We start from the raw sequence: 144,179 nt of genomic DNA, 5'->3' as shown, positions 1-144,179 counted from the left end.
TTTCTTAAAAGTTGAAAGCCAGACTGTAGAATAGTTACACATTGCCATTTAACCATTGTTTAATAGATCAACAACAAGCTTGTAGCTAAAAGTAACTTGCATCTGACAGGCATTTATTTCTCCTTTTCTTTCTTAGCGCTTCCTCCACTTTCTCTTTTCCAGCTCATATTCCCCCTGACACACATACACACATTCTCATTAGCTCACATAAGGATACTAAACACCTAAGATCAGAACTTCAGCTCTGTATCTTGACAGCAGCAAGGGACAGATCTTACAGATCTTTCTTTTTTGCCATCATCTTGTTTTTCCTTGTGTAGTAAAGTTTGAGAAGAAAAGCAGAAGAAGAAAAACCCAACCCCTTTCCCCGTCCCCAGGAAAAGTCAGAACTCTTTCAATTCCTAGTGAAGCATGCTTGTTGTCTGGGCATGTTATTCTCTCATTAGGACTAAACAGGACTAACTTCATTTACAGTACATGCCTGAAGCCTAATCCAAAGCTCTTTAATATCCATGGGTTCACTCCCACTGCCACTATTACTGGCTCTGGCTCAAAGCTGTGCTTCTTAAACCAGTTGTGCACAAATCTTATGAATGCTGAACCCAAGCCTGGGCAGATTAGTTCACACTCCTGTGCTCTGAAGATGTCATGGGGCAGCCTGGCTCCTACCTGACATCATGAAATCCTGACCTGAGCTTGTAATTTCTTGTGAATGAAACATCACTAAACTGCCCATTTGCTATAGGCTTTATTTTGCTCCCCGTGCCTCTTGTTCCAGAGGCAAAGAGGATAAGCAGATCTCTTCATATCACAGAATCACAGAATCACCCGGGTTGGAAGGGACCCCAAGGATCATGTAGTTCCAACCCCCCTGCCTAGCAGGGCCACCAAACATCCACATTCAGATCAGGTTGCCCAGGATCCCGTCCAACCTGGCCTTAAACACGTCCAAGGACGGGGCATCCACAACCTCCCTGGGCAGCCCGTTCCAGGGCCTAACCACTCTCCTAGTAAAGAACTTCCCCCTAACATCCAACCTAAATCTTCCCTCCTTCAACTTAAAACCATTTCCCCTAGTCCTGCTGTTGTCAGCCCTTTTGAAGAGTTTACTCCCCTCCTGGGTGTAGGTTCCCTTCAGGTACTGATAGGCTGCAATGAGGTCACCCCGCAGCCTTCTCTTCTCCAGGCTGAACAAGCCCAACTCCCTCAGCCTGTCCTCATAGGGGAGGTGCTCCAGCCCCCTGATCATCTTAGTTGCCCTCCTCTGGACCCTTTCCAAAATCTCAATGTCTTTCTTGTACTGAGGGCTCCACACCTGGACACAGTACTCCAGATGGGGCCTCACAAGAGCCGAGTAGAGAGGGACAATCACCTCTCACTTTTCATACTGCACCCACATTAAAAGTCTCTGCATCAAGCAAGAAGTGACATCCAAGGATGGTTGTTGGTCTAAGAAGCCTTCTGGCCTGGCAATGTCTGTCCTTGGAATATGATGCAGGAGACTGGCTGATGCTAACCAACTTCATCAACACAGAAGTCAGCGCCAGTCATAAAAGTGATTAGCAACTTAAGCAAAAAAATCTGGGCATAGCACCCAACCAACACGACAGAGGGATTTACTCTGAATGACAGTATTTACTTTTGCTTTGCTTTTAATTTACCTTTCTGCTGAGCTAGTAAGTTTTGCTCATGTTGTACAACAGCATCAGAGTAGAAGGACGGATCATTATTTGTTTTACACTAGGAAGAAGACATCTTTTGTATATTCATCAATCCAATGTCTTTTAATGTATCCCAAGGAAACTGGGATTTCTGGAAGAGTGGAGAGTCTCCCAAAGCAGAGTTACTGACAGAGAATGCTTTCAGTCAATTGGTGTATAATCAATGAATATAAAGATGTTATAATTATGAAATAAACATGAGACTTTGGCTAAGCAGGTTATGATAACAGAAAGAGAATAGATAGAATGCTTACCCACATCCTGGGCTCGCTGCAAGACTCCAGACGAGGGATCTCCAGAAAAGATCCTTCCCCACCTGTAGTCAGCTCTTAAATGGGTCTAGGAGAGGTGCAGCCAGACTCCACCCCTTCCAGCAGCACAGGAGAATTGCCCTCACCTGTGCTCCCAGGGCTGACTCACTGCTTGCCTCAGGTGGTCAATCAGAGGTTCAGGCCGTGATTCAGCAGTTCCCATACAGTTGGTAACAAATTTTAGACTTTCTTTACTCAAGCCATTTATTTCAGCTTCTTTTCTCCCTTTTTATCTTACTCCTTCTCCCAGTTTCACGAAGTTCCCATCTCACAGTTGCAGCAAACACTAAGCCAATTGACTGAATGACTGCATAAGAAGAAAGAAGAGAACGTCCATGGAAGGTTGATATGAGGGAGAAGGGATTCTGGCAGAAAAAAAGAAGAAAGTAATAGGAACTTTTAAATGTAATTCTAAATAATTACATTTATTGTCTATAAAATATTCTTTCAAATGTTTTAATAAATCTGCATAACGTAACCAAGCAAACTAAATTTAAATTAATTGCAGCCAGTCATATTTTAGCAATTTATGTGGTACGTACATATAAGAGTAAATTTGCATGCACCATACTCAGATTTTCCAGAAGTGTCTCTGTTTGGACTCTAAACCTGCTATATTTCGATTACAAGCTTCCAATTATCCCTCAGTTCTACATAGTAGAATGTAAAGTCCCCTTACGATCCTTGCTTTTTCCACCACCTAACGTGTTAGAGAGCATTCTACATTTTCTTGAAAGCTATTGCCTTTCTTCAGCTGTCAATGTAAATTTAGGAGAGGCTGGGATACTGATGACCTCTACTCTTATTCACCCACAATTAGTTAATTCCACAGTCGCTCTGAGGGCTCTTTCACCAACTTATTTGTCTTTATGTCACTGTATTATACACTCCGAATGAACTGTTGTCTCCTTGACTACACAGGTCCCATTTGGAAGAACAGACCTATCAGACCTTTTATCATCAACATTATTCAACCTCGAGACAGACAATCTGGCTATTAGGAAGAGGCCTTACAACACTGAACCTCGTAACATGTGAGCAGAGGTCAGTTTTGAGATGGTTCAGATTTTGTTCCAACCAGTTCTCTCTTTCCTCAGAGCATAAAACCAGAATTTGGCACCATAATGCTTAAACAATGGGGACAAAGACTTTGTTTTATCTATTGCTGTGGTTACATCATAATAGTTATAGTGGGTGTGGGGGAAAAATAAAATAAAGCAAAACAAAACAAAATCAAAATAGAAGCCTGTTCTCTATAACATACAAGGGCTTCTTATTTCATTCCTCTTCTCAACTTAAGCAAAGAAAAAAATCACTGCAATCCTTCTTTTCTCTGATTTTCAAGCTAAGGGACAGCACTTTTAATTTTTTCCTTACGATGAGTCAGCCTGACAGCTTTAGTTACTGTTTGGTGTTGGTGGCAAAGCCTAGCCACCTCCATAGAGCAGCTGGGGGCAGAGATACCTACTTCAAAGTCTCAGCCCTTTCCTGTCCTGAATTAATCAACATCAGGAGTTTTACCTCAGCCCACACATAGTGTGTCACATAACTCCTACAAGCACTGCATGTGTTGCCGAAGGAGCTACACAACAGCTTTTTTAAACTGCCTTCCTCGTGCAGCATACGGAGAGTGCATTGGACAGGACAGGACGGGCAGATTCACTGCCAACTCAGCCTTTCCTGCAAGGAAAGGACACCAGGGAAAGCTGAAAGAGCAAACATAGAAAGAAAATGAGTCTTTCCTTTCTGAATTGGACTTCCTTCCTTGAGGGCTCGGTCTTCCAGTATGTGCAGGATTTAAGAACTTTTCACCATAACAAAATTTTCGCCGAGACAAGAAAGTCAGAGAGCAGAGAAGTTGTCAAAGGGGAAAAAGTGGAAATTATATTCAAGATGAGACACACAAATGTCACGGAGAAAGCACATAGCTTTAACATTACAGCTTACAAACGGTCAAATATCCAAATTTGGTTCCCCATGAGTCATTTTCAGTGGTTTGGTAATGCAAAGCTGCCACAATGCACCAATTACTTGACTATTAACTTCTAGCAAGAATTTTTACCACTCCCAAAACTCTGACTAGTTAATTAGGGCAAGAAATACATATTTTAAGTTCTGGATGTACTGTTATGTTACCATCTATAAAGCACATACCAAACAGCACAGCAGATAATATTCATAAAATTAACACAAATAGAGCTTACAAACAACTGAGTCCAATGCCCAGAAAGTCTAGGAATCTGATTCTCTATAGAACAGAGGGGAGAGCTCCCATTTCCTTATGGATGAAAACACAGTAACGGGAAAGTCATCATTTTGTATTTACTGTACTGATATTTTAGTGAATTTGCCATGTTTCCTGGTTAGCTGAGAAATAATTTTTAGAACACCTACATCACACAATCCTTCTCTCCTAGGAACGATTGTAGATCCTGAATGAATTCAAATGTATGTTTTATTTACAGGACATATAAGCAGTAAAATTAATTACATTAATCCTTCATTTCCAAAGCCAACTGAAGCCAGTGGAGTCTTTGAGCCCATACCAACAACCTCTCTGTTCTTTCCCCTGGGATTCCCAGCCTGATAGAAGGTTATATGCTGTCCTCCATAGGTCCTTCAGGGATCCCTGTATTCACCAGATGCTCAGATCTTTATCATGTAGCAAGAGAAAAAAATTAAATAGTGTTGAGTGTAGTGACGTAAGAATAGAAATGTTACTTCAGAACCAAAAAAAAAAAAAAAAAAGAATTGTTTCAGCAGTAGGAGCAGAGAAGACTCTTGAAAGTAGAAAGTCTTAAAGTACTGCCCAGTTGGGAAAACCCCAAACACTGAGCCTTTCTGCTGAAGCAGTCATCATTGCATGCACCATGCCCACACTAGCCACTTGAAGCTGCAGTATCAAATATGTACATCTGAATTAACCTTCATCCATACGGAGGAGGGGCACAGGAGCCCAACAGCAGCTGATTCTGCCTAATGCTCCGTTCCAGAGTTTGCAAAAAGACCACTCATATCTCTCTCCAAAGTGGCCAGCAGACAAAGTAGGAGTTGCCTCCAACCTGCTGTCCCTAGTCCCGCTGGCTGCTTGAAGGGCACCATCCAAGATACAACAGATTCTGATTACAAAGGCTTATGGCAGGGAGGACAGAAATTGTTCCTTGTTAAGCAGGTGCTTTTAACTAAAGGGCTGCTGAGAAATAGCATTTGGGTGTACTTTTATTTGGCTCCTGCAGCCGGGCTTCCTGTGAAAGTCCCCACAGTTGAAGACTCTCAAACTTTGAATCTGTAGCCAGTGTGAAACTCAAGCATATGTTTTAAAGGCACAACAGACGATATGAGAGGTCTGTAGTATCACACATGTATGAGCTGCACCTCCAAATACAAATCAACACACAAACGTCCTGTACCACCCCTGCTAATTAAAGCACCTCAGTACCTTGTTATCGTTAACAAGAGAAACATTCATGTAATGCTCCCACATGCCATCACTGAGTGGCAAGGACAAACACAGAGAGATTAAGGACAAAAGCCAAAGTCAGGGTGGAGAGGAAATTTCACCACATAACATAACAACCTTGCTTCAAAGGAACAAGTGATGATGCCTACCTTCAGAGGAAGCTCCTGACTGTGGAGTAGAAGCACATCACAGCACCTCCCAGCATCCAAAAAGGAAGGAATGGGGCAGAAGGCTGGCCCTGCTCCATCCCACACCCCACCACCAGGTGCAGGTCTTCCCCTGGGCTCAGGAGGAAGAGGGAATTAACTCCTTTTGGAAGGGCCAGGCTCTTCCCACATGCTGGACTGGGAGCAATGGATTTTAATATACCCTTCTGGACTTCTGCCAAAAGTTAAGCTTTTCAGCATCTCACTTTCAGACACTTAGGTAGTGTTTGGATCTATCTTTACAAGTTTTGCCAAAGATTGCATAGGAAGGCTGCAATAGTCCAAGGTCTTGAACTTCTGGTCTCCTGTAGTCTATATTAAAGTGTTAATTGCTATGTCGTGATTCTTCCACTCCAGCAGGTTCTCTTTAACAATTACAGTCACCAAAAGACAGAGGGTCACGTCCCATTGTAAAAGACAGAACCGCTCTTATAGCCCAAACATAACACAAAGCAAACACTGACATTAGCCTGCCAGCAAGCTTGCGACAAAGAATTATTCACAGAATGGCAATCAGCCCAAACTGGCAAATGCCTTTGAAAACAGAAGCTGTAATTACAGAAACCTTTGGTTTGGGATAACTAGCTAAATACTGGTCTCTTCTTAGAGCGGGGTACTTTCCAGCAGCAGCATTTGACCTGAACAACAACTACAGAACACGGAAAAGTTGCAGCCTCTTCCCGCTCTTATCTTTCCACTTCAGCCCTCGTCCCGCGCCTCTGGGCCGGGCAGCGGGGCACGTCTGCATGGCTCCATACACACATTGCCATCCTGTGGCCGGATTCTGCCAGCACAAGTGGTTGCGAGAAGGCTGCAGAACGAGGGCCGGCGAACGGAGCGCTGCTTTTTCATGACGCAGACAAAATAGGGCTTTGTAATGGCCGTGGGCTCGAGCTGGAGAATGCAAATCCAACCGTGTTTTTGAAGCTTTGCAGCTCACGGGCTGTTAGATCAGTGATCCAGCCGACTGCTGAAAAATATTTGTACAGTACTGAGATGCAGGTAAGGAAAAAAGAAACGTGAGGAGGAGGGGAAGGGAACATCAGGCTTTGAAATCTTCGGGAAAAACACAAATGGCCGCCACTGATTTGAGCCCTACACAGGGCATCAAGGAGCAGCAGTCGAGCCGGGAAGTGTGAGCACAAAGGAAATGCCTCGACACGATAGATGAGCCAAAGCCCTCTGGAAAACGTGACCACTGTACCAGGAGGCAATGGGGAGGAGGACATGGCACGATGAGGGTGAGGGATAGGAGAAAGAAAGCAGAGGCTGGGCAGGAGCCTGAGGCCTGCTGGCACGTTTCAGAAAGTTGCCCTGGGTGTTACATCCAGCCCTCCATGGCCGCAGAGAGGGCTGTGCAAATCTAGCAAGGCTGTGTTTTGGCTGCCTACCTCTTTTGGCCTCACAGAAGGGGCAATATTCCCTCTGCAACTGCTTAGGAGGGCAAAAGGAAAATGTTGATTAGCACTTAGAAGAGGAAGTGGCTTATTTTGCCTGATTACAATCATGGGAACTTTGTTCCCTCTGCTCCAGTAACCACATTGGTAGCATTAACTGGAAAGCTAAGTAACTGGTAAAGAAACCACTGAATCAAATGTAATCTCATACTGCTTGCATAATTTTCCTTGAATGGACATACAAGGAACCTTCACTTTCCTACATGAGGCTCCCTCCTTCCCCCCACAAAAACCATTTGTCATCATCTTATTGGGTCACAATCTGCCTCTTTTTCCTATGGAGGACTGTCAGGAGGTTGCACAGGTTTGCACAAGAGTGCTTGAGAGCTCAGGCTGGGCCATTGGTGTCCAGTGGCTGTCAGCCTAATGCCATTATAGTTAGCTGAACTAGTCAATTATGTCTTGAGAATCTTTTCCAGGCAAAGGCTTTTGTGTGTGTGTTTGAAACAAGAATTTACAGTATCTTAGACATTAATTTCCGTTCAGGGTCACACAGACCATAAGCAATAATGAAATGTTATTTTCATAATTGATGTGATTTTATTATTAAATGCTGGAAAGCCAAAGTGAGATTTTCTTTAGTTCTGTTTAATTAACAGCTTAAGTCAATTTACTTCTCAATTAATTAACTCATCTCAGCATGGGATGGATATCCTTCAACATGGGCAGCTAGAGCTTTTCCAGGCCAGGCTTACATGCCAGTGCAGAGCAGCCAAAGAAGGAGCTCCTACTTTATATTTCATTATGTTGATGCATTTTGGCTGTGCTGCCTCCCTCCTCAATCATGTTCCACATCCCTGGGCTGATGCATGCTCTCTGTAGTGCCCTGACTCTGTGTCTCTTCTGGGACACAGGGGACATCCAGTAAGGGCATTACCACATATTCTGAGATCTTTCTGGTTTTCAAATTATTAATTGGAAATTAGGTTCAGATATTTGCTGGAAATCAGGCCCCCCTGATCTGAAACCAAAACGAAAGCCAACAGAATGACCAAATTTCCCTGGATTTCCCCTTCGCAGTAGACCATTGCTGCTGTCCTGCAAGAATGCAAAGAAGATTTCCTTTCCCCTGTTGCCCTGAAAGCCAACACAAGAAGAAAAAGGCATCAGTTTGGCAGCTTTAAAAAACAAGGAAATCTTAGTGTAATTTTGAAGCCCTGTCTTGCATAGTAAAGACTACTGATGCTTATTAGAAGACCATGTGGGAAAGTGATTTTGTTTGGAAGATGCAGATAGAAAAGAATAATTAAAAGGTAACAGAAGATTGGTCTATTTAGTGCTGAAACAGACACCCTTGGCTTAGGAGCACCAAATAAAATTAGCCTGAAAAATATCCACGTAATCCTCCCATCTTCTCTTTCTCTTTAGATAAGAGCAGGGCAGAATATTCCAGGGATTTAAGGCATCATTTGTTTACGTGCTCATATTTTAATCATTTCCAAGAAGCTAAGGTTACACAACCCCAGCGTTCAAGCGATCCCCTACCTTGCTGTTTATAAGAAATGGGCCTGATATTCATAATGTTCCCGGGTTGCTTCAAGGGGACAGGAGGAGAGAGCAGGGGAGGGAGGCAGGAGGAGGAGGGAGGTGAGGAGAGAAAGGTCAGCTCGCTTTTTAAGCAGCTCTGAGCTTGCTGGAAGCTTTCAGCGTGTGGGTGGTAGGTGTATCGGCTGACACAGGGAAGTGTAAGCGTGAAGCTGGCCACCCAAGACCTCGAGGTCACTGCTGACACTCCAGATCTCCGCACTGGGGAAGGCACCTGCTCCCTTGCCAAAACAAACCATCTCCCACTATGGGCATACTTGAAAAGACCTGCTTTTGTCAGCCGGGGGGAAGAGGGAAGGGGGAGGGGGAAGGGGGAAGGAATTAGAGGGATGCGGGGGCTTTTGGTTTTACTTAAACAGTCTCAAATAACCAGTTTACAATGCAGCGATGTTCTTCAGAATTTATTAAAGGGGGGAAAAAAAAGAAGCCGAGGAGTCTCGACTCCAGATCTGGTGAGCATTAATATGCATCGTGCTAGAATTTCATGAGGCAAGCGAGTTTCGTAGCCCTTGCTCTGGTGGTCCTTTGCTGACAGGATCTCAAGCCGCTATTTGTTATCTTTAGGCTTGATAAGTACATCTGGTTTTGATTCAGGTGGCCGCGAGCTTGTCTCAGAGTTGAAAAGGGTGCTTTGCTCAAATTGAATTTTCTCACAAATTTCAAACCGGGATGAGAACCAGAAGAAGCTGGGCCCTGTCACACAAAACTCCCGTTTTGCTTGCTCGGCCCTTGGGCTCATAAAAACCTGGCACAAATCAGTTTCACCTGTTTGGCTAAGTGAGTACATGCTAAAAGTAATAAAGCTATTAGTGCAATCAGATATTTCTCCACATGTGTTCTGATGTAAAAATTAAAAAAAAAAAAAAGGAAAAAAAAGTAAGAGGGGAGGTGAACTCTTCTCAACCCTGCCTGTCACATATCTTCCCGTGTCCCTGCAAATCAGTTGCAGAGAGGCTGCAACTGGTTCTTCAATGTCTTTACGCTGGGCATTGGGCTGGCAAGAAGACCTGGCTGCAGTGAGCTGCCAGAATGTGTCCCCCTCCTCAGAAAGGCAATGTAAGTTTCTGCCTGAGGTGAAGAGAAGAAGGATCTGAACACCTTCCTGTGTGACGTGCTGTAGGGAACCTGCTGTAGCAGGGGGTTGGACTCGATGAGCTCCAGAGGTCCCTTCAAACTACCGCAATTCTGTGATTCTGTGACTTCTGTCAATCACCATCTCGTTCTTACAGGTTGTCTTTGAAACAACAACAGACTTAAACTATATTTAGAAAGGAAAGCCCCACCTGGCCTTTTGCAGAGAGCTGTTGTGGATTCCTAAGCTCTCCTGACTCCATCTACAGCCAGGCTGGACAGGGTGACTTGCTCCTGGGATGCTGTGAAGTTTGAAACACAGTTTTCTGACACTATTTCCTGAAACAGTGAGTTATTATGTCCTCACAGCCCCAAGTTTTATTTCTTAGGAGAAAGACTCATGGAGAAGCTTAGAGATGAAAGAATTTGAGAGGTTTCTAGCCCCAAATGAAGGCCAGTGACATCTCCCATTAAATCCACTCCAGCAGTACATATTACTACTCATAAATGGGTGGCATTGCAGCAGTGAGTAGTTTCTGCTCATGCAAGATCCTCTGTCAGACACTCTGGAAATCTGCTGGATGGGAGATTCCATAGCAGTGTTCTCTGCAGATTTTCATCCTGTCATTCTTTCATGCTCTTCTTGAGGAGTCTTCAGGATGAAACACTGAACATTTTTGTTTGATATAGCATGTTTTTTTCACATCCCATTTTCCCATTTCATTATGCTTCACTTTGTCATGCATTTTTCCTTGCAGTGGCTTCTTATGTCCCCTTTTGAAAGAAGATTCATCTGCCATGGAGATTAAGAAATTATATTTGTGATATATATTTGTCATGCCATCTGAATGTAGATATGCTCACCTTAACGGAATGAATAAAACAAATCTCTTCAAATAATAATAATCCTCACAAAGATTCTGCAAAATAATGTCAAAGCAACTCTGTAACCTAAATCCGACTGAAGGAATAAGAAGAATGATACTGTTGGCATTTTTTGTGAGTATTTCTACATATTTTCCAAAACTAAATTGCTATAAAAATACGAACCATCTGTATAGCTACTTGCAAAGAAGGGTATCACCCTGGAGGAAAAAAGTTACCAAGTTTCCATTAGGATATGTTTTAGATGTTAACATATTAAAAAAAAAAAAATGACCAGCCATACCACTTCCCTCTCCCAAAGCTATAGGGAAGGAAAATGCTGCTTTCTTATATGAGAGGTGGAGAGAGTGCAACAAGCCATGTGACACTCACTTGCACCAATATTTAATGGTCAATATTTAACACACACAGTTCGTGTACTCTTTGGGGTTTGCAGGGAAGGTGCCCTGATTCCGTGCTCTGTCTGTCTGCATATCCAATGTTAGAGAAGAATTTGGCTATTTAGTCATCTCTGTTTACAGTGCTGTTTAGTGAAGATATCACACCTTGCTCTTGCAGGTGGAGTTCCATGGAGCGAGTGTTTCTGCACAGCATGTAAAACGGCCTAGTGACCGTAATGACATAAGTGAGCTCTGAGCAATAAGAGATTTGAAGGACGCTGAGAGAACCACCAGCTGTAAATCCAGGAGCCAGAACTGGACTGTTTCTGCCCATCGAAACCAATCCTGTCTGGAGACAGTTAATGGGAGTGCCACATTCTGAGGCAGGGAATGGAGGCAGAAAACCAGAGAGTATCTGGATAGCCTTTTCAGCTGGTTCCGTGCCCTTGGTTCTGGAACAAGTGCTTGAACATCTGAGGGACCGCTTCCTCAGAGTAAGGCACCATTCACAATAATGACAAGAGACATAACAGCAACCTTTGTGACTGGGTGATATAAAATTTATCACTGATTTCTGCACTCGCTGTCCTGAATATCTCTGCCCCATTGTTCCTCAAGCTGCTGGACCTACTTTTCCAAACTCTAAACAAACGTAACTTATCTTCCATCCAATTCTGATGTCCTCTCTTGCACCCGAACTGCAGAAATTCTTCTCATTCTTGCATTGTTTCTCGAGGCTCCAAATCACAGCAAAGAATGGGAACAATCAAAAAAGAAAACACGCTTTATTTCTACTAGTGAGATGCTTTCCTCCACCTGCACTGGCCTTATTAAGGAGGCTGTCAGAGTACAGGGCCCTCTCTATGCCGTGCACATCGTGAGGCCCTTTCTAAGTGGACACAGTTAATATATGAGCTGCAAAGCAAAAGTAATTAAAGTTCACTTTCAGATTAATATCTGCAGTGTTTCATGGCTCCACGTGACTTTTAGCAAAAAGAAGTATCAAAGGGAAGGCCATAGAGCTTCACAGACTTTTGTCTTCTAAGTCACAGCACAAAACCTTCTCAATTGAAGAGCAAAAGAGGAATTATCAAAGCATTGTTCACTTTGGACAGGTAGAGAAGATGAGCAAAGAGCAAAGCCCTGGAAACAAGACAATGGCCCTTTCCCCCACAGCAGCAGAGCAGTATGGAGTGACTCTCTTAGCCTTTGTGCTGCAGCTGACACAACTCCATCAGGCATGGTTGGTTGTCTGGCCTCTCTCTGAACCCACCCCAATACTCACACACAGTTCAAAACAATTTCTCGTAACTTCTTTCCATTCTTTGTGCAGTAGCATAAAATGATAGAATTCACTTAAAACCCCAAATCTCAGTACTTCTTTGTTTTTTCAGTAGCCTACTTTACAATGATGTATGCTTTCCCTTTTAACTTTCTCATCTTTCTTTCCACCAAACATTTTCCAACAGCCACAGTCTAACAATAAAAGCAAAATATTTAAAGTGCCAAGAAAGAAAGATTGGATTTAAACTGGTTGTAATAGATCACAGCCACAGAAAATGCACAGAAGCAGCAAGAATGCCAAAACTTCAGAAGAAGCACATTTAACAACTGTAGGAGTTAAGCAAAACAGGTTGGAATGAATTTTTTCCAAGAGATATTGCTTCTAGGTTTTCTCTCTGCGAAATCTTGTGCTGTTTGACTTTGGCTCTTTATATATTGCAGGATTCTTATCTGAAATTCAGTTCATTCGTAACTATGACTGCAATATTTTTAGTTTAATGAAATTGAAAACAGGTAAAGAGAAAAAGTATTTCATTAAAAGAATTTCATATGTCACAAAGATGTTGGAAATGGCAGGATACGGGACAAGAGTAGAAAAAAGGCAAATATAGTTACATATTCCATTGAGAGGTACATGTAGTGAGTAGCATTATACTGTTGGCTACTAATAGTTTTAATTCCAGGAAGTCCTTGGAAATTTTCATTTTTTTCCCCCCAAAAAATATACAGCAGGTTTTTTTCCTCATCTTTGAAAGGGAACTTTAAAGTTAAATACAAGCATAATTACATCTTGAAGTAAGATTTCTAGTGAGTTATAAGGATGCAAAGTAAATCATGAATACTTTTGGGAAGTCATCCATTTGTAAAATACTAGATATCCAGCAAATTAGAATGAAATTAATCTCTGTTTGCCCTGCATCTCTTTCTGTAGCAAAAGGGCAATGGCTAATTTAATATTTGTAAGTTAGAACACAGGCAAATTCCAAAATTTTATGACAGAGTATAATCTACTGAGTACTTAATTACTACAGATTTTATGTTCTGTAAAATGTAAAATAATTGGATTTCAAAAAGTAGTTTATTTCTTTAAGTATGGATATATTTAGGTACAACCTTGTGGTCAGGAATTTCAGGATCCATCTTTTAGATTATTTCATTTTCCATGTTCCTTTTCTCAGCCCACGAATAACCCATATACAGATTGTGATTCAGCGTGGATTTTGTTTGCTGATTACATTGAAAATATCATCCTATCAGTTCTGGAGACCTTTGTTATTTTGCCTTTGCCTCAAAAACAGTTGATCTTCATGAATGTTTGATCTTCTCCACTGGCTTGAATGAGTTGTGCCAGAGACATAACTGAACTCTCCCTAGTTAGTTATGTGAGTATATATGCATAAACAATAGAGCTCTGTAGAGCTGTGTGAAACAGTTCTGCAGACTAGCCAAGAGTTGGTTGACTATGAATAAATTAAACTGCACTAGGTTAAGTTGCGGTACTGAGCTATTTCTATTTTACAGGAAAGCAGAGAGCCTCATTACAACTAATTAAGACGTGCAGATGGGAGTGAAATTAAAGAATCCCAAACACCTACAGTCTTTGAGAAAGAGGTGGAAAAATGGGCAACGGGTTGATGAAATGTGCTCAGTTGATAATTTCTACCTACACTTCAGTCGTATTTCTTCTGGGTGCTTTGAGGTATTTTATTACCCATTTCTTTGCATGCCCTATCTTCTACCTGTGCTGAAGTTTTCCATGAAGGGAACCAAAGTTATAGACTTTCTCTTTGACCGTTCCCAGCTTACCTACCTGGGTATTTGGCAAGAGATATCTTTCCACTCGCAGAGATATGAACCCATCAGAAAAGCTGTCAAGCAAGATGTAGATATTCACGCTTTAAGCCACACCTGGAAGTTTCATTAGTTAGCTTTGTATCTCTGATTTGTGAAGGGCTGGCAGAACTGTCCCTGTGTATTCCCTATCTCTTATGCAGAGATAGTTGATGTTCATGTGAGCAAGCCACTGTACTGCTGCAATTTCTGGTCAAAATACTACAAAAATTATGCATAGGGAGACCTATAATCAAGGTACGTGATTTGAAGCACTAAAAAGCCCTTACTCTTAGTGGCAGTTGTGGCCCAAGTATGCTTACAGACATGGCATTTGCAGAGCTAAGGTTGTGAATATGGATATTAAGAAGGTTTGGAAGATTTTAACTCCAAACCAGTTTCAACCAGATACCCACAAACCAGGTTATTTTCAAGAGGTGTACAAGGACCTGATTATCATTTTGAGGCAGCCGGAAGAGAAGTGGTGGAACAGCATAACTTGCGCGTTATAAACTTGTCTGGGTATTTTTTGGCGTTATTGTTAAATTAAAATTATATTAAAATGAAACACTTCACTATTTAGCTTTCTGTCTGCCTGGCAGGTTTTGCTACATAAATCTAGTTGGAGAAAATTGGCCCATTTGACTTGGACATTGGATATGGCATTTCTGCACCATCAAGAAAATGGCTGCACATTTTTTTAATTGTTTCCCTCACATATAATTTTTAAACAGCCTTATAAAAATGTTTTCTTTGTTTCACTCCCCGCTGAATTAAGAATGCACATGAATAGTTGCCAGTTGGCCTATGCAATAGTCATTCCAGCAGACGGCAATGAGAAAGTATGAAGTGTTTTTTGGAAGAACTACCTTTCTTTGCAGAACGTACTAGACTGTGCGTAGCTTGAAAGAGATGCCTTTTATTCCCTGCAGACCACTTCCTTCAGCTCAAGAAGAAAAAAGAATTTCCTAACTGGTGAACACACAGAATAAATGTAAGGAGTCTTCTATGGTCTCTGCAAGTAAACAAACATTTGCTGTTTCGTTGTAATTTAAGTGACACACACTCTCCAAAGATTTTGACTGCATATTAAGATGGACATGTGTTGCCACTGTAGGTATGTATGGTTATTTAATTATCTTCCCATTGCCTCCAAATTCTGCCTTTCAAACAAACATGTGCATCCACACATCCACTGACACATACAGTTTCTCAGCTATGGTTCATAAAGACTAATTTGGGAGGGGAGTTAGGAAGGGGACACTCACTTTGGAAAGCCACAGTTTCCTGGAAAATGATATCATACCAAAACACGAAATGACATTTAAACGTATGGAAAGTAAGAACAAAGACCAAATTATTTTGTACTTCTAGCCTGTCAGACAAAAGCAGTGTGAAAAGGTGAAAGTGGTGCTTTTACTCTATTACGTTTCCTTTTATTAAAAATAAAAGCCAATCAACTTTCAAAAAAAAAAAGAAAGAAAGAAAAGAAAAGAAAAGAAAAGAAAAGAAAAGAAAAGAAAAGAAAAGAAAAGAAAAGAAAAGAAAAGAAAAGAAAAGAAAAGAAAAGAAAAGAAAAGAAAAGAAAAGAAAAGAAAAGAAAAGAAAAGAAAAGAAAAGAAAAGAAAAGAAAAGGGGAATAAAAAGGTGAGGTTACTCAGATGGGAAAAAACAAAGGACAGGCATAAGGGAGAGCAGGCAGGATGCATATATGGTGTGACTGAAACATTGGACCAGGCTGCAGGAGCTCCCTGCCCTGCTCCTGCGACCTCTGTCTGGGTGCCTGGGGGCTGCCCAGGGCCCCCAGCACCGAACAATTGCTCGTTTGTTGCAGAGACCGACCGCCCAGCTGGAACAACACTGCCTGCTCCCAGACTGGCCTGGGGAGCTCCTCTGCTGGGCAACTCTGGGCAAACGTACAGGAAGCGTGAATAATTGAAGGTTTTAGCATTCAAAAAAAAAACCAAAAACCCACCTTCACAACTAATTTTCCACTCTGGTGCTTGCTTGATGTTTCTATCATCTCTTGTGCAGCCCTGAAAGAAATCCGCACCTTCAAACCAAAGCCTGAGCCTGCCTCCAGCAGAAGAGAGGGGACCTCTAACAAGTGCTGGACTAGCTGAATTTCAAGGGTCCCTTCCAACTCGAATGATTTGATGATTCAAATTTGATAATTGATGATAATTTATTTTCAGCAGTCCTCCACCACAGAGAAATTTCAGCCTGCTCTGCCCAGGTATGAAGATGATTTATTTGGGAGCACATCTGGGAGCTGCAATGCCCACCAGGTATATGTGTCTATCCCTGTGGTGACCACAGTCCTGGGGCATCGCCCTGAGCAAATCCCCAGTGCCCCCAGCCACCACCAAGCAGATGCCAACTATTTATGCCTTCTTCCATTAGTCTCCACACAGCAGTTGCAAGACCACCTAGACAAATGTCAGGGCTATCTCAGAAAGACACCCCTTCTTTTGGATCTTTTCTCCATTCTGTTTTCAAGGGTTTGGTTTCTTCCACTATGCTCTGGACTGTATCATCTGGCAAGAGCTGGCTCTATCTAGATCTAATTGTTTTCTCAATTAAGCCTAGAGAGAGAGAGATTTTCCCTCTTGGATTACCAAGCTCATTTTAAGAAGGTAATTTAGTGGCTTAATTTAGTGACATTAAAATTAAATTTTACCTTCATTTTTTCTCCCTGTGCTGAGGCGTGTAATGAATAAGTTGCCTCTTGGGAGGAGTAAATTTCTCTCTTGTTTTTCCTAAATGGAGAAGACACTGAGGAGGAAGGAAGGAAGAGGTGAGCTGAAAAAAATTAATCCTTTCACATTTGGACCCTAATTCAGAGAATTAAGACTAGGCTAGAAAAAACCCACAGGTTAATCCTAACACCCTGACATGTAATCATAAGTAAGATTTTGAATGGAACAAGTTGTGAGGAATAAAACAGTGAAGGTATCTTTTTACAGTTCTGTAAATGCAGCGCCACATGACCCCATTTATGTTGGGTAGACATGGGCGCAGGCAGCTCATTCCCCTCTTTCCTGACAGCACCTACAATGGGTTAGACTGAGAGTCAGACCTGGTGGCCTCGTATTGCAGAACACTGGTTAGCTGAATCTGACTACCAGGGAGGTCCATTTCTCCATCACTGAACCATTTCTCCATCATTAAAGTCCCTACCAGTGTAGACATTTCATGGGTAACTGGTTATCATTGTATCACTTCTGCTCGTCCAGACAGGCCTGGCCTTCAGATGTTGCAAGTTAGTAATTCCATTGGGATCTGCACAGCTGGAAGTGTCCAGTCTGCAAATGCTCCTAAGCACCCAAATCTTGTTCTGATTACTGCTGTGATGGATGGTTTTTAATATTACTGAAAAACAGGGTGAGTGTGCAGGGGCCAGGCATCTGGAGGAATGAGGGAAGAGAGCAGAGCACTACAACAACTGCTTCCTCATTAAAGAATGGGATTCTGAAGGGGATGTATACTGTTACAAGTCACTTTTCTGGATCCTCTTCAGGTCCTCTATATTTCTGCTTTCCTCAGATCAGTCCCTTCAGCTGAGGTCAATGCAAACTTTGTCTCACGAGGATGTAAGGAGCGCTGAATAGGGCCTTTTTTTCCTAGATTCAGTTTTACTCTTCAAAACATACAATGACACACATGACAACACAGCTTTATAAAAAGACAGCGAAGGATTGATGTAGTAAAGAATCTGCTGGAGAATGTTGATTGCATTAAGAATTACACTGGGAGTTGAAATACAGTGATAAGTTTCTATTAGTGCTGCTATCAAAGGAACGGGAAGCACCCACGTGGCTGCTACATTGTAAAGCATGCACACATGCACTGCTCTCCAGATTTGTCGTCTTGAAAATGTATGCTTGTTGGGATATGGTGATTTCTTTTGTAACTCCAGTGCGTAGGTGATGAACTTTCTTTACACATACTTTTAAAGCACAAAGACGACTAATCTTTTCTGCCTTACAGACCCACTAGCAATTTTGTCTTCCTCACAAAATTTGCCTTTTAAACACGTCCCTCAGCACTCACCCACTTATTTCTCTCTCTCCTATATACACAAAATTTTGCTTTCACACCTCATTCCAATCCCTCACTCACGCCTCACACATCGATGAGGAGAAATAATATACACAGCAAAAGAGGCTTTTTCCCAATGTCGAGAGTAAAAAGCATTTTGAAAATCCCCACTAAGGACAAAAATGCACTCTTAACTGACTTCATCTGTTAAATATCCTAGCAGTTTAGAAAGAAATGTGTTTGTTTTTGTTTTTTGTTTTTTACTTCTAAACACAAACTTCATTTCGCATTTGAGTACTAATTAAATTATGGGTGATTTCTTGATCACTTTTCCCAAAAAGGGAAATAATTAGCAATTAAACCTCTCAGTAAATAAACAGTTTCTCTGACTAAGAAAAAGCTGATTGCCTCAAGAAGTCTGTAAGTGTATTCCTTTTTATAATTCTGTTTTCCAGGCTCGCTGGAGGGCCAGCTGTGCTCTGTTGCTAGGCATGCTTCTAGAAGTGACCCCCACACTCACAAAAGTGGGACTGAAAGCTTGATGCCCATTTCAGTCTTCACTGTGCAGGCTGAGCCCCACTTCTGTGGGGTGCCGCGCAGAATAACGCCGGCAGCAGTCCTCCTCTGCAGTAACTCCTCAAAGCAGCCCCAGAGATGACTCCACTCTGTCAGAGCGGCAGGAGAGCCGGCAGTAGCTGATTCAAAGGCCTCTGAAACGCTTTTCAAATATTTTTACAAGAAATTGAGAGATTCGGCCTCGAGAATTCGCTGTGCCTTGCAGAGGGCTCATAAATAAACAGCTTTCGGGATAACGTTTCACACTTCAGCTAGCTCAAGAACAGACAGTATGTTACTCCAAAGATTTCTAGGGAAAAGAGTTCCTCACAGAGCCTCGTAAAACACAGCAGTGCTTTCTGTCAGCTTCACTGCCACACGGCCGCCTTTTCTCCAGTGTGCATTAATCACCGGTATTCTCCTGTCTCCCGGTCAGCCCTGATTTTATTGCTGAGTTTTCACTGACTCCGCAAACCCCACAACTGTTTCTCAGAACCCTCACCACTGCTTTTCTGTGGTGTTGTTTTTATTTGTAATTCATCTGGGCTTTGGTTCTTTTTCTGAGTTGCGTTTTTTAAAACGTTTCCTATTTCTTTCCATTTTGAATTCACAGCTCCGTCAGTACAGCAGAATATACCCATTAGTCAGACATCACACGCACATCTGTTCCCACAGGAACAAGAACATGTTGACCAAAAATGTCCATCCTCCTTAGCTAGTAGCTTGAGCAGCATTTACAGGGAGCGCTGCAGAAAGTGTCTGCTGCAGAAAGACCACCAATATGCTGCTTCAGTTTTAATTTTGTCTGAGCTGTTTGGTCTGTGTTGTTACAACAGAAAAAGGGTTTGTGCCTCCATGCTGATATATAATTTAAGAAACCTCTGTGCTGCATGTGACGATCCATTTTGGGACACTATGGATCTCTGCTCCACAGGGCTCTGAGTGACAGCTTCAGAGTTACTGCTGTCGACTTTATCAGATGCTCTATGAGGCTTGGGTTATCAGCACTGTGCTTTTCTTTGCCACATGCTGTTGCTTCTAGGGGGGTTTCCCAACAGCTTCTCAGCTCCTAATTCAGATAATTGCATAAGGAACAGAAGTGTACTGTACAGACCAACATGCTGCCCTTCTCCCCAAAGGAGAGAATTAACAAAGCAAATATTTTACGTCTATCGATGAAAATGTTCAGCAAACCAAAGGCACAACATTTAGTTCCTTCTCTTCTGCTGCTTCCAGTTTTAGCTTCCCAAATTGAAAATTTATTCACACCTTGTTGTCCCATTCCTGTGCCTGCAGCATAGGGTGGTAACTGCATATTGCAAACTGCTGCTCACTTCTTCACATTAAGACACAAATTCTTCACTCCTAAATATGTTAGTGCAGGCACTGCAGTCCTTGTTAGTTTGCAGTCGCAATACTGACTGTTTTATTCTCCAGGTTGTTGGTAAAAATGCACTATTTTTTTCACTATTTTCATCTTGTCCTGCAATTAATATTTTTCTTCCCAAACAAGATAAAAATTTCATTGTGAAACAAGTATTTTAAGAAGGGCAGTTCCTTTCCTGCAGTGTTTTTGCCAGTTAACATCTAACTTCTGTAAACTCTAAATAGTTCTATTTGCAGGACCAAAAATGAGCTGTTTTAGTTTGAGAATGTTTAATCTGTCAGGACCCTTTTTTCCCAGTCAGAATTATTCACCAAAAGCAGAAAGCAGACCAAGCACCAACAGTCTGCAGAGTGGTCAAGAGTACTGCTCAAGTGTTGCTAAACTCGTCTGCAGGACTTTTTTGACTGTCTTCCACTCTAGTAATATTGAAGGCAGGTGGATTAAGAGAAAGATATTTGATAGAAAAAAAATAAATGTAAAATGTATCGATAAGAACTGTGAAACTAGTGGAGTTTCACACAAAGCTTCACCGGGATGACCAAGGATGTTGAAGTTAAAAAGAGAAAAAGGGCTTTTCTGTGGTTTGTTGGCTTGCCCAAGATATATCAGTACACTGTTTTATGACAAGCATATGGCTGCTTACAGACATAAGCCAACAGGAGAATGAGAAAAACTCATCCTCAAGCCAGTTTTCTCTGCAAAAGTGCGCTTGGGATGCTGAGAGAGGAGAGGGCAAACAGAGCAGGGTGGCCGGGTCCTGCTGTCTTGTCACCCACCATGGTGTGAAGGACTGCTGGTGGCCTCTCTGCCTGGCTGACCTCCCCCTGACTCGGGGCAGAGAGAAACAGAAAGATTTTGTGCTCTGGCGGAGCTGCGCCTTCCCGTGACCCGGGCGAAACCCTCCAGCCCTTTCCCACAACGCCTCACCGAAGCCACGCTGAAGCTCTCCGTTTATTTTTTCAGGTGAGTAAAGGCTGTATCAAGTGCTGATTTCTCAGTTGCTTTTAATTAGGCTTCTGGAAGCCGCTCTTTCATCTCAGGCGAAGCCTGCGTCACTTCGCTCTAGCTATTTTCAGTCCTAAAGCCGCAGGTTCACTTTCATGAGGCTAATTGAAGGCACACGGGAAAGCAGAAAATGGCTAATCCCAATGATTTGAGATATTTTACGGTTCGGGTGAAACCGCACATTTTTTAGCTGCAGAGAACCACTTTCTAAATTTTAACCACACAACCACTTCCCTTGTGAGGGGCCCATGGGAGAAAGAGGCTGCAGCGACATGAGACGTGATAGGACCCCACTCTCGGTACTGGAAAAGTCAAGCAGGTGATGGAGACCTGGTGGCATATAATGGGATATCTTTGTTTTTTAAGATGCTGCCTATTCAGTCAGCTTCCCTTCATCTCCCAGGTAAGCAGGTGAAGGAGCTGAGGGAAGTCCACCAAGGAAGTCCAACTACAGCATGGTGCAGGGACTCTTCAAGTGCGTGACTGTCATTAATGTTCCCTGCATGGGAATTATCTTTGTGGGTTGGAAAATAAAGTGATAAGAGGCATTTCATCAGCTCTCACAATTACAGTCACCATCCAAATTTTCTGCTACAGTAACTTTGCTCCATTTGGCTGGGACGTGAATTGCCATATCCCGTTCAAATCCACTGCACTGCACGACCACACTTCCATGTCATGAAATGGGACATCTGCCCTCTGAGGTTACTGCATATTGCTGTGCAAGTTTTTCTTCATTGCTGTGTAGGTTATTTTACGTTGCTGTCTGTAACAGTGTGTGCTGCTGTGCACATTGCTGGTTCTCCTGTACAACCCAGGCAAACGTGCATCTCTGCAGGATATCCTGAGGACTCCTCTGCTGCTGTATCAAACCTTACAGACAGCCATCCTTAACAAGTTTTCTTATCATCTCTGCATTTCTAAATACTCAAATAAGTAATTCTAAGAACAGTTTTCATAGTATCATAGAATCATTAAAGTTGGAAAAGGCCATTAAGATCATGAAGTCCAACCATCTACCCATCTCCGCCATGCCCATTGACCTGCATCCCTCAGTGCCATATCTGCATGTTTCTTGAACACCTCCAGGGATGGTGACTCCACCACGTCCCCGGGCAGCCTGTTCCAGTGTCTCTTCAAGAATAAATTTTTCCTCATATCCAACTGGAGCTAAGCCCATAGACACATACACTTTAGATATAACTGGGTGAATGCTGGCACAAATTTTCTTAAATGCATGTATGAATTTGTCTGTACCTGTTGTGAACCTTGCCCATGGTCTGATTCACTGAAATATCTTCTCACACCAGTAACAACATGGGACCAGAGCTTGTTCCTCTGTGGCACTTTTCTCACTAGTGCCACTGAGCTGTGTGAGAGCTTTGACTATTTTTTCTCCTATTATTACCAATTGTTTCCTATGTTACTAAGTCTGATCCTTTGCAATTGGCATTTCTTATTGAACTTTAAGGTAGGTAGCCCACAGCAATACTCCTGTATTGATTTTTAAACATATATACATTGCTATATATGTAAATGAATATACCAGTATGCAATTGTCTGTTCCTGAAAATACAGCAACATATTTTATGTGGTTACTGAATGAATAAGTTAGGAGAAGAAATCACAGATTCACAGAATTGCAAGGTTTGGAAGGGTCCTCAAGACATCATGGAGTCCAACCCCCCTGCAAAAGCAGGTAACCTACAATACATCACACAGGTAAGTATCCAGGCAGGTCCTGAATATCTCCACCATCTCTCTGGGCAACCTGTTCCAGTGCTCCATCACCCTTACTGTAAAGAAATTATTCTGCATGTTAGCATGGAACTTCCTATGTTAAAGTTTTAGGCCGTTACTCCTTGTCTTATTGCTGCACACTACTGAGAAAAGCCTGGCCTCATCCTTTTGTCTCCCACCTTCCTTTAGATCCTTATAAACATTGATCAGATCCCCTCTCAGTCTTCTTTTCCCCAGGCTGCACAGACTTGGGTTACTCAGCTTTTCCTCATACAGGAGATGCTTCAGGGCATTTACCATCTTTGTGTCCCTCCACTGGACAGTTTCTCCACCCCAAAAAACTACTACCAGTACTATGCTGACAAAGAAGGCCTGCAAAAGATTTCAGAAACAGCCATTTTCTGCCTCAGCTGTTCCACAGGCATGTGATAGATTTTGTCCTTCCAGTGTCTGGATTCGTATTTTATTTTTCTGGATAGCCAGTGTGTTGTGCATCATATGTATGTGAGCAGCACCAAAGAAGTGTGAAGAACCGGAGAGATTAGGGACGCCTGAGGCATGCTGTGTTGAGGCTTCAAGCATGTGCACCCTTCTTCTGCCAGAGGAAGATCGGGAGGAATTCAGGGAAGAAACACTGCTCACAGGAATTTTACTGCTATTAATTCCTCCTTGCAACAAGGGTGCAGCCTTACATGCTTCTACCTGGGGAAAACTCAACTTTCTACTCAGTCACTCGTGGTGGCAATAGCCAGAGGGATAGCCATACTCCAAGCTAACATGGCCAGCGTAATCCCAGAGTTCTGGCATCCAAAGTATGCAAATAAGTGACACTGTAGGGTAGTCAAAAAAAGGAAGCAGAGAAGTCAGGGCAAATATACGGTCAAGAGAAAACACAGCTCTGTATTTTTGATCTTTGTTCTTTTGAACAACAAAATAGATGAAAAATGATATATATATTTTTTATGTTGGGTGAGGCTTTTTATAAATTCAGAATCCCAACTTTTGACAAAATACAGTGAATTTATGAGAGAATTTTGAATTGTTGAAGCAGCTTGTACTAATGGTCTCCTAGAGTACTAAGTTTAGGGTAGCCAAACCTCTTTGAAAACTGATGGGACATTGAGACTTTCACTCTGAAACATTTTTCACTTCACAGGCAATCTACAGCTTCTAAAGCATTTTAAGAGGATTAAGTAATTTGAAACAGAAAATAAATAATTCCGACCTTTTCACATTTCAAGAAAATCTGAAAAATTCTGCTTTGGTTTAAACCAAATGTTTTTTTTGTTTGATACTTCTGCTCAGCAACTGAACTGAAAACCCACTATTCATCCAGTCTTTACACAGGTAATTGCAGCTTGAAAATGGGAAAAGTTACATAAATTATGCTCAACAGTCCTTCTACTTAATTTTTTGTTGGTTATTTTCTTGTAGCTTCAAAGGATGAGTGGCTCCTGAGGCAGGATTCAAACGATGTGAAGGTATGGGGCTAGCTTGCAGTAGTTATGGGTTCATATTTTGCATATGGAGCCATTATTCCAACTAATAGATCACCACCAAGAGAAGCCATTTAAAATATCTTTATGGCCTATATCCTGACAGGGAAGGAGTTGTAAAAAGGTCATAAACTGTGCCAAGAAGCATAAAAAGAAGTTGGTGTTCTGCATTACAAGAAATGCAAGATAAGGTACTTGCACGTTCCAGGCATGGTAGGTGGGTGGGCAGGGGGCCTAACAATATCCAGATGGGCCCAGAGCATGGGCTGGAGGTAGACTCTGCAGAGCTGGCCCTTTTTGTCTGCTGTTCCTTATGCACTTTATGGCCTCCTCGTCCCTAGTTTTCAGCCTTTGCCTTTTGCAGCCCCTGGCTCTTGCATAGCCATCTGCCTGGTGTCCCTGTGACCTCCTCCCCTCACTGCCTGCTCTTCTCCTTTGCTTTTCCCATCCAGCTACCTTGTTGGGCTGAGTCCTTGCCCTCCAGAGGTGGCTCTCCTCTGTTCCTGCCAGAGCAGGTGCCTGCTGTGTCTCAGATTTCTTCAAGGACTGCACAGGGGTAGAGGCAGCCAAATGGGTGGGCTGGTTCTGCAGGGACCCGCAGTTGTTGTTCTTGTCCCCTGGTAGCCATGAGGTTGGAAATTCACTAGCTCTGTCTGAATCCTGCGCCTACATCCTCTCCTAGTTTTTCCCCAGAGAGATTTTAACCCAAATACTGTGGTGGTTGAGAGGGGTTTGTCTGCTTCTGCAACACCACAAATTTCCAGGCAGGATAGCAGAAACAACAAAGGGACAAATCTTCATTTCTGCTGTGCCCTTTTTACTTTATGACAATTTTGATGGATTGTATGCTGGGTAAATTGGGTGCCAGGCTCTTTTTAGATATCACAGCTGTCAAAAAGAACATTAATATGAATAAGAAACAGGCTGTAATGACCAAATGTTTGGGTATTAATTCAGTCTTTACTTTGGCAAAATCTCTTGCTGCTTTTCCATACGTGAGAATGGAGTAAATGCTATGAGACAGTTTTCATAACCTTTGTACACTTCTGTGTGCTTACTCAGATGCTTAGTCACATCAGGATGTGTTCTCTGGAGAGCAACTCACCCGTCCTCCTGTTGGTGTGCACAGTCTGAGTAAAACTTAAGAAGAACTTCAACTAAAAAGGAACAAGTCCATGCCTGGGATACCCAGGGCTTCTGTCACATTTGGTTTTCTATAGATAGTAACAGTAGGTCTCTGCTAACAACTGTGTTTGCATAACTCCTGCTGCTGAGATCCACTGAAGCCAAAGTGGCAGCATCAATGTTATGCCATGATTTGCTGGAGTATTACATGCCAACCCTCTGCTGCAGGGACTCACAAACCTGCTGGTGCTAAATAATCATATCCTTTCAGCCTCTTCATTTGTACCACTCCTTGCCAAACTCCAGCAGAGACAACTTAGCCAGCACCAAACTCTGCAGGAGGCACAAGTCTTGACGTCAGCATTTGTTTCTGACAGACCCTCAGTCAATGTGCCCCTCTTTTTTTACAGCAGGATTGAAAAGCATACTTTTCTATTTCTAGTTCTGCTCCCTGCTGTGCTGTCTTATGAGATCTTTGTCTCACCTATGCATTATGTAGCTATCATACTTACATAATGACTGCTGAAGACAAGCCTGGAGGAAGCTAATCCAGGGATTTTGGTTCATTAAGGTATGAGGTTCCCTGGAGCCTCTCCTTCCATTTGCAGTAGAAATGACTGGAAAACTCCCCCATTTTTGTAAAGGTGGGCACTATAGCCAAGAACATCATTGTTCCAAATACAAAGCAAGCATCAGTGGAGCAGGTGTGGGACTGAAGACGAGGATGGGAGCATTCATTTTGAATGCTACTGGAATTGTAGCTGGCACTAAAGGTTTAGTTCTGAGTGGTAAAGCTCCTGGTGAAGTCTGGGGGCACTGATTCTGATAGTCTGGCCTGAGAAAAACACATTGGTCTCAATTTCAAAAAGCTGCACCTGAGAGTACCTAAAGTCCTTGCTCAGCTATCACCTAATTCTAGAAGTGTGTCAAATCCCTTGTCACTTGTGTTTCCACCAGTGCCATCTTCTAGCCACCTAAAGCTCAGGTCTTTAGTCTCAGCATTGTCTCAGAATTATCATGTTATCTTGTGAAGAGAGGGCTTGAAATCTGGACTTTGCTATGATTCACAGAAACTTGTTCCATGCCTGCTTCAGTGGCAGTCAGTCTTAGACGTGCCAACTGGCTTGGTGCCTACAGAGCACAGCCAAAGAAGATGGTCCCCTCTTGCTGTCTCCTCCAGTGTCTGATAACTTACAGGACTCACTGAGGACCTGGTAGGCCCTGCTTCAGATCTTTCCTCCCTCTGCAGTAATCTGAACCTGCAAAAATAGCCAGTGTGCCAGAGAGAAAGTGAGTAATAGTGTCTGAGGCCACACAGAAAGCCTTCCCATGGGACGAATGACACAGACTTCCTTCTTTCCACATAAATGCCCTGACCTCTAGGCCTCACCTTCTCCAGTCCAGTGAAGAGTTATTGCTATCAAAGTAAAACAGCTTAGTGATGGGAAAGGCATGACCTGGAATGCTGCATATAGCCTGGTTGTGGCTTACATACACCTACACAGGAGGCAGAGGTGTGCGTTCAGATCATCTCAAACAGAGGCAAGAATTAAGCTGAGAGAGAATTCAGAGTAATTCTCAGTGATCTCAGCTGTGTTTTTAGGCCACAGTTGGGAGAGTCAGGAAGTGGGGCCTGGCACATTTCTACTTCTTTTCTTCTCTTCACATTTTCCTCTTTTGTGGTTGAGGACATGTGGGGGGCCATAAGTGAAGAATATTTATGTGTGTACGTTGTGCTCAAGTGATACTGAAGTAGTAGAGGACCACCTCATGTTCATTTTCAGGCAATGGCCTTCATTTATTTACTAAGTGACAAGATGCAGTTGTATCAGTGACTACACTTGCGCTTTCCAGATGGAAATATTTTCCTTGGTAGAAAGATGCAGGGGGAAGCAAAGGAGCCAAGTTTTTGTCCTCTCCTTCATTCATATCCCCTACATAAAGGAGGTGAGGCTAAGGGACATCTTTATTATATCCTGCATCCTGTCCCTTGCTGATGGCAATCAGAGGCCATCAGAAACAGCAGGTAAAATAGCCCTCATACATCTATCCTGGTCACCTCCTTCTACTCCTGGATTCTGAAGAAGGCTGATGTCTGGGAGAATCAGTGAAGAATTCCACTCCCTGGCCTATAACCAGTAAAAGCACTGTATATTTTGGTATGGGAACTTATCCATGGTAGGAAATTTACTGTTGGAAGAAAATGGACAGAACAATACAAAAGCTTTTTGCCTGATAGTTGAAGAGGGTTCTTGTATCAATGTATGTGTAAAACAGCAGCACAGTATACACTGTTGCCAAGGCAACACAGATATACTGTAAGTTAGATTCTGCATGAGCAGTAAGACTATGTTAAATTCCTAGACCATGGAGAGTTAATCCAGTCTCGACAATGATTTGTAACTACTTTTTACTCCTGCTGTTACTTCTAAGACATCATGAAGCTTGAGAAGAATGTCCTGTGGCCTCTTCCAGTTCTTACATAGAATCATAGAATGGTTTGGCTTGGAAGGGATCTTAAAGATCATCCAGTTCTAACCCCCTGCCATAGACAGAGATGCTTTCCACTAGGCCACATTGTTCAAAGCTCATTCAGTCTTGAATTGGACACTTACACAACTTCTCTGGGCAAGCTTTCCTAGTGCCTCACCACCCTTGTAGTGAAGAATTCCTTAGTATCTAATATAAATCTACCATCGTTCATTTCAAAACCATTATTTCTTATCCTATCACTATACACCCTGATAGAGTCTCTCTCCAATTTTCCTATAGGCCACTTCAAGGCTGCCAAAATGTCTACCTGGAGTACTCTCTTCTCTAGGCTGAACAACTCCAACTCTCTCAGACTGTCCTCATAGGAAAAGTATTTCAGCCCTCTGATCATCCTTGCATTTGTGCTTGAGATGGCACTGAGTCATGTGCAGAACCTTGCATTTGACTTTGTTGAACTTTATGAGGTTTGCATGTGCCCATCTCTCAAGGCTGCCAAAGTCCTCTGGGTGGCATTCCTTCCCTTCAGTGTGCCAACCACACCACTCAGCTTGGTGTTGTCTGCAACAGAACAGAACCGCAAAGATCGCCAACAGAATTTCAACATTCATGCAAAAGACCAAACTGCACATTCAGTTACATCTGAAACTGGAGGATGTGACAGAAAACAAACTGCAGAACATTATTTATTATTATAATGTCTTGGAAGCCATCAAGAGATTAGCGTGGGTTTTTAAAAATCCAAAAGTGAAGCTAGAGCAAAGTTTTGGGGTTTTTTTAGGCCAATAAATTTAATTCCACATTCATTTCTGTTTTCAGAGTACAGAGACATGCCTTACTTTTCAGAGTATAAGTCCAAATTTTTAGAAATGCGCCTTTTACTGTCACCTCAGTCCATTAAGTAGCAGTTTTCAGGTAGAGAGAGTGCCATAAAATACAACATTCTGTTCTGCTAAATACTTTGGCGATTATCTCAGATCTAAAAGCAGTGCTGCTTTTAGAACTTTGCTCAGAACTTTGGTAATAGACTGTTCTCTATTGCTTCTGTGCATAGAAACAATTTGCTCTTTTCCCTTGATAAATGGATTTCTGTAGTTTGGTCCTTTTGCATTTTAAACTTCTTTTTTTTTTTTATGGAGTTAGCAGAAATGACTGAGGAGGGAACATTTCTTAAAAGCCTCTTATGTGACACACTGGGAAAATAAGCATTCACACGTTGCCAAGACTGGAAGGTAAGGAGAGAAAGGGCATGTTTTGGGCAGGCTCTTTGGGCAGGATGGGGATATTTTGTGGTAAACTGTCATACTAATCTGAGGTATTTCAGCCGAGACAACTACAGCTGCTGTCAAAGAGAAAAGCTCTTCATTTCTGCTGATCTTGCAGCTTTGGATAACGTGTGTACTTGCTGCTGCCAGTAAAACAAAGGGTTCTTCCAGAGGGCACTGCTGATCTAGAGGGCAAAGCTATGTATAATATTTTTTGGTATACCATGATATGTTGGTCCTAAGGGAACTCAAGCATCCAGGAAATATTGAAGTTAGAAACGTGGGTGGAAGCTTTGCAGCCCACAGATATTTCTAAATCCAAACGACATCCTGAGGAAGTGAGTCTGGAAAGGGACTTTCTCATGCTGTACTCTTTCCCAGCTATTAACAGCATTATGTGCTTCACAGCACCGTATGTGCAACAGAAATGCAATCACTTATCGGAGATGAAGGCTATTTAATCTACTAAGGAATTCAGCCTTTGGATTGATGCATGGTATGCTGCTGATACTCCCTCTCCAAACATAATGTATTGCAGCCATAAATGGTGAAATTAGGCATGACAAATTGAGACTTGCAGTCTAACTGCCTCCCACACGGGTTGGAGTTTTGTGTAGCCACCCACACTGAAAAGAGTGTCCTTGGACCCTCAGCCATTTTAGGCACAGCTGGAGCTGTCACAGCTTTACTCAGTATGTCTATTTGCAACAGGTACTGGTCAAATCTGGGCACTTGCAGTTGGATTTGTAAACGTGGAAGGAATACTTTTGCAGTGATTTTAACACTTGTTTTATGCACTTCTCTTCTGAAATTTTGACCCAAGTGTACGTTACTTGCAATTAGGCAGCCCAAAATACTGGATAATTAGTTAGCTGGAGTGGCCCACATTTCCTTCAACTCTTAGTTTTCTTTGCGATCCTCTTTCTTTAGACCACCCTGCTCTATCCAAATCACATCTCCATCTTTGTTTCAGATATCCTAAAAGTGAGGTCATTTATGGTTTCCATGTATTACTGTCTCATCTTTTTTCCCAACAGGGAGACAAATGAAGAGTTGAAAGAGATAAAAATAAGAGAAAAAACCAAAAGACCAGCTGCAGCAGAGTAAGTAATGAAACACATACACTGTTTTTTAAAAACACTTTGTTGGAAATGCTTTCTAGGCTGAGCCTGCAGAGGACTGCACTGCTGAGGAGGCCACAGATTTATGATCTGGCATCAGTTCTGTCATGGGATACCTCCTAGTGAAGTGGTAATAGCACCATGCATGCACACATACAGCCAGAGCACAGCTGGTTCCTTGGCACTACAGAGATATTATGGCTAGCATGTATTTTATCTGGAAGTTTTGAAATGATACCACATGAATGTTTGTTTGAATGTATTGCACTGTTATGGCACAAAAGTAGTTCTGTTTTGCAGATGCAGAGATTCAGAGTCAATAAGCCTGTTGAACTAGGGATAGGTTATAAGAAAAGGATTAGGTTGATTGGGGCAAATATAGAAAGTAATTCAGGAAGAAACAGAAAAGCTGGGTATTATTTGGCCCTATGTAATGTCTAATTATTGTAGTCCCTATTGATAGCCTCATCAAAATGGCTAAATTCTTCATCAGTATGGAAAATTTACTGATCTCCCCCCATTTAAAAGATCTCCAAAGCTGAGAAGAAGCTTCATTGGTAGGAGTAGGCAGATGTTCATACTTCTACATATGCTTCAGTAAGAGTTTCTCAGTACTTGTATGTTTCACAACAGGAATGTATCTTCAAAAAAAGCAGCACCAACTATCAGCATATGACTTAATGGCCTCTATAAAAAGAATAGAAAAAAAAACCATTCTCAGAAACTATTGCAGGAACGGTACAGATTTGCTTTGCCACTCACCTGCCTGCTACAAATATAAAATTGTTTTAAGCTTTTATCATGTATATTTCAAAGATTATCTGATGCATTAACCCATTACATTCTTTAGTGCCATTAATACCCTTGCTGTTGTAGCCCTTCTCCATCTTCCTGTTAGGCTCTGGTAACATCTACTGGGGGAAAAATCTCTACTGCACTAACTGACCCATGCAACATGTAGAATCAGTGCAGCAAGTTGCTTTTAAAAATTAATTCTAGGGAATACTTTTAGGTGCTGTTGATTTCAAATAAGAAATTAGTTCAGATCATACAAACAAGAGGAAAGGAAGGTCAGCATGTTCCAGCAGTGAAATAGAATTTGTTTGCCCGGCCTCATATTTACAGTAACATACAGCATTCCAGAGATTTGTCTGATCAAGTATTAAAAGCCTGCTTTCTGAAAAGCGCCACTAACAAATGTTTGCTTTTTGTACAGTATCAGAGAAGTGAGAGCTGGGAAAAAGAGGGGGGGGGGAAATAAAATTATTTTTTATTGAGAGACCTGATTTTTTCTCTCAATTAGAAATACTCTATCCTAGACGGGGACACACTCAGAAAACAGCTTATCTATATAGGTACCCCAGCATGAAAATCAGATATCTGAAAATTCAGAGGTCTGTCTGAATTAAGACAGAGTCAGACACATATTGGCAATCCAGACATCCATGAGCACATTGGAATGACCATGAAGACCAGACCTTATGCCAAGTAAATGAGCATGCACAGGAACAAATCTGCCCAGAGAAGGGCCGATTTTTGTAACTGGATGTTATGCAGTCGTCCTTTTTGAACCTGGGGCAGCTAGGCTGGAGAATGGTCTTGCTTGGTCTTTGTTCAGGCTTTTATGGCAGCAAGTCTAATGTGATGTCAGAGGCCTCATTCGCGCTTCAACATCTGCAGTGCTCAACATGATAAGGATTATTTCTTTTCTCCCCTTTTCCATACCTACGGTGCATTCTATAGTACACAGTGAACTATTTCCCAATCTCTGCAAGTTTTGAAAGAGATGGAAAAAGAAAGAAAATAGTGTTCTGTGCTGCAGAAATGATGAAGGAAACAGCTTTCATATGTGCCCAAGGACTCAGCTGGTAAAGACTGATTTCATGCTAGCTCCCAGTTTAATGTATGGATGGCTTTTAAAAGGACAAGTGAGGTGGAAGGAACTTGACAAACTCATCTGAGATTTCTCTCTTTCAGGAATTTGTCAGGATGTATTGGAAAAAAAATTAAAAGCAGGAAGGGGCTGTATGGCTTATCTTGTTCACTTCCTGAAATCCAAACAAACTTTCAGACAAGTCTGTATCACACCCTATCTATTCACTCTATTTCCTTGCACTGAGAATGTGAGAGTCTAGTCAAATCTGGGTTTTGGGAAACCTTTGGAACTCTTTCTGGAAATAGATTCCAAATATTTGCCAGTCAAAGGCTTTGAGCTCATTGGAACACACTGACTGGGGGGTTGAGGGAGGGCTTTGCTTTTCTCTTGTTTAATTTATTTGTTTTCACTCTAAGCACCACTGCCAAAAACATGGGAGAGATGTGCTGAGAGATCTCTGTCAGCCAGCAATTAACCACGTGAAACAGTCTTGGTGACTTCTTTGGGACAACAATTGCCAATAGAGACTCAGCCAACACTATCCAGCTGAGCCCTAGCCCCAGCTGGATGTGACAGCCCAACACATTAAGCGCCTTGGGAGAGCTCCTGCCTTCATAACACCTGCTCCAGGTGTAGGTGCTTGTGAAGTTGGGCAGTATGGTTCCTCTTTTTGAAATCAGCTTTCTTCACTCTGGAAGGCACGTAAGAAGCTGCAGCCCCTTCTCAGTTCCCATCAGTGGTTTGCAGTAATTGGAAGCCAATTGAGCATACACAAATTCTACATCCAAATGAAGTGCCTAAAAAACCTTTGTGCATGCTTGCTCCTGCTGCTTTCTGCTATGGTGCCAGCTAATAAATATACTCATCTTATCTTGAATCCCATCCTTCACAAATATCCTGTTCCTTCTCTTGTTCTGTTGGAAGAAATGCTCCACAAATGAGTCTTGCTGGACATCCCCAAAATCACATAATTGTTGATTTCCTGACATTAACGATGAGGGCTGCTCTGAAGGTAAGGCCTCCTATTTTATTATATTGACCCACAATGTCAGAGGCAGATGGGGGTACGATTGAACCTTCCTGCCAGTATTCCCTTACATTTTGTTGCTCTGGGATAGATGGCAGCAGAGAGGCAATCTGACAAAATGGTGTCTGATGAAATGGTGGGAGTGTGTATGAAGCAAAGGTGTAGAATCATATTCCTCCATGCAGAAAAAATTACCCCCACTGACATTTGTTGATGCTTGCTGAGGCTTGTGAACCCCTGGGCAGGGTCCTCCCTTGACCTACCCCATACTGGCAGAACAGACCTCCCTGTCCTCCTCTAACCCCTCTTCTGGCTCACATTAGGGGATCAACAGGACCATGCCTCGTTCCAGAAAGAGGAAGACTAAGCCAAAGCACTCAGCCAATCTGTGGGGATTAAAGGGCAAAAATAGCCATGGAAATGCCTAGAACTTAAATGATTCCTAAGAAGCGGTAAGAAAACAACACCAATCCAACACCTCAGCCCATTCTGTAAATTGCAGCATGAGCATAATGTCTCAAATGTGTGGTCCTCATATTTAAATAAGAGAATGAAAAACATGGGAGACACTTTTCATAGATTACATCTTGTAGTATGTATTCATGATAGGAACAGAGAGGGGATTATAAAACAGAATACTCCAATACAAATCGTGGTCTTCAAAAAACTGTAACCCTAAGTATTGCACTACTGGTCCTTCAATATACTTGGCCAGCAATCTTTCTGGATGCATTGCCTTCTGAAAGCCCTTCATACATTTATGTGTGTTGGGTTATTTAAATTTAATGAAGTACCAAAGAGATGGTATTCAGTGACACTCCAGGGATACAAAAAAGAAGGCCTGAGGGATATTGAGGAGGAACAAAAAGTTTTTGAGAGGTGTCAGAGGCAATCTGCCCCACTCTTTAAACTGCTACTTTTCACTCTGAACCAATCTGGTTGCACATTTAAAGGTCAGGCTGGCAGAGCTTTAATTTTGGAGTAAAGGGAAACACTGGTGGTATGGTTTGATGTATACTTTGGTTTCTTTGTTGAGCTTTTTTTTTTGTTCCTCCTGGTCTGAGCTACAGTGATCCATCCATCTCTAAATGTTGACACTTTAACTCGATACAAATCCCCCTGCCTAGCTTTCTGTCTTTTCCATTTTCAGTTCAGATTTCCCCTGTGGTCTTGCAATTCACTCTCAGGTCATTAATATCCTTTGCTGGCAAATCCTTCTCAATATATGGAGTAAGAGCGCTTGCCATCGACTGATCTTCCTTCACCTCTTACTTCCAATAAGAAATGCAACCTCAGCTGCCTTTAAACATTTTCAGCATCTATATTTCCACTCCTATCATTTGTAGTTGCATAATGGTGACTTTACCAGAGTTATCAAGGCTTTTTATTTTTGTTCTGTCTCTGCTGATATTTGCTTGTAACCTCACTTTTCTAGAGGGGTGGCAGACAGGAGCAACAGCAGACTCAGGCAGCTGAGCACACGCTTTTCTTACTATCCAGGATGTGGCATTAGCCAAGAAAGTTCCCCCTTGTTCTGAAGAAATAAGGATGGGGGAAAAAAAAAGAAGCAGCAAGCAAGTTACAAAACCAATTTAGGTAGAATGAATGGGTCTTTGTTCTCTAGGGCAGGGTTTGCATTTATATTTGCTGTGCTAGCCACGGTCATGATTTAATTGCATATCTTAATGACTTTTCGTGTTTCCCTTAAAGACTCAGAGGCTGGAACCAGGGGAGTCCATAAGGCCCTCTGCATTCATTCGCAGCAAAAGGTAAACCTTTATTTTTGCAACAAAGAGGAAAAAAACACTCCTCAAAAGACCCCAAAACCCAAAGGAAAATAAAAGGAAATTGACCTTTTTTTTTAAGAAGTCTCAGAATCTTTAAGCCACTCTAAGGATTTTGGAAGGCATTGGAGCTTTGATACTCAAAACTGCCAATACTGCCTTTATGCAGAATGTGCCACTACACAGGGATTTGCTCAAGAAATTAAGAGCAGAGACTATCTGCTTTCGCTTTGCTAGACCTTTCAGTCTGTTTCTTATTTCTTTGCTTCAAGTAGTAGCATGGAGAGAAGATGCTGCCCACTTCATCATCTTAGTTGTCTTCTGAGATTGCCAAGCCTTCATGCGTTTGCTCATGAGGCACCCAGTGATAACTCACTGCTTAAGTGAAAGCTGGCATCAGCATATAGTACATATGTGGATTTTGTTGTTATTTAAATGTGAATTCATGAGCAAAGGATCAGGGTTGACAAGAGAATCAAGCCAGCATTTGACTTCACAAGTGGTTAAGACACTTCCCCACAAACCAGTGCCACCAAGGGCCCCATCCTGTCCAGTCAAATCACCAATAACATCGTCATAACTTGGGTGCTCATCATGGCAGGAAGCAGTGTATTTGTAATAAACCAATTTCTGCAGCCTTCTCCCTCCCTTTATATCCTCCAGATGACTAATTGATTTTTCAATTAGTCTGATTGAGCTGCTGGGGCCCACATTCAGATCCTCAGTGAACCGGTCACCCTTTTGAAATGACCTAGCCCCATTCCCTGTCTATGCCCAGGGCTTGTGCAGGCAGCAGAAGCTGCAGCTGAGATAAGAACCAGAGACCCACAGAATGTCCTCACTGGTCCACCAGGCTGCAGCTGAACTGGCTGTGGACAAGAGGAGCTTCATCTCTCTCCTGGCTGTTCATCATCTTCCGTCTGCCAGACCTGCTGCCAGAGCTGCATAAGTGTTTATTAGCTGAACTCTGTCAGCATGAGCTGGGTTATAGATGATCTACTGCCTGAGCTTTGCTTTTGCTTGGGAAAGGCAGGGGAGCACTCACACAACCAGTAATGCAGCACATGCGAGTGGCAAGTATGTTGTGGCACTATGGTTGGGTGGTGGCCAGCAGGTAGGGATGTTGCTGATTTAGACAGCACTCCAGAGCAGATCACAGAATCACAGAATCACAGAATCACAAAATCAGAGGATCGCAGAATGATTTGAGCTGGGAGGAACCTTGAAGCCCACCCAGTTCCAACCCCCTGCCATGGACAGGATGAAACCCACTGGCTTAGGCTGCCCAGGGCCCTATACAACCTGGCCTTAAGCACCTCCAGGGGTGGGGCACCCACAGCTTCTCTGGGCAGTCCGTACCACTGCCTCACCACCCTCTAAGAAACATATAACCTAATCTAAATCTCCCTCTTTTAGTTTAAAACTGCTTCCTCTTGTCCTATCGTTGTCAGACTGCAAAAAGTTGATCCCCCTCTTGTTTCTAAGCTCACCTTATGAAACACCAAGAGGTCTTCCCGGAGCTTTCTCTTCTCCAGACTGAAAAAGCTACTTTACCTTAATCTTTCTTCACAGGAAAACTGCTCCAGTCCTCTGATCATTTCATGGCTCTCCTCTGGGCCCACTCCAACAGTTCCACATCTCTTCTGTGCTGGAGGCCCCAGAGCTGGCCGCAGTACTCCAGATGGGTCCTCATGAGGGCAGAACAGAAGGGAAAAAATCACCTCCCTCTCCCTGTTGGCTACCCCTATTTTGATGCAGCCTAGGGTGCTGTTGGCTTTCCAGGATGCACGAGCACATTACTGGTTTGTGTGGAGCTTTTCATCTGCCAGAACCTCCAGGTCCTTTTCCTCAGGACTGCTCTCAGTGGGCACACAGATGTGTGATCAATGCTGGAATGGTAAAGACTGTGGTCAAAGCACTTTGCACTTCTGTTCTTGTTGCTGCCTTTGGCTTGTTTGTCTACTTGGACCACAGACTGTGCAGGTGAGGGGCTTAGTCCAACATCAGTTGGAAGAACAAAATGTGGTGAAAGCTGAGTACTGGGAATTTGCAAGTAGCAGTGGAGGCTGGGAACTGGAAACTTGCAGGTCACTGTTGAAAGCCAGTGATCTGATGATTACTGAGGCTAAGGGCAATCAAGAGCATGGAAATTGGCAATTGAGGAATGAATAGGAAGGATGCTTATGCCTGACACTGAGGAGCTAATGGAATGCTGGGTTGTATTACAGTGCCTACAGTATGTCATTGTAAAAAACCCATATGTATATGAAAGAGATCCATTAAAATGATTCAAATGTGTGATGAAAAAGGTAAACAGTTACTCTGCTTATTTTATAGAAAAGGTAAAGAACGGGCTTGGTCAGTCAGTCTAGAAGTACTTAGGTGAGAAGAAGACACTTGCTAGCAAGAATTTATACAACCTGGCAAATGTAGTGCAAGAGTCAAAGGCTTGCTGAACAAAAGCAGGTGACATAAGATATGTATTTTTTAAATATACTAGAAAGTAAGACAAAAATAAATTAAATGTATGAGGTCTTATGTCATTCTATGTACTGAACATCAGATATGGCATAACAGAGGATTTCTCTGACCATATAATTTCTATTTCTATTTCAATAATGATCATTTAGTTTTTAAACAAACCAAGATAATGCATGGATCTTCACATCTGTTCTCACCCTTTCCCTTAGGACTACCACAGCATTCCTGTGCATGGATAAAGACAGAATACGTGTTTTACTAGATCAGGTACCAACCCCATACCTGCCTAATGCCCTCACATCCCATTTAAGCCAGAATAAGAGTAGTCATCATCTCACTTGATGTATTTAACATCTTATAGAACCTCTCTCTTGATGTACAAACCATATGGTGTGAAGTTTTCTATTTATACCAGGAGTGTGCAAGTTTCTTCATGTTTTTCTACTTATGTCAGCAGATTTACATGCAAATCTGAAATCAGATCTGTTTTCTGTTCAGGTTCTGCAGAGGAGTTTAAGGTTGCTAAAGTGAGAATGGTATGAAATGATAGTACGTAAGAAGCAGTCCTTGTTCCTCCATTCATTCCTCACATTTGCCTTAGCCAGTATTCATGTTGCAAAAACTCTGATCCATTTCTGGTATCATACCTCAGGTTCCTCCTTGAGCCCTTTTGCACTATCTGAGAACAGGCCTGGGCTGAGAAGAGGCTAAAACCCTTATTTAGTGCAGAGCCTGAAAATAAGGTGGTCAGAGTGATATTAAAGGCCACCCATCTCCACATGGATGTCAAGGTGTTCCCTAGCTGAGGCTTGGGGTGCCACAACGCTGCCTACCCCAGCCCGTGCTGGAAAGTCTGCTTTGTCTTTCAAAAACGCCCTCCCAATAAGTGCATCGAAGACAGTTTTATTAAATAAGAAACAGCAATGCTGACCTCTCGTGGCCGCGCGAGCCCTTTGCAGCACGGTGTCTCAACCGAAGTCCTTGCTCATCGGCAGGGTAACACGGCTGCCTGGCCTTGGGGTATAAGGGCTGAGGGATGGAGCTGGCTGTCTGGATTGGTTGATGTGCTGTGCAGATTGCTGGAGGACAGCAGTCATGAAGCGCTGAGTACAGCCAAGTGGTGCTGAAGCTCAGTGTACAATTGCAATTCAATGTAAAAACAACAACCATAGAGAAGCATTTGGGCAACAGATTATCAGAAGATGAAATTCAACCTTGATCTGATGTTAAATGCATTGCAGAAAAATTTCTGGGTCATTAATATGTGGCACTGCCACCCAAATAACAAAGTGCAACTTCATGTGACAATTTTAATTTGCATCTGGACACAGCAGGGAGGTTGAAACTAGATGATTGTTAAGGTCCTTTTCAACCCAGGCCTTTCTATGATTCTATGATTCTATAACTTTGATATGTTCTCTGCCTGCCAATGTCACAGGACTAAGTTCAACAATTCAGGCCTTCTGAATTGCACTGAGATAGCATTGTCACAGGAAGAAGAAAAAATAATAAATTATATCATTAGACAGCTTCAACCAGACCCTGAAAGGTGGGCACTGGCAGGCATTAAAACCAGATGATAAAAGCTCCTTCCAATGAATTTTTCTTAAGTTTGCACAAGTGAATCATAACAAGAAAAAAAAAAAAAAGAAGTTAAAAGCAAAACTAAGAATCCTAGCAGATATAGGTGCCAATTAAACGGCTCCTTTCAGCAGTCTGGTGGTTTGTCTTATTCAAATGCAACTGGTGAAGCAAGCTTTGCCGATAAGTGATTATGAACCTGTTGGGTCCTAACAGAACAGAGGGGACCAAGCGGCAGGCAGCAGTGTGCTGCAGCACCAGTGCTCCATTGCCACACTGAGACCACCACATTTTAATGAAACAAGACCCTGCCCTGTATTTCTAAGCCATCTCCATCCCCTGAGCTCATACAGTCCACATTTGGATTGATAAATTCAAGGAATTTGCTCTCCTTCTAGCATTGCATATGTTACCTGGCTTATGCTAGTGTTTGTTGGCTTGCGCTTATTTCCTTTTAAAGGTTGCTTCTGAGCGTGCTTTTTCATGACCACAGCTTTGCCCATGCTCAGCCGAAGGGCAGATATTGCTAGCTCAGCACTGAGAGGCACTGCAGAGGGTGACAGCAGCACTGCTGCATCTAGAAAGGCCTGTGGCCCACAGGGCACAGCTCTGCCACATGCTCCAGTTAGGGTCCGATTCAAAGAGAGCAGAAGGCACTCGTGGGGCTCTGCAGGGCTCCATTTTACTGTCAGCTCTCTTCAGTGTTTTTATAAATGATCTGAACTCAGGACTTGAATGCATACTAAGGAAGTTTGTAGGTTATACCAAATTCAGAGGAGCTGCTGAATCTGGAAGGTGGAGAGGCCTTGTAGATAGTTCTTGACAAACTGGAAGGCTGAGCAATCACCAAGCACATGAAGCTCAAAACAAGTAAGTGCCGGATTCTGCATCAGGGACAAGGCAACCCTGGATATCCATGCAGACTGGGGGACAAGAGGCTGAGAGTAGCCCTATAGAAAGGGATCTGGGGGTTCTGGCTGGCATCAAGTTGTATCTGAGGCAGCAGTGTGGCCTAGCAGACAGGAAGGCCAGCCGTACCCTGGGGTGCACCAGGCCCAGCACTGCCACCAGGCAAGGGGAGGTGTTGTCCCACTGTGCTCTGTGCTGTGCAGCTGCACCACCAGCACTGGGGGCAGGGTTGGGTGGCACATAAAACATTTAGAGAGCAATGGAAGGAGGGCTACAAAGATGCCGAAGGGTCTGGAGGGCAAGGTGTGCAAGGAGCAGCTGAGGTCCCTGAGTTGTTCAGTCCAGAGCAGAGGAGCTGAAGGGAGGCCTGATGGCGGCTGCAGCTCCTCACAGGGAGCGGAGGGGCAGCGCTGAGCTCTGCTCTGTGTGACAACGACAGGGCCTGAGGGAACGGCATGGAGCTGCGTCAGGGGAGGGCAGCTGGGGTCAGGGAAAGGTCGCTGCTGAAGTTCAGTGTTTGGAGAGTGCCCTCAGACACAGGGTTTGGTTTTTGGTGGTGCTGTGAAGAGCCGGGAGCTGGATTTGAAGATCCTTCCAACCTGGGATATTTTGATTCACTGCACTTTCAGCACACTTTACAGTAGCCCAGAGATGGCACCAGTTGGGCTGTGTCCTTAGGGCTAAATGACTTAGCTCAAAGGTGAATGGATACCTGCTGTGTGCAAGATGTGAGTCAACCTGAGTGAAGTCTTTTCTTTCTTTCTTTTTTTTTTTTTTTTTTTGTATGAGGAGACTTGAAGAGAGGAATTTGGAAATCTCCAGTCCCTTTCCAAAACCTTTCATTAAAACAGCCCATAAAAGTAGTCTCTGGAAACTTTAGGAGGCCTTTAAGAAGGAAAAAAAAATTAAAATTAAAATTCAGTTTTATTGAACAAATGGGCACGACTGAAAATATTCAGAAAACTAAAATTAATTTGAAAATAATTAAAAATAGGAGAAGCTTAGTGTATGTTTCCAAGTCCTGAGTAATATTAAAGTAGCATTAAAAAGCTGCAAAGGAAATTTACTGTGAGCAGGTGTTTGAAATAATTGGGGGAGAAAAAGGGTTGACTATTAATTAATGAAGAATTATGAATGTCCCTTGTTGGACTTTTTTTCCTGTAGTCAACATATTTTTAACCACATGCACTTAGTGAACACATTTTAGAAGTGTGGAGTTGCTTTACAGACACACAGTGGGAGCAGAGTGTTTTTTTATCCACATTTATTTTATTTTTTCCAGTGGCGTGTATTTAGCAGGAGCTGTTGAGATGACTGAAATGCTATGACAAAGTCTTCCTCATCAGCCATAATGCACAAATTGCTAATATTAAAAAAAGAAATAACAACAACACCTCCTTGATGAGGCTCAAAGGCATTAAAATCTGAACCATAGTGACTGGCTTCAGAAAAAAACACAAAGGTCAAATGCAGGTGCAGCATCTCAATAGCAGAACAATATTGCAGCTGTCACTGATAAAGTTAAGGACTGCTAGAAGACTTTTTGGGGAGAAAGGGTAAGCAAAGCCTTTATGCAAAGACTACACAGTCAAATAACTTGGAAGAGTAATCTCTTACCTCCTTATGTAGCCCACATGCCAAAGGAAGAGGCTACCCAGCACAGCTGTGCTGAAATGATGAGTGATCTCTGGGCTGCATGGAGCTTACACAGGTGGGGTGTGTTTTCTTCAGACAGCAACACCAAATAACAAGCTGACAGTGAAATGCATAACAATTCAGAGAGAAAGGAGCTCTTTTAGCTATTTCAGCAATCTCTTCTTTTCTCTCTAGAGATCTCATCTAAGGACTTGCAGCAAGATTTCAGCTTCAGCCAGAAGTACTTCAAGCCCTAGTTGTTTGCAGAGAGAGCAGAGGCTTTGCTGCAAGGTGTGAGTACAAGATGTGAGCCTGAGCAGATCTTTGATTTAGATACTTAAATTTATTTTAATGGAATTGCCTCTTCCTTTGTGTATCTATACACTTTCATAGCCAGCACATACATAGGATAAAGGCACTGTTTCCATTACTTTCTAGTGCAAATGACAAGCACATTAAATACCACAAACAAAAACTCTATAGTAAACAAAATCAGCGTTTATTCTTGTTGTCTGTTTACAAGATTGCTTTAGGTTTTTCCAAGTGAACATGTACCAGAGAAACATGACTTAATCTACAAAACCAGATATGGAAGATGGCATGAAAATCCCCGTGCTTTGAGATTTAGTTGTCATATGCCTGTCTTCTAAGGGAAGTTGCTGTGGGGTACACAAATATTAGTTCTGCCACACCAGAATGTGCTTGCTAACTCTACTGACGTGGCTAAAAACGTATTTACAAAGCATTACCTCTACAGGTCTTCAACTTATACTTTAGACAGGTAGTTAGTTGTTCAGCTATTAAGCCTTCATGGAAGGTGAAAGAATCTAATGTCCCTAAATGGATTCATGCAGTATTTAGTTTTATTCACGCAAGACAAGAGGACAAGTATATATTGGTGATGATAAAAGTAGTACGTGAAGATGCAGCATGCTCCTGGAAAGCAGGAAGGAGTTTGGAGCATCGGTGCTCAGTCATCACTGCTGTGTCTTTGGCACTAAGCAGAACTACAATTCTTATCCCATATTAAGAGTTCACCAGCAGGAAAGTGCCGTGCTCACTGGTGGGGCCACGTGAAGGGAATGGGATGTTTTCAGATCCCTATTGGTGGAGAAGAGCAGAACACCTCCTGGTGGGAGAAGTTTTACTGAAAGAGGCTGCCTGTAATTCATAATGTCAGCATAAAACCAAAGATGCTAAAATATCTCAACACTTACTGCAGCAATTTAATCACACCAGAAAAATGTATTTTCACTGAACTTCTTCAACTGCTAAGAAATTAAGTTTCTCTTCATTTTAACTGGTCAAGACTAGGGCAAATTAGGTGTTCTGGGTTTTTTTTTTTTCCACAGAATCACAGAATCACAGAATTGTAGGGGTTGGAAGGGACCTCCAGAGATCATCGAGTCCAACCCCCCTGCCAAAGCAGGTTCCCTACAGTAGTTTTCTGTGAGGATGGAAGATTAAACTGAGCTCCCATGCTACTTGCATCTCAAAATGTGGACCAAAAATTTTCCTTATTTAATTCTGTAGAGCTGCACTGTTATTCCTGGTAGGAATCAAATTATGGAAGAGCTTAGCTTAGGCTTTCACTTCATTCAGATTCTGACATTGGAAGGAACATAAAAAAAAGAAACTAAGAAACTAAGAAGTAGCTTCTGTTGTTAACTCCAGACCAGATTTCACAGGTTGCCAACTGCGTACTCTTTGAGGGTACTCAGGAGTGACTGGCTTCAGGTTCTCACAAGTATGGTTACGATAGTAGGGAAATATTTCTGTTGTATATGTTTTCATCAGTTTCATAGCCTACAGGTTGTTCACTGTGTAAAAAGAGTTGGAAAGCCAGTGGCATCCACCTTGAATCAAATAGACTTGTTAGTAACTCTGATGCTAATGTTAGACTACTCTAGTGTATCCTGGGTAAAACTGAGATTTTATCTGGCTGAGTCTCTCTGCTGTATGTACATAAGTAGGAATAACAGCATCCTAATTCTTAAATATGTCAGGCAAATGAAATTCTGCTTTCCTAACTCAATCATGACGCTTTATCCCTGCTGCTACCAGTGATGTTGCTAATATCGCTCTGTTCCCTGGTGACCTCTGACTGTCTGTGGATACAAGGCTAAATGGAGTAACCACAGATAATGAAGTGCCCTTCTCGCTTCCAGCTCTCAAGCGCAGTAATTCACAGTTTCCACATAAAGTATCTTAAACCAACATGCAACACAAATGATCAATAAGCAAACTCCCATGGATGCTGTTGGATTAATAGAACCCAACTGACTTTTACCTAGTAGAAAATAAATAATGCTGTGCCAAAACAATAACTTAATATAATAGCGTTTAGTTATTTTTAGATGTATTTAAGGAACACAACAACATACACAGAACAGCAAGCTGCTCAAAGTGCAATGAGACAAAATTAGAAAGACAGTAAAGTGAAGCTATGTCAAGTATTATTTGACTAAAATTGCAACAGCCAGCAAATCTACGAACAAGCATATCTACAGGCATTTACTGCAGGCACACTGCTGTAGTGATAATTATGCAGTGTAATTTTTTGTATCCTTAATAGCAACAATGGTTTTAGTAATGGGCATTTCTCAGTGCTGCCAATCTAGAGATTTTGAGGCAGTAGCAGGAAGTATGCTCGGGAGTTTTCCCTTCAGCTGGACACCTGCAGGCCTGTGCTTGTGCCAGGAACCAAATAGTGCCTTCAATCACTGCAGGCTCTCACTCAAGCAATCCTCCTCCAACTGTCCCATTCATCCTTTGCTACAGTAGCCATTCCAAGGATGAAATGTTGGGCAGCTTATAGGTAAGACTCAAGAATACAACCATCATTATCCATGTTAGTAAGACTGAAAGATAAATCCCTTGAATATTTTAGCACCCTGCCTGGTTGCACAAGCAGGGAAGTAGAGAAGTACCCTGCCCTAAGCTCTTGCCTTTTGAAAGGGTCTTCCTTCTCAAAACAGTTGAAATGTGTCAAACTCTTCCATCCTTCCTAATAGTTCACATGTGTATTTCTGACTGAGAGCTGTACAGCTGACCTTGGTGGATGTGTGTAACAGAGGCCATGTTTCTCAATAATCTTCCAGAGTATCAGTGGCCAACTCAGCACATTGGACTCTACATGGGCTGATCCTTATGGCATGAAGCTCTGAAACACAACTCACTTGAACAGATCCACAAGTGATAAATTCTCTTAATTAAACTGAACAACAAAGCAGATAAGACTATAGTCACACTGTTGTTTTTAGTACACTTAATGAGATTCAAAATGCCATGCAATTTATTCGTACTCGTGTAAATGTCCACCACAGGAAAAACAAAACCCCAAATCTTTAATACTGGCAGTAAAGTGTGCAATGAGATCTTGTCATTCCAGAGTTAGCCAGCTGTATTTGAGACTGATCATTAACTTTTTTACTGTACCAAAAGCTAACAGTATTTTGAAGGTAGTCAGATAGGAATGGGAACTCCAGCCCTAACAGAAAGGTAGGTTGTCTATTTATTTTGCACAGGGAAACATGAATGGTGACTAAAGATAAAGCAGCCTAGCTTCTACCTAAAGGTTATATTTTGGTTTTCTTGCTTTGAGGCTGCTCAAGAGCTGCTTTCCCAGAAAAACTTCCATTTCTGCTAGTCAAAGCTTACTTCAGTTAAGACTACAGATAAGGATTTTAAGGTGGCAGTGCTGTATGTGGTATCACAGTTACATGGCAAATCACTGTGTGATTGTAGTAATGGTTCTCATCTATTCACAGCTATTACAACACATCAATATTTCTCAGATTTCAGAGCTGTAAGAAGCCCAATTGGCTTACAGAAGCAGTCTTAATAGATCTACCACAATGGCTTTAAAACATTGGATTGAACTGGCTGTAGATAATGTCATGGCCACGATGTCCCATTAGTGGGCCCTTTTATTTCATTTGTGAGTGCTATTCAGAAAGGACAAAGGTGTGAAAATAATTCATTGGGTGGTAATGAATAATGCTGTTCGGTTTTGTCTTCATGTTGATCCCCTTTAATAAAAGACATAAATATAAACATGTATGAAATATATAATTAAATATATAGAGATAACTATGTTAATCTGTAGTTTGAACAGAACTGGATTAATCAAAGAAAAACTAAAGGCACTGCAATATGTCAGCATCATGGAATAAAATACTTGCTATGTGTGTAGATCTGAAACCAGGCAGTCATATACAGCAGGGTATAAGTCTCATTCCAACCTCACAGCCTAAGCAAGTAAGACTGAGGTTCACTTAATAAAGAACCATATTCAAACAGTATCAGAATTCAGCTGTTCTGACTCCTTACTTAGAAAGGCTTGGGAGTAAGATAAAAAAGAGAGAAAAGAAATCTTTAGAAAAAACAGGGCTTATAATGAGCAGAAGACTGACTCTCCTCTTTGCCAATACTCTTAATCAGTTCTTAGCAATAAGGAAAGTCACTGGTGTGAAGTCAGCTTCTGTTAAAATAACTTGCAAAGCAGAGAAGAGAGTCTGCTTGGGCAAGACTGAATAGTGCCTTCTTTTCTTTCTCATGGAATTAATCCAAGTGTATTTAAAATGAACAGTAATTCACCAGGCTAAAAAATCATAAAATGTATTATGGTTGTAGCAAATTTGCCTATCTGCAAGGAAAGCCTCAATTCTCACTTCTCTTGGTATTAAATTATCATGGCTTTAAGTTGAGCAATTCCTTAGCTCATAAACTTCAAATCTTCTACATTATGCAGCTTTAAATTGACTTTTTTTGTTTTCTGTTTGTTTGGTTGGTTTTTGTGTGTGTGTGTGTGTTTTTATGATTTGATTCCAGTGTCAAACAGCCTTGCCTACACAGATAACAAAGTGCCAAGCTGTCTTCTTGGCTGACAAGAAACAGACAACTTAACCTGGTAATTTGAACCTTAAGGAGCATTTGATAATTAAATGAGAGTGGAGGACAAAATAGAAAAAACGTTATGAAACTGAGCAAATGTGGCACTCCTGGACATGGAGAACATGGAGCTCCAGAAGAAACAACTTCTTAATAGAAAAATACTCTCCTTCTTTTGAAAGCTGAATAGAGAAGCAGCAGCTCAGAGATTCTGGGATTTATCCTGCAGCGAAAGTGCTGTTGGTCCATTTAGTAAAAGACTCAGTCATGGCAGGGAGGTAAAGCACCAAGACTGCTGATATTTTCCAATCTCTTAGCAGCAGTAACCACACAGCAGCTTTTCTGCAAAACAAACAAAAGAAGAATCCAGTTATTTCAGCAGTGTACATTTTTTATTTGGCTAAGCATTCTGAGACGGCCACTCGGTGGTTTCTTTGTGCTTAAGGAAAAGAAGTGCTGAAGCAGTGCTGAAGATTCTTGTTTACAAGATTCTTGATTACTTGTTTACAATGGGCTCTTGCAAACATCTTATTTGTGAGATGTTTTATAGAACACTAAAAAGACAAGGCCTTCTCTGTTAGGTGGAGAACAGCTCCTGGATGTCTCCCATGAGACACATTTACTCTGCTTTTGTTCCTCTTGCTGTACACACCCCAGCATGGAAAGGGAGAGTGCATACCTCTCCGTTTATTTGTTACCACTGCAAGCACTTATGATGCCAGGTCTAAATCAGCTGGCACTTGGGTGTATTATTTTGGGGTAAATGTGGTAACCACACTACTTGCTTGATAAAAATAGCTTCAAAAACAAAGCAGGACTAGATCCACTCAAAGCAAGCTCAAATAAGCTCCAAATAGAAATAAACACAGAGGAAACAACACTGCAAAAGCCAAAACGAGGTTTCCCTCCATGTTATGTCATGAGTGAGTTACTATGCTACAAAGCAATAAAAGGTTTATTAGCAAACAGTTTTGACTGCTGTTGAGCAGTCAATTTATCTCAGAGTTGATGTGGGTTCCAATGGAAATGTGTGTAATACAGCGCTTCCTGGATTGGTGCGTTTTTAGTATTTGGTTGCTGTGCAGACAGTAACTTGAAATGGTAGATACAGACAAAACCTGTCTTGCAACAGGTCAAAAAAACCTCTTTTGAAATGTACTGCATAGAAGTACACAAGTGATTGGACCAACATTTCATGTAACCTCTTCCAGCACCAGTGAAGTGGGGATGAATGCTGAGGGCAAAATTTATTCCTAATGGATTCCCATTGCAGGAGGTGAAGCTGAGACGTTACGTATCAGACAGTTATGTGGCTTCATATGGCAAGCAGGAGATAATAATGGTACCTTAGTCCTCACTGACCTCCAGTGTACCATGGAAAGACAACTTCATGTACCCAGAATTGCTCATTTAAAGTTCATTAATTTGTGTGGGATTAGACCACACTGTATAGTACCTGGATTTAAATCCTCTGGTTAGTCAAAACAGGATGAAAAATTCAACCTCTCACAACAATCAATCTTTTTCATATGTTTCTGGACAAAATCTACTGCGAATAAAATCCATCGCATCCCTTGCCTTATCAAGCAGACAGTGGATGATGGCAGCACTAAAAACTTGCAAGCAATGAAAAATGTGCTACTTTTATTTTGGTACCCTGGTTGCTACTCATGATGCATGACTAAGAGGAAGTGGTTATACAATGTGTGTGTCCTCAGCCTTGTCCACATCTTGACCCCACTGAGTTTTGCCCAGAGATGTCCTCAGAACATCTGAGTGGTTCCCATGGTCCTTCAGCAGAGTCACTAACATCTGTGGTATTTTGTAAAAGGACTGGGAATTGTTATACTGGTTTATGGAGATACAGCAGCTCCTGAGATAGATAGCTGGATTTCAAAGTGGCTGAGCAAATATGCTTTGGTCAAAGAGTAGAGACGGAACATGAGAGTGGGCTTGAATCTCCCTGGCCACTATGGAGGAGGCAGCCAAGCCAGACTGAGAACCACTAATGAAGTTTTTGTTAATGAAAAGGCAAAGATGGGGAGATTGAAAGAGATGCTCTGTCAACACTGTTTTGGATGCTATGGGCTGAAAGGGCAGAGGAGTGTCCTGTCAGAATTAGGTCCTTAGAAGTGTGGAGCAAATTCTTTTAGGGAACACCTCACTTTCCTTTCAGTACAGTTACTGGAACTGCCCTGAGGGTCTGGCCCATGCCTTTACTAAAAAGTAATTACTTTTCATATTCCTACCTTTTAAAAACCATACTCTAACCACAGCATGAAAATCTGAAAGCTTTCAACACTGAAAAGTTATTGGGTGAAATATTGCCCCATGAGGTTTGCAGCACATATGGCTTCACATATACAAGGGTTTTTGTACGTTGCTGTGAGTTGGTACAAGTGATAGAGCCAGCTTACATTTTGAATGCTTTCCAAACAACAGTGAGGATAGTGGTGAATACATATTGGAATGTATAGTTAGAACTGTGCTTGGTTTTTGGCTTCCCACTGATCACTTCCACTGTGCAGTGGTATTTATTTATTTAAAAAAACACAACACTTAGGACCCCAAACAAACCTTCTGTTTTGCAGCTCTTTCAGAGATTACGGATCTGAAGGTGCCCGGCAATCACAGTCTCCTTTAACTTTCTTCTAGAGAAAAACAAAAAAAGAAAGACAGCTGCCATTACTGAAGCATTATTTGAAGATCAGTCACATCTCAGCTCTAGTTAAAGTAATGCTAAAACGCTGCAACATCAGCATCTTTAGTGAAGCTGGTTTGGAAAGTGCAAGTGGCATGAACAAAAAGTTTCTAGGGGAGGAGCCACAAAGGGTGCATGAATTGTAAGGTTCCTGTTAGGGGCAGGCTCTTCTTAAAAGAAAATTGGTGATAGGAAGCAGCATGCCAGGTGAGCAGCCTGTGCTCTTGCAGCATTTGGAAAAGACAGCCCGTTCCCCAGGTTACAACAGTCAGAGCCTCTCTGGAGCCAGACTAAAGGGACTGAATGCTGTTTTATGAAACAAACTCTCTTATTTTTACTGTCTGTGCTCACAATATAAAAATCTAATAAGCTCAAGGGCATTGCTGTTCAGGGAAATGACCAAGAAAATTAAATTTCAATTAAAGTTATAACAATTTATTTGATTATTATTATTTCCCATTTTACACTACTTCTGGTTACCCTTACTTTGTGTAACAGGAATGTCTCTCAAAGACAGCCTTGTCAGGACACTACTCAGTCCATACCCGCCCCAAACCCACACCTCTTATCAGCAGATCTACTACTATTTTACTATCATCAAATCTTTCATCTTATTTTATGAAGATCATTTTAATAATTAATAATATTCTTAGTGATAGGACAAGGGAGAATGGTTTTAAACTGAGACAGGGGAGGTTTAGGTTAGCTACTAAGAGGAATTTTTTCACTCAGAGGGTGGTGGGGCACTGGAACTGGTTGCCCAGAGAGGTTGTGGATGCCCCATCCCTGGAGGCATTCAAGGCCAGGCTGGATGTGGCTCTGGGCAGCCTGGTCTGCTGGTTGGTGACCCTGCAGTTAGCAAGGGGGTTGAAAACAGGTGGTCATTGTGATCCTTTTCAACCCAGGCCATTCTATGCTTCTATGATTCTATGATCCTAGGCATTACAGAAGTCATTTTACTTAACCTAGATTTGCTTTATCTGCAAAGGAGGTAGTGAATATTGCACTCAGTGCTGCAAAAAATCAGGAAGGTGATTAAAGTGATCCCTCCCTTGAACCACTGAACTACAGTGTGGACTCAGATTCATCCAACGAGAAGCTCATCAACAGTCTGAATCTCCCACACTTATCAGTTAAATTAATTACAGCAGCTAAGTAAAAGCGAGGGAACACACATGGCTTACACTGGCAAGAAATTCAGCAGCAAGGTGGACTCAAAAACAGATGAGGGAAATTTCAAAGCAAATAATGATATGCCAACAGAGACAGGCAACAGCAGATCTACAATGCACAAATATATTTAAATTTAGGAACCTGGAGCCTGCAGTGGAGCCTGTGGTCTGATAACCATGGGTGTTTTAAGGCAGCAGTTGCACTTATTCTCCAGCTAAAAGAAAAACAGAATCCTATTAAGTATTTTTCCTAGAATTTCATAATTCAACAATTATCTCCTACAGGTCTTGTGTTCTGCTGTCATGCAGTGCTGTCATTTTAGGATATTTTATGCCAGATGGCAGCTAGTCCAGGAAACCACTAGCAAAAACTCGTTCAGGTAACTTCAGAGAATGTTATGGACTCAGTGAACATCAATAAAATGGCATATAAAAATATTTTACATGGACATTAAAAACTTTGATCTGTAATGATAATTCTGCAGTGGAACAGTACAAGTGATACAAGTAGGACACAATGGTAGTGAGCACATGTTTCAAAGATCCAGGAATCACGTACCATTTTTCCTTGATGAGAAGCTTAGAGATGAAATCTTTGGCTTGCTCAGAAACATCTTGAAACTCCTCATCTTCAAAATCCCAGCTGCAGGCCAGGATATTGTTGAGAGTCTCGTTGTCATCATCACCCAAAAAAGGAGACAATCCACTGAGGCTAAGTAAAGAGGAATATGCTAAGTCTTTCTGTCTCTTTCCCTTCCTGTACATGATCTCTGATGTGACATCTGTGGTTGTTCTGTTACTTCTGGCCCACCTTAGAATTTTTATTACCTAAGAAAATTTCCAGACCATTCCCATTTTCTCTATTTACACTTTTAAATAATCACTTTTTCTCCCTAACAAAATAAACATTACAGTCTTTCATTGAGGGTCATATTTTCCAGATCTCTGACTGCTTTTGCAGACATATACTGAGAGTTTATCAAGAGGTCCACAGTATTCTAGTCTAATACCTAATTGCTCAAGATAGATAGTGTAGTGAAACAAAGAAGGAAAGGTAATGGTGATTGGAAAAAGGGTCAGATTCCTGAATATGGAATTTGGAAAGAGGCCTACATTTTCTACTTTGTGTACAGATTTTGTCAGTCTTCCAAATAACAACAAATTTGGATGACTGACACAGATAACCTGAAAACAGCTTACAAAGCAGATCAAATCCTACTTACAGCATGTAAGCAATGACTCCTACACTCCACATGTCTGTAGGAAAGGAGACAAATTCATAATTCACAACTTCAGGAGCAAGAAATTCAGGAGTTCCAAAGTTTACTCGAAGTTTTTCCCTGGGTTTATATCTAGTCAAAGGAAACATTAATAAAAGAACGTTATAGCTCTAAAGTTATATCGTAAGTTGCCCAGCACTTAGTGGGATGTCAGAAGCGTATGTGACATTCAGGAGGAGATCAAGGAACAGATAGAAGTACAAATTAAAAATAAATACCCATACATAGGAATGAAAAACATTTGTAAGCTTATATCATACTTCAGGATAAAACTCAACAACTAAACAAAGTAAGAAATTCAGATTTCAAAGATGACTTAGGGCAGCCTGTTACCGTGCTTTGGAATCTTCCCCATATCATAAGTTATAGTATCTGCTTAAACAAGAAAGTGATAAAGCATGAATTGTACTGTAAAAGGCCCTGATGTTCTCTCATGCTCTCTTTTGAGAATAGAACAGACAAGGGGTTCCACAAATTTTGTCGACTTCAGCTGTACCAGTATACTTATTTGTTAGAATCAGACTCTTTGAACCTTCAATCTGAAAAAAGGCTTCAGAACAAAACTTTTTTTACCCAACTTCAAACATTCCTTATTAAAAGATGTCTTTGGAACCAACTTGTCACAAGAGCAGTAGGAGACCATTATGGGTCAAAGATGTAACTGCAAAGAAGTAATATTTCTTTGCTTCTTTCCTCATTCATTTACAATTAGTAGTAACATAGGCACATACCTTCTTGCCAATCCAAAATCAATAATTTTTATTTGATTTGCAGATCGGTTCACGCACAGGATATTCTCAGGCTACCAAGAAAAACCAGAAAACACTTCAGTGAGAAACAAGCATGACAAACAGAGCTTTTAGAAAACCATCGGGTGAAAACCACTGAGAAAAAGGTAAACATGCCATAAGCACCTTTTTCTTTCCACCCTGATCAGATTTCTCAGTATGGGTATAACCTCTTCTATCACACAGCAGTTGAGGTTGGGTGTTCTGTGTCTTGATAACTGCATCTTTTTCTGCTTTTCAATTTGACATAAGGCAGCAGTTCAGATAAAGAACTTGTCGGGGGAATGAGACAGAGAATGTAGACTTCAATAGTGAGGTTTCAGGATGCTGGCATGGTGATTTTGTAGATCTTAGTAAGCTGACACTGGAATTTTTTAAAAAAAATTTTTAAACAAATTTACTGGGCTTTGAAATTTATGTCTTTAAGTTTCTGTATTCATAGATGATCTGGCATTAACTGTCTGATTGAGTACTGACATTTTATGCTAGTTACAGCAGCTTTATGTTTTCATCACATATTTTACCAGAAGGTGGGATTCACAGGTTAAATCCCTCTGGATTTTCACAGGGCCAATTGTTCTTCATTCCCCTGCAAGGAATCCACTGCTTACTAAATTACTCACAAATCAAACAGAAGGGAGCGAGGATAGAATCTGGCCAGTTGTCTTCAAAATGTAAATATCTAAAATAAATTCACTGCCAGCAGTTTTATAGTTTTATATACTTTGTCTCGTTGCTCGTTGAGTCCTCTTGGAAATAAAACAGCCCACAACACTTAAAACATTAGTTAACCTTCGTCACCATTACTAATTCATTTTAAACTCAGGACTTGTAAACATCATATGTCCATAGTTTCTGTGGTCATGGATGAGTATGGTCAAGATGAATTTCTTTCAATTTCAAACATTCTTCCTCAAACTCATTTGTTACTGACAACAACCTGTGAGTAAGCAAAATAGAATGGAGAATCTGTAACTGGACAGCACATGAAAAGAAAGGTCTCTGAGAAGAATTCATTACATTATATACGGGCCTCTTTGTCAGCAGTATGACATATAAAAACTGTGCCAACTCCAAGAACATAATTAATATGTCTCAAAGACTTATGTGAAATTCTTGATAGGTTTTTGGTATCTAGATGTTTATAAAGAAAGAGAAAAGTAAGTCTGGTAAAGCAAGTGAATTGATAAAGCAACTGAAACAGATCCCAATAATCATCTGTTCACTTGCTTAACATGTGCAATAATATAAATGCTAACAACTCAGTTATTACAAGCCAAAAACAGCAGCTGCAATAAAAATCTCAACAAAGGCAAAACTCTCTTTGCACTTTTTAGTTCTTTTTGCTTTATTATAAAGCTGAGGAATACGTTATGGGGACTTTATAGACACTTGTAAAACTAAAGACATCATCCCCTTTTATTTCTGGACTAAATAAAGGTAAGAAATATATAATCATAGAAAGGTTCAGGTTGCAGAGGACTTTAAAGATCAACTAGTTCCAACCCCCTTCCACGGGCAAGGCTTCCAGCCAGCAGATGAAGCTGCCCAGGGCCCCCTCCAACCTGGCTTTGAATGCCTCCAAGGATGGGGAATCCACCAGCTCTTTGGGCAGCCTATGCCAGCGCCTTACCACCCTATAAGTTAAAAAATTCTTCCTCGTGTCTAACCTAAATCTCCCCTCTTTTAGTTTAAGGCCATTGCCCCTTGTCCTTTTGCTATCAGACCATGTAAACAGCTGTTCCCCTCCTGCTTGGAAGCTCCAACAAGTACTGGAAAGCTGTTATGAGGTCTCCCTGGTTCCTTCTCTTCTCCAAGCTAAACAAGCCCAACTCCCTCAACTTTTCTTCATAAGAGAGGTGCTCCAGCCCTTCTGTCATTTTTGTGGCCCTCCTCTGGACCTGCTCAAACAACTCTACATCCTTATTGTGCTGGGGCAGCAGGTTTGGACACAGTACTCCAGATGTGGCCACAAGAGGGCAGAGCAGAGGGGGTACAATCACTTCCCTTGCCCTTGCTGGCCACCCATCTTTTGATGCAGCCTAGGATACTGTTGGCTTTCTAGACTGCAAGAGCGCACTGCTGGCTCATATCCAGCTTTTCATCCATCAGGACCCCCACGTCCTTCTCTGTATGGCTGCTCTCAATGAGTTCTTCTTCCAGCCTGTACTCATATCTGGAATCGCTGCAATTCAAGTGCAACGCCTTTCACTTGAGTTTGTTAAACCTCATTAAGTTCTCATTCTCATGTGCCCACTTTTTGAGTATGTCTAGGTCCTTCTGGATAGCATCCATGCTTTCTATCATGTCAGCTGCTTGAGGTACCACTCAGCTTGGTACCATCAGCAAACCTGCTGAGGGTGCACTCAATCCCACTGTCTGTCATTGATAAAGATCTTAAAGAGCACCAGCCCCAAAATGGACCACTGGGAAACACCACTCGTGACTGCCCTCCATCTGAATACAGAGACATTCACAACAGCCGTTTGGCTACAAGTATCCAACCAATCCTTTATCCACCTAATAGTCTAGCTTTCAAATCCATATTTCTCCATTTTATTATTTAATAAAAAATTGGTTCAAGGAAAGAAGATCCAGCTCGAATGTCCAGATTACTGAAACATACCTTTACAAATTGTTTTCTAAGTGTGACAGCAATTAGCAGTCAGCCAGTGTAAGAATATGCAGTTGGTAAATTTGGTTTTAGATAGAAGGGACTTTCTGTGTATACACTTGAATAGTTCAGATTGCCAAGAAAATACTCAGTGGAGAATCCCTCACTCTTTTCTGTACTTTCAGCTGTACTGGCAGTTTTTGTCTAACCTAACAGATGCTGTATTATTTGCATCAACCACTTTTTTTATTACTTTCATTTAGCAAATACTTTCTTATGTATTTGGCCTCAGCATGGTGTAAATGGAGTTAATTTCTATCCCATGGCTGATGCATAAGACAGAGATCTTGTGCAGCTGAATTACATAATATTTGCATAATATTTATAGATGGAAATGGAAAAAATGAAAATAGCAAGATATTGTTGCCAATATCTTTCTGGCTTTCTGTAAAATCATTCTGCAGAAAACTCAAGAGCTATGTAGCTTGATGACATATGACCATGATTCTCATCAAAGTTACTTCTGTAGTGATTTAACTGATCTCAATGTGGCTGAAGTAAATACACATCAGTTCAAGAAAAGCAGAATAAAGTTATTTGTTGTTTCTGCCATGGGAATCTGCTAAGCTGCATGGCCTAACATTAAAGAACAAAATTTCCACAGCTGTCACTGCGCAGAACAAACATGTAAGTTCTCTACCTTTAGATCCAAGTGAAGGATGTACATCTGGTGCATGTACTGAATTCCCTCGCAGATCTGTTTTATGAATGAGATTGTATCCATTTCTGTCAAATTGCAGTTCTCATCAATTATTCGATCAAATAATTCACCTCCTTCCACACTGATGAGAAGAGAAGATAATGAAGTGATCATCAAGTTCAAGTCCAAATCCAAACCCATGCAATTACAATTGTATAGAATTTAAACTGTTGACTATTTTAAGGATTCACAATCAGGTTCAGTGAGAGGGGTCTACAACATGAGCTTGTATTCTGATCTGAATTTCCCACATACTCGGTACTGATACATACTAGCCATAATTTCTTCAAAGTTTGAGAACCTAGTCTCCCATTCATTGAGAGATGCTGTCTTGGGACATAATTTTGCACCAGTGGAATTAATGACATCACATGGAAAACCAAGACAACATGCTACACAATCTGCATTAAATCCTTGGTCTTCTCCATCAGAGCTTAAGAGGGACATGATATAAAATTTCAATTTGAAGCAACATAAAATCAATGAAAATGACTTCTTAATTTCTCATTACATTTCAGAATACCTCTATCTTACCAACTGATATCTATGCTGACTTCTAGCTTTTGTGTTATACCAATTGTGTAAATCAAGTTCATGAGACTGCCTACTAATATACAGAAAAGTCAAGCTCTTCTGCCATGCATTTCAGTGTTCTAGTTGCATCCTTTTTGGCTTCTACAAAAAGAAGCAACATCTATTTGTTTTTAAGGCAGCTGTTTTGAAACTAATTAGCCTGATAAACCAGCATAAAAGACAGGTTAATCCATTCAGGCATCGAGTAAAAGATCGTCCACAGCATCTACAGTAGGCATCTATTCATTGTAAGACGTCTTTTCATTTGCCTCACAGAGGTGGAGATATTCTGAGATGCCTGTCTCTTAGTTGCCACAAAGTACCATTTGAAATTAAAGACAAGCTACATAACAGCTCTATCCTCAAATGGTATGGTGGCTTTACATCACCGGGAGTGTGGAGCATCACTTGAAAAAAATACATAAATGGCTCCATGGCACTTTTTCTTATTTTTTTCCCAATTATTGTTCCTGGGAACGTATTTCATATGCCCTTTCTACCTGCTAAAAGCTTTATTTCTAATTTCGGGCAAAATAAGAAGGAAACAAACAGTTCTAGCAAAAGTGGTAAAGACAGAAATTGGAAGAACACACTTACTATTCCATGACTAGGACAATGTCATTTTTTGACTCAAAGGCGTCATAGAGCTGGATAAGATTCACATGATTCAACTGGTTCATGACACTGATTTCATTCTTTACTTCATTCTGTAAAGAATCATGAATATTGTTTCAGAGGTTGTTTTTTTGTTGTTTTTTATTTTCTAAGACAGGTACATGGACAAAGACAAATTCAGTTTGAATCAGATATCTACGTTATCTTCATGTTTTCACTTGTGTTAAGCAAATCCAAGGTTTGCCTTTGTTCCTGCAATGGTAGACATCAAGGCAATAAGCACTAGACTGAACTCATAGCTTGAGTAGGGGGCTGCTTCAGTAATATGCAAGGAGAAAAAGGGAGGGGAAAAAAAGAGCAAAAGCACACATGGGCAAGCAGTAATCTGTCTAAGAAAAGTCCAGGACAGTCCTCAAAACCTCCCTCTTCAATCAGGGGGGAAAGACTGATGCCTCTGTTCAGTCCAGCTATTTTAAATGTGCAGTTTAGGGTGGCTGAGTCATTATCCAATGGTGCCAATCTCTCTTCTGACTATAATGGGATTCTTGATGATCAGCTTACCCACAGACAGCTATACCTTAGAGAACCACAGATAGCTGAGACAAATCCCACCCTTGACTACCATTAATGACACAGCTGTCACAGAAAAGATGCTAGGAATGTCTTTCTTATGAAAGCAAGCCCCAGATGGCCATGAGTTTTGCAAAACAGGTCAGACTAATTCTTCCCATTTATATTTGTGTTGATGTCAGGAGCCCAGATCAAGCCTGTAATCAGCATACCTCACAGTGACATGAATTCATTGCAGTAAGGATAGAGTGGGGGGGAGGGGGAAGTATGCTATTTCACAGGCCAGACCATCAGAAAAAACACTAATAGAATTAAAAGTAGGGAAAAAAAAAAAAAAAAAAAAGGAAAGGAAAGCCAAAGAAACACAAAGATCTGAAAAGAAAGTAGGAAAAGTTGTGATTAAAAAAGTAAAACAAAAAATATGAGAAAAGCCAGAAAGAAGACTTTGATGAGCAGAGAAACAGAGCTGCAGAGCCAATGGTAAATCAGCAGGTTTTATGACTATGATGGCTTGTGAGCCACTTGGACATGGTCTGTTGAGTAAGTGAAGAACAGTGTGGGGTCCATTAATGAACAGACTACCAACCTTCTCTTTATCTCCTCTGGCTTTTATAATTTTGGCTGCTAGCTTGAGACCTGTTGCTTTCTCTTCACATTTGTGTACCATACCAAATCGTCCTCTGGGGAAAAAAGGGAAAAAATATTGATCAGAACCACACAGTTGCATTGCCCTTGTGTGCAAACTAAGTTATACAGAATGGAAAAAATCCTCTCCCTACTGAGTTCCATTTCAATTGCTCTATTGCTGCTATTTTATTGTGTAAATCAGACTTGCTACCGCTCATTAAGGCACACCAAAATTACACTGTTGCAGTTGATATTATTCCACTTTTATGATTCATTAACATTCACTTCATTACTTCTAACATCTTTTAATGTGTGATGAGGTATCCAAGGCAAGCTAACAGAAATACATACTGTAATGATAATAACTCATAATAACTCACTTATGAGCACAATCTGCCTCTCCCCACCTCATCATTCTACCCCAAGGGAAGGCTGCGATTTCATGGTGAAACAATGCCTACTCAAGATCATGTTGCTACCAGAAATGACAATATCACTCTATCATAAACTATGGCAGCATGAAAGATCTAGCCACTTGGTCTGTCAGATTAGCTTGCTGATCTACCTGAAAACATTCAGGTATTTTCAGGGATGGGCTATGCTGAGGGAAAGAAGGCTACAATGTGTTTCTATGTCCCACTGGCTTCAATGTGAAGTACTGTCACATCCTAGAAGCATCATGACAAAACCTGAGGGCAGATGGCTGACCTAGAACAAAACCAAATACAAACCAACTTTGGTGGTGCCAAACCTTCAGCCAAAATTCACTCACACAGTAAAACCAACCTCCTGTTTTAATTCCTCTCTAAGTACTGTTAAAGCTTAGCCTTTCTAGGGAGGCACGATGCTTCCATTTACCTCCTGGGGTTCCTGGCTGTAAACTCTTGCCTTGCTTTACACGTTGATTGGATTCACTTGACTTACCCTCCCAAGATTTCATTCCTGTTGACATTATAATAACTGCTGATGCCCACCGTTTTGGCTGAAACAATCCGGTGATCAAATGGTGCTGGTGGAGTAGAAGTATCATCTATAGAAGAAAAAACAGCGTATGAGTGGTCACATGCAGTGCTTGTCTGCCTCATATATTTCAGTCCTTCTTTCCCCAAGATAAATTAAGAACTGAATAATCTTACTGTAAGTTAAATAGATATGTCTCTCTGTTATTCAGAAAGGGTTTTACTCCAGAGCTCTGGTTCAGAAAGCACAGTGTCACAGGGGAGCTACACTAAGACAAGTACTCCTCTACTTAGTTAGCACCTTCTGCACTGTGAGTGTCAGGAGCAGCATGAGGCTAGACTGCTAGACTAAGCCAGTGCAGCTTCATGCCCACAAGACAGTTTGTTTAGAAGATTTGGAAGGATTTTTTTCCTATCCAATTTTTAATTTCCCAGGAACTGTTAATAGATGAGTATATACTGTAATTCTCTCCTGGTATAGAAAGAGATACAGAGCTTTTCTGTAAGCCCAGCTAGATGATGTCATCTCCCTTCTTATGGTGTTCATAACAAAGAATCCCTTCTCTACTGGCCGTCTGATTGATACAATTTGTCATGCTCCCCAGCATTGTGTCTGCCTTTAGAGACTGCATTAACTGCTTGTGCACACAATGGAGTTTCATCCTGTCATGTAACACTTGGGGTTTCCAATATGGCTCAGGGTCCAATGTGGTAGACACATGCTGCTTTGAAGAGCTGCTATGCTTAAAAAAGAAGACAGGTAAATGGAAAAGAGGGACACAGTAAAGAGATGGCTTCCTTGGAGCACAGGCACAGAGTTTTGGCACAAATGTAGATCTCCATTATTATTGTCAAGACCTTCGCACGCGGGACATTCTGCCATCCTCATGTCAAAATCTCTGCTGGATACCAGCCCTGCATGCGTGATTTCTCTTTGAATATTTTGCAGGACATTGCGATTCCAAATTCATACTCATGTTGTTTTTCACTTGATTGATATTGCCAGGAGTGACCTTTGGCTGACCAAGGTGACAAATACTTCAGCTGGTTGGGAGGGTTAGAGCCACAGTGCTTTAACATGAGCTCTCTGGTCTGGAATGCCAGGTCTTTTTTGTGAGGGGCTTGTTGAGCAATTTGAAAACCATTCATTCCTCCAATGAAAATGATTAAAACCACAAACAAAACAAAAGAAAAACATGACAGCATGTAGCTGGCAGGAACACTCATTAATGTAACAGTGGAGTGTCCTTATTGAAAGCAAATATCCAGGATACCAGCTATGTACCTAGATTTTTTTGACTGTTAATAACTTACACGGACAGGAAGTTAGTTCATGGTCAAGGAATTGTGAAAAGCTGGGGCTCCAGGAGGTTTGCCACCTACTTGTGATTCTGCAGAGCTTGAATTGCATGTCCTTAAGTATGAGCCTTTGTATGTTACCAAACGAGCATCTACCCTAAAGGCAGAATTTGACCCTAATGACACAAACTCCAAGGGCCCCAGCATGTAACTGGTGGAAGAATATGGGGTTTTGAATGCTCAACTCTCAAATGTTACCAAACTTTGAGCAAGAAAGTGCTCATTTAAAGAAGTCAGATCATGTGTCTGAGTTTTAGCCTTGAAGATTTTTTCAGTGACAAATCCTCCATTTTTGTTTTACTGCATACCAAAGGGGATTTCTCACTATTCAAGAATGTCTTGCTGTTACAGATGAAAGACACTCCAAGAGAGAGACACTAACTTTAATGCCATCCCTAACAATCTGCCAGAGCTCAGGACAGCTTATGAGTTGAGATTTTTAGCTTACTATCTCCTGTTTTTGTTAGAGAATCTAAGAGCCTCACACAGATATTTAATTCATTGTTTCCTTTTCCCACTCCACCCTGCATTCCCAAAGCAAAGAAAACCATTGTTTCCTATGTGTGTGCATGCATATGTAAACATCTTCAAATCCATCAGGCCATCACCTCATGTTTCATCATTTATGTGCAGGGATAGGCACTGAAATTCTCAAGCAGAAGTGTTAGGTGTTAGAAATCTCTGCTTCACTCTGCTTCAGAATTCAGTGCCTGAACACCATTTATACAACTTTTCAGCAGCATCAGTCAGGCCTCCACACAGCAGTTTGTACTTCTTTATTTTATAGACTACAGTTCTCACTTCAGATTGCTATAGCACTGATGTGAGGAACCTGGTTTTTCAGACTACATCCAGAACACTGTGGTTAATATATGTTCTTAGCACCTCCACAAGTCAGCCAGTTTTGTCACACATTATGTAATTCCTCCCACTACTCCATGTCTGAAAGTTCTAGCTCTCTGTTGTCAAAAGAAGAGGGAAAGAGGATAGTATCAGTGGAGTAGTTGTGGCAAAAGCAAATCAGTTGTGACTAATTTCTGTAAGAACAGAAGCCTCTATGAAAAGATAAGCCAATTCCTCAGGTAATAAATGTTGGTAGAATTTGATGGAAGCAAACAGAACTATCGTATTTCCCATCACTTTACGATGTGGTCCGTGAACAACTGCTTCCCATTAGGGCTACCATCCACTTCTTTTTCCTCTTACTAATTATGTTCTTTGTGTCATTATTCTCTATGGATGTCTTTGTCTGGCCATCACCCTCAATACTGGTGAAATAAAGTGGTTTGGTTTTGCCTTTAGAAATACTTCCTGTACAAGCCCTGGGTTTTATTTTAGTTTTACACGTTCCATCAGAGCTTTCTGCATGTAGCTTGCTCTGCTGTCATCTTTGATTAGGCCTTCAACATTCACTCAAAGCTTACTGCTACCATATACTGAAATTGGCAGATCTGCTCAATGACTGAACTATGATTTCCTGTACCTTTTCCACAGCCTTTACACCTGCAAAGACAAAACATGGCATTAGAGCAAGGTACACTTAAAGCAGAGAAAATTTAGAAATATATGTGAAAAACACCTACACACATACTGCATTCAAACATTAGGCTATTTTGCTTAATGGTGTAAAATAATACGATTAAATAAACTGATTTAATGCTCAGAGGAATAAAATGACCTCTAAGTAATCATGACAGCAGAATGATTCTTCATTACTGAAATGCCTACTTGAGTTCTACTGATTTTAACATTTGACTATCAATCTCACCTTTAAAGCAATGGGAGAGGACTGGGATTTCACTCTGTTCTTATAGGTTCCTGAGAGCTTAAACTGGTTTATCCCTGAAAGGCTAAATATAAATGCAGCACAGAAAGAACTACAGTAAACAAGTTTATCAGTATAATTTTCTGGGCAAAGTTTTACAATCTTATATTATCAAGTTACTAAATTTTGTAGTAACTTAATTTGCAAATGGTACGTGGCCTAACCTAACCTTAATTTGTTCATATGTTCTATGATGCTGCAATAAATAAACATTACAGAGTGGGAGAATGCTCATCAGTGATTAAGAATAGCATATAACAGTTCTCATATTCTTTCTTCTAAGCAAACAACCAAAATACACTGCCAGTACTATGTATGGTAGATTGACTGTCTGTTTTCAGGCTTAGAGATTAGAGACAGATGAAGTCATTTTATATTTTTGTATCGGACTGGATTTTCACTAGTATTTATACTAATTAGTTACTTTGACTTAAAACCTGAACTACATGTTTTTCTAAAGCAAGGGTCTCTTAAGAATGTACAGTCTGAGTTTCAGGCCTTACGTTCCCTCCGGTGCCTCTTGATCATGGCTTTGTCCTGCCTCATCTTCATTTTGGGAAGATGCTGATGGCTCCTCATCCTCTTTTTCATTATTACTATCAACTCCCTCCCCTTCATTCATCCTCTCTTCTTGTTCTTCAACTCCAGGCACCTGTTGCTCCTCCTTCGTCTCCTCATCTGCTGACTCCCTCTCTATCTCCTGCCCAGTTATCCTTTGACAAGCATCATCAACAGCATCATCTTCTTCCTGTACTGAGCTTCTCCTGTAGCAGCTTTCAAAAGCTATTTCTTCTTTCTCCTCTGTTTCTTCAGAATGAGATTCAGGAGGATCCATCTGTAGCAGAACAGTACTTTCCCTCTCAGCATTTTCCTTGTTGAGCTTATCGACTTCTTCTTCGTGACAACAGGACTGGCTGTTCTGGATGACCCCCTCTGAAAGCAAATAGATCAGCAAGAAATACGTCAGTAGTTCTCTTAGAGTCAGTAACCATATTGAAGTAGAACTTGCATGCTCAAAATCACCTCCACTGTATTTTGAACAAAGCACTTGCTTTCTTCTCCTACTTTCAAGTTCAGTGTAAATATCTAAGTGAATGAAGAGCCCTAAGCTTCAGCAGAGTTCTTTTTCTTCAGGACTGGGACATCACGGGCCTTTCAGAAACAGCAGTGGAAAAAGCTTTTCTCATTCAAATTTATTGTCAGGTTAATGAGACCCTGGTGCAAAGCTTTTCTTTGAGCAGTTTACCACCAACAAAGCTGGTGAGGAGTCTTAAGCAGAAGTCTTACAAGGTGTGACTGAAGAAACTGGGCTTGTTTCGTCTGGAGAAGAGGAAGCCCAGGGGAGACCTAACCACTCATTACAACTACCTGAAGAGAGGTTGCAGTGAGGTGAGATGATTGCTCTCTTCTCTCAGGTGCAATAGGACCAGTGGTAATGGCATCAAGTTGTATCAGGGGAGGTACAGGTTAGATATTAGGAACAATTTCTTCTCTGAAGGAGTGGTAATGCATTGGAACAGGCTGCCAGGGAGGCAGTGGAATTGCTGTCCCTGAAGGTGTTCAAGAAATATGCAGATGTGGCACTGATATGGTTAGTGGGCATGGAGGTGATGGGTCAGTGCTTAGACATGATCTTTGAGGTCTTTTCCAACCTTAATGATTCTATGATTCCATAATTCTTTACACATAGACACATGACAAGTTGCTTGGATGTGATGGCAACATGTTTCTTGTACTATTCTCATGTATGCTGGTGAGCACATACAGAACCCAAGCAAGAGCTGCTCAGGAGAGCACTGGTGACTTCTGTGAGGGTTATTAGTGAAGTAGTAAGGACTTTGCAGCTTTGCTCTTAGGAACTTGAAACTGATCAGAAGAAAAAACATTCTAACCTGCTGAATCTGGTGGTTCCTCCTCTTGTATCGAATTTGTTCCCGTCTCACTCAAATGCAACTTTTCTTTGACGACCTGTGGAAAAGGCAATAGATACATCAGTCAGCAAACAGAGTGTTCACATTGCATTTTTCCTCATGAATCTGCAGCCTGATTTATCTGGTGAGTCCAAGTAATCTGTGATCTGCCCAGAAAATATCAAGATTGAGCCACAGGGACTTAAAAGCCTTCCAGAGATGAGCTGTTACCCTGTACAGCTTTTGCTGTTAAAACTAGTTTCGTTAAAGGAAAACTAGAAATATTTAATATTCTACCAAAAAATTTAGTAGCAGTCTTACTGAAAACAATTCAAAAAGATGTTTGCTGTTAATCCACATCTGGTAACAACATTTTTAACCATCCAACAATTTATTACAGGCTGACTGAGACAGTTACCAGGAATCAAGAGAGTATAAACCATCCTGACAGCTTTCTAGTGTGCTCTCATCTGTATTTTACAATGTTACAGTGACATCTAGAGGTGTTTTATGCCTTGCCAGCTCCTCAAAAGCAGCTATTACCTCTACATTTATGGCTATTTACAAATATTTTTATGCCGTTTGCTCAGCGTGTTTTTTCACTCCTAGACTTGTGGTAGGATGGTGACTGGTGTTTCTTTTCCACCTGCCTTCTTCTTGCAGTACTATGAAACCAATGCTGTCATTTAGTAATGTATCTGAAGGGTGTGAAAAATGCAGAAACTTCCAAATATTTTCCAGAGAGAATACATTCTCTCTTTGAGCATTGTAATGCGTTTCAACAAAATGTACAGGGTCAGGCACTAAATTTTGACTGTTTCAACCATGTAAGTTGGTGGTGTTGCTTTAATTTCATAAAGCTATATAGAAAACATGCATGAAAGAAAATCAATGAGAAACAAAAACAGTTAAGAAAAACAAGATAAAATTGCATGAAAGGATTTCGGCAGGACTTCTTCAGAAAATGTTGATCTGCAAGGGACAAAGAAACTGTGATGCGAACATGAGAATTGAGGCTGAAAATTATTTGGGATGCAGTTGTTCCCAGGAAGTTGCAAGCTGCAAAAAGGCCTAAACAGAACTAGCCAAGTACGCTTGAAAAATAAATCGGAGCCTTGTTCATATGGAACTTAAATATAAATGTCTCAGTTCCAGTGGATCACAAAGAATCAACCAATGCTTAGTCTGTTTTTCATGGTGGAAAGTGCTGAAAGAAGCATGGAAAACCCTTGGACTTACTCATTCTGCAATGTGACTGCAATTAGTAATGCACTCGGATTCCTGTAAGTATGTCAACCTCACCATACCACTGAGGACATCAGCTCTGATCAAATACAGTCAGCTGAGCAAATAACCAGAGAAACTGCCTCTGAGCTCTTTGATGCATGGGGCCAGATTTCACTTCTGCGTTCAGAACTAATTGCAGGCACACAGTGCTTCCTACTAAACACTGCTCTAGTTTGCAGGTGTGAAATACAGAAGTCAGCTTTTGAAAATCCACACCTAGTGGAATATTGGATGATGCCGAAAATCTGAAGCTGCCAGAGTGTTACATAAAATACTACACTGTTTATTCAAGCATCACTTCTGATCTCTTACATTTTAATAGCAGATGAGGAGCTCATGCTAATTCAAACGAGAGGGAAAAAAAAGAATACAAATAAAACATTTACTGGCAATCTTCAGAATAAATAAATGTAACTATTTGCAGTAAGTATAAAGCAGTAGTGCAGCAGAATAAAAAAACAAATGCAAGGACTAGATATTTGACTAGTACAATCTGTAGACATATCAGTGATATATGCATGTGCATTCCAGTTCTCTCCACGTGAAGGGCTTTGCTTTTAGTAGCAACATGTGACTTCAATTTGTCAAAACTTAATCCAGCAGTAAAAGCACGAGCTTGCTCTCATTATTTCTTCCCCTCAAAGGGTCAGATTGTTCCAAGTCTACTGGAGCTGGCTGAAGTCAATGGGCTCCTTCCTCCTGGCCAGACGCCTGCTGCAGGAGACATGGCAACCTGCCCTGAGTTCATCCACTCACGTCCCCAAGATGTCCACCTGGGTAGAGACACCCATTGCCAAGATGTCTACGTGCAGGCAGCCAGGCCAGTCCCCCCAAGACTCTGCAGCCTGTGAGCACCCAAGGCCATCATGCTTTTCTGAAAACTTCACCTGAAAAGCATAGAAGTGTCTTAGTGGCATCCATCCTGCCTGCCTACTGTTCATGTTTCTTCCTTCAGTCTGATAACTGCGCTCTTTCAAGAGATCTTTTAATTCAATTCCGGTGAGGTTTCATTTATTCATGTATTATTCATCCTGAAATTTGGTGATGTGTGATTCTTTTCTGTCTATAATTTCTAAAAGTATATGAATCAATATTCCTTAGTGCCAATTAGACTTCCACCCTATTGCTTTGCCTCTATTTAACGATCTGAAGATATACAACTAGGATTATGGCACTACAGACATTTTCCCTATCCATACCAGCCCAAAGTTTTCAATGAAGTTTTCATTTTAATACCAGAAAATGTTAAGTACTAAAGGTTACACTGTGATGCCACAAAATACACCAAAGTAAAAAGGTGCCTTCACCTACAAAAGTTGGTATTGTGTATTCAAAACACATTTTGTAAACTAAACAAACTCCTTCATAAAGAACTTTGCTAGAGTCTAAGTAACGGAGAGAGAATAAAAACCCACATGGTGATAACAGAATAATGCAAGATATTCTGGAGGCTAAAACTTTTGAAAATTCTTTAAATTGACTTTAAAAAGTACATCATGAACCTTGCAGAAATTAAGCAATAAGAAATCGTATGTATAAATATAATATACTTTAACAGAGATTTAAAATGCAGTGAGAGATTAATGTTTTTTTATAGACATCTGACCCTTTTTTAATGAGCTGCACTTAGTTAAATTCCTTCTTTATACCGAAGCAGTCTTAACCTTGGAATGTTTTCCTAGCTAACTTTCAATTTTTTTATACAGCTAATAAAACTCTTTGATTTTTTTTTCCTATTTAAAAAAAAAATAAAAAAAAAAAATTGTAATGAATGGCCTCATGAAGCAGCCCCAAGTTTTTAGCTAGAGGTCCTTTATCACTCCATCACATTTCATTTGATGACGAGACGTTATTCTCAATTTCACTCATCTGAGATCAAGACAAGCAATATTGCACACATCTAGAACACTTTTCTGGCTTAGTTTCTATTTCTCAAGTTCTTAAAATACGTTGTAGCTCATTGTTACTACAAGATATCCTGGCTTGGTATCAGCTCTGATCACCATGCATTCATCAATATGATTGTAGTTACTCAAGCTTTGTGAAGATTTCATTTCATTCACATCCAGAAATTAGCCATGTTTTTTTCCACCTGACCACTGTGAGATGAATGCTCTCAGTACTTCACACGTGGGAGAATGCATTGTGTACAGTGGAGGTCCTGGGGTACCAGAATGCATTGTGATGACTCCTGCACTATCCCCAGAACCCAGTGCTCAGCCTCTCCTTCACTTTTATCTTCCTCTTCAGTATTCATTCCTTCTTTGTCTTCCTTCCAAGAACTCAGCAATGCTGAACAATTCTGATACAAACTTATAAATGGTAGAAAATGCACCCATGGGAACTCTAATTTCATGGCAGGTGGTACATCTGCCACGTGACTTTATTTTTTGCTATGCTACACAATCCACTGGCACCTTCTGGCAGAAAGAATATCTTCCACAATACTTACAGTGCTCTTTGAAGTAGATAAGAAATCACCCTTCTATGTAATTCAAACACAAATCACAAGGATCTTTCAATCACACGTCAAAATGAGTTTAGCCATGAGAATCATAATTCCCTCTCTAGGAAATATAAGAGAGTTTGTGTGTGACATGCTGTCTCAAAAAGCCATTGGTAGTAATCTCTGCATGAAGACACATACTAAAAGCAGAAAACTCCCTTAGGATAACATCATCATAGGTGAGACTGCCTCACATCTCTCCTTCTCCACACTTCTGGATGTCTTCTCATGTGTGATCACTGACAGGGTCCCATGTGCTTCACAGGTTGCTCATGTGCATCATATGTACCTGCACCAAATCCCAAGAGCTTTCTAGGTGCCATTCTCCACATTTTTCACATTACTGTTAAATGTCTCATTCTCTGTAGTGAGCTCCACTGACTCCACTGTGAGAAAGCAGGGGAAAGGTACAGCTCAAAACTCGAAAATCTCCACCTATCCATTACTGGAGCAATTTTGTGCTACAGCATCAGTTAAGAAGACTCATTCATATTTCACACCTTTACTAACCTATCTGTGCTAAGCATGTAATGAAATCCACAGCAAATACGTTCAGACTTCTTGAACAATCCTTCACAAGCCACTTTTGGGAAATCACACCGCTGGGAGACTTCCAAAGAGTTACAAACTTCAAAAACCATTCCCTGCAGCTTTGATGACTCACTTTTAATTGGACTCCAGAAACACAGGTTTCCTGAAAACGAACTTCATTTAACATGAAGGGGCTCTGGGTGTGTGGGGAGGGGAAGTTCTCTTCATTTTCCCTTTACAGACATATTTTCCTGTGGGACCTCACCACAAAGGCAGCAAAAAGAATGTGCTTGGACTCATCCCAGGCTCTGCTGGGGCTGCTGCCCAGCCAACATCGCTGCTCCGTGTCACTGGTGCACATGTATACAAAGCCCAGGATGCTGCCAATGCAACACCAAATCAAATACATTCCTGAGTAGTTTCCCTTGTCATCAAAAGCCAGCATGATGAAGCTCTGCACTTAATTGCAATGGCACTCTCTCCTACAGGAGGAGGCATTCAAGCATGGTATCCTACCTACCAGCAGATATATCTGACCCCTGCTAGGGGACACCTGAAAATTGATTGAATAGGTAGAACTCCTGATGTCAAAAGGTGGACTGTAGATAACTGGAGCGAGCAAAGAATTCTTCCCTGGGCAAATCCCTCCTACTACTGTCTCTCCTCTTCAAAGGAGCCTTCTTTTACAGGACTGCTCCCTGATGACCTTTGTCTTGCTCTCCTGCACTCTCTAGTTACATCTGTATCTCACGAGGTCTCTTTAGATTTGCAAAGGAATTGCAGTGGATTCTTAAAATGGTGGCAGTAACACACAGGCATTAATGTCATACCAAAAAGCCATCCGAGGCTATGTGCAGGTATTTAGAAATTGGTAGTGCCTGCTTTGATTCCACACATTCCTCAGGTAAAGAAGGAGCAAAACCACAACTGCAGTGCCCAGGGCTGGATCCTACCCAAGGAATATTGACAGCAGAGGGCAAGTTCAGGTGCTAAAAGAAAGCAAAAGTATACAATGTTCTGAATTGGAAGTGCATGAAAAACCTCCTATTGGTGTCAGTAAGGGAGAAAGCAGGGCAAAACGAGACGAAGATGTCTTGTCTGGAGAAAACTTAAAGGCTTTATAAACAGCAAAAGTGAGGGAGATAATTATAACTCTAATAGTGTATGGCTCACTCAAAAACTGGATTATCTCTACTGAGGACAGATTTGGAGAAAGGCATTGGTTCCGAGGTGCAGAGAAGCACTCCCAGTTATAAAGGCAACTAAAGCCACTGACATTGTGTTGCCCAAGCAGCGTACACATCTACTGAGATCCTGCACAAAGACTCTACCCTCTAAACTACTGAGGATTGCAGAAACTCTTGCAGACAGAATTAAAGAAGAAAATGAAACAACTCCTGCCTGTTCGGCTGGAATATGAAATATTTACAGAACATGGCCAATGTGGAAAGAAGGAAAATAATGCATGAGGGGCCAGTTAGTATTTGTAGGCAAAATGAAGGAATCAGAATAATGGTTACAAGCTGAGGCTGAATGGATCTTAAAACACAGATTGCAAACAGAAGTTTAATTGCCGACTTCAATTAAAGCAATGAGTGACTTGCAATTGCACTGTGATACCTGTGCAGGAGGGACAGAGGGTTCAAACAGAAAGCACAACTCCCAGTGCTGGCGAGTTTTAACGTGGGAAACAGCCTCAAACTGCTCATAGTTTTTAGTCCTGTGGAAAAGCCTGTTGAAATGGCAAGTGACCAAAATTACAGCAAGTTGCAAGCAAATGCAGAAAGTTCCTCATCACTTTATGATGGCAACAAAATGGACTTCATGACCCTCCAGGTGAGTATTTCCAGGTTAATAGTATAGAATCGCTAAACTGTTTAATTTGGAGGAAATAAGTGAAATATTATTTTACCCTCCTTTCTGATAAGTGGAATGAACAAGACTGAAAGTGGAGTCACAGTGTCATTTTGCAACAGGATTATCACGGACTACTTAGAAAGGTGAAATTGAGGAAAACCTCAAGATTTTAAAGACACTGGTGTAGAACTGCTGATTTCCCTGAGTGGTAGTAGTAAGAAAAAAAGCTCAGAAAAACAAGTAATGAATGCTTCTCCTCTCAGCCACTGGTGATGGGGTCATGCCGTATGTGGTGGAAAATGGCTGGGAGACATTTGGCAGTGCTGACAAAGCATGAAGTGTCTGCAGTCTACACAATATTATAACTTCAGCCCAAAACAGAAATAAACTAAGCTCCTGTACAAGGCAGCAGTGGTATTTCAGGATGGCAGTAAAAGGCAGGAAAACAGAAATTTTGCTTCAGAAGAAAGTGATCCCTGTATTTTGCAGAGCACAAGAAGTCCCAGTGGGGCCTGTGATCTGGAAACTGTTCCAGATGCTGCTGAAGCCAGAAAAGAAATTGCTTATCATCAGCTACTTATCAGCACTTCTTTACATCTTTCCCATTGCCCTTCTTCCCATCCAACAGAAGCAGTCCCCTTTTTGTTTGTTCCACCTCTTCAACTGCTGTCTGTCCAATTCTATAAGACTAGCCAGTTAGGAAAGAGTCAAAACCAATTCTACAATTAATAAAGCAAAGAGTACCTCTCTAAAGAGGGAAGGATAGGAGGACAGGTGACTAAGCAGTATGTGAACACAACACACTGCTTTATATGGATGCATCATGGCCACCTCTTGCACAACCTACTTGTAAGTAGGGCTGACTGGATTATTTTGCAGATCCAGGCTGAGGACAGCCAGCTATCTGTCAGGCAGCTCAGCCACCTCAGCTCAGCAGCACATGGCATGGCCACTGGGAAAGGTGGGCAAGGCACATCATCCCAAACATCAGATCACATCCAGCAGTGCACAAAAACAGGTACTGTCTTTCCAAACAGGCGAATGGCCATAAGGAAACAGAACAGAGCTGAGCACGTATAAACTGATGGCAGGATTGCTCAGTAATGCCATATGGAGGCCAACCGGGATAACAAAGATGTTGGTCTTACTGACTGGTGGCTGGCAATTCTGCACTGTTGCAAATTGCTTTCAGGTGGAGACCAGGGACAGTAATAAAGATTTTGCTAACAGAAGCAAGGGTGTCACATAACTGGGTAGGTCTATTCATTGCTGTGCCACCAGGTATCACTGGTACATCTCAGGTGCAAAATTCTGCAAGGGTGAGAAGATATCTAACCCCCTATTTTTCCGTTTCTTAGCCTTTCTTTTTCCTTTTGTCACAATAATTTAAAACCTCACTTGTAAATCTGTTTTGAATATGTGGCAGGCAGAGGCACAAGGCACCAGCTTCACAGAGTCTTATGGACCATGCTTCTTACTATCTTGCTCAGAAATGTTTTTCACTATTAGGCAGAAGAGTTTGTCCTGAATGCAGATAAATACTGGCTGCTACTAAACCAACAGGCATGCTGAGTCTCTGCTGAGGGATGTTCTTAATGTAGTGCTGAATTCATGTTTTTACTTAGAACTGAGTTGACTAAGTGTTTACTAAAGCCATCTGCTGTTCAAAAGAAAGGCAGATAATTTTATGATGGTCCTATGCTAATAAATCAAACACACAGACAGGAAGGCAATGACAAGCTAACATATGTATGCTATCTAATAAAACAAACAAAATATTAGCAAAGTAATACTATCACCAGCATGACTCCAGACATGTTCCTGCTGCCTTTCATAAGCCCTAGTGCTAGACAAGGCTTAAAGGACTAAAGACTCCTTACCTCCCCAAAAGTCACTCTGAACAACAGTGGAATAGTGAGGAGATTACAAATGGAGATGCTGCTGGAATAAAGGCAGAGATCCAAATCACCCCTCCTCTCTTTGGGTCTTTCTATCAAATCCAAGCCTGCCACGTTCTACTACACATCTGGAAACCCTCCCATCCCATCTCCCTTGTCAGGAACATCACTTCCCTCCCACAGCACCAGCCATGACCTGCCTCATCTGCTGCACAAACCAGCACCCATACATTCACCAGTGAAGCAACCATGGTCACCTTCTCTCTCTTAATCCACAGACAGCTTCTGTCTCAGCAATCCTTCCATTACTTAGATGACTTGTGGGCCTCCCTGTGAATAGGACTTTCACAACAGATGTTTTCACTGATGTTTTAAAAAGCAAAAGAAGCCATGAGATCAAAATAAATAATCTTTTCTCATCGAGGTAATGGTACAAAAGGTGAAAAATTCTCTTTTGTTCAAATTCATTCATTGAAATTAGTCCAACTTGATGTTCAGAGAAGGCCTGTAAAAACCACTTTTACTGTTTGTGCTGTTTAGCAGGGCAGCTATTTTTCCCTTTAGCTACTGAAACAAGGCTGCACAGATTACACCATTACATAGTGGTGAATCATCCAGTTCAATGGACTGATCTTTACAGGATGCTCTATTGCTGCTACTCAGCAGTGGCTACTGTTAAAGTTCCTGTTATGGCTCAAACACATCGTGTCTAAGAAATGAAACTGCCTAAGAGCAAGCAAGCTAAAAAGCACCTGGTATGCTGAGGACAGCTTTTCAAGTAACACTGGGCACCTATTTTCAAGGAAGGTCATTTCCATTAGTAACTACACATAGTTCTTCTTCTGCTCCAAAATTTGAGATAAATTCCTTAAATTACTCTTCAATGATCAAACAGTGAAGTCTGACTGTGATTTTCTGGGGAGAAGAAATAAAATGAATGCGAAAAAGAATAACAAAGGCAACATTTTTAGCTCATTCTGGTTTCAACCTAGTTGTTAGAAGAAACTTCTTAGTTTTCTAGTGCTACCGGGCTTCTTTAAGCTATGAAGAATATTTAAGCTACCTTACAAGAGTCTATGATAATCAAAGGACCCTTGTTTTTTTGTGTTCTCTGAATCTGGCCTGTAAAGAACATAACAAAACTCCCGTTATGGTGACACAGGCATTTTTCCTCCAAGGAAGTTACAAAAGCTGCATCTCCAGTTACAGTAACCTTACCTAGGATCCCAATTTAGAACACCTCCCTCCCCACTGATGTCAGCAAAAATACAAGATCAGAACATCAGAACAGTTAATTTCCTCTTCTTTGGAATAAAGGACATCACACACATGCACATTCCTGTTCCAAAGTCTATTGTAGTCATTGGAAGGTTTTTCAACAGTTTCACTGAGCTCTGGACCACACAACATGTAACACGACTGCTGCAACTTGATTTAACTCAACAATTATAAATCCAGTAAAATGTTCAAGACCCAAACCTACTGATCTCTGTTACAATCTTCTTCACTGATGTCAGTGACCCCTAATTATGTTTTATAACAATGAAGAGATCATTAGAAAAAAGCAGAGGTAGTAGTCAGAGGTGAGTAGATTTTTGTATTTTTTTTTTACCAAAACTTGCTCGGTTTGTTCTAATACATTCCATTTTTCTAAAGAGTATGGGTTGTTCTCTCTTAAATGTTAGCGAAATGGAAAAGCTAAGCATGTAAGACAACATATCTATGGCTTGCAATGATTCTTGACAAGACGAGAAAGAAACCTAGGCTCACCTTTTCACTCCTCTTCTTGAGCAGAGCATCAGCTGTTGTCGCTGAGAAAATCTGCATCCCAAAACCATGTCCAGCTGCTTTTGTATAATCACCTGCCTTGCAAAGCTTACGTTTCAGAATATGATGTTTTCCACATGAATGATGAATTATTAATGCTTTAACCTTCTCAGCCAGAGGCCCTACAAGCTTCTGTATTGCAGAAACGCTTTGTTCCAGTCCATCCAGTCTTTTAACTTGCTGCTCTGCATTCCTGTTTATATCAGAAAGAGATTTCTTCATCTTAAGGCAAAGCCTCTTCATGTGATTATTTCTCAGATTTTTGCTTCTTTCCATTTTCAATCCAGGCTCAGATGTCTCCGCTTTTACAATCTTGATATCTTTTTCAATGCAATAGATTTCTTGGGAAACGCTGTTCAGTTTCTTAAGCACATTGTCTTGCAGCATCAACAGCTTATCTATTTTCTGTTCAAGGAAGGCAAACTTCATATCCATGACATTAAAACCTTCAGTGCTGACATCACTGCTTACAACACGACGAATCTGCGGGGGCTCCATTGTATTATCAGACCTCTGGCTTTGCAAAGCATTTGGATCAAACATTTTTGCCACGTTGTTGACCATAGATGTAGAAGAGCTTTGCCTGCTGGATGTGGTCATTTTGCAAGTTTAGGCTGGGGGAGGAAACGCTCTGATGCTCAGCTGCTGAGGACGGTATCAGTTGCAAAGGCTTCCCATCCAGACTGCACTGGTATACAGCCTACTTTATTGACTCCAACTCAACTAATTAAGTAACTACTCTTCCACATTTGACTAAAACAGAGGAAAGAGACACCCAAATTACTTAGGAAGAAAAGCGCCTTGAATCCATTAATAATATATATGCATATATCTGTTTCCAAATGAAGCAAATAGAGAAATGAGCATCCTAAATGCACTCGGTTCAGTGACATCAGCCCTAGCAGGGACAGAACTATTTGCACTCCAAGGGAATTTGTCAGCAAAAATGCTACATGATACATGAGAAGTAGAGACACTTTGGCAGTAGTGCTGCTGCTTTCCAGAAGCCTAATATGTAATGTGATCCTTGCTCTGAAGAGAATAAGGGCCCTGTAAGGGCCCTTAAGCATGGCTGCTTGAAATTGCTACGTCTTAAGGTGAGATTTTCAGATGAAAGCCTCTATTGCTTGAGAAGCATCTTATGCCAGCAGGAAGTTGATGGAGTTGTTAAAAACAAATACACTGAGGAAAGTAAAAGAAGGAGATGCTGAATGGAGATTTGTGGGAAAAAAAATAAAAATAAAAATGAGAGCCCTATTCTCTGCTTAATATTTCAGCTACAACATATCTAGCTCTCTACACAAAAGCAATTCCCTTCACATCCAAAATCTCAATTCATATCTGTATTTACTGAGGCTATACTAACTTGCTACAAATTAAGGGGCTCTTACATTTTATTGTGATCTGTCATCCAAAATTCCAAAAATTGATAGACTTTCTTTACTTTGCCTGTCAGAACATGTCATAAAAACAGTGATTAATATTAATAACTCAGACAGTCTGCTTAATTTTTGCAGAAGACTTTCATTCTTTTCAGAAGGACAAGATTGGACAAAGAAGAATCAGCCTGAATAGGAATAGGATGAGTCTGAATTGCTGGACATTTCTCATGTTAGTTAGAAAAATAAAAGCAGATTTTAAGAAGTAAATATTAGAACCAGAGCTTTTTTTCAAGTCAATCATATTCGATGTGAGCTAAAAGCACATCGGTATGGATCACTCTGATGGAAAAAGGGTGCTTTTGAGATACAAGGAAAAGACTGCCCAGGACAGGTGGCTGTCATAGACTGACCACACATAGCACAGTCTGCACTTGTGCAGAATCTCACAGAATGCAACAGGTAAAGTCAGCTGTTGGAAAACAGGCAGACTGTAGCCCTGCTCAAAGGAACAAGAGCTTCTTTTGTGTGCGAACCAGGAGAAACCAGCCTCAGTTTATCCATCCTTTTAATGGCGAGCGTGAGGGATAACTTGCTAAAGCATGCAGTGAGTTCTGAATATCTAGAGCACTGAATATTCTGTAAAGATTGGTTCTGTTCACAAACTGAAGGATATGAAAGATCTCCTTATTTCTGGGTGCCTTTTACAGTCAAACACAGCTGACGTTTTAAAAAGTATTTTCTCACAGTCATTTATGAATCAGTATACAGCCAGTGTTGATAAGCTAATTCAGCAGCTTGTTCTCAGGTTACCACAGGTTAATAAAGGAAAGAAGTTCCTGGGCACATTTGTCACCTACTGGGAGCAGCGTGTTACTGTGACTGAAAGGTGAACTGTGTCCATGCATGACGCTGAAGCGTGGAACAGAATCTCTTCTTTACATAACAGACATTACCAAGAGGTGACCACCACGTGTCATTGTGCGTAGCACGTTCTCTGAGCGGAGCGAGAAGGTTAAATGATTTTAAAATAGGAAGCAGGACAGGAGGGAAGAAAACGACAGGGAATTTAGGGATCCCTATTTCATGGGAAGAATAATATACAGAGCAGCAGTTAAAAAATGAAGAAGATTGAAGCAAAGAAAATCATGGAGGCTCCTGCAGAGAGCAGTTATGTTTAAATCCCTTTGCCTTTTTCCGTTCATCCCTGTTAGAAAGATAAACTAAACCCTCCTGACAGTTTCACATCTGCAGAAGCCTGTTAGACACAGAATTCCAGGAGAGGTGTTTGCATGCCTGTAAAATGGCCAGGTTTGCAGAGCCATTTATCTTGTGTGAAGTGCCAGCTCAGAAGCTCACTGGGAGCTTCCTCCGACCCCCACTGCCCTGCACAAGCACGAGGTTAAAGGTTTGTTGTGCCTTGCCACCCAGTTAGGGCTCCTGCTCAGGGGGTTTCATAGGGAAAGCCTGTCAGCTGCAGGGATCCTCTCCAAAAGGAACATTATGTTGTAACAGCAAGGAAATGATAAAAAAAAAAAGGACACGTGGATAGTAATGGCAAAATCATGTGTTATATTACTGCGCACAGCCACATATGTTAAACATTTAAATCTCTTCTAACAGTTGCCCAGGGAAATGTTATGTGAAATACCTCAAACCAATACTATAAATACTAATAAAAATGTTAAGGTCTGTGAGGCAAAATCCTATTATCAGATATCTTCAGTGAAGTCCTATTGATTTTATATTGTGCCACAACATGAAAAAATGCCAGGCACTTTTCAAATGTAGAAAACCAGCTATGAAAATGCTTCACTACAAGCCTATCTGTATGTGTTAGCTCTGTCTGAAGCTGACATGAGTTAGGAGAGAGTACTGCTGTGTGGAGGTTAGAAGAGCAACAAAAAGAAATTTAACAGCAGTTTTCTTCCTGGGTCCAGGGAGGTGTTGCCAGTTAAGTTCTTCAGAACTAGGAAGCTGATTGCTGCCTCTTGCCCAGCAAACTGGAGATACTCTTTCATGTTCAGATATCTTTCAGTGAGAGTCAGTTATTTCAGGTAATGACCGCTATAAAAACTAGTATTATTTACAGGATTTGCACATTTCTTTCTTTGCAGTGTGCATCATTACCACAGTTACGTGATAAAATTTAATAATATGTAATAACAGTATACATGAATAATCTGAGATATTTTAACAGCTGAATACCTGAATGTTTTTCCCAATAATTTAAATAATCTCTTATTGACTACATATATATGGTTATGAAATAAACCTGTAAAACAGCTATTTTTTTCTCCTCTTACAAGTTTTAGCGATGACTGAGTTTACTATAGCGGTTTCTTCCTGTTTTTCTTATGTTCAACTACCCATGGCCTGCTTCATTAATGAGCTTTGAGCTCACTGACTACATTCAGTTCTCACTTAGCCCCAGAAAAATACTTCTGTCACATTTCTATTCTTGTTATTCTAAACAGTCCATGTAAACCAACCCAAAACTACCCTCCAAGCCAGAACACTGGATGTAGAATTGCAACAGCAGTTCCCATGGTGCCTACAGAGGAGGATGGTTTTATCCCTGCTACCTCTGGTGCCAGATTTCAGGATCATTGGTTTGATGGTTGGAAAGCCTGTTGAATGATTCTGAGTTCTGAAGTTCCTCAGTTCTCTCTTCTGAGGCAAAAAAAGTGATACCAGCTTGACTGGATGGTATTTCCTCATCCATGCCATTCTTCCTCAGCTCTCAGTATCACTGTGATAACAGTCAATCATTTGAATTTGCACAGCACCAAAATGGCAAAAATGGCTGTAGGAGATTAAGGGCACAAACTGCAGTAACTGTAACCCTTCTTGAATGGAAAACAAAAAAGTATACATCTAAAATTCAAAAGAAACAGCAAAAGGAGTAGCAGTGGATAAGTGACAGCTCCAGTGACTTTCATATTTTTAACATCTCTACAGACAAGACACAACAAGTCTGCAGGACATGAGATAAAACTTCATGTGTAGCATCAGCTTTACATTTGTCAACAAGAGAAATAGGTAGGTTTCATTTCAGCCATTTGACTCATAAAGGGGTTAAAGGTGAAGACCAGGCAGGCTAGAGAAATAAGAAGTCTCCCTTCTGCTTTCTCTCTTGAACTCACACCGTGGTCAGTGTTATTTTCTCTGTACACATGAACATGAAAAATCTGGCTAGCATTAGGAAATTATCACAGACAAGCCAGTTTGCTTCCCCAGCTCTGTTAGCTTTGTGCTTCTGAATCACAAGCCTCAGGCTCAGAGGTGCCCAGACCAAGCTTTTAGCAGGCTCTGATCTTTTTGATTGGATATCAGTCTCACAGGTGTAAGAGCAACACAGCTTCAGAAAAATATCCTGCTAGTCCAGAACACCCAATCTAATCAGCAAGAAGAGCTAATACTTGCTTTTTAACATATATTTCATATGTGATAATTTATCTGTGCAAATAAAGCCTGATAACTGCTTTCTGCTTAAAAGACTTGTACTCTTGATTTTCACCAGCTCTTGGTCCTCTGACCATTCTGCTGAGATGCTAACTGCCCTGCCTTACCTTTTCTTCTTCTATCAGACTCACGTCATAGTTTTCCTCCCCAATCCCTTTTTTAACTTGACTTCAGTTTAGCTCAGTTCAGCTCAGTTCTTCATAACTGTTAAAGGCCCAGACAGAGCACCTCGTAAATTTATGGTTGCTGGCATCAACCATTATAATAAACAAGAGCACAAGTGGAAATATTTGAGTCAAATTCCAACTTTTTGGGCTCCAAGCTGTGTGCCAGGATATGCTATACTGAACTTTATCTGGAGAGCACAGTACCATGCTCATCAACTGTAAGCTATTCTAGACAACGTACCTCCTGAACTCCCATGTCTGGGTTGATATTTTACTACTGCAGAAGCTTGGAATATCTCTCCTCTGCTCTTTCCTCATAAATAACATGTAGATCCCTGCCATTCAGGAGTTTGCAGCAACTGTGTGATGCACGCTCCCCATTCCAACCATTGCTCGCTCCTAAGTGTAAGCACAATGTGTTTTTCTGACACTCCCACACCTATGTCTGAGCAAGAATCAGGCTTTCATGGGGTATAATTTAAGGAAAAAGAAGCGTGAACAACTAGCCCTGGCTTACAAGTGCTAATTTAGACCATGCCATCATGACCTGTTGTATGGGAACGGCTGAGTCATGGCTGAGTCACGGCCTGAACCTCTGATTGATCACCTGAGGCGAGCCATGAGTCAGCCAGAGGAGCACAGGTGAAGGCAATTCACTTGTGCTGCCAGAACAGGTGGAGCCAGGCTCCAGCCCTCCTAGACCTATTTAAGAGCTGGCTACCAGTGGGGAAGGATCTCTTCTGGAGACGTTTTGCAAATAAGCAATGGCAAATCTTTTTATGGAACTCTGATCAAGGGAGATGCAAGTTCTATTCCCAGATTGGCCATGGGGATGTACATTTTATGGCTGCACTAAGCCATAGGATTTAGCAGAGCAGTTCCAATAGTACTGTTTATCTCTGAATCATCAGTTGTGTTTCACAGGGAAATCATAGGTTTTCTTACCTACCGTGAAATGATCATAAACTGCAGACATCCTTAGCAAAGAAGTCTCCTTAAATCATTTGCAAATAAGATGTTTTGGAGAAGATTGCTTCATCATTTACAGAATATTTAAGTAGAAATCTCTGCAGCCTCAAATAAGAAACAGCTTTGGGCTATCAGGAAACAGTAGAGCTGCTGTCTAAAACACCCAGGGATTGCATGTTCTAGTCACAAAGCAGAGAAAGCACTGTATATAGGAGTGCACGAGTGAGAATTAAAGCATGTCTGCTCTGTCTCTAGTACACAACAGCTCCCTGAGAAACAATATAAGCTTACAACTGCTCAGCTCTGACACAGACTAGAGAGCAAGCATGAAACCTCTGAAACAGATTCAGAAAGCCACGCTGTGTACCGAAAGTTCATAGATGTCAGTGATGGTAAGTTGATGAGGAAAACCATGCTCTTCTCCTTCCCTCTCCACCCCAAAGACACATCAGCATGGATCAGGGAATTGAACCAAAATGAAGCATTTCTACAATCAGCAGTCGTGTTGGACTCTTTCACTGTGGGGGTTGAAATAACTGTATGGCTAAGACTAAGCGACATACTGTGTCATGAGTGATATATGTTTATGGCTCCCCCGAGGTCTGCCCAAAACATTAGTTTGGAACTCTGCTCAAGGTCAGAACAGGAAACAGCTTTATACAGGGCAGGAGAGTACAGCGAGGAAGTCTGGCACTGAACTTCATGAGGTACGACTAGGGAATTTACGGCTCCACAGGGCTCTCTGCGCGCAGCTATTCTGTGACCTGTTAATTAATTACCAATTCTGACTTCCTTTACTATAATGACTTTGGTAACTAAGTATCCTGGAGATACTGCAGCGATAAATCCCCAAAAGCAAGTTGCGAAACGAACTGCAGTGAGTCTGGTTACAGATCAGTGATCAATCTGTATATGCCATGTGCTGGCCTTTCAGAAATACTATCACCTCCAAATTAGGAACCTCTCTGAAAGTGTTCATAGGACCACCTTTTGCAGAAAAAGAAATTAAAAAAAAAAGTGAACTGATCTATGTTGGACTAGATGACCTCTAACGATCCAGTCCAACTCCATGATTCTGTGTATATCACTTTAGGAAATGTCTAGCTCTTTGAAGATGAAAACGATGATGGAAGACACTACCCATACTCTGGGGGTGATATTCCCCACACTGCAGAACTCTGAAGATCTTTTTTGTATGGCAAAGAATTTGCTTAGGAGGGTTCATCCACTGTGAGTTGTGAGGTGCAGTATTTGTGCAGGTCATGCACAATTCAGTCACAAGTGGCATCGCACAGCTAATGGGTTTCTCTGGGTAAGAACCACACAGGGCATAGAGAAGGCACTATAATCATCATCTGTTTGCTTAACAGCTGAAGATGGAAGCACCATGAAAAAGCATGACAGTCTTCCACCAAGGGCTAGTCACCACTATCATCTCCCGCTGTCAAGATACCACCTCAAAAGTCTCACCTCTGCTTAGCTGTCTCCATTTTACTACACTAAAAACAAAACAAACCTCAAAACCCAGAGTTTTTTAAGGCTGAAAAATACTGTGTGATAAATTACCCATTAATAGCATAAAACTCTATTTCCAGGAAGCCTGTTTAAAGGAAAATTCCTGACTTTCTGAGGCTAAAGCCGAGGTGTCATAACTCTGAAACAGAGCAATGAAAGGAGCACTGTCTCCAGGTGCAGCAGGAGCTGTACCTCATTTCATCTGCTGGGTAGACTGGTTAAAGTCTTTGGTAGCATTCCAAAACTTTCTGGCAGCTAGCATCCTGTATTAAAATTTATAAACCACGAATGGCCTTTTCTAACAAAAAAGTTAATTCAGGATGGATAGGCTGAAAAGACTTGAAAGAGACAGTCATCAGAAGTGGTTATATGGAAAATTGGATGTAAGTAACACCTTTCGCTCCATCAGAACATACTAAAAATATAGCAAAAGTAATTTCAGTGAGAAAGGGAAACTATATTGATTAAAAAATCTTTAAAAGAGCTGTGGAGAAGAGTCCCAGAGCTGCCTGGCCTGTTGGGAGGTAGAAGAGTTATAAATGACGCATTATCTCCTCCAGAAGGAGCACACTGACAGCTCAGATAGAGCTGTAAAACTTAACACGTATTGTTCAGTCTGCAGTATCAGAGCCCATGGTAACAGGAACAGGGAGCACTGTCTGTGGTGGCTGCCCACCCAACAGGCAATACTAACAGAAGGAGCAGCTGAGATCCTCCTCATGGGTCTCGGGCTGCCACTCTGTGGTCGGATAGCTTTATAAAACAAATCTTCAACAAGCGAAGGCAATTACCTTCAGATTCATCATACCTTAACCTACTGTTTTCCTTACTGTGAAACAATGCAGAGATAGCAATCCCCTGTCTAGTGAGGCTAGTGGGGGCCTCAGAGTGACAACTAGGGCAACTCATTTTCACCTGCGTTGGCGGTTCCCCGCTGTCTCTGCTGTGAGACTGCTTATGGAAGTGCAGAAGTGGGAAGAAGAGTTTGGGGTTTTTTTGCTTGTTTGTTTTGTAAAATATCAGTAAGCTCTCTCCACAACACTATTTGCCTATTCTTGCATCATATACTCATGAAGAAATTATTTTATTCTCCTGTGCTGCTGAAGTACTGTACGAAACCAGGAACCAGCTCCTTCTGCAGGTGAGCCAGAGCAGTGTTTGTTTACCCAGGCAGGCTCTGCTGAAGCAAACACTTTTTTTTACTACCATGACTGCAACCAGAGTTGGAATTAAACAGATTTTAACTAAGCAAATCAACACGAAAAGCAGTGTGCTGAAAACACCTTGATCGATTTCTTCTTCTAGAAGTCTAGTGAGAAAAGTGTGAAATAAACGGCACATTCATACGTAGCATAAGTGTCAGAATCCAAGGCTGTGTAGAAGAAGGACAAGCATCCTGAGACACACACACCAGAGACCTGTGTTTTTAGAGAAAGGGTAATTTGAGTTGATTTTCGTAAGGTTTGCTCATTTGGGTGTATATTTTTCAATATTTTAATAGATTGTAAATTGTGCCTGGCAAGTTTCCATAGCATACTTCTATGCTTTAGAAGAGGAGAATTCAAAGAAAAAGCGTTACATAAAATTCAGCTTCTGAGCTGTGTTAAAAAGCCCTAAAATCCAGGAAGTTAAAAATTATAGTTTTTCTCCATTTTGATCCGTTAATTTCATTTCCAAACAAGTAACCCATGCTGCTCAACTTCGTATGACAGAATGAATGGATGTGAGGTAAAGGTCCCTGAAATCTGTCCTCCTGTCTTTCTGTCCCGCTCAGGGTACGTGCTAACAAACACCATTTTGCAATGGTGGATATTCTCAGATACTTTCAGCTACGTGCCTTCTTTTGCAGCTATTTTCTTCCATGTGGAGCAATCATCCCAACAAAATGAAACATGGCCAGCTCTTAATCTTACAGCTGAACTTTGAAAGCCATCACAATCATCACCTATTTTTGCATCCCTGAACTCCCTCATGTTCCAAGTAAATGATCATTCCATATGCCCAGCCACCTGGCTGTAAAGATTAGCCTCCATCACTGTCCAGCTGAAGATGTTCAGGGAAATGAATACCAGCATCAGTATCAAGGCATTAAAAAGATCCTGCGTGGTACTTCAGATTTCAATTACCTGATGAGATCCAAAAGATGAGATGGTAGTTGGCAGAATGATGGTATGTTATCTAAACTGAGAATCATCAATATCTTCCATGACAATTTTTATTTTTTTTTCCTTAAGAGAATAAAGTTGTCAAACTTCAAAAGTTCAATGTAAGAAAAATCCAAAAATTGAACATAACTTTTGGACTTAATATTGTAAAAAACTTCAAATTCAGACTTCCAAGAGAAAAAGAAACTTAATAAAGACATTACATATCTGCTAAATATATTGCTATTGCCACTTATGCAAACAGTGGGGAGAGGAGTCCTGCTGACAGTTACCTCCCCTTGGTAACTTAAAAAACTTAGACATCACTGACTTCTAAGGCTCTTACAAAAGAGATTTCACACAGTCAGTTCATTCATACATTCTCTGAATATTATATTTGCACAGAACTTGCTATCCTGGAGGGCACTGAAACAGGGCAGGACTTTCCTTGCAGGTACCTCTCTTGCCTTCAAGAGCCTGTAATCGCATTGGCAGATGCACTCCTGCACAATTACATTTCTCCCTCTATGCCTTTTGCTTCTCTCTCTTTAGGCAGCCTAGAATTAGCAAAGAACCTGCTTAAATGGAATAAAATGGGTAAGCAAAGAAGGAAGCATTCAATGGGAAGGAAAAAAAGATCCTAAGAATAAAGGCGCTGTAACAGTCTCCAGTTTATTATCTAGAAAGGTCACTAAAAAGTTCTAAGTGGCCAGACGTTATGACAGTCTATAAGAATCAGGGGAGAAACTCTTATATGGCACTTCTGCCATTTTTTCAGCTTCTCAGTGCTTTCTTGGGAAGCAATGCTCCTTAAGGCAGATCAGCAGTCAAAAGACATCTCGATTGTTTAGTAAAGAAGATGAGCTAAGGTTTTATGTTATAGAAATGCTGAAAGGAAACTGCTGTCTGAGGTCACTTTGGGCATCTAATGAGCACAGTGACCCAAAAGACACACAGCTGGATTACAGTACCTATAGCTGGAAAGCTGTTTCCCTGCTTTAATGTGCAGGGGATGTAAAATCATGTAAGATTTAAGGTGCTTGGCCTCTGGGAGAAGCCCAGCTGGCTGAGCAAAAAGCACGCTCCCTTTGGCCAGCTGCAGCTTTTCCCAGACAGAAGTTTCTTTTCATAGAATTTTTATCAACATTAACTGCTGGATAAGTCTGTGGTTTGAATAAACAATAAAGTACAACAGTGTTACAGAAGCTGGCTAAATAAAACAGTCTAGTATTACCAATTCATTAATATTCCACTGCTGAAAAAATGTGTTTCAGGCTGGAAATGCTGAGGGATTACTTTTTATTCTGTTTAGAAAAAAGTATTTTGTTAGTGCTACACTGCTTGCAGAGAAGCCTCACCTCACTACCACATATTATCACTTAGCAAACGGCCGTCCTATCTCTTCAACATCTGATTCCACGTGACTACCAGCTTTGTACTTTTCCAGAGAACATGAAGCAGTGTTTCATCAGACCTCAAAGGACTCCAGCCATCAGCATCAATAAACCTGGGTTTGGAATGAAAACCTGGTGCTAATAAAATGGCTTCAGCATTACTGAGTGTAGCACACAACATCTGAAGCAAGATACATTCTCCCAGCAAGCGCAGGAGAATCGGTTCACTCAGCCTGCCTCAGTTGTGTCACCCCTCTGCCAAAATGCACACGTTGTGCTTCCTGTTGTCACCCGTTTCAAATTAAAATTCAGTTCCACTGCACACCTGCAGGCTACCAACCGGGAAGCTCTAAGCCTTTGCTAAGTTCACGCTGTGGGGTTCAGACTTAGTTTTATGAGGAGGACTTTAAGCTAGAGACATCTGAAGTATGATCCATTTTGGAAAGAACTTCCACCTGAGCAGCCAGAACAGGTGCAAGGCAGCCTTTGCTACAGGTGGTCGTGCTTCTGCGTTTCACCCTCCTGTATCACTGTGTGCATCCAGAAGCATTTCTGACTGCTCTTTGAAAAGTCTCAGAGGAGAAGTTTTGCCTGCTGTTTCTTCTTACTTGTGAACTGCTTGAATGTTCAGGTGAAAATATCTGAGCTGTGATGTTACAGGAGGAAGAACTCTTCACAGAAGCTGAAAAATGTCCATCCCTTGACCAGCTCATGCAGGACTCCAGCTGCATGGACTGGCAAGCGGGCCTAGTTCCTCAGGGAAGCAGGCGGCTGGAGCAAGTACTGCCTGCCAGTCTCTTGGAAGGAAGGCAAGGGAGAAGCTCATACTCTCACCTTCGCCCTGCCCCATGGAGTTGGCTCAATCACCAGTGGGTTTCCTTATCTTATCTGAGAACACAAAGGGTGTTGATGTTTAGCCAGCATGGTCTGATCATGCCTTTAACTTGCCTATGCTTCTGCATGAAGGGGACCAAAAAGTTTGCACTGTTGAAACAAAAAGAAAAACGAGATAGAAATGATTCTTGCTACGTCGTACAACTGATCATGGAAAACTATCTGTGTAGCAGTATAACATTTAATAAACACAAACGGGAAACTGACTTGAGAAACCAGAGGTGTTAAGAAATATCATATGCAATATGCATATGCAACAGTGATTTTTGAGGAACCTGATCTTTTGCATTTTATGATGCTTTCAGACGATATTGTTGTCTTTTTCCATAGTAAATTTAAAAAAAAAGAAAAAAAGCAAAGCATAACATTGCTCAGAATAAGTCTGTAGTATTTATGTTAATGAAAGATTAGTTCTGGATTCCTGAGTGTCTAGTGACTCCACTTCTGGGACAGGGAAACATGAGAAGAACAGTTTTGTTATGAAACAAACTGTCCTCTTACCTCAGAGGCCCTCTCCTCTCTTCCCCTGACCTATCCTCATCTGCTTACCTCTTCTATTTACAGAACTCCATCAAGATTACTTGCTCTAATTTGATCATCGGTTTTTAGGCTCCAGAAAGAAACCATCTGGCCAATTTCCACGGCCTCTGTCCCATGGAAGGGCATAGCAGAGGATCAAAATGGTCCTACCTCACTATGCAGCAGGTGGAAGCTTACATTATAAGCTTTTTTTTTTTCTTTTAAACTCCTATCTTTGAGTAATATCTTTGAGATCACAGACACAAGTTACAATTTTTTCCTCCTTTTGCTTCCCCAGCATTTGATACCATTATACTGCTTAATGCTGGGCATAAGAATAACAAGAATGAAGTTACAGAACCTCCAGAGCTCATAAATCATAACTTCAGTTACCAGTTAAGATGCTTTGCCTAAGATTAGCACCCCCTATAGTCAAGAGAGAGAAAGAGATCACTACAGGAGAGCTACTACAGGGGAACAGACAGGAGGAAAAGTCCCTGGTGGTAGTGCCTTCCCTTCTGACTTGAGGGATCCCAGCTTTGACCATACATCTGATTTTCCAAGGGTGATGGACAGTGGTAGACTGTTTTTGTCATTACTCCTTTTCATACATTGGTCATGTATGTTGCTTGGAGGAATGGCACCTGCAGGAGTGATGGATTAGGCTTAGATCAGAAACCACCAATTATTTCCTCACAACACATAAATAATACAGCTTAGCACTCCAAAAGGAATTATTCTTTGCAAAACATCCATTGGATATTGCCATTGGAAAGGTAATATTCACTAGTTGGAACAAGTCCATAATCTTTGGAAAGGCAAGCCAATTTTACACAACAGTCTCACTTTGCAATTATGCACTGCTCTTTGCTTTCTTGTTAGCCTGCTTAGCTAGCTTTATAGTCTCTTAAAACATTCCTCTTTCTTTCATTTCCTCTTTTTTTCCTCTCTTCTTTTAATTTTTGAAAGAGATTTCCCATTTTTAACTAGTTCTTTTGCCTTAATCTCAGTAAGTTATGCATATGCCTCCAAGAACTATTGTGGCTCTAAAAAGTCATGGTCACTGTGAGAAGATGGATGGGAAATGACTGACTGCTATTTCTCCCAGTGCAAGACAAAGATGCTCAACACAGTTACTGCACAACAGCTTTAAAATGAGAAACTCACACTAATTTAAAATTTAAAATTTCATTTTAAAATGAAAAAATTATAATCTCATTTAAAATGAGATGCTCGCACTAATTACTTGCTGTTCTGGGGGCAATGGGAGTAAACAGACACACACACAAAAGTATTGGACAAAATAACAAGGAATATTTTCATTCATGATAACAGCAAAGATGTAACTTCTGGCAGCAGGCTGCTGTCTGACTGTCTGAAGCTAAAAGAGTTTCATATTCCCCAGTTTAAGATGCTCCTACTAGATCTGGAGCTGGAATGCTGGCCTAGATCTAAATTCAGACTATTCAGATGAAAGTCCCTACATAATTGCTTGTAATCCTTCCTTTCTCTCATTGGAATGCAGTTGAAATATTGCTTGCTTGCAGGTCTGTGCTACCTTATAGCATAGACAATTTCAAGCTCTTCAGTCCTGCCTGGAATGATTTTGAAGTCTTTATATCACCTCATTCACCCTTCTGCCTGCGGGATTCAATTTCATGACCACTGCACTTTTTTACCTAATTTTTTCATCTGACATCACGTAAAATGAATTGAGATTATCAGGAGCACGAGTCTCACACCCTCTGTGATTCATATGATCCAATGCGAGAATTAGAAATAGTTGTCACTGGAGCTAATCAAAGGGTTTTGAAACAAAACACTAGGATGTGTTGGAAAATGATAGCTCACAAAAACAGAAGACTTTGGTGGACAGATGAGAAAAGGCTATGTCCAGCTTAATTGGTGAAGAAGGCAATCAAAGCAGTGCTTGTAACACTGCTGGAATGCCTCATATCACTTTTTATTTCAGTGCAGTTCTGTTTATTGCATTCCCCTCCTCCAAGATCACAAAATGATTGTAGTGAAACTGAAAACCTTACAAAATGAACCAGATTATCAATTTCTTTTCAAACAAATTTCAACCAGCTTGTTTAGTGAAAGTATTTGATAGGTTCTGTAAAGCTCCTGGCTGGACCTGAGTTATAACTACAAAGCAGAATCTACTAAACTTGACATTAAAATGTGATCTTATGTGAAGTTGGGGGGAGGTGTTTTAGGTTTTGTTTCAAAGGCTGATCCATGTTAAGTACAAGATATAGAGTTAAAGTAGAGCATGAAGCTCTGAAAACAGATACACCATTGGGATTTGCATAGATGGGTTTTTTTTTTCATAATTCTTCTTTATTTTTTATCTTTTATCACTGCACTTCCTCCTCTTAACAAGATATGGTTTGCTAATGTCGTGTTTCAGCCACAGTATGCACAGAGTAAAGCCATATCCTTCAATTCCTCAGTTTTGCTGTACTAGCTGTTTCAAATTTACTTTCAGTGGTAAACATGCCACAATGGGGATCATCACCATATATCAAGTAGCTGTGATCAGGCAGATCAGGTACCAGTAATTTTCCTAATGGAGATCCAGTGTCAGAGATCAAGCACGAAGCATCAGATGTCTGGCTTGCCACAGCCCAGAATCAAGTGTCGTGGCTCAGGACTGTAGCTGCAAGGCATTAAGTGTCACGTGTCACAGAAGGAGGAGCAGATAAAGCCCTGAACCTCAGTGAGGGACTGTGTCTCCACAGCTTCACAATCAGACATCAAGAATTAAAGCAGCAAAGGCAAAGCTGGTTGAATGGTTCTCTTAGGTGAGCAGGAAGTCTCTCTGCCAAACACTGGTTTTGTCTTGCATTCATAGAGGCAAGAAGTACCTGTCAGCCCACCACCCTTCCTAAATACAATATCACTGTGCTCAGGACAGTGTTCAGAAGCATTTTGTGCAAAGCTATGGATCTTTGCAACCTGGGCATTTAGACACTACAGAGCACCTGTTGCCAGCACGCTCTCCACACTAACTCCACACACAGCACTGCTTAGACTTTGGAAAAATGAGGAAACTGTAAAAGAAGAATCGTTGACTTACCTCATACACAAACCCTGTGTGCGTGGAGGGTAAGTAGGAGGTTGCTGGTGGGCTCTAATTTCACACTGTCTCAGTGCACAATTACACTTTCACCTGCCTGAACATACTAAACCTTTAACAGGAGACCTACACACAGTGATTTGTATGAACCTTGGAGATCCTAATCCACTGGGGGGGACAGTGATTTATGTGTCCCAAACACAAACACAGAGGTGCAGTTTAATATCAATGCAATTCGCTTTTTTGAGGTCTCTCAGGTTTTCAGGCTCATAAAAATCTGCACAGAGGTAAAACTGATTGCAAATTAGAAGGTTTCAATCAGTCTCTTTCATGCTGCAGTCCTCTTCACACTAACAGAATGGTCTGCCCAAGTTCAGGAGAGACTATTTGAGCAGAATTATTTTAAAATCTTGAAAACTCATTACAGAGCCCACGAAATATGGAGAGACTTCTAAACTGAAAGAAAAATAAGTAAAAATAAATCCAGATCTTCCACCCTTCCCCTTTTGCTATCCCACCTCACCAATCTGGAGGCAGAAACAATGATCATTTGAAACACGAGCCTCTAAACTGGAAATTGTTTCAGTGGATTGCACTCTGGCCTTCCTTCATGATAAATTCCATGGAAAGTATCAGAGGTGCCTTCCTTATAAAGATGCTGATTGCCTGAATGAACAAATATTGTGACTGTGATTCATCTTGAGCAGGGAAATAACGCTGCTAGATGCAAACAGCTTTATTTTTTTAACGTTAATACAGAGAGATCTGAAGGTCTTAGGATACAGCTAGATGTTTATAACCACACATTCTAATTGGCTTGCATTAATTCATTAAGATTGTCTTGTGATTGTCAAGGATCCCTCGGAAAACAGCCAACTGTCATTGCTGAACCAAAAAAGGAAGCAATCCTGTCCTCAATAAGAACTCCTGGAAAGTACTGACACAAGTAGATTCTCAGAGAACATTTAAGACTACGGTTTGAGGCTATGTCACATTTTTATAGAGCTTGGAATTAAATCCTTGGCATATGAGCCATCTGTAAATCCTATCTATTATTAGCAGGGATAAAAGAACATGCCTGGAGCCATTTAAGGAACTGCAACAATTGGAAAGAGGTGGCCTTGTTATAGTTAACATTCATTTCACTGGACATCATGATTAGTGAACTTAGGAGACTTTGGGGCTTAGTTCCTTCAGTTCCCAGCTAGTTTTGGTATTCACGGTTTAGAAGTCAGGACAGAGGATTCAACGGCAGCCACTGCATCATCACATTTCATGTCACAGGTCTGACCCTTTGTCACACCAACACCTGCTGTGCTGCTGACAACTAGAGCATGTTAACTTTTCAAACAGCCCTGATACCATCGCCATCTCGGTGGAGGTCCACAACCTCTCCCAGGGATGTGAAACCTGATGTCTGTGTCCCAGTGCCTGGAGATCACTGCTGAATCCTTCCAGAGTGAGCAACATGTCTGTCCCTGCAGAATCAGCCATGGTTATGCCTATTACTTGAAAATCAAATGAACAGCCTATTCTTAGTTATGTTTGCCCCACAGCACATTAGGAAGTCATTCCATTTCCAGGACTTTGCAAGGTTCACAAGGAGCAAGCTACAGACTAATTCCCAGACAAAATTAAGCTGAACAATTCTTGGCTTGATTATTCTGCAGATTGCATTGGCTTCTCACCAGTATGGCACAAATGTTCCCTATCAGGGGACTTGATATCAGTTAGGACTTGAATATTCTCCTTTACAAGCATAGCTGCCCCTTTGGAACTCAGAGCAAGCCAGGCAGAAACTTGATGAAGAAGAGCAATATCTCCTTTTCTTTTAGAGGGAAACTTCCATGCTATATGGTCACAACAGAGATGTGGAAAGCCCCATTAAAGGAAATGCAGCAGAACCCAGCTGACCCCCTTAGGAAGGATATGTGACAGAGTCAGTGCAAACTTTACAGAAGAATAATTCTATACTTTTATTTCAGTGGGCTTCTCTGCTGTGCTGTTTAATTACTTTGATTGTTTGCCAAACTTTAGCCGGTCTCAAGCAAAATAAGCTACTTCATTCTGATAATCTCTCAAATACCATTTTCCTAGGAAATGACATCCAGCCAAGTCACGCACACATGAATTTACATCCAGAACAGCTGGTCAAGGTCTGATGATTTCTGATCCTTTGCATGCCTATCACAGAGCATGTCTACATGGTATATGAAGTGTAAAAGAATGAAAATCATCCAGGAAAGGCAAGTGATTCCAGAATCATATTAGTAAAAAAAAAAAAATCCCTCCTCTTTCCTATAAAACCACAAATGACCTGACATCTTGAAAACACTTTGTAGAATCCAGCTCCGTTTTCATCCCGTAGCTCCATATTTCCTATAGGGTAAGGTCAGCAACGCTAACAAATGTAAGTAAGGAACATCATGAATTTGATGGCAGCCAGACTAATCTGTGCTACCCACAGTGCAAAAGTCACAGTGGGCAAAGAAAAGTATTATTTAAAAAATTGGTATAAGTGACATTAAAGCACAAAGGTATTGTCTTGCAAAACACAGAAATATCCTCTTCCATCCCCAATGCCATCTTCCAGCACCACCAATTCCAGAAATCCAAACTTTCATATTTTTTGTGGGTTCTAGGCTAGCTAGATGGCTAAAACACCGTAGAGTCAACCCTTCACCAAGAAAACTGAAGAAGTCAGTTTAAGTGAAATGGAAGAAGTCCTCTCAACGAGCAACAAATGGGAGACTTAGTAAACACAGGGGAAATCTAGAAAGACAAATGAGGAACAAGCTGAAAGAAACTGTGTGCTGGGAAGCTTACAGAAAATAAGAATGAAATTTAAGATTTATGAGGGGAGAAAGACCAGAACTGATCTCGTGCTATAATCCTAGGAAACACATAATCAGCAAAGCCTCATGCAGCTCCCATACAACATGGATCCATTATCAACTATTATCAATTCAAAAAGCAAAAGAATCCTGAAAGCAAGAAGAGCTGAAATAAGAAAAATCCAAGATAAAAAGGTAACATCAGAAACAGAGCACAAAACATGATAAATAAACAAATACAGATATAAAGCATTCTATGAGACTGAAACCTGCCTCTCCTGAAACCCCTGATGAATGATTTCCAGGCAGAATTGAGATATTAGCTGTCATTTTACCAGAAGGTTTTTCACCACTGGAGGTCACTGTAAACTTTAGTAAGTTCAGGTCTTCATCAGACGCTCAAATAAATGAACTGTACACAAGGTGTGTGGGATCCACGTGTTGAGCTGAGATAGAACTGAAATACAACTTGCAGAGAATTCAAAAAATACCTGTAGCTAACTGTGGAGGACTTCTCACTGCTGGAGGAAATCTTATTCCTGCTCCAACTACATGCAAAGCACTTGGCAGTCTGTTAAGATATTCAATGGATGTCTGCACAAACACAGTGACCAACTTTACTTCTTTTTTGTCAGTTTGCCCCTTTTACCAGTGTTGCAGACACTTTCTATAAACACTAGGAAGCCAATACTTACTAACTTAAGTATAGTAAGATGATGGGGACACAGTGTGAGAACTAATAGCTCCTAAAAATCAAAGTTCTTTCAGAAAATGAATGTAGGATTAACAAATGTTTGGCAATATTCCTAATGAAAATGTAAGCATGTTAGGTTTGAAGGTTTGCATCCTGTTCATCAAGCTTTCTTCTCTTTTCATTGCATTCAGATGGGAGCAACCTTTCAGATAGTTCCTAGCACAGCCATTCAAACACATAGTAGAGTATATATATATACTATATACATCACGGACTTTGAACTGATACTCAGGTAGTGGAGACAAATGTCCAAGTTCCTGTTCCCCACACTGTAAGGAATCCCGCTGATACGCACCTCCACACACAGACCCGGTGTTCACAAAGCAGACATCCTGCGTAACATTCAGGGAAAATAAAAACAAAAATACTGGAAATGAAAGAAGGGAAATGAGCTCAACTGTTTGGGGAGGAAAGGGAATTGTCCACACACAGGTTTCTGTATTTCCTGCTAATGGAAACACACCAGACCAATTCTTGGCTTCTGTTGTCAACAAGAATAGCTTCAAAGGAGTCTGGCCTGGTTTGATCTAAATGGAGAACTTCTGCAAAAGGGAGGCAATCTGGGTCCTCCAAAATTTAAAAAGAAATTTTAAAAGAAATTTTAAAGAGCCAGCTTTCCTTCTTTCTTCCTATTTACCTTTCAGCTTTTCCTTTACTCTTTCACATTTTACCTTATTCCAAGGAATCACCAGTGGAAGGTTGTTCATACAACCCATGACACAGCTAAATCCCAACAAAAGCTAAACTCTAAAGCATGAAGCTTGAAAAAAATCTCTAAAGATTAAAGTACTACATGGTTAAGCAAAAGATATCGACAATGACAAGTTCACTGCACAGTTACTTTATTGCTTCATTGTGTTGTTCTCCTTTCATTTTTATTTACACATGGAATATGATGTCCTTGAAAGAATAATTGTGTTTTCATTAGCTGTATGTGGGACTGAGGATCTTACAACATCATTGCAAATTAATACATATGTTATTAATAATCCTAAAAGCCCCAATTTAACAAAGCATTTCAGCACATGCTTAAATTTAAGCATGTGATCACTGTGATTATTTCATCACTGTCAATAATGTTTAGTCCAGGACCACCCACACGCTGAAACATCTCTGGCCATATCCTCTAGCATGTGGTTTTAGCCCACAGGAAGGTAAAACATCTCAGCTTTCCACTGGAACAAACAGTACTTGCTTATTTGCAATGATAATTCACTGACAGATAGCGGTCCTTTAAATACCTGATGTAGTTCAAAAGCCCACCTTTTATCTTTTATCTCATTCTTAGATAACTAATGACTCTTTGGGACTACAGTGAAGTACCACAAAGACTGAAGGAAGCATGCCTTTATAAGCTGACAAGAAAAAAATCAGGACACATATTGAACAATGAGTCGACAGGTACTCCAAATCTACATTAACTCTTTTCCCTGTGAAATATTTTGTTGGCATAAACTTTAGTGTTTCATCTGAAACTCAAATGTAAAATCTCATTCCAAGTCTGTGCTGATAAAACTTCTATATAACACTAAAGATATGCACTTCTTCTTAACCTTCCATGCATTTCTTAATTACTATAAATTATCATGATTTCTAAGCTGAACTGCATAATTAACTTTCTAAAGTCAAATGTAAATAATATATACACATTTTTAACTTTAAAGAGTCTATTTTTTTTCTTTGGTGTCTGCTGAAGACTTTGGGAAACCATTCACAGTGCCAGACTCCACTTATGTTAAGCATATGATTCCAGATGCAGGAGATCCTGGGAACTCAGGGAGACTTGGCAGATCTGGAAATGCAACTCAAATCATTATTGCCAACTCATATTCTTCCAATTAAGCATTCCTCTGATTTTGGAACCTAGAGGTAGGTAGGAAGCCAGTTTTCTCTACCACAGTCACATGATGCTGAAATGGAGATGACTGAAGAATTTGGGGGGAGAAAAAAAAATCTCCCACATACTTGGCAAACGCTAGATAAAAACACAAAGGTTTCATACAACATCAGTGAGAGAATATGTTCCCAGATATAAGAAACAGGTGTGATGAGGAAGACACTTCTTTCATTACAAGAGGGTCACACAGCAGTAGCAGCATGCTTCAAGTCTTGGCCTGGAAGTCAGAAAGGCAGGCTGACAGCCCTGCTTGTGTCAGTTGTCTGCTGGGTGACCTTGGATGTTGCTTTCCCTTTGCCCCTGCTTCTCTGTGTAGCTCCATAGTGGCTGCCTGTTTACACTGTAAGGTCTCTGACGTGACGACTGTCACTCATTCATCACTCATTCACACGGTGCATAAGTAAACTCTAATGCAATAATGCTTTGTGTTTCCTGAGGAGGAAATTAAGGAACAAATGTGCATTCTAAGCTGGCCTCCTGAACTACCTAACCATGCATGACATAACCACTAATGAAGCAGGGGACCATGTAGGCCAGGAATAGTGCAAGCAGGCATCACACAAACCTTCTTTACAAATCCCACACTGGCCCTCAAAAATATCTTGAATGACTCTGCTGGCAATTACTGTTAGGCAGAAAATATTTCATCTGGATTCTTTAAGAAGATCATTAAATAAAATCCACTGGACCTGTCAGGAATTCTAACCATGAATTCCTAACCCAGTCATCCAGGGTTGTTCTGCCTGACAGAAGCAAACAAGTTTTAAATTTGAGTGACTTACAGTTGAATGTATGATTTATATTTGTTGTAGAACTTTATTATAAAGAATTTTAATAAGTATTTTGTTATGTACTGTGTACAAGGTGTTCTCCCTACAGCAAGGAGATGGCTGTAAGTACTGTGCTTAACAAACATAGTAACGTGATGGGAGAGGCAGTAGTTGTATGTGGAAGCAGGACAGTGATGAGAAAAGTGATGAGTTACCTTCAAAGGTAACTTTGAACAGTAAAAGTGTTTGCATATGTCCATACTTTTCTGTATGTCTCAATTTTAACAGTGGGTTTTTCTATAACTAAAAATGAAGTTCTTAGACAGCAGAGTTTCAAGATACTGATTGTGGATATAGTGCTAGAAGGAAACAGATCTTCTGCCTTTTAGTGGCTAGAATATTGCCTTGAAAGAAGAACAGCTTAGAAGATTATACATTACTAGGGTAAAAGTACCTCTCTATAGAAACTTCAGCTAACAGTTCTAATAATTTTGTCTGATTCATTTGCCCTAATTGCCTGGATTTTGGTCATTCTTCTATATTAGTGGTGTTATATGGACTTCAGACCCTCCAGCTTGTAAGATGCCCTCACCAGCAAGCTGTATTTCCATTCTGTTTATTTCCATTGTTACAAAACTATAATAATTCCCTGTTAATGTGGAACTGGAAAAAAAATGTATAGTGTAGGCATACATAAGAAACCTTGGTATCTGTAGGATGGTCTAAAATAGGTAGGAGCAAGATGGTTTTGGCAGTTTTTCCACATTCAGAACTGCCAAACATGAAACATCATGAATTCCAGAAAAAGGGAGGAAAATATTTGGCTTGGCAAAAGCAACACTTCACTTGGTGAGCATCTGCTTTAATATGTAATGATGATATTAAGAGCTCTAATATCATCAAAGGTCAACAGAAAATTATCCTGCACCTTGTTGTCTCAATGCCAATAGTTAAGATAAAAGGCTGTAATTTTCTTCTACCATCTTCAACTATAGTCACTATTTCAGATATGAGGTCAAATAAACAGGCTCATAACTAGATACAGCCATAGCTGAAATTAAACCTGTCTGTCCATGTATCTGCTCAGTCACTGATTAGTCCAGGCATGAAGTAGGCATGTGTACCAGTATGTCTTAGCCCCAAAGATGGCGAACTAAACTCTCTCCTCTCTAGTAGTATCACAAATTCCTGTATGTGTATTACAACAATATTGTGCATGCTTTCTTTAGCATAAGGACATATTGTAGAACACCATTTTCACTCCTCCCAGGAATTTCACTTGTAAATGCCAATCAAGCACTTAAACGCATTTGACTAAAATACCCTTCTTGATACTCTGTTCAACGTGTACCTAACAGTTACATTTTCTATACAAGCAACTAAGGGAACTGTGTGAAAAACAAATATTTTCAGTACACATGTAAGAAAAAAACATGAGGATCTATGTTGGATTGTCCATGTACAGGGAAAAAAGAAGATCCCCAGCTCATCAAAATGTTCATTACACATGAGGTTTCTGTTTGAGATGACAGAAATGCGACCTCTCTTATGCAAAGGCCCTTGTTTGGAATGATCACGCTGTACTCAGCACTGGCAAGTCATTTTTATTGCACTGTGACTTCTAAACGTGTCCACTAGACATTGCACAAGAGTGCCAGAAGATAAAGGTCACAGGGACGGTCTGGATTTATCTCCCTCCATCTCAGTGTGTATTACAAATTGGCTGGGTAGGTAACCTGTGATAAGACACCTTTGAATGGTCATGATTGAAAGAAGTCTATGCTAAGCCATGCATCCAAGAGTAAAGATAAGTTTTAAAGGGAAGGAGGTATTTTTCTAACCAGCCAAGATTAATCGTTTTTTACACTAAAATAAGCATCTATGCCTTTGATGTATCAAAACTGATCTATGTGTCGTGTTTTAACAGCCACAAATAAACCTCTCACCACAGTACTCACCATCTAAATAAAAAACAGGGAGAAGGATCTCGGGGAGGAAGGAGTAAGTTGCATGTAAATGAACATCCAAAAATAATGAAAACATCTAGGAAGCTGCTGCATATTTCTGAAATTTGAGATTCTGGATCAAATAGCACGAAGGAACTTTGCAAAGTAATAAGCATTCATGAAATGGCTGGGATCCAGCATGCTGAGGGTTCTGAGGCATGCCTCCCTGCAGATCTCAGCATATAGTTATGTAAAGAGGATACTAGACAGTCAGCAATTTCATTTCCATGTTACAGATGTCTCTGACACTGACTGAGGGCATGACCTGACCAGCAACTCCGTGTCTGTTTTTCATTTTACTAATCCCTGATCCAGCTGTGCAGACAATGAATTCTTCAAAGTAGGTCCTATCTGTACAGTGCCTCACATAATTTCAGTTAGGGCCTCTGTCTGCTCATAACACATGCAGTAAGTATAAAAGGATCTTTACTAAGCAGCTAAGCAACTTACTAAGCCACTAAGCAGCTACAAAAAGCAAAACTAAGAAGGGAAACAACATCTATTTTAAAGTTTATTTTTTTATTCTTCTGCACATCAAACCTTCCAGCACTGCTTTATAATCTTTGTGGAAACTGAGTGCTTAGTAACTGAATAATGGGCCTGTCAGAGACAAGACAAAGAACTGGACCCAAGGTGGACGTCTACTTTCAGTCACAGCTGCTATCTAGCTGGCAAAATGATGTGTCAGGGATGTGACAGCATCATGACAAAGGTATAACTTGTTCAGAGATCTGTCTTCCAGACTCCTTTAAGCTGTGTGTAATCTGGCACTTGAAAAAAAAGTCCAAGAGTACAGCTACCAACAGGCACAAGACCAGTAAGATCCACAGCCTTCAAGAGGTCAGTAATATTTATAGGATAGGATAAATAACTTTAATGCAGACCTCATTTCTTTGCTGGTTGAAGGCTTAACAAAAGTATAGTTAACTGCTTCTGAAGGAGTGTGACATGCAGAAAGAAAATGCATCTGCTAAAAATTATTTGTTGTAGCTCTAATTTTCCTTTCTCAATTAGCTTTGCTTTGAGGAAGATGCATCATGACCAAATGGTCGTACCTTTCCATCAGAATCCCTTAGGAAGCCAAACTCACATTTTCTCCAGAAGCACAGAAAAATGAGCAAGATTCTCCTAGATGTTCTTAGATCCCATCACTTTCTCTCCCCAATTTGGGAGTTCATAAAGTAACATTCTTAAACACAACTTCTACTAGAGATCACCATCAACATGTCCAAGTCTTCATAGGTCTGAGAGCCACAAGAAACATATCAAAATGCAGAGGGAGAAGGGAGCACTGGGGGTGGTTAACTTGCAGACAACAACAATTCTTCTCTAGAAAGAGAAGGGAAAGGATAAGTCTGGAATGGACATGCCATGGGGTCCTGAGATGACACAGCAGTCTTGATCTCAGCATGCTGTTGGCTCATTTCCTTCCAAAGCCAAGGATTATCCAGGAGTCCCTGCATGAGTACAGCCCTACTGACAGTCTCAGGCAAGGAAGCTTGCCCTGCTTTTGGAATACTTCTGAGCCCATGTCACCTTTCTATGCACAAGGGCTTAGGAGATATCTTGGGAACTTTGCACTTTGTATGGATCTATAACTCAAAAGAACAAATGTAAGATAAGATGTGAAGCAATCAAAAGACAGATGTTCAACAGGTGCTACCACTCTGAATTTCAAAAGTGGATTCATGATGTCTGCAACAAAATTGATGGAGCTCTGACAGCCACCAAATTATGGAAAAATGTGGGAAAAGAATGCCTTAGCATAAATAAGGACTAGAAAGCAACCTTCAATAGTCTTAACATATAGTATTTAAAATTCTTTTTCGTTCAAAATGCAATGGATATAGTCCTCCTGCTATGAAATACCAATTAATACACTAGGTCTTAAAAACTGGAAAATACTGCTCTGAAAACAGTGCCTCCTATTTTATTATGTTGGCCTACAACATCAGAGGCAGATGATGATGGTATGGCAGTAGAGGTTGAACTTTTCCACCAATATTCCATTATGTTTTGTCACCATGTGACAGAGGGCAGCAGGGGCAAAATTACATCTGACATGGAAGTGCATACAAAGCAAAGGTGTGTAATGGAATTCCTCCACACAGAGAAAATTGCACACATTGACATTCATCAATGCTTGCTGAACATTTATGGAAACCAAACAGTGGATGTGAGCAGAGTGAGGTGATGGATGCATGGTGTATTTCAGCACTGGTAATGTGAAAGATGTCATATTTCAGACAGCAACACACAAGTGTCACACCATGAAATGAAGAGCATCTCCATCAACTCAGTGACAAATCGGCAGATTACAACCAGGGAACTGACTATGGAGTTGAACATCAGCTTCAACGCATTGGAAACAATGGTGGCAATGTTGGAGCACATCACCAATCCTGGCTGGACTGTCACACAGTCATAAAATCACCAGGAGGAAAAGACCTCCGAGATTATCCAGTGCAACCTACCACCCACATTTCCACACTAAGCCATGTTCCTTAGTACAACATCTAAATGTTTCTTGAGCACCTCCAGGGACAGTGACTCAACCACTTCTACAGGCAGCCCATTCCAGTGCCTAACTTCTCTTTCAGAGAAGAAATTTTTCCTAACATTCAACCTGAATTTCCCCTGGTGCAACTTGAGGCCATTCTCTCTAGCTCTATTGTTAGTTACTGTAGTTGTAGCTACCTGAAGGGAGATGATGACAAGGTGAGGGTTGACCTCTTCTCCCATGTAACTAACATTTATTGAGAGTGCATTCAAGACGCTCATCCAGGTCATCAGTAAAGATATTGAACAGGACATGCCCCAGTACTGGCCTCTAAAGAACACCACTCATGACCGGTCACCAGCTGGATTTAGCTCCATTCACTACCACTTTCTGGCCCCAACCCTCCAGCTAGTTCTTTACTCAGCAAAGATGCACCTGTCCAATCCGAGGACTGCCAGCCCCTCTGGAATACTTTGGGAGATGGTGTCAAAGACTTTGCTGAAGGAGGTCTTATCACACCCACTGTACAGTTCAGTTTTGGTGCCTTCTGACTTCCATCTATCAAGGTCAATGATAAATGGACTGCATGGGCAATATTTTCCTAGAAATGATGCTGGTATAGCTGCTGTAAAACAGTGGGTCATCCCCATTGGTGCAGATTTTTACAAGTGTGGCATGCAGACTCTTATTCATCGCTGGCAAAAATACAGAGTTAATGGTGGTGACTGTGTCGAAAAATAGTATTCTGTAACTGAGAGTTTGCTCTATCAAATAGTGCTATTGTGTTCTTTGTATCTGTTGTAGTTACCGCAGAAATAAAAAGGAGACTTTACTTTCAGAGAACCTATGCAGTAGTAACAAGGCAGTAGAAGCACACCGAGCATTAACTGTGGGATGAATTAAGCTGCTTTTTTCTTACATTCCACACTTCACACAAGAAAATATGAAAAATTTCACTGAATTACGTCTAAAGGGAAAGCAAATCTTTTTTCAAGCTCATCTGCAAGTGAAATGATAACTCAAGACTGCACCAGAGATAAAATGTATGTCACCAACCACAGACTTCATTATTTTCTTTGCCAGTTAACCCACAAGCCAGTTTCTATAAAGAACAAGGTGTGGGTATGGTTTTGACATGTACTCTTAATGTTTTCTCTTCACTTCACCACTCCAGTCTGAATGTCTTGTATAAAATACATAACTGTATGCTGTGAATGGCTTAGTAACTGACTGTGACTGATTTTTAAATTTGGCACAGCAGCATTTCCTTGACTGGTACTGAAAAGCTAGTTGTCCATCTTCTGTTAGAGGGCTGAAAGATCATCGAATCAGAATCTTCAGAGTTGGAAGGGAAAAAATGTTTGAAAAACAAATAATCATTGAATAACTGAGACTTTAACAAAGCAATTAATAACAAGTTATTATTTTCTGAGTGTCCCCTCCGTTTTTTTCCTTTCTTCCTATTTCCCATGCATCCATATGCCATAGGGCAGAATTCATATAAAAGGAAACAGCATCAAAAACCTTAAATAAAGTCTTTAGTTGCTTTTTTTGTCTTTTACTTAGAAAAACATCAGTCCTGATTTCTAAAAGAACATTTGTTTCTGAGAGATTAGAGAACATTCACATAACAAATTTCTTATCATAGAAGATTATAGAAAGAATCCTACTTGGCTTTTGTAGAATTGAATGGAACCATAGAATGGCTCGTGTTGGAAGGGACCTTAAAGATCATCTAGTTTCAATCCCCTTGCTACAGAAGGCTTTCTTCTCTTTCTTTAAGTATGTTGTACTGAGTTATGACATGCATAGTAATATTTCAATTATTATCTTTATCACTGTCCTTTGAGCTCTTCAACAAAGCATGTGGAAAATTCCATTAAATTCCCACAAAGCCATGGTTCCCTGGCTAACGTTGCCAGACAAATATGCAGTGTAAGGCTGCAGATGTTTAAGAATGGAAAACCTTCACATTAAATCAGTTTTAAGATTCTAAGATAAAAAAAATTGCAGTAAACTAATTAAAATCCTAAAAATTCCATCAATCTACATTCTTGAAGCTACTCTAGATTAATTGCTTTTTGCCTTTCTGAGCTCATACATTTCCTTCGTTCGAGCAACGTTTCTTATCAAGAATTCTTCTTCTAAAACACGATTGCACTGTATTACTTCATGGAAAATCACAACAAATATGATTGCAACTTCTAATGATGTAATAACAAATCCCTCCAAAGGCTTAGCTGCTGGTTCTGAAGGAAGATAACTTTACAAAGAGGAAAATAATGGGCAGCAGCCTCACTGGGAATCTTTGAGATCTGTGGGACCAAGAAGGTTTGGCAACCTCACTCCCACTGTGGCTGAAGAGGGTAAATTTTAGGCAATCTCTTATTCAACACCCAGCAGAGGTCACTAGAGGATGCATCATGTTTTAATGGGCAGACAAACCACTTCGACAGCAAAGGGAGAGATGCACTTTCCTGAAAAGCACATCAATAGCTGTCTAGGTCTATGGCAACATATGCTCTCATAAAAGAAAGGAACATGTTCCAAGGAAAAAAAAGTCTTTTTTTTTTTCTTTCTTTTTCCCACTCCAGGAAAGAATACACAGGTTTAACTGGCTACACTTAAACACAAGCAGCATTCACTCAGTTGACAATATCAATACTGATCAGTGGAATACATCTTAATTATTAAAAGTATATCTACTACCTGTGTATTTCCAGGTGCAGGAATCTTTCTCTCTCTTCTACAGCTTAACACAGCCCACAGTGCGTGCCAGAAATAAGAAGCCAAAAGGCAGAAACTACTTGCAATCCAGGCAACATTTCTTTGCAGGAGTAGATCCATACTTTTACTTTTAATCAACTGATTAACTTGGGTCTCCTGATTTAGCAAATGCAACTTGGCAGGCACCCTCAGAACCCTCCCCAGCTCCATAAGAACCACCTAGCTAGACAAGGCTTGGAGACGCAGCAGGATCCCATCTCATACTTCAGCGCATTCCCTGAACCTATAAGGAAAAGAAGTGATGGCTGACTGACAAGCATGAAACAGGTGCAGGGATCGACACGAGATATATATTGCATGGACTTGAAAGGTTTACTCTGACATTCCAGAACTTCTCAAATGAAAGCAAACAGTGCAATCTTTTTGCAGTTAGCAGTGCAGACCACTGACCATTTATTGCACACTTCTTCTTTTTTAATAGGCAAGAAATGTCTATTAAAAAAAAACCCAAACAACAAAATGTATGACATTCACTTAGAATGTATCAAACTGCATGTGCATAGGAAGGTCACTTTGAAATGCTTTACTGATTACAGTTCCTTTTCTTACTGCGCTTACAGTCTATCCACGTTGCTCTCATATCCAAACCACTGCTACATACAGATCAGTTACAAGCCATCTCTCCATCTAATATTCAGTATTGCTCACCTACCAAGTACCAAGCACTCAATATAATGGATGGAGGTGCTGGGTTGTTTCAGCCAAATGGATGTGAGACTTTCAATATCACCAGCATAAGTTCTTTCCCCTAAAAATTCGAGAAACAAGTACGACTTCTGCTGCTGAATTTTGCCCAGCAATTCAATTTGATGCAAACTTTGCAAAAACAATTTTGGCCTAAGCAGCCAAAACTTGGCAAAATTTTAAAAAAAAACAAAAAAACCAAACTGAAAATGGTGTCTTAAAATTAGAGAAAGCAGTTTCAATTAAAAAAAGAAAAAAAAAAATCCTGCTACCACCAGGATTATAAGTCCAGGGAAGCTGTTTTACTTATAGAGTCAGAAAATGAAAAGTCTGAGTAACAAAGAGTATCATAGTTTATTGTCATATATAAGGATACACAGCATATATAATTCTTAGGTATAATAATATAAATAACAGGTGCCCATAATTACAGAGTTCAAACACTCACTGTGGAAGATAAAACAGTAACAATTTCTTTTCTGCATGTGATTTATCTTATCAGAGCAAAGGATTTAACACACTTGCTCTGCCAGTGGAGAAATAGGAACACTGGAAATCTCAAATACAAAAAGCTACAAATGAAAGTATAAAAATCAAAGCATCATTTCTAAACAATGAGAGATTTAAAAACTATATGTGATGTTCTTTCCTTCCTCATCATTTGGCTTTCAAGGCTTCAGAGCATTCTCAAATCACGTTTTGAGTTGTTATGGAATTACGCTGTGGAGAGTGCTTTTGAGTCAGTGTTTTTTCAGTCAGGTAATCTTGATACTCTTTTTCCTTCTGAGAAAGACAGATATTCCAAGAATGGGAACTGAGAGTGTTAGGTAAAATATGATTACCTGAAATCATGGAATCATACACCTTGAGTCACAGCGATGGATTGTCATGAACTTGGGAACTGAGGAGCACACTTCAAAAAGCAGATTTTGTAAAGATCTGCCAGACTGAGCACAGCAACACTATGCCTGATGACAGAAATTTAGCAAACTGAAAAGCAGATTGGGAATAAAACTTGGCCCAATCTTGGCTGAAGTCCACTTACATTTTTCTGACTATAAAACCCAACCATTAGACATGGCGCTCTGATTTAGAGGCTGAGAGAAACCTTTATTAATGAAGTTTCACTGCCAATGTATGGAATCTGCTGTAGGATTTGATTAACAAGTACTTTTAAGAAGGTAAAATAAGAAACATCTTTCTGTCCAACTATTTAGATGGATATCTTGACCAGTATTCAGCTATAAAGGAAAATTACATTGTTTTGAATTATGCAAGATTAAAAAAATTTTATTCTTTTTTTTTTTTAATGAGATTTTTTTGATAAAATGCCAGGAGTAAGTATTTTTTCCAATAAGTTGCAACTGATAAAGTTACTTTTTTTAGCAAATGTTAAGGTTAATTTTCATCAATAAAGGCATAAATTCTATTCCGGTACATAAGACTGTGCTTTAGCAGATTTAATACATCTTGGCTCATGAACTGAACTGAAGCGACTAAAGAACAGCTCTGCAAATGTAAAGGAAAACGTAACAGGCAAAATTGTAGGATAAAAAAGTTATTGCTTTTAACCAGTGTCTTTTCTTTCTGTTTTGCAGGAGATACAAAATAGAAGTCAAATGTGCACATATCAAGTTATTAACACTCAGTGGAGAGCATGTAGTGCATCACCAACAACAGTTCAGCTGTATCAACTCCAGACAAAGGTACTTCACGATTCTCACACCCCCAAGGAGAAGCTCAGTAATGTACATGCATAGGGAGTATATCTGCTGTCACAGAATATTGCCCAAATGAATGCTGTACTGGCTCATGTAGAAAATGGCACCTACTCACAGCTGCTCATTTCTACGCTGTGTCACCACCTTCTGTGGACCAGCACAACCACTTGGGGCAGCTGTGCAGTGCAATGGACACATCAAAAAATCAAGGACAGATTTGGACATCCATTTTTTTTTATTGGTTCTCCCACACACAGAAAACTGCTCTTAAAGAGTTTTGCACTTGTTAATGGATCGCCTGAAGCAAAACTTCATGTTGATTCCTGAGGACAGAATTTAGCCAAGATATAGACACATGTTCTGTTAGCCATACAAAGGGGGGGGAAGAGGACATTCTAAATAAAAGAGAAGAGCACTTTTGTTAGGGGTCATCGGAGTCACCTCCAGCAAAACATGGGTCTGGTGAACTGATGTGGCAAAGAGTGACATCTAGAGGACTGTAATACTGCAGCTTCTCGACAGTCCAAGCCATACTTAATGCTGTGAAGTCATTATTCACAACTGATGGTCGGCAGTTAGTGGGTTTGCTTTCCCTACTTGTATTTTAATGACTCTAGAGAGTCTTTTTAGAATACATTTTTGTTTTTATGAGAATATACCGAAAGATGAAAATTATATCTGCTTACATTAGAAAAAAGTATTTCTGGAAAAATAGGTGTTTTGTGGAGGGCAATCATTGTCCTCTGTAATTATATTCAATTAGTCATGAACAGCATTTGTTTCTTCCAATAAGAACACACTTTGACCACTCTCTGCCAGATGCTCCCTTGAGCTGTTATCCACTCCCACTGAGTGGGTTGTTTTGTTACTGCTTTCAAAGTGAGCAGGACTGCATCCACAGAAATTATGTACGTGTGTCCACAAGCACACATCTGTGGATACATACATCTGAGCAAAGTTTACTGCGCTTCCTGCCAGCAAAATCTTCTTTCTTTCTTTTCCTGATCAGTATAGTAAAACTGTTTGTCAGGAAAGCAGACCAAGTTAAGATCCTTCTAAGTAACGTCTTTGTTTTCGTTTCATCAACACTCATAGTGCAGCTATGGCCCAATCCTGTATCCCACTGAGAAATTCCTAAAACTTTTGTGTGAAAGTTAAGCTTTGCAATTAAATTCCAAACTTGTAAAAGCTTAGGAGAAATATAACTAATGTTTATATATCTGGAAACCTCACTCCAGTGATCTGGTAATTAACCAAAGTTCAGTCGGACTGCCTTTCACCTTTGAAGTCTTGTCCCCAGGAAACTGAGGATCTAAAATGGGAATACGGAGTGTTTCTCCAGCTTCCTACTAGCAACCAGCTGTTCATCTCCTAAGCCTATTCACTTTTTCCTTCCAGCACCTCCAAACTCTTCCTGCCTTATCCTGCTCCTAACAAAGAGCCAGTCAGACTGAAGAAGGAAACACCAAGACAATAGGTAAGAGTTTTTGCAGCAAAAAGTGAGGAAAAATCCCATCACCTCAGCTACTGCCTACAATTTTTCATCAAACTAAAATACATAAATATACGTAAAGGGGGTCTCATAGCTATGGATGAAGGTTCACATTCAACACCTTCTGCCTGACCGTAAAGAGATAAAGGAAGAGCTATGTAGCAGCAGGATCAACTTCTACTTTCTCACCTATGCAAGTTGTTATTTTCACTGGAAGAAATCTAACTTAAAAGAGGCAATAACAACCTCCAAACTTTAACCCTCCAGATTTTTTTTTTTTAATTCTCATTTTCACTGTAACTCTAAAAACTTTCTAAAAGAAACACTTTATTTCTATTTCACATACTTCGTTTTCATATGCAGACCATTTTCTAAAAAGTAACAACTGTAGTAGCTCACTGAAGATTGGAAGAATTTTGTACAAAAGAGCCCCAGCAGATTAAGAAAAAAAAGAAAAAGAAAATTGGATTTTTTTTAGCTCTGACACAAACTGAAACATCACTGTCTTTACACTGATGCTCCAGGGTATCCCCTGAAGATGAAAATATTCAGAATATTTGAAAAATTGCATATCAGTACAAACAATCAGAACACAGGAAGTTATAGCACGTATATTTCTTCAAGTCCCAATTAACTCATTGCACTACTGCAAACATAACTCTTAGTTCTTGTCTAAATGACACGTCAATGTCAACGTTAATGTCTAGACTCTCCCACAGAAAAAGCATAATGATAAAAGGAAACACATCTTGGCTGATTACAGTAATCATTCTGCCAGAGATCACATACAATGGCAACCAGTTCTGTTATTAACAGAGACAGATGCTGCCCAGAGCAACAGTGGACAGTGCTTGACTGTGTAATTGTGGCACACAGCAGGAACCATTCCCTGCTCCCTAAGTGTTAAAGGGAAGCAAAGGATGAAGCTACCTTATTTCCTTCAGGAAATCTGCTCTTCCCTTGCGATTCATTCAGTCTCCACAAATTCTACTGCTGTTAGATGTGACCAATGCTTTTAAAGTACGAATCCAACAAAATCTATGTCTACCACCTGTTTTTGAAGAGCCACACAACTGCACAACCTCTTTGGAACTCCTGAATGTAAGTCCAACTGTGAATAACCCCCTTTCCCCCTTAAAAAAAACAACAACAACAACAAAAAACAACCACATGCTTGCTTCTACAAATTCAGAAGATTAGAAGATTCTGAATAGTCTCTCACAGTCGAAATATACTTCCACAAACAGAAATGCAAAAATTGACACTACCGGGAAATAAACATAATAAACTTAATGCACTCTAAACTGGAAGAAGAAAAGGAAAGTACTTGGGAAAGACAAAATTAATTATGCAGTTAGTTACCTTTGCATCTTCTGTTCCAAGATCTGATCCACTGAAATTTTCCACACAAAAACCTCCAGTCCTCTCCACTTTTTTCATGGTCTGAAAAAAGGCTGTTTTCTCCAGTCTGCTACTGTTGTATCGTGTATTGATTTCCTCCAGCCTGTTAATCTTAAGTAGCTTCATACTGTGTCCAGTTAATTTAGTTTCTGTTTTCGTCTCCACCTTAGATTCATAAACCAGTGAACACTCATAACTTCTGATTTCTCCTCTTTCTTGTCTGTACAAAAGAAAGACAAATTGGAAGTTTCAACATTATTCATGAATTTAAGTGTAGAAAACTGCTATTGTTGGAAATTTTTATATGTCAGTTATCTGTTTGTATATATTCTGACCCAATACAGAAATACAGTTAGCAAAACCAGCTGTTAATACATGGTTCTCCACCTCTTTGTCAGCACTGAACTAAACAATTTAAGCAGGCTATAGGATGGACGTAGTTTAATTTATTCACAGAGACAATTTAGCTCCACCAAATCATCATACATTACTGTTTCTTGTAGACCTTGCTTATGGATCACCACCCATTTTTCTACCAATTCAGTGGCTCCCTGTTGCTGACATGTGTTCTCTTTCTCTCCACTCCAATTCCACAAAGTGACAAGTGACGGCCATAAGATTAAATCCATTACATTTTTATATATTAAACAAATACCTTTTTCTTTCCACTGCCCTATACCGTGGAAATACATAATTGTCAAAACGACTGTGATCTCAGGTCTTCTATTCAGTGCTGCAGAAGACCACACTCTTCATCTGGGTTCTTTCCCACTGCAGATCCTCACTATGTGTTTTGTATGACATGATATAGAAACATAAAACCTTGTCTCAAGTCTCAATTTCCTATAGAAAAGCTTTTATTCCACAGCAAGGTTGGGTTTCCTTCCCCAGGTAATTACTTATTTACACTTGGAAAATGATAGAATATCTGTTGGGAAGGATCCACAAGGATCACTGAATCCAACTCCCTTCTGCACAACTAATTTTAAGACTACAGGAAACTACTCTGAAACACTATTTAGCAACTCAGAATTGGCCCAAGAAACCTAGGACAAAAACATTCTCATTCACCTTACTGGAAGCCCTGCTACAAAAGCACTGTGGTAATGCTTTAGCTCTCAAAAGCTGGATCTGGTCAACCTCATTACACAGCTCATGTTTTTTATTTTAACTTGCATAAATACCATAAACTATATGGCATAATTAAGAATGTATATAGTCATTAGCAGCACAGGGAAGCAGACACCCAATTAAATTAGCTATTTTTACCCAAACACCTTTCAACATATAATATCCTTAACTGTATTTCAATCCCACATCTGTACAGGTGCAGCTGATTAGATGTATACCTACACCAACTCACTTTGCACTGCCCTTATTTATCCCTCCAAACTCTTCCCAAATGTGAGAGATAACTTATGCTATCACAAGTAACACATGAGGTGTTGACAATTACAGATTGTGGTGACAATTATAGATTAAAACCAGTAAAAGACTTACACTGCAAGCTTGCAGCTTGCAAATGAGTCTTCTAGAAAGATTTCTGCTACTCAGTTATTGTAAGATGGTGGTAATATGTGACTGAGATGCTCACAGATCTGTCAGCAGTTGAGTGCCCAGAGTGGGAGAGACATCCCTGAGCATGCTGTTAATAAGTGACATGCACAAATATCAGCATGGGATGGTGAGATATTCATCATCTGAATGAGTTTTGCACCCAGTATGTAAAAATGCTGGGTCTGCTGCCTCTAGCTATCATCGCTGGCTCTTCAGGTTCTACCATCCCTTTCCATCTTCTTCAAGTGAAATGACTCACTGAGAGCTGTTTCTTCCCCAGGTTATCTGAGCAAGGCTTATGAATTTTGCTACGTGTACTAACAGTTTCAGGTGCCATACCACAAGGGCTCAGTCTAACCTTTAAGCTATCATCCTCATTCGGTCTATTCAGCACCAATGGGTGATGGAACATATCCCAAAGTTGTCGGAAAAAGCAAGTGAGCTTTACAGATCTCCTCTCCCCACCATCATATCTCCAGCTACTCAAAGTCCACGTGTTTTAGAGCTACTTGGCTGTCAAGACCATTTTTGGCATGACATGACTGCAAACTGGGAAAGTTGATTCAGACTCTCCATAGTTCCTCAAAGCACACATCATCTTGCAGGTTGTGACAAGCAAATGTGGCCATCCATCTAATGAGAATGACATGTCCTGCTGAAAGGGCATGTTGTTCCCTCAACCTGACTGATGGGTCAGTTATCTGGGAAAATATTAGTGGGATGACAAGCCTGAAGGCATTACTGTGCTGTGTTACCAATGAGAGACTAGGATCAGATTCAAATGTTACTGCCTCCTCCTCCATTACTATCTTAATATATTCCTGAAACGATAAGCTAAGCAACAGAAAAATTTTGAGGTGTACAGAGTGAAATTCGTTTGCAGTTTTCCCCTTCACAGTCCCAGGGATTCAACCCCATCCTCATCATGTGCCACAGAGCAGTGTGAGATTGTGGGCCTCCATCTTATTGAAAGGAAAGTGAATAAATGTGTTTGGTTAGGTGTTGAGCTCTCTTTCTTTCAAAGGAGCATAAGCTTTCTTTCAGTCATTTACATTCCCTAACTTTGACCTCGGAGATACTTTCTTCTGGGTCTTCTCACCACACCAGTCTCTCAGTTTAAGCAAAACAGCTTGCTTCGTGTGTCATATCTTCAGTAATGTGCACAGAAGCCACAAGCATGACATGGAACCACGGAAACTTGCCCAGCTGTATGTAGAGGGGGCACATACAGCCCTACAAAATAATAGCACATGTACAATGAAAGTATAACTGATAAAAGGAAGATAAAGGGGGAAGTTCTTCATAGAGAGAGTGGTGAGGTCCTGGAACAGGCTGCCCAGAGAGGCTGTTGATGCCCCGTCCCTGGAGGTGTTCAAGGCCAGGTTGGATGGGGCCCTGGGCAGCCTGGTCTAGTACCAAGAACCTGGAATTTGGTGGCACTGCCTTGGCAGGGGAGCTTGATGATCTTTGAGGCTCCTTCCAACCCAAGCCATTCTATGATTCTATTATTCCACGATGAATTTTAAATGGCTCAGAAATAGAAATGAGCACAAATACATGCCAGCCAAAAAGAAGAACCCACCAATAACCTTCTTCTTTCTCAGTCAGTTTTTAGATTGGAATCCTGTCAGGTAGAACTAGGTTTACATGATGGGTCATACAGCACTTTACTCAAAACTCTGTCCTTCGCCCTCCATATTGAGTTCCAATGAAAACTATTTCCTACCGGTTGGTTGCTTGCAAACCAGACATTTTCAATGTTTAAGCTGAGAGACAGTTACTTTTACATAGTAGCCAGACTTGTTTACCTCATAGATCCCAGCATAACACATCTTGACATTAGATTGACCTGAAATTTACAAGCTGAGAATGGTTACGTAATAGAATATAATTAAATCTAAATATATAATTTAGGAAAGAAAATAAGACGTAAGGTGGAAAGAATTAGCACGGGGTCAAATTCAGGTGGTAGATCAGGACACTGATGGCATAGCTTTCTGTGCTTTTATTTAAAATACAAAACAGAGATGTGGCACTGAGGGACATGGGGGGATGGGCTGATGTTTGGACTAGATGATCTTGGAGAAGGCTCTGGGGAGACCTTCCAGTATTTGAAGGCAGCGTATGAACAGGAGGGGCAATGGCTGTTTACATGGGTGGAAAGTGTGACAGGACAAAGGGGAATGGTTTTAAACTGAGACAGGAGGTTTAGGTTAGATATTAGGAGGAAGTTTTTCACACAGAGGGTGGTGATGCACTGGAACAGGTTGCCCAGAGAGGCTGTGGATGCCCCATCCCTGGAGGCATTCAAGGTCAGGCTGGATGTGGCTCTGGGCAGCCTGGGCTGGTGGTTGGTGACCCTGCAGATAGCAGGGGGCTGAAACTAGATGAGCATTGTGGTCCTTTTCAGCCCAAGATTCTATAATCTTGCAGGTTATTCCAACATTAAAGATTCCATGGTTCTATGAACGGGCCCCCTGCAGGACCACCTCTACCTAGGGCACTCAACAGCCGCCCGGGCGAGGCCCTTCCTCCGACGGCCGTGCAGCCCGGGCCGCGATCGCCGCGGCGCAGGGCGAGGAAGCGCCGAGAGCCGACAGGCCTCCGAACGAGACGGCAGTGAGCACGTCCTCCCGCCGCTAGGGGCGGTACTACGGCTCCCGAAGGGCTGCGGGTGCAGAGGACGGGCCGCCTCGCTTCCCGCTCCGGCGCTGCCCCGACGACGCCGCGGGAACCGATGGAGGGCGCGGGGGCGCGGGTGTCGTGCCCCGTGTGCCTGCGGGAGCTGCCGGGCGCGCTCATCAACGCGCACTTGGACCGCTGCTTGCAGGCCGCGGAGGGCGAGGCGCAGCGGGACTGCTCGCCTCCTTCCAAGAGGCCGCGCCTCGCTTCCGCCAAGTCGTGCGGCGAAGCGGAGGAGCGGCCCGAGGAGGCCCGCCCGGCGGCCGCCCCCGTTTTCTCCCTGTTTCGCGGGGGTCGGAGCCTGGGAGCCCCCGGCGGGAGGAGCGGGACCGGGCGGGGAGATGCCGCCGAGCTGCCGCAGGAGGGCGGCGGGCCTGCGCTGCGCGGGGCGAGCGTGGCGCAGCGGCTGGAGGGGCAGCCCCTGGCCGACAGGCTGCGGCCGGACACGCTGCGGGACTACGTGGGGCAGGAGCGAGTGCTGGGCGCCCACACCCTGCTGCGGTCCCTGCTGGAGTCCCACGAGATCCCCTCCATCATCCTCTGGGGACCGCCGGGCTGCGGCAAGGTGAGTGCCTGGCCCTGCGCCGGCTGGAGCTGGGCTCACTCTCAGGGCCCTGCACTCTGCCCGGCTTCATTTTCGAGGCTGGTGGACTCCAAGGGAGGGACTCGTGTCTGTGCTCACTTTTTTTCCCTGTCTGTTACCTTGGCTTCTGCGGTGACTGTCCGCTAGTTTGCACTTAGATTACGAAAAATGTAGCTTACTTGTAGAATAAAACATAACCCACGCCCATCATCCCTATTCGCTGCAGCTTGGACTTTGATTACACAGGCCAGATTAGGTTCATTGCAGCCAATGGGCTTCTTCTAGTAAACTCCTAATCCATTAAATAAATGTAGAAGCTGGGAAGCTTGAAAGCAGCAACAGAATAGAATCATAGGATTTGATTTGGAAAGGCCCCTTAAAGGCTGTTTAGTCCAACTCCCCTGCAATGAACAGGAGCACCTACAGTGAGATCAGGTTGCTCACAGCCCTGTCCAGGCTGACCTTGAGTGACTCCAGGCACAGGGCATCCACCACCTCTCTGGGCAATCTATGCCAATGCTTCACCCCCACATAATAAAAACTTTTCCTTATATCTAAATGTATAGGAAATGAAGTAAGCTTACAATAACAGCTTGCAAACGCAGGTTTGCTTTAGCGCAGAAGTTCTGTCTCCTGACAGAATAAGACTTCAGTGTGGAAGGCAGCCAACACTGGCTAGGTGTGCTCTGTTAGGCACACATCCACCTTCACGCATGCAAGCCATCAGTTGATCTTCCAGTTGCAGGTTCTGACTGCTGCACTCTCGTATCCTACATCTTTTAAGATACCAAGGACAGAGGCTGATAAAATCCCAAAAGGCACTGTAGTGCAGCATGGCAGTGAAAGGATCCACAACTGGAGTGAGTGAAGGACCAAATAAATGCCTTGAGTTTGTTCACTCAAAGATCTCAGCTTGACTCATTCTCCCTGTATTTCATATTGGGATTTGAGGGGGGAGAAGCTAAGCAAGTAAAATACATGCTCTGTCAGTCTGATGTGTGCTCAGCTTTAAGTTTTACATATTATATGCACGTGGTTGTCTTGACTGTGTGTAAAAGCAAATGTGGGATATGTGAGATAATGACTAATGAATTAATGCTAGCAAAGCAGTTAAGAGCAAGTTGCTACCCTGTCATTGTCAGTATACTTCTTTTGAAGATAAAAAGCAACTTCATGTGTGTGATGTTTGTATAATACCAGTTAATCACAATTAATAAGAAGAAGGTATGAGAGTGGTTGATACATGGATTAATACTGTTGGCAGTGATATATTAGGTTGTTCAGGCGAGACAACACACATCTGAAAAGAATCAGCTGGTGAATGTACACCATTGCTACTTCCTTTAAAACAGCAAGATAAATAAACCAGAAAGAAAACAGTAGATGAGGTAAAGGAGCTGTTGGAGTGGGTCCAGAGGAGAGCGGTGATCAGAGGGCTGGAGCACCTCTCGTGAAGAAAGATGAAGGGAGCTCATAAAAATGGTGCTCCTAAAGGTTTTTGTGGGTTTTTGAGGTGATTGTCACATTCAGTGTCTGGACAGCAACTGAGCTCAGTGGACTTTTAGTTGTATTCTGCTGAGTCTACAGATGTTCTGAAAGGCTATGGAACAGCTTGTTCTTGAGGTGGTGACGGCTCACTGTTGTGCTACAGATGCTACAGATCTACTTTTGGAACCCCCTGTGTTGCTAAGATTGGTTTTGGATAATGGGTGATCTGTTTCCTGTCATGTCACTTTCACTAACCCGTGGTGTACCTTCCTTATTCATACACCTTGAGTGCAGTTGTGTTTAGTAAGCTTGCTACTTGCTGAGCTTAAATTCTGCTACTGATCAGACTTGCCATATGACTTGCATAACGACTGTCCTTTTAGAGTTGTGGTTGAATTGAAGTCATATGAGGGTTCTGTATTTCACTTGGGTATTAATTCCTGTCCATGCAAAGTAAACTAATCCCCTTAAAGATAGAAAAAGGAGTACATGGTTGCCTGCCTACTTCTTTTCATGTACCATTTTGGATGAATATATATAAAATGTCTAAGAAGATGTTTCATGGAGAAGTAACCTGAAACACTTGGAGAACTGACTGACAGCAGGTCTATTTTCTTTTTACACAAAGAATCACATAAATGAATATTTGAAATTTAAATGGTCTTGTGAAGGAAAAAATAAGTATTAGCACTGTCTAAGGATCTCGTGGACTGATATCTAAACCTTTTTCTACTAAGCATAGTCCTTTTCACTAGGAAAAATACTGAAAAAGAATTGCATATTGTCTAGCTTCGAATGGAGCAAGCTCACGTGCTAAGCTCTGTCCATCAAAGAAATTAACCTTACAGTAGAGGCTTGGTGCCTCTAAAAGTGGGATGTGATTAAATATGTTGATCTAAATCTGGACATGCTTTGTAAGGTGATCATTTGGACTTCTTAAACTTCTTCATTCTCCTGCTACCCATGGAATTGGCTTATTGCTGCCCATCTCTACTTTCCTCCATTTTTATAGCCAAATAACATGTTAACCAGCACTTCTTTTAGAAAGAGTAAAGCAGGACTAAGTAAAAAAATGAGTGGACATGGAGTTAATACTTGGGGACAGATGTCAAATGCGTGTATACATTATTTATCAGTCTGGACTTCTGTGCTGGCAACCCTGCCCACAGCAGGAGAGTTGGAGCTGGATGGTCTTCAAGGTCTTTTCCACCCTGAGCCATGACAGACTGCTCTCATCTGAGCTAGAAGAGAATCAAATGCAGTATTTGACACTGAAGATCAAGAATGCTTTCTGAGAATTTTTATTATGAAATACATCAAAGTTGGGTACCTAGTTAAAAATACATTGTGTTCTGATCTTACTTGCTGTTGGAGCACTTGGCTAGTCAAGGAAACACAATGAAAACCAGGATACTTCTGTTGTGAGTTGACTATCTTGTGAGTTTTCATTTGTAATGAGCCTTCTTATTTCAGGACAGCATGATCTTTGTACTTCTAATCTATCACCTTAATTTTTTATGAAGTCAGATTGCTTCATAGGTGAGCTTGCTATGTCTCTTTGTTTCTGTTTTTACTTTTGGCACTATTAGTGTTGAATATGTGAATGTGAATTCTGCTGTAAGCTGACCAGACAGAGAATAGAAGAAGAAAAGCTGCCTCAAAGAGATGCTGTGGTTTTTAACTTCTGAACAGTTAGCTTGTTCATCCTGACTGTGCAAATTTTTAAAAGCCTGCATGAATCCTGGTGTAATCTGAGTATGCTGCACTATGATTTATGACACCTTAATGCAGGGATTTAGATTTTTGCTTGTCTGCCATGGGGCACCAATTTTAGTAAAGAGTTAGCGAGGGGACACGAGTAACTTGAGCACAGAATAATTTTGCTGCCACAGATAGAGTTTAAGCCTTATAAACCTGAACGTTCTGTTTTAAATACGATAAACATTCCCTCTTGTGTATGCCATTTAACAAGGAAAAATGTAGGCAACGTGTTTGGAACTTGCTCCCTGTAATTAATAGGACACAGAGCATTTATGCATGATTTTCTGGGGTCTGCATATGCAAGTTGGTACCAAGTTAATATGCCATGTTGATACAAGTGCAAAACATAAAAAATCACCCACAAGTTATCCTGGAAGTTTCCATCAGATGACCTCTGAGTTTATATTTCAAGGGGACCCTTGTATTTCTTTTTATTCAAGGCATTTGTCAGGATGCATCAGATGCAGCGCAAATGGAAAATGAGATTTTTATCTGGAAATGTGTACTGTCTTTTACAGAAGCATGGAGTCCAGAACAACTCTGAACAATAAGCTTATCTTTGCAGTTGCCTAGGTGAAGTCTTCAGATGCCTAATTTTGCTTATGCCAGTTTAAACCCAGCATAACTTAGGTAGGGTAGTGCTGTGGGAAGACAAAACTGGAATTAGCTCAGCATATTTGTAAAGCAGTTGGAATATAATGAAACAAGCCTGGATGCAGCAAATGGAGACACTGCTCCATTTCAGGAAATGATGTGCAGTGACCTTGCCTCTGTTTATGCTTGGTCTGACTTGGATTCTGGAAGTGCTCTAAGCCACATGCTGTTGCTGTTGTTTGGTGACACTTTACTCCTCCAGTAGCCTCACAGTAGGCTATTTGGGGTGTGAGGAACCAAACAAGTTGAGTAAGAATAGCATCTGCCCTTATGTAAGTGCCAGCTGCTGCCACTTCTGATTGCATTTATCTCAGTAGGCGTGTCAGAGCCACGTTCATCAGCCGTCCTGACAATTTCCTTTAGGCATAACCTGATGTGTTGCCTGTGTCTCTTGTGGCACAGTGTGGGTTCAGCTCAGGGGTGCTGGATAGGACAGTTTTAAGCTCTATCTCAGGGAGCTGCTTCCCCATCAGGCACCTGCAGGGGCTGATGCTGGTGATGGTGTCCATCTCAGGCCTGTGAAACTGCACATGGCCTACTGTGACTGGTCATCAAGCACAGTATGGCCGTGGCTCCCACTGCCCTCAGAGGAGGGCTGAAGGTGAGAAAAAAACTGTTGATGGTAACAGTAAGTAAAGAAAGCTTTGGAAATCCTGTCCAGAATAAGGAAGAGGCGAAAATACAGGGCGAGTTATAATCAGAGAGCAGCAGGATGCCAGAACATAACTCTGGTAACTTAATTGAAGACTCTATAAGTATGTAGATGTATCTGGCCTGTTGTGCTGTTTTTGTACTGGGCTTTCTCCATCTTTTGTCATCAGTACTGCATGCGTAATTTCCACTGTGGAAAAAACCAGAAGAATCCCTTGGTGGAGAAGCCTAGATGCCAGCCAGATTATCCATGCTCAGGAATAATTTGTGCTGTGCTGCAGTCTGTACACTGGTACCACATCAGCTTTGGTCACTTGAAGATACCTTAGCAGACTGGATGCCCTTTCAGACTGGTTGGGATAAGCTTGTTAGGGTGGGGTCTATCCAGCTGCAAGGGAGAGTTCTTGCACCACAGCTTGTTTGCATATAGTGCAGTATGAATGTCAGCTCATCAGAACCAGAAGAGGTTGAGAGACATGAAAGGGCTGTGAGGTTGTGACAGCTGAAAGACTGTGTGTTTTCTATGAGTGATATCTGCAACAGTTTTGCCAAATTCATGCAACTCAAGAATGAATAAGGAAAAACACCATGAACAGGAAGCCATAGGCAGGTCCTTAAACAAAGTCTACCTGATCTTCCAGTAACATGATTTAACTATATTAGGTTTCACAGACACCTTCTTGACAGAAATTTTCTTTGCTATGGTCTGACTATATATGTTGCTCTTCCAAGTTTTTCTGCTTCTCTTTCTGAAAAGAGCTGGGCAGTATGACCCCTACTACCTAGATGGGGCTTCTAATGCAGTGCTTGTTGTTTAATGACCTAGTAAGAACTACTGAAATGTAAACAACTCCTTGTGTTTTAGTGGTAAGTCAGTTTATGTCAGCATCAATAGGATAGGTATTATTTGTACTTGCATTTTCCTGTGTTCTTCTGGCCCCGAATGTGACATTATGGTAGCACACAGAATGGGAAATTAGGTTGAATTCAAAGAGAGTTGCTCCATCAAGGATACTTGCAGAGGGAGTTCTTGCCCTGCTAACATCCTACTAACCTGAACATCAAATCTGAGCTGTGTGCTCTGGCAGTGAGAGATGTGCTTGGCTCAAGGTTTCTGTTTCATTCACAGAATCATAGAATATCCCTAGTTGAAAGGAGCCCGTAAGAATCATTGAATCCAAAGCCTGGAAGCGCTGTTTGTGGGAGTGGGTTTGTTTCATTGGTGGGTGGCTTGTTTGTTTTGGTTTTGTTTTTTTTTTTATTTTGGTGTCTTTTTTGTTGTTCCTTGAGTTGTTTTTGTATTTTATTTTATTTTATTTTTTTAAATCTGTGTTTGTTGCAGCTGGTGGGAAAAGAAATGCTCATTTGGGTTGACATGAAAAAAATTCCAGGGCAGTGGAGAAGAGTTTCAGTAGCTAAGCGTTCTGTGTGTAGATCTGGAGTTTCTTGGTGTAGCGTGATACTGACTTCTGCTTGAGGAAAAAGCAGGGGAAAAAATGGAATAATGGGAAATAATAGGGTTACAGAAGAATGGGGTAGGCTTGACCTCTATTTGATGAGCAGTTTGATGGGCTAAATGATTGACTGTAGAGAATAGAGGGAAGAAGCCAAGAATGCGCCTGTCTGCATCAAGCAGTGCTTTTGAAATACAGTGTATGTTATTATTAATGCAGCTTTTGCTGACCCAGCAGTTGGCAGAGTGGGAGAGGTTATATGCTGGCTGAGGACCGCATAGCAGATGTCAAATAGATCCTTGTTTTAATGGTAACTTTCAAACAGATTTCTTTGTCCTTTCCCTACAAATTTCTTTGTATATTTTTTTTTTCCTAAAGTAAGGGTAGAAATACAGATCCCTGTGTATCCTCTAACTTTTTTAAATGGTAAAACATTTTATCTGAAGATTGTCTGATTTGACTGACTGAAAAACTCAAGGGTTCAGTTTCTTTTTGGCTTACAAGTATCAATTTCTTTGCTTGTACTGAGATACCGTGCAAAACTTTTGACTTTTGACCCTTGCTGGAGGTTGTGCTGAATGATACAGTGGAAAAAGCCATTCACCCTGTGTGCAGGGAAAAAAAAAAGTGATCTCTGCAGTCTTGAATGCCTCGATTTAGATTTGTGTTGACCTTAACAAATCTCTTCATCTATGTCACCTGATATTGATGAAGTGTGAGTTATCAGTTTAAGTGGTGCTATAAGAAGAATAGCAAATTAAATTCTACTTTTTCCTCTCTCCACTGTTACTGTTAGAGAAAGAAGTGGTGCACTTTTCATATTCAGATTTGATATATTGGGGGTTTTCTTGCTTTCAGTGCTGGTGAGGCATGAATACATGCTGAATCAAGTCCCTTTTGTAAGGAAACACCAACTTCAGTCTTAGAGTTTTGTTTTCTTAGCACGGTTTCAAGTGTCACTTTTTGGGGGTTTTTTTGTTCTTCTTTCTGTTTTTTGGTCTCCCAGCCCTCCCTGATGTCTATAGGCTTGAACAACACTCTGGAAAATGCTTATATCAGTCTTGTTTTCTGCAGCATTCCCAGGAGGGGAAGGGCTGCTGCTTTGAGCTCCCAGAGAGAAGAGGGGATCTGGCTCAAGTCTTACATCAAGACATGAAATGATACGTCTTCTGAAGACAGGAACCTCTTACAAAACCGAAAGCAAAGATAGATAATAACACATCTTTCCCCTTTGTTACCCCCGTCCCATCTTAGGCTGGTTGCCATATCAGAGATGTGGAGATCCTTTAAAGAGACAGAGCAGCACTGTTAGGACACTGCCAGTGGCAGTGGTCTGATAGATGGTGGCTTCTGCAGTCTCTCTGCAAGAGGATCAGGTTTGAAGCACCTGCTGCTTTAACCTCAGTGCTTAGAATGTCTTCTGAAGCAGTTTTATCAGCACCTGTCCTGCTCCTCAGCTGCTGAGGCTCTCCAGTGTCCTCGCCTCCCCCTTTAACAGAAGTGGGGTGATGGAGAAAACGCCTGTTTTTCTCTAGCAGTACTTTAAGACGGAGGTAATACAGCTCAAGGCATGCAGATACACCTGAGAGGAGTGATGGAAGGTCTGAAGACCGTGCCTGTGTTCAGGTGTAGAGAATCTGCTTGCAAGGTAGTGCTGGAGGCTGCCTCTGTGCTTTACTGGGGGCAATGAAATGTGCTATAAATAAATGACAGTGTGACAGAGCTGTTCTACAAGAAGAGAAGAACAACAGAGCTGCTTACTGAAACCAGCCAATGGTTTGTTTAGGCAGCTACCCTTTTCTACCCCAGGCTTGATGACTCTTGACTGTTTAGATTGAGCTACATTTTCTGAAGTAAGCATGTAGTTTTTCAGTGCTCTCGTTCTTTTGTGGGGAGCTGCTTTTTGACAAATTTAGTTTTTATGTGTGGTGGAAATAGAAAAAGCTGTAACAACATTTATGTAGCTTTTTCTTTCTTAAATGCAGTAGCTCTGTAAGCTCTTCTGCAGGTATCTCAGACCAGCTATTCATCCTTTAAAATACTCTACAGAATAATTGTGCAGTGAATTGCAGTCAACCCATCTCCCGTGACAGCTGTGTCTTTGGAGAAGAGTTTTTCTTCAATGGTGAAAGAGACAGCTGTCGTTGCTGGCATTTTCAGTGTTAAGACTGAGTAGGTCTGGTGCTTAAAAGTGCAAGCCTTAGAAATGCAGTGTGGAATTGGCAGCTACTCCTAGCGGAAAGTTTCTGAGTCTGCTGTGGGCTACAGTTGCATGAACTAAAATACCCTATTCTCTGAACTGCCAGCACTGTCCCTGTGTCCAAAATATATGTTTTTGTTATTTATGTACTGTCTTCAAATTACTATTTTGTGCCCCAAATGATTTTTGTTACAAAGTTATCCCCTTCTGCTTTTTCAGACTACCCTCGCACATATAATTGCCAACAGCAGCAAAAAGAAAGGCATGAGGTTTGTGACACTGTCAGCCACAAGTGCCAAGACAAATGATGTTCGAGATGTCATCAACCAAGCCCAGAATGAAAAAAGACTCTTCAAGAGAAGAACCATTCTCTTTATCGACGAGATCCATCGGTTCAATAAATCTCAGCAGGTATTGTGTTGCACTGCTTGTTTGGAAAAAGCCTTTGTCAGAACATCTGTGAAATTCCCTGCTTAAGATGATAACTTACTTTGGGCTTTTGATTTTAATTTTAACGCTTGTGGTAAATGAATTAAGTAATGCAGTATTTATGTCTCTAACTAACTGCCGGACGTTGATGTGCTGTTCCTGTGATTCAAAGATTGAAAGAAAAGGCTGAGCTGTACCTGTAGTTGATTTGTGTACTGGGCTTTAGATGACGTTTTCCTGGAATTTTATTACTCCATATTAGTGACATTTCCTGTACATACCTTCATTTCAGCCTGCACCATGGTGATAACATTCCAGGTTGCTTTTTAAAAAGTGTGGAATGCAGATTTGCACAGAGTGTTTGTTTTAATGCTGTGCTCTTCTCTCTGCAATAACAGAGAAAATAAAGGCATAGCATGGTTCTTTGGGACAGTATGTTGCTGCAGCCATTACTTGGCTGTTTGTTTCCTATTTCTTTTCCTACATATAATATCTTTTAGTCATGCCATGGAAAGCTTAAATTCTGTCCTGACGGTTAAGGATACATCCATGGTTATGGAACTAAGACATGGATATGGAACTGTGTTGTGATCTTCCTGTAGTTTTCTGAGATGTTCTATTGAATTAGATGGAGAACTGTAGCCCTACACATTGGTTCAAAGAGTTAGAAGCAGCCTCATTATTTGTTATGTTTGATAAGGCATTTTCATGTTACCTCTTTTGCCACACAACAAAATGAAGTTGCCTAAGTAAACTAAAAGTTTACAGACTTTTGATGCTTCCTTTTTAGCTGGTAGAGTCATTCTCATTGCAAGAATGGATCACCAAGGTGAACAGCTCACCATGTGCATGAAATTAAATCATTTAATTAGCTGAGCAGATGAGCTGCCTTGTCAGTGAGGTTATTTGTCACATCAGCAGGGAACCCAAAGACTCACAACGCAAAAGAAAGTATTTGAAAATGCTAGGTAGCCTACTCACATGGGATGTTTCAGGTTGTCATTGATTGAAATCAGTTGTTTCTGCTTCCCTCCCATACTCAGGACACTTTCCTTCCTCACGTCGAGTGCGGGACGGTGACTCTGATAGGAGCAACAACAGAAAACCCGTCCTTCCAGGTCAACGCCGCTCTTCTCAGCCGCTGCCGGGTGATCGTTCTGGAGAAGCTCTCAGTTGAGGCGATGGAGGCAATTTTGCTGCGGGCCGTCAAGTCCTTAGGGGTCCAAGTTTTGGGCCAAGGCAACCAGCACAGCAGCTCTGCGACTGGCAGCAGCGACGAGAGCTCAGAGTGAGTACTTTATGGGCTGCAGGGTGTTAACGCGCACAGCCTGAGGAATTGACTGCCTGCCAGGGAGAGGATGAAGCGCTTAGGGGGTGGGAAGAGAAACCCTAGCCACTTCTGATAGTAAAGAAAAGAAGTGGCAGCATATGGCAGGAGCAGCAGGGTGACAGGAGGGAGAGAATTCAGAGCACTGGCTCTCTCCATCCAAAACATAATCTTACCGTCTGGATTAGGACAGAGTTTTATACTTGGATCTGTGGCTCCTGGCTCACCCCCCAGGATATTTAAATCCATTCCTCTGCTGAGGATTTGCTGTGGAAGCCTGTAACTGAGTCTTTTTCGTATCCTAATGTGCATTACTTCTTGTTATGGGTTGTGAACGCATCACGTTTCCACTTAGTAGCAGATGGGGCATCCCCTATTAAATTAACTTGGAAGCGCGTGACAAAAGTTTGTTGTTTTCTAAGGGTTTTTTCAATGGAATCAGAGAGGATGTTGCTGGTCTGTAGCTTCAGCATAAATGCTACATTATGTTCTGTGATGTGCTGGGAATGTTTGCTGTGAGATGTTAATAGATTATTTATTTTTTCTGCCCCTTTTTGTCCAAACCAGATAGTCATATTAAACTCTGGGGAGAGTCTGAAATAAGTGAGATCAAGATTCATCTCTATGGGATGTATATTTGACTTTTGAAATGGCTAGCTAGCAAATAAGAATAATGCTTGGTCCTATGCTGCTTTCATGAAAGCCATCATTACAATTGTTTCGTGATGTGTACTGCTAGTCAGTTGAAGTGTATTGATGTGATGGAAGTGTGTAAGCACTCTGTGAATTAGATGAAAGAGAATATATTGTGTCCTTTCAGTATTATCACAGAATGCAAGCAGTAAGGATAGCTAGCTGGGATGCTGTGGTCAGGAAAGGGACTGAAAGATGTCATCCCCTCTTCTGCCTTTTTTTTTCTTTTTTTATTATCCTTTTCGTTTTTTTAAGGTATCGTGGCTTGTTTTTACTCCTTTGTAACATCTATGTGGTGATAGGAATCTTGGAAGAGAGGGCAATAGAACATGTCATCTTTAACATAAAGGCACAGCTGTGCTTGTGGCCACACCCTGACTGAGGTTCAGAGACTTTCCTTTCTGTATAGGATTAAAGTATGAGGCATAGTTTCAGTTGCAGTTGTTTGGGTTTGGGTTTCACTGGATTCCCTGTATCTGTAACCTCCTGTTAGCAGTAGATGATTTAAAGAGCACAATGTGGTGTTTAATCAAACTCGAAGAAGTCTGGCAAGCAGATTGTCAGACTAACACAGTTTCAAAAATATATCCATGAAGAGAAAGTGCCCCACACCAAGTACCAAGTGGGAGCCAGATGCTTTGAAGTCAGAATTTAAGAGGTTTTGTTGCAATCTTGTTTAACCTTTTTTATTTGTATTTTCTACTGCAATCTGGTTTTGATCAGTAGCTCATAGATAATCTTGCTGTGGAATTTGGCTTTTTTTTTTTTTTTTTAAGCCATTCTATCCCTTTCTCTGATTCAGTTTTGGTCTCATTGTTAACTCCTCCTTGCTTCACACCCCATGCTATTTTTGCTCCTTCATTTCCTCTCCACCTACCACTCTCCAGGAGCAGCTGTGTCTTCTTTCACCTTTTTTACCTCACCACATCTAGACAGCAGGGCTAGCATTAGACACAGGTAGATAAGTGTTCAATCTATCCTGGGGAACAAATGAAAGGGATGTTAAGAATTACAGCTGAGTTGGTTGTTCACTTTGGTCACCTTTTTCAGAGTTGAAAAAGGTGCTGTAGCACTGCATGTCCCCAGATGTGAGGAATGCCCACTTCAGAAGGGAGGCAGAGCTCCAGCCAAAAGGCAGAAGAGGGGCATGAACGTTGAATTATGGTTTCAGTCTCCTTAAGGAGTAAGTTTGTTTCTAACAACGTGCAGTGTGAAATTCTGCATTTGCTACTAGGAATCTGTTTCTGAGATGGTCTTGGTATCATGTCACTTGTGTGACCTTGTTTAGATTTTGAAAGGAAGATGATTCTTAATGGTCTCTACCTTGGTGGTGAATCTTCGCTAGTTTCTACAGGTACCTTGTGTGCGCAGTGAGAGTGAAGCCATTGCTGAATTTCATCGGTTTCATTGGCTCTGCACTATGTGTATATATAGCAGTTATCAAAAGGAAAAGTATACTTGACCAAGATCTATTTCCTTAAGTTTTCTTGGTGGCTTTTTCTTGTCCCCACTGTTGCTGCAAGTTCATAATAAGGTTAGACTACCTTGCTTCTTTTTTTCACTTGTGGTCTTTTCTTTCTGTAGAGTTGAACCACAGAGAGGCATTACAGAATTTGGCACCTTTTTCTTTATGTCATCACGCTTGTGCTGGGCTGCCTAGTTCTGGGTCCAGCATTTGGAATCTGAGCAGAGGGGCAGGATCACCACCCTTCACGTGCTGGCAGCACCTGGCTTCACGTAGCCCAGGGCACCATTCAACTTAGTGACTAGGGGGTCCCTTGCTAGTTCAGCTTAATGTCCAGCAGAACTCCAAGGTCCTGTCCAGCTGGGTAGAATGTGGTGACTTTCCTCCCCATGTGCAGAAATCTATGCTTCCCTTCACTGAGGCCCATGGGGATCTTGGTTGGAATGTAACAGTGGCACAGCAGCAGGAAAAAGGGCAGAAAGCATTAGGGATAGGGAGGTAATGGCTGCAACCATTATGCTGTTAGAAGCACCAGCACATTTTCTTCACTCTTTGTTTCTGCTTTATTTCCATGGTGGACGTGGACAGCAATGACGGGGCTGCTGTGTGGCCCAGCTGCTGCACAGCCCCAGTCTCACCAACTCCATCACTGTTGTATTGCTGCTGGTTGGGTGGCCTCTGCTTTGGTGATGCCAGGTCCTGGCAGTTACTGGCCTTCCTCTTGGAGGTTCACTGGGTCCCCCCAGGTGGGCTGGTTCCAGGGGGCCCTGCCATAGGTTCTGCCAGCTCCTTACCAGGCACTGACAGATCCAATGTGGAGGTGGAATGGGAGCATGATTGGCACCTCATCCCTCTTGGAACTGGCAGGGCTGCTGAAGGGGGCAGAAGGTTTATTACAAGTGTTCTTGCTACAGCTTTTCATTGCGTTAAAGAATATGGAATTGTTTTCTCATTTCTCCTACATTAATTGGATGATCACTAGCACCTCGTGTTATTTGGAATTTTTCATGGGACAGATGTTAGAAACTGAAATTCAGATACTACATATTAAGATGTTCTGCATCATTAAATCCCTGAGCAGTTGGGACAGGGACAGTTAGCACATCCCAGGGCTGAGGATGTGCAAGATGATCAAGGGCAGCTCTTCCCTGCACTGGGGAGCCTATGGCTGGGCCCAGCGCTCCAGCTGCAGCCTCCTTAGAGCTGAGCAGAGGGGCAGGATCAGCGCCCTTTGCACGCTGGCAGCACGCTGGCACCTCGTGCAGCCCAGCTCAGCACTCACCTTTGCGGGCAGAGCTCCTTGCCAGTTCAGCCGAGAGTCCGGCAGGACTCCTGGGTCCTGTCCAGCTGGGTGGCCCCGGCTGCGGTGTGGCCCGGAGGTGTTCCGCCCCAGGGGCAGAAATTTGCCCTTCCCCCCGCTCGTTTAAATGGCGGGATCATTGCAGTAACTTGTGCTCCATCTCCGACTTGTTGAAGCCCTCACGTGGTTTGTTAGCACTGCCATGAGTGCCGATTCCTGGTGGTGGAAATAAGGTTGTGTTTCTACGCCCTCCCCAAGGAGCGGAATATGGAGGAAGCGTGATGGGTGGGGACAGCAACGCCAACGGCCTGGTCAATAACACAGAGACTTTTTCTTCTTTGTTGTAACAGATGTTCATTTTATTTATTTAGTCTGCAAGCAGCAGGCCGAGAGGTAGATGTCGTCCTCCCGGCCCGCCGGAGCCGTGCTGTGACGGCAGTGCGGTGCCGGCCTAGCGCCGCCGCCGCCGGGGCCGCCTCTTGCGGGGTGGGGACGAGTCCTGGCGGCTGCTGCTGGCCTTCCTCTTTGGGGGGCGCCGGGGCCCCCCACTTGAGCGGTCCCTGCCCTGGGTGGAGGGGCCCGCTGCTGCCGCCTGCCCTGGCTCCTCCTGGGGCTCCTCCGCTGAGGGCGCGGTGGCGGTGCTGGGGCGCCCGGGTCCCCCAGGAGAGCTGCTGGGCAGCTCCTCGGCGCTGGGCCCTGCGGGGCTGGTGGAGCGGCCTGGGCCCGAGGTGGGAGGCTCCAGATGGGAGGTGCTGCTGATGGTGCTGGCTGCAGGTCCGTCCTCCCGTCCTCCAGCAGCGTGGCTGTCCTGGTGGTCCAGCTCGTGGCGGATTGTGGGGCTGTACAGGGCTGCTGCGGTGCCGATGAGCCTTCTCACAAAGGGCACCACATTGCCGTCGGTGATTGGCTGCAGCGCCTGCAGCAAGGCCTCCTCGTCCAGTCCATGCTCACAGAGGAAGTTCATGGTGGTCCACTGTCCCGCATGGACTTCCCACCAGTCATCGCTGGACTGCTGCTGGATCTCCTCCTGCAGCCATTGGAGCAGGGGTTCGAGGTCTCCCTGATGTTCCCTGAAAAATGCAGCCCAGACCTCGGCTGGAAAGTTGTGCTCAGGTGGGATGAGCACCGGCTCTGCAGGCCCCTGCTCCTCCTGCAGGCCTTGATCTTGATCTGAGTGCGCTGCGGGCTGCGGGACAGCACACTCGAGGAAGTCATCATCCGACCTCACCGAGTATCGGATGGTTGTAATTTCGTGCCCGCATACGGCACAACTCGGCTTCTTGTAGGCCCACCAGATGGCACAGCCGTAGCACAGCTGGTGCTGGCAGGGGGTCACGTAGGTGACATCCTCCCGAATTTGCCCGCAGATGGGGCAGACCCAGTCGGATGCCACGTCCATGGCCCCGGGCTGTGCGGTGGGCTGGGGAGAGCTGAGGTCGGGAAGCTGCTCCCCTCGCTGGTGCTGCAGCAAGCAGAAGGTGTTACAAACTGCAAAAGAGAGAGAGCCTGCGGTCACTCGCTGCCCCCGGTCCCTCAGCAGCAAACCCTCCTGGTCCCTGTTCCCCACCAGCTGCTTCAGGGGCCGTGATGTCCTGCACCACTCACCTCTGCCGCTACAAGCGCACCCTGTGCGGCCCCAGCTGCCCGAGGCAGGCAGGGCTGAGGGAAACGCTGCTGATACTGTGGGACGGGCACCAAGAACTGGTGCCAGCAGCCCCACAGCTCAACGCAACCAACTCGCTCAGTGCTCCAAGTCTCGCAGCTATGCTCAACTGGCGTCCAGGCACGAGTGCACGCTGGCCTCTGCCAGAGCCCAAATCTATACAGGAAGGGCTAGCGAGGTCACAGTCATCTCCATTGCTGACATCACAACAAATCAGTTGGTGACCTCACTGTCCATTGCTGCATCTACTGGGGCCCCAGCCTGGGCCTCCATCGCCCTCCATCATTCCGTGATTTTGTTTTGTAATGGTGAAAGATAGATTTGGGGAAGTAAAGGTTTTACGTATTTCTACTGCGTGTGTAACTTGTAACCAATTTGCCATTAGATGGTGCCATAAGATAGTATGGCAAAGCTAGATAGGTCCAATATGGTGCAATGGATGCTGCTTTGGCTAATGTCACCTCCATGCTTCCACCAGCAGGAGATGCTGTGACAGCAGGTGTCACGCTGGAAGAGGACAAGAGACCGCACGGGCATGGGCCGGCCTGGGGATGGTCCCTCAGGAATCCCCCTCCAGCTGCTGGTGTGAGGCATTGCCACGCTGCCTACCTGCGCTGCTGCACGCGCCTCTCCGCAATGTCCCGGCTGCCTGCTGCCAGCAGGGTCGGGGTACAGCAAAGTGGCTCTGAGACGGCGTCTGAGAGCTGCGCTAGCAGCACCCAGAGCACGTTTCAGCTCCAAAGCTCGCCCTGTCCACACTCCAGTCCTCGCACAGTCGCTCGGTCGGAGGCCAGGCACGAACTGCCAGGCCGGGCTGCCGCGCCCGCGTTCAAGCAGCGTGGGCCAAGCAGTCACAATGCATCGCACGGAGACGTCACAAAGCACGGCTCGGCCGTGTCGCCAGTGCTCACCTTCACTGGGTGACATCACCACCCGTCCCACAGCGATGTCGCCGTCCATTGCTTGCTCATCACCGTGCACTGGCCTCACCTGCTGCACGCGTGCCAGCAGCACTGCAGCCCCAGCACACGTTCCTGGGCTTTCCGCAGCGCCGCTGCTCGCTCCATTCCTCCCCACATCTCGTGTGCTCAGTGTCAGTGTTTCCCACCAGTCAGTGGCACCTGGGCCGACCTCTTCCCACAGGTCCATTGGGTGGCCCTGGCCATGACACACAGACCCAGGCACGTGCAGCAGGAACGTTTACTATTCAATAAAATTTCCACTTTCATCTGTTTCTTGGACTAGATGATCTTTGAGGTCTTTTCTAGCCTTAGTGATTGTATGAGTTTTGCATAATTATTGTTGAGTGAACCTTTCAGTAAATTGGAACATATGATCATGCTGCTATCCCAGATGCTGGCAGCATTCCTTCATTGATGCATTTGATGTTTTCTGTTCAATCTTAAGTGCAGTGGTCTGGTCTGCTGAAAAGCCAGCTACTGCAGAAGCAGCTTAAGGCTGCTGATTAGCTGGAGCAGGATAGCAAAAGGGGACTGCATTTGACTAAAAAAGAGAACTGGAATTACTAATAGGTTTTCATTACAGAGATGCTGAATTGCCACAGGGGCAACTGTCTGCGCTTGTCAAAGTGCTGTGAAATTAACTGACCACCAGTGAATAGGATGTGTGTGCGTACTGAGCCTGAATATGGCCACCTATGCAAGAACCCCAGGCAGTCCCAGCTGGTAACAGCCTACTGAACAGTTCTGTTCAGTAACTGCACAGGGTTTGCTTGCTACGTACCCCATACACTTCCACTGTCAGGCCTACAGTGGTTATCTGATGCATGTCAGGGATTGCTATCCTGATCCTACTTAGTTTGTGAAATGTGATGAAATAAAAGCCTGACATGCTTCACATGTATCTTCTGGTCTGTTGGTGTTCAGCTGATGTTGCCACGTCCGAACTGAGTGGACGAGGTGGCTCTGCTGACCTCCTGACTGAGGTGCCAGAAGGTTTATTAGAGGTGCACTTGCTACAGCTTTTCACTGCATTGAATAATGTGGGATTGTTTATTTCTCCTGTGTCACTGGTGCCTCGTATTCAATTTGGAGTTTTTCACTGGGCAGTTTTTACGTAGTGAAATTCGGATTCCTCATCTTAAGCTGTTCTCCATTTTAAAAATGCATGGAATTCAAGCCTAAGATCGTGATACAACTGAAACATTTCAAAAATTAAGGAGATCACTCCCAGCTGTGCGCTGTTACTGGGTTTGAGTTTGACTCTTTACTCTTCTGTGTGTTCTCCTTCCTCTGATAAGTTCCTGCTTTTGTCACAGTTGGATGTTTGGGACGGGCTCTGCTTTTGTGAGTTTGTCTGTGCACTTTCTAGGCACGTTGAAGGAGGTGAGCTGAGACAAGACCGCGGTTTGTGTTAATGTCTTTTCAGCCAACGTAGAATTTAATTCTTAAGAAACACACAGCGTCACTACAGAAACTGGAATCCTTTTCTGTGTTGTGTCATCACACGTGTAATGTTTCCTTATCAGTTTTACATCAGTTAGTGGGTTTCTCTACGGTCAGATATGCGTTGTTACATTGTCGTCATCTTCACTGCCATCGCATTGTGCCTTGTAAAGCATTGGTTGGGGAACATGAAAGGAAAAAACATGCATTCGTCTTCGCATTCGTCTTTTCATTCATGGCTTTTTACTTTTATCATTTCAGTGGTGCCCTGAGTGTGGTATCTCAAATTTAAGTCAGATGATAAACTAGATGGTACGTGATGTATTTGGTGTTAGGTAATGCAGTAGGCGTGCAGCTCAGTGAAGTGAAGGATTCCTGGGTTCCTGTTGGCAAGCCAAGACGCCATGCAGTTCAGGCTGTGAGTGTCTATATTAGAAGTACTGAGAGGTTTTGAATTGGCTGGTTTGCAAATCAGTGTTTAACATGGGCTTCCTTTTGGTCTTCTGTTGAACAATGCTGGAAAATTGTTCCCTTTTTGGATCATCCATCTGATTTCCTTACTGAAAAGAGAGTTGCTGGGATAGAGTCCTTCTTCAGAGAGAACAGCGTAAGGCAGAGAACCATGCGTATGGTAGTGTGTAGATTGCTCTGAAAATAATGCCTCCTATTTATTTCTGTAAAAACTACCACAGATACAAAAAAGCACAATAACATTATTTAACAGAGCAAATTCTCATCTACCAAACACCATTTTTCAACAGTCACCACTATTAGCTATGTGTTTTTGCCAGCAATGTATGAGAGCCTGCGTGCCACACTTGTAAAAATCTGCACAGACTGTTAAAATTTGAGGTTGTAATTGCTCAGAAAAACTACTGTGATTCAGTTCTTCTGAGTGCTAAATGTTTGTTTTTCTTAAGTTCTGAGTGTGTTGGGTTAGAGATCACGGAATAGGGAAGCATTGCGTTACTTCCAATCATTGGCTCTCATCAGCGCACTGTGCCAACAGCTGGCTTGTGCGTGTCCCTTGATTTCCAAGTAATTTGATACATGTGATACTTGACCATCTTGCTTCATTTTTCTGTTTCCTCAAACACCAAGAGGGTGTTTGAAACTCCTTGAAGAAGGTACAGTTATTCTGGAGTGCTGGCTTAAACTCTTGACAGACTCCATAAAGAAATGCCTTACCTATCATGATGCGCAGCGAGGGAGGAGCATGAGGTGGGATAATGCCACGAAATATTCTTGTTGCAGATTACCTGTGTATGTAGAGGAAAAAGCTCTAAGTACTCTCGCCTACCTTTGTGATGGTGATGCGAGGACTGGATTGAATGGACTTCAGTTAGCAGTACAGGCCCGACTGGCAGCAGGGAAGACCACTGTGCTGAGCCTTACCAAAGGTTGTTCTGTGGATGGAGTTCTGATAACGGAAGAACATGTGAAGGAGGGTCTGCAGCGATCGCACATCCTCTATGACCGAGCAGGTGAGTACCTGACACAGTTTCTGCAAAGTAGCATTTGGAAGAGCCTCCATAATTCCCACTACTTCTCCCCCTTGCGTAGCAGTTGCTCTGATGAAGCAGCAGATACAGTTAAATCTGGCCTAAAAGCTGCTTTTTCTTTGCACTAGAGGAGGCTCAGTCAGAATTTCCTCGTTTGTTCTCTCTGCTTCAGAAGCATAGGTGGATTGAGAGACATAGTTGCAACCCTGCCAATAGTTGTGTAGTAAAATGTTTTGGTTTTTTTTAAGGTTATTGGGATATTGAGGTCTAAGAGGCAAGTCTAAGACAAAAGGTAGTATTTTGGTTAGGAGGCTTGTTCTTGCGGTGGCCGGCAAACTTCCATTGATGTCTTTATTTCATTGAAAGTCTTGGTAGTGGTCGTGTTCACAACAGTGTTACTCAAAAACCTGAGGGGCTTGCTTTGCTTTGAGACTAGCTTTTTAAGGTAATGAATTTTGGAACTTGCTTAGGACAGGTCACTTAAATCTAACACATTCAAGGCTTCTGTTATGCTAACCACTCTTGCTAATCTTGTGACTTGATATTGCAAAGGTTGGCCACCATGTATTTTTATGTGAGAGGATGGAAAGACAGTGACTGATATTAGAAATCACACAGATCCCCTTGAATGCCCGTGCAAGTTCTTCAGCAGTACTTAAATTCCTCTGCTGTAGTATCATACATTCATGCCAGGTAGCATTTTTATGCTGTGCCTGATGCAGCTCAATTAACTGTTCCTATTGAAAAGCTGTGATGAGAGATTTCAAAAGGTTGTTGTAGTGTATGTGTCTGCTCTTAGCCTTGTTACAGAGAGGAAATGATGGCTCATTGTCAGGAAGTGCCAGCTGTGCAGATACCAGTATATTAGCAGCTGGCAAGTGGCAGATAGGCAGTGGGGAGGGAGAAGAAAAATATTATGGAGTATGTGTGGGAATGAAGTCACGATTAGGGAGGAGGAGAAAGAGGAAAATCTGACCAGTTTACTGGTACAATTCTCATGTACTGAGTATGTAACTTTGTGTGTTTGCTGTTGGCTTGTGGCTGCTGTCCCATAGAACCTTTGTTCCCACCCATCCTCTGTGTACTTGATTTCATAGAAGTGGCTCAGAGTGTTTCTCCCTAATGATCACATGAAGGCTCATGTGCTCATGTCCAGCTTCTCATCCACAAGGACCCCCAAGTCCTTCACTGTAGGGCTGCTCTCAATGAGTTCTTCCCCTCAGTTTGTATAAATAACTGAGATTGCCCCGGCCCAAGAGCAGCACCTTGCACTTGACCTAGTTGAGCCTCATTAGGTTCTCATGGGCCCACTTCTGCAGCTTGTCCAGGTCCCTATGGATGATTTCCCTTCCCTCCAATGTATTGACTGCACTGCTCAGCATGGTGTTGTCCTCAAACTTGCTGAGGATGCACTTGATGCCATCATCTATGTCATTGAACAGTCCATCCATCAAATCAATACCTCTCTTATCTTTCCCTCTACTTGGAAATGGAACAGTCCCATCTTCTGGGAGATGTAGTTCTTCTCTTCTGAGAACCAGGTACCTGGAATATCAACAGCCCATGGAACTGGAGCAGTAACACTTCAACTCCCAGTGCACTACAGGATGTCATGATGTGGAATATAAAGAACAACAAATCATAAATCCTGGCACTACTGCAGGGTTTTCCTTTTTTCCTGTGTATAATTCATGTCTGTGTGTAACTCATGTCTGTCTTTGCCACATGCTTTGTTTTCAAGTTTCATTTCAAGCTTTATTTGATGTGAAATTTCTTTTTCTAAGATATCTCCTGCATATATAATTGCTTTTCTTTTATTCTTCTGCTGCCTTCTCAGCACTCTGTATAGATCCCAAAGCCATGTTTCGTGGCTGATATATTCTCATACCTTAGTTTGTGTGCATTAGGAGATACAGATACATGGTCTTCTTCCCAACTTCTTTTCCTTTTTCTGAAGGAAAGGCCGTAGGGTGTCAGAAGCAAATTGTTGGCCCTATAATGTTTAAGCAACAGAGCAGACCACTCTTATCTTTATCTACTGTGCTATTAACTGCTGGTGTGGTGATCAACATATGAGAGCATGAAGGTGCTGAAAACACCGATGAACAGCATGATGCGCGTTTGAAGAGAACTGGATGAAGCAGGTTATGTTTACCTACTGTGATCTAAAGAAATACGTTCTGTTCTCTTAAATGTATTTTGCTCCTTTTCCTCCAAATAGCTCTCTTTATCTCTGCTCCCCCATTGTGAATAGGAGAAGAACATTACAATTGCATCTCTGCCCTGCATAAGTCTATGAGAGGCTCAGATGAAAATGCCTCCCTCTACTGGCTTGCTCGAATGCTTGAAGGTGGTGAAGATCCACTCTACGTGGCAAGGAGGCTGGTGAGGTTTGCAAGCGAAGATATAGGTACATACTTTCAGTATTTCTTGGTTGGGATACTGTGTTGGACTAAGATCTGCCAGTCTTCTGACCTTCAACATTTAGTACTTGTGGGGTAGGGGTGAAATAAATACCAAAACAAATACTGGATGCACAGCAGGTATGAAGTAGTGAAATGGATCGTGGCCAACAAAAAGTGTATGCAGACAGAAGCCTACATTTGACGTCCTTGTGGTGACTGTTGCTGGAGGAACAAAGATTTTTGAGGTTAGGTTTTGACAGTGTATAAATACCGATAGTTTCCAATCTAGTCATGACTGTAGGACACCTTGTGTCACAGAGAATGTGTGTGGCAGGGATGTCTGGGTTTTTGTGTTTGTTCCACTGTTGTAATTACTGTGGAAGCCTAAAGCCAACCGTGACGTGCAAACCTCATGATAGGTGGGTCAGTAGTTTCAAGGCATTTTGTTTGCCGTGAGCAACAGAAGCAGCAACATTTTTAGTATGTAAATGATGAGTGAAGACTAAGTAGATCTGGGGAAGCTATGTCTGTATAGCAATAGTTCCCCATTTCTTTTTCACAAAAAGGAAGTGAATCCTACACTACCTGCTACTGCTCAGGCCGCCACTCTGTGGCAGCAGATTCAGGCTTTCAAAAGGAAAAGGGAGAAGGTTATGGATGGAAAGCATCTATCTCATGTGCTGCCAAGTATTTTAGTGGGTGTTCCACCACCACCTGAGACTGCAGCTTTGAAGTGTGCATGGGTAGCCTTCCATGGCAGAGAAGAAGAAACATTGTGATTCTAGTAAACTGACTAACCTGCTTTCATGTAATCCCTTGTTACAGGGCTGGCAGATCCTCTGGCTTTAACACAAGCAGTTGCTGCTTATCAAGGTTGTCACTTCATTGGAATGCCAGAATGCGAGGTAAAGGCTTCATTAGTTCACTGATCTAAGAGTAACTTAAATTGTAAGATCTTGTTGTAATTATCAGAAAGAAACTGAGATTGCGAGAGCAAGGCAAAGCTATTGGTCCGTTCTAGGCAAGGCTTGGAGTGAGAAAACATTGTTGCTCCAGAAATAGAAGCTGTCCTTGAAATGCCACTGAGCACATGTTGTGTTATTTCAAATAATTTTGTTTTGTTCCTATTCTTGTTTTCTTTCAATTATAAATAGTCATATATCCAGCTGTTGTAAAGTAGCTCTTCTTTACAAGTAGCCAAAGTCATGAAGGACTGTGTTGTTGTGAAATAGTGTTCATACAGTAGCAGCACCAGGAGGTCAGTATATAAATGAAGGCCTTGTCATGCTACACAAAACATCTGGATAACAGACACTAGAGCTTACAACAAATCATTTAACATTTCCCCTTCCTTGTTTCCAGGTCATTCTAGCACAATGCGTAGTGTATTTTGCAAGAGCACCAAAGTCTATAGAGGTGTACAGGGCGTATGGCAATGTCAAAGAATGTCTGAGGATGCACACAGGACCTTTACCACCAGTTCCACTGCACCTGAGAAACGCCCCGACGAGGCTCATGAAGGACTTGGGCTATGGTAAAGGCTACAAGTATAACCCCATGTACAAGGAACCTGTGGAGCAGGACTATCTGCCAGAAGAGCTGAAAGGAACAGACTTCTTTAAGGAACGAAGAACGTGACAGCCCTGCTCTGAATACTTCTTGTTTTTATGATGCATACGTTTGTACTGGGATGAAGATTTCCCTGCTGATTGCAGCCCAATATTTCTGGAGCTGAGAGGACGAAGTCGCTCCGCCCTTGAAGTATTCTTGGTTTTTCTGCTATCATTCCAAAGGAGTTTTGTAAACCACTGCAGTCTGGCAGTATGGAAATACAAAAGTAAGCTTTGCAATAGAGTTCTGTCACTTCTGTCACCCACTGGTTCGAGGGAATTGGAGAAAAAAGTATCTTCCATTTTTGGCTCTTGTAGAGAAATAAGGAATATGATCATGCTGCTTTTCAAAATGTGTATCCAGTTCAGACTTTTAGAATGTTTATTTTCCAGAAGAACAAAGAGACTGTGTTGTCCTCTCCCACACTGTGGGAGGAAGTGCAGGGAACTAAATATAATTGCAGTGTAGTTCTTCCTTTTATGATTTTTCAAATTTTCTCCAACATTTATTCAACTAATAAACTTGTAGAAAACAATGCTTTTGCATTTGTTTGAATACTTATGTCAGCAGCGTGGTTTTGTAAGTCTGAAGATCCTTTGATTTATCATGTCTTCTTCTATGGCAAATGTAAATTATTTTTGGAACCAGGGTAGTCCTGAAAGTCTCTGAATTGATTCTTTCTCTCAAAACTGGAGAGGTGTGGATTTGAAAGACGGACTGTTCAGTGGATTAAGAATTGTTTGGCTGGTCACAGCCAAAGAGTGGTGATCAGCGGTGTCAGGGTGGAGGTACAGGCAGTGTCCCTCAGGACAGGAGTCAGTCTTGGGACTGGTGATCTTCAGCATCTTCATCAATGACAGAGACAATGGCATCGAGTGCACCCTCAGCAAGTTTGCAGATGACACCAAGCTGTGCAGCGGTGCAGGAGAGAGGAAGCCATCCAGAAGGAGCTAGACCATCAGAAGTGGGCCCATGTCAACCTAATGAGGTTCAGCAAGGCCAAGAGAAGGTGCTGCTCTTGGGCCGAGGCAATCTCCGCTATTTATAACTGGGGGGAAGAACTCATCGATAGCAGCCCTACAGTGAAGGACTTGGGGGTCCTAGTGAATGAGAGGCTGGACACTGCAGCCTGGAAGCTTTTTGTTTGTTCCACTGTTGTAATTACACTGTTGTATTCTGAGCTGCATTAGAAAAGGGAAGGCCAGCAGGGAGAGGGAGGTGATTGCTCCCCTCTACTTGGCTCTTGTGAGGCCCCATCTGGAGTACTGCATCCAGGCCTGGGACTCCCAGTACAAGGAAGAGCTCTTGGAATGGGTCCAGGGGAGGGCCGCTAAGATGATCAGAGGGCTGGAGTACCTCTCCTGTGAAGAAAGGTTGAGGGAACCGGGGTTGTTTAGCTTGGAGAAGAGAAGGCTCCGGGGAGACCTCATTGTGGCCTTCCGGTATTTAAAGGGAGCGTATAAGCAGGAGGGGGATGGCTGTTAACATGGGTGGAAAGTGTGATAGGACAAGAGGGAATGATTTTAAACAGATGGGAGATTTAGGTTAGATCTTAGGAGGAAGTTTTTCACTCAGAGGGTGGTGAAGCACTGGGACAGGTTGCGTGAGGAGGTTGTGGACACCCCATCCATGGCGGTATTCAAGGCCAGGCTGGATGTGACTCTGGGCAGCCTGGTCTGGTGGCTGGCAGCCCTGCCTACTAGATGATCTTTGTGGTCCTTTTCAACCCAGGCCATTCCACGGTTGTATGATTTTGAAGTTGCATCACTTGCGATGGTTAGCGTAACATTTTGGTAAATGCTTTTGGAAAGGATATTCCTTGTAGTAAAGCACCGTCTTGTATTCTGAGATGTGTTTTAGCATGAACTTTGGATTGAACAGCTGAGCCATGCAAATTGAATGCCTGCACTTAAATAATTCGGCTTTGTCCTCCTACGTACAAGGGAGTGTCACACCTGCGTGGTAGACTGGCTCCTCTGAGGCTGAGGACCAGCCCTGCTCCTCACAGCAAGCCCCACTATCCGCCAAACTCAGCACCAAGCCGAGCAAGCCCTGGTCAGTTGGGACAGGGACAGTTAGCACATCCCAGGGCTGACGACGTGCAGGATGATCAAGGGCAGCTCTCCCCTGCACTGGGGAGCCTATGGCTGGGCCCAGCGCTCCAGCTGCGGCCTCCTTAGAGCTGAGCAGAGGGGCAAGATCAGCGCCCTTTGCACGCTGGCAGCACGCTGGCACCTCGTGCAGCCCAGCTCAGCACTCACCTTTGCGGGCAGCGCTCCTTGCCGGTTCAGCTGAGAGTCCGGCAGGACTCCTGGGTCCTGTCCAGCTGGGTGGCCCCGGCTGCGGTGTGGCCAGGAGGTGTTCCGCCCCAGGGGCAGAAATTTGCCCTTCCCCCCGCTCGTTTAAATGGCGGGATCATTGCAGTAACTTGTGCTCCATCTCCGACTTGTTGAAGCCCTCGCGTGTTTTGTTAGCACTGCCATGAGTGCCGATTCCTGGTGGTGGAAATAAGGTTGTGTTTCTACGCCCTCCCCAAGGAGCGGAATATGGAGGAAGCGTGATGGGTGGGGACAGCAATGCCAACGGCCTGGTCAATAACACAGAGACTTTTTCTTCTTTGTTGTAACAGATGTTCATTTTATTTATTTAGTCTGCAAGCAGCAGGCCGAGAGGTAGATGTCGTCCTCCCGGCCCGCTGGAGCCGTGCTGTGACGGCAGTGCGGTGCCGGCCTAGCGCCGCCACCGCCGGGGCCGCCTCTTGCGGGGTGGGGACGAGTCCTGGCGGCTGCTGCTGGCCTTCCTCTTTGGGGGGCGCCGGGGCCCCCCACGCGAGCGGTCCCTGCCCTGGGTGGAGGGGCCCGCTGCCGCTGCCTGCCCTGGCTCCTCCTGGGGCTCCTCCGCTGAGGGCGCGGTGGCGGTGCTGGGGCGCCCGGGTCCCCCAGGAGAGCTGCCGGGCAGCTCCTCGGCGCTGGGCCCTGTGGGGCTGGTGGAGCGGCCTGGGCCCGAGGTGGGAGGCTCCAGATGGGAGGTGCTGGTGATGGTGCTGGCTGCAGGTCCGTCCTCCCGTCCTCCAGCAGCGTGGCTGTCCCGGTGGTCCAGCTCGTGGCGGATCGTGGGGCCGTACAGGGCTGCTGCGGTGCTGATGAGCCTTCTCACGAAGGGCACCACATCGCCGTTGGTGATCAGCTGCAGCGCCTGCACCAAAGCCTCCTCGTCCAGTCCATGCTGGCACAGGAAGTTTATGGTGGTCCACTGTCCCGCATAGACTTCCCACCAGTCATCACTGGACTGCTGCTGGATCTCCTCCTGCAGCCATTGGAGCAGGGGTTCGAGGTCTCCCTGATGTTCCCTGAAAAATGCAGCCCAGACCTCGGCTGGGAAGCTGTGCTCAGGTGGGATGAGCACCGGCTCTGCAGGCCCCTGCTCCTCCTGCAGGCCTTGATCTTGGTCTGAGTGCGCTGCGGGCTGCGGGACAGCACACTCGAGGAAGTCATCATCCGACCTCACCGAGTATCGGATGGTTGTAATTTCGTGCCCGCATACGGCACAACTCGGCTTCTTGTAGGCCCACCAGATGGCACAGCCGTAGCACAGCTGGTGCTGGCAGGGGGTCACGTAGGTGACATCCTCCCGGATTTGCCCGCAGATGGGGCAGACCCAGTCGGATGCCACGTCCATGGCCCCGGGCTGTGCGGTGGGCTGGGGAGAGCTGAGGTCGGGAAGCTGCTCCCCTCGCTGGTGCTGCAGCAAGCAGAAGGTATTACGAACTGCAAAAGAGAGAGAGAGCCTGCGGTCACTCGCTGCCCCGGTCCCTCAGCAGCAAACCCTCCCGGTCCCTGTTCCCCACCAGCTGCTTCAGGGGCCGTGATGTCCTGCACCACTCACCTCTGCCGCTACAAGCGCACCCTGTGCGGCCCCAGCTGCCCGAGGCAGGCAGGGTTGGGGGAAACGCTGCTGATACTGTGGGACGGGCACCAAGAAGTGGTGCCAGCAGCCCCACAGCTCAACGCAACCAACTCGCTCAGTGCTCCAAGTCTCGCAGCTATGCTCAACTGGAGTCCAGGCACGAGTGCACGCTGGCCTCTGCCAGAGCCCAGATCTATACAGGAAGGGCTAGCGAGGTCACAGTCATCTCCATTGCTGACATCACAACAAATCAGTCGGTGACCTCACCGTCCATTACTGCATCTATTGGGGCCCCAGCCTGGGCCTCCATCGCCCTCCATCATTCCGTGATTTTGTTTTGTAATGGTGAAAGATAGATTTGGGGAAGTAAAGGTTTTACGTATTTCTACTGTGTGTGTAACTTGTAACCAATTTGCCATTAGATGGTGCCATAAGATAGTATGGCAAAGCTAGATAGGTCCAATATGGTGCAATGGATGCTGCTTTGGCTGTCCTGAGGACCAGCTCCTCACAGTTGCTGTCTGCCTGCACTGCATGGATGATGGACCGCATGCCCTGTTTGCAGTGTGGACCCTGGGGCCTGCTGCTATTGGACGGCTGGGTGCAGTGGAAACAAAAATGGTGGCAGCGTGACATGGTGCAAGCATGCTGTCCCACTTCTCCAGGTCTGTGGGGCTGTAGGTATCTAATGTCACCTCCATGCTGCTGGCGTGAGGCATTGCCACGCTGCCTACCTGCGCTGCTGCACGCGCCTCTCCGCGATGTCCCGGCTGCCTGCTGCCAGCAGGGTCGGGGTACAGCAAAGTGGCTCTGAGACGGCGTCTGAGAGCTGCGCTAGCAGCACCCAGAGCACGTTTCAGCTCCAAAGCTCGCCCTGTCCACACTCCAGTCCTCGCACAGTCGCTCGGTCGGAGGCCAGGCACAAACTGCCGGGCCGGGCTGCCGCGCCTGCGTTCAAGCAACGTGGGCCAAGCAGTCACAATGCGTCGCACGGAGACGTCACAAAGCACGGCTCGGCCGTGTCGCCAGTGCTCACCTTCACTGGGTGACATCACCACCCGTCCCACAGCGATGTCGCCGTCCATTGCTTGCTCATCACCGTGCGCCGGCCTCACCTGCTGCACGCGTGCCAGCAGCACTGCAGCCCCAGCACACGTTCCTGGGCTTTCCGCAGCGCTGCTGCCCGCTCCATTCCCCCCCACATCTCGTGTGCTCAGTGTCAGTGTTTCACATGTCTCTGTTTTGCACATCACTGTTTCACACCTTGTCTTCCCACAGGCCCATTGGGTGGCCCTGGCCATGACACACAGACCCAGGCACATACAACTAGATGGTTTATTGTTCAATAAATGTTCTGATGGAAACTTATTGTTCCGAGGCTCCCAGCCTGATTGTAGTCATATAAAGCTGTTCTCCATTTTAAAAATTCATGCAATTCAAGACAAAGTAGATTAAATCTCTGTTTGCTGTTACTGGGTTTGATTTTGATTCTTTACACTTCTGTGTCTCTCTTTCCTCTGATAAGTTTTTGCTTTTGTCACAGTGGATGTTTTGGGAGGGGATCTGCTTTGGTGATTTGTCTCTGTACTTTCTAGACATGTAGATGGAGGTGAGCAGAGACAAAAACACAGAGGCCCCAGCCTGGGCCTCCATCACCCTCCATCATTCCATGATTTTTGTTTGTGATTGCAGTACTTTGGGGGAAGTAAATTTGCACGTTTATACTACACGTGTTTTTTCTCTTTACAGTAATCTATCTTCCATGAACTGTTTACACTTTCTGAAATGTGGATAGACAGTTTTTGGCTTGTTCTGGTCTGGATGCAGTACAAAATAGTAGCATTGCTTTTTGTACCAAGTGCTGACATAAAAGTGTTCACTCACCCTTTCCTGTGCAGCCTACACTATTCAACCTCCTTCAGCAGAGGGCTGGAGTATGGTGAAAAATAGTGTTTTGTAGATGAGAATTTGCTCTATGAGTATTATTTTGCTCTTTGTATCTATTGCAATTTCCATGAAAATAAATAGGAAGCATTACTTTCAGAGTGAAGTATGCATTGTTAAGAAGTAAGAATTTGCATGGACATTTAATGCACATGTGTAGGAACTTGTCTTTACTTGGTGTCACAAGATGACATGAAAACATCCGACAGGTTCAATATGATAAAGAGTAGCAAAAAGCCAATTTCTGATTTCATTTGCACCTTTTTATTTCCACAGTCTTAAGTTAATTGCAGTGGTCATATTAACAGAATCAAAGAATTATGAGGGTTGGATGTAGCCTCTGGGGATCATCCAATCCAACCCCCTGCTAAAGTAGTTCCCTACAGCAAGTTGCATAGGAAAACATCCAGGTGCATTTTGAATGTCTCCAGAGAAGGAAAATCCACAGCTGCTCTGGGCAGTCTGTTCCGCTGCTCTGTGATCCTCAAAGATTTTCCTCATGATCAGATGGAAATTCCTATGCTCTGATTTGTGACTATGTGCCCTTGTTCTGTCCCTGGGCACCATTGAAATGAGGCTGGCCTTATATACTTGATATCTGTCCTTTCAATTTTTATAGTGATAAGAATCCCATCCAGGCCAAAGAGTCCCAGGTTTCTCAGTCTTTCCTCGTAAGTAAGATGCTGCATGTCTCTGATAATCTTTGTGGCCTTCTACTGGACTCTCTCTCCGGTAACTCCTAGTCTATTTTGAACAGGGAAAACCATAACTGGATACAGTATTCTAAATGTGACCTCACTAGGGCAGAGTAGGAGGGAAGGATCACTTTCCTTGACCTGCTAGGCACACTCTTTTAATGCTCCCTAGGATCCCATTGGCCTTCAGGGCCATAAGGGCACACTGCTGGCTCATGGCCAGCCTGATGCCCATCAGGACACCCAGGTCCTTCCCTGCAAAGCTCCTCTCCAGCAGGTCATCCCCCATCCTGTACAGGTGCATGCAGTTATTCCTCCTTATCTACAGGACTCTGCCCCTCTCCTTGCTGAACCTCATCAGGTTCATCTCCACCCAGCAATCCAATCTGCCCAGGTCTTGTTGAATGGCCTTCTAGTGCATCAGCCACACCTCACAGCTTTTTATCATCAGCAAACTTGGCAAGGGTGCATTCTATCCCCTCATCCAGGTCACTGATATTCCTGTCTAGTCAAAACATATCAAAAAATGAAGACGTGTATCTGCCTCCATGACTTTTGAGATTTTTCACTGGTTTATGTACTTCACTCGATTTGTGGTCCCATGTAATTATGCAAAAAGATTCAACAGTGCAAACCTTACTCAACGTGCTCTGAATTAACTCATTATATAAATTTATCTCTAAGGTAAGGGGAGGTGAAACCCAACCATAGCTGTCCTACTTATCCAGGCTATGACATTTACTTTGTAGGAAGAGCAACTCAAACTGTATGATTCAGATAGATATCAGCCAAATGGCAGAGTATGGAATGTTTTTTTAAAATCTCTTTAAATTGCTGAAATTAATGGGCTATCATAAAGAGTTTATGTAAGCACTAATATTTCTGCCTTATTCCTATCACAATGAGCATACTTTTCTCTGAATTTTGGATTAAGTGTACAAACTAAACACAGCCTTTGAAACCAGGGCACCAGTAACACAGAAACATGTAACCAATATGCCAACTCAGTGACTGCCATTTAATGTAAGGTGTTACTCAGTCCTCATTCCCTGTGCTAGCAGATGGAGCTATTACACTTGCAGGGGAAGCTAATGATTCACCGCAGTGGAAAAGCTGCCATTGAGCACCTGGTAGGAAGGCAGTGCCAGCCCAGGGGAGCTCAGGTGTAAGCAATGAAGCTGAGTGACCAGAAGGGGTGAAGCCAGGATGC

The 144,179-nt window shown here is 42.2% G+C and overlaps 3 protein-coding genes and 1 long non-coding RNA gene across 9 annotated transcripts in view; 2 read left to right on the top strand and 2 right to left on the bottom strand.

Moving 5' to 3' along the window:
• Positions 1-2,519, top strand: part of LOC125690598 (uncharacterized) — a 4,205-nt gene extending 1,686 nt beyond the window's left edge. Inside the window, exon 3 of the long non-coding RNA XR_007375722.1 lies at positions 2,283-2,519. This is a non-coding gene — a long non-coding RNA (uncharacterized LOC125690598). The remainder of the gene's footprint in view (positions 1-2,282) is intronic.
• A 39,627-nt stretch (positions 2,520-42,146) lies between these two features.
• On the bottom strand, positions 42,147-123,139 carry MYLK4 (myosin light chain kinase family member 4). Of its 4 annotated transcripts, XM_048939804.1 has the most exons (15): positions 123,035-123,139; positions 108,556-108,814; positions 64,297-64,372; positions 62,908-63,337; positions 62,063-62,082; positions 59,186-59,291; positions 58,221-58,314; positions 57,047-57,156; positions 55,817-55,958; positions 52,446-52,516; positions 51,658-51,786; positions 50,994-51,146; positions 50,577-50,649; positions 49,139-49,212; positions 42,147-46,903 (listed from the first exon to the last, which is right to left on the bottom strand). In XM_048939804.1, the coding sequence occupies exons 1-14, from the start codon at positions 123,088-123,090 to the stop codon at positions 49,165-49,167; spliced, it is 1,767 nt and encodes a 588-aa protein (XP_048795761.1). In that variant the 5' UTR covers positions 123,091-123,139; the 3' UTR covers positions 42,147-46,903; positions 49,139-49,164. The 4 variants fall into 4 exon arrangements, with proteins under 4 accessions (XP_048795761.1, XP_048795762.1, XP_048795760.1 ...); XM_048939805.1 differs by lacking the exons at positions 108,556-108,814; positions 123,035-123,139 and adding an exon at positions 103,219-103,406; XM_048939803.1 differs by lacking the exons at positions 108,556-108,814; positions 123,035-123,139 and adding an exon at positions 74,164-75,148 and having other exon boundaries at positions 49,139-49,209.
• WRNIP1 (WRN helicase interacting protein 1) lies at positions 112,811-136,959 on the top strand. The gene is made up of 7 exons (XM_048939807.1): positions 112,811-113,398; positions 121,844-122,035; positions 123,097-123,341; positions 132,161-132,390; positions 134,663-134,818; positions 135,639-135,718; positions 136,176-136,959. The coding sequence occupies exons 1-7, from the start codon at positions 112,889-112,891 to the stop codon at positions 136,449-136,451; spliced, it is 1,689 nt and encodes a 562-aa protein (XP_048795764.1). The 5' UTR covers positions 112,811-112,888; the 3' UTR covers positions 136,452-136,959.
• Positions 136,960-143,323: 6,364 nt separating this feature from the next.
• LOC125690980 (leukocyte elastase inhibitor-like) overlaps positions 143,324-144,179 on the bottom strand; it is a 9,307-nt gene continuing 8,451 nt past the window's right edge. The window contains exon 7 of one of the 3 annotated variants that reach the window (XM_048939818.1): positions 143,324-144,179. This exon is cut by the window's right edge and continues 2,013 nt beyond it. The gene's annotated coding sequence lies outside the window, so the exon portion shown is untranslated. The other 2 variants (XM_048939819.1, XM_048939817.1) reach the window with 2 other exon arrangements.

Source organism: Lagopus muta, chromosome 3 (genome assembly GCF_023343835.1).
Source record: "Lagopus muta isolate bLagMut1 chromosome 3, bLagMut1 primary, whole genome shotgun sequence".
Lineage (NCBI taxonomy): Eukaryota > Metazoa > Chordata > Aves > Galliformes > Phasianidae > Lagopus > Lagopus muta.
This window is presented reverse-complemented; position numbering and strand designations above follow the sequence as displayed.

What these genes read in the sequence shown, in the direction of transcription:
- MYLK4 (XM_048939802.1), bottom strand. Translation starts at nt 74,820, where the DNA reads ATGACCACATCCAGCAGGCAAAGCTCTTCTACATCTATGGTCAACAAC. An exon ending in GTGTAAAGGCTGTGGAAAAG is followed by an intron (nt 59,292 to 62,062) that starts GTACAGGAAATC and finishes TTTCTTCTATAG; the next exon opens with ATGATACTTCTACTCCACCA. An exon ending in CCAGAGGAGATAAAGAGAAG is followed by an intron (nt 57,157 to 58,220) that starts GTTGGTAGTCTG and finishes GATTCTTTACAG; the next exon opens with AATGAAGTAAAGAATGAAAT.
- WRNIP1 (XM_048939807.1), top strand. Translation starts at nt 112,889, where the DNA reads ATGGAGGGCGCGGGGGCGCGGGTGTCGTGCCCCGTGTGCCTGCGGGAG. An exon ending in AGCAGCGACGAGAGCTCAGA is followed by an intron (nt 123,342 to 132,160) that starts GTGAGTACTTTA and finishes TTCTTGTTGCAG; the next exon opens with ATTACCTGTGTATGTAGAGG. An exon ending in CATCCTCTATGACCGAGCAG is followed by an intron (nt 132,391 to 134,662) that starts GTGAGTACCTGA and finishes CATTGTGAATAG; the next exon opens with GAGAAGAACATTACAATTGC.